General features: G+C 51.9%; 36 protein-coding genes across 36 annotated transcripts; 21 read left to right on the forward strand and 15 right to left on the reverse strand.

Annotated features, from left to right (window-relative positions):
* Positions 1–37,717: 37,717 nt before the first annotated feature.
* On the reverse strand, positions 37,718–43,838 carry MIND_01168800 (Glycosyltransferase family 2 protein; the record flags this gene model as incomplete). The annotated part of the gene is made up of 10 exons (XM_037368208.1): positions 37,718–38,203; positions 38,251–38,304; positions 38,351–38,620; positions 38,673–39,146; positions 39,192–39,276; positions 39,324–39,478; positions 39,528–40,565; positions 40,610–41,527; positions 41,572–43,456; positions 43,507–43,838. The coding sequence occupies 10 exons, from the start codon at positions 43,836–43,838 to the stop codon at positions 37,718–37,720; spliced, it is 5,697 nt and encodes a 1,898-aa protein (XP_037215134.1).
* A 1,288-nt stretch (positions 43,839–45,126) lies between these two features.
* On the forward strand, positions 45,127–50,433 carry MIND_01168900 (uncharacterized protein; the record flags this gene model as incomplete). The annotated part of the gene is made up of 24 exons (XM_037368209.1): positions 45,127–45,413; positions 45,462–45,528; positions 45,580–45,734; positions 45,782–46,753; positions 46,800–46,956; positions 47,007–47,462; positions 47,514–47,785; positions 47,830–47,839; positions 47,887–48,211; positions 48,265–48,474; positions 48,518–48,653; positions 48,709–48,868; positions 48,914–48,991; positions 49,046–49,229; positions 49,277–49,430; positions 49,478–49,519; positions 49,569–49,615; positions 49,662–49,720; positions 49,771–49,782; positions 49,826–49,952; positions 50,001–50,048; positions 50,098–50,123; positions 50,170–50,285; positions 50,334–50,433. 24 exons carry the CDS (start codon positions 45,127–45,129, stop codon positions 50,431–50,433), a joined length of 4,200 nt encoding a protein of 1,399 aa, XP_037215135.1.
* A 797-nt stretch (positions 50,434–51,230) lies between these two features.
* MIND_01169000 (MFS domain-containing protein) lies at positions 51,231–53,228 on the forward strand (the record flags this gene model as incomplete). Its single annotated transcript, XM_037368210.1, has 10 exons — positions 51,231–51,434; positions 51,490–51,513; positions 51,560–51,862; positions 51,912–52,049; positions 52,100–52,229; positions 52,283–52,392; positions 52,477–52,544; positions 52,598–52,827; positions 52,879–53,002; positions 53,051–53,228. Exons 1-10 carry the CDS (start codon positions 51,246–51,248, stop codon positions 53,226–53,228), a joined length of 1,494 nt encoding a protein of 497 aa, XP_037215136.1. The 5' UTR covers positions 51,231–51,245.
* Positions 53,229–53,610: 382 nt separating this feature from the next.
* MIND_01169100 (uncharacterized protein) lies at positions 53,611–56,121 on the forward strand (the record flags this gene model as incomplete). Its single annotated transcript, XM_037368211.1, has 5 exons — positions 53,611–53,753; positions 53,802–53,929; positions 53,980–54,159; positions 54,208–54,571; positions 54,621–56,121. 5 exons carry the CDS (start codon positions 53,611–53,613, stop codon positions 56,119–56,121), a joined length of 2,316 nt encoding a protein of 771 aa, XP_037215137.1.
* A 137-nt stretch (positions 56,122–56,258) lies between these two features.
* MIND_01169200 (Calcium calmodulin dependent protein) lies at positions 56,259–57,791 on the reverse strand (the record flags this gene model as incomplete). Its single annotated transcript, XM_037368212.1, has 9 exons — positions 56,259–56,363; positions 56,413–56,552; positions 56,600–56,699; positions 56,748–56,995; positions 57,045–57,280; positions 57,332–57,420; positions 57,469–57,546; positions 57,592–57,720; positions 57,765–57,791. The coding sequence occupies 9 exons, from the start codon at positions 57,789–57,791 to the stop codon at positions 56,259–56,261; spliced, it is 1,152 nt and encodes a 383-aa protein (XP_037215138.1).
* Positions 57,792–58,791: 1,000 nt separating this feature from the next.
* MIND_01169300 (uncharacterized protein) lies at positions 58,792–60,016 on the forward strand (the record flags this gene model as incomplete). Its single annotated transcript, XM_037368213.1, has 3 exons — positions 58,792–58,954; positions 59,001–59,250; positions 59,305–60,016. 3 exons carry the CDS (start codon positions 58,792–58,794, stop codon positions 60,014–60,016), a joined length of 1,125 nt encoding a protein of 374 aa, XP_037215139.1.
* A 1,763-nt stretch (positions 60,017–61,779) lies between these two features.
* Positions 61,780–64,194, forward strand: MIND_01169500 (RING-type domain-containing protein; the record flags this gene model as incomplete). The annotated part of the gene is made up of 6 exons (XM_037368214.1): positions 61,780–62,133; positions 62,185–62,423; positions 62,473–62,745; positions 62,793–63,239; positions 63,290–63,996; positions 64,037–64,194. The coding sequence occupies exons 1-6, from the start codon at positions 61,816–61,818 to the stop codon at positions 64,192–64,194; spliced, it is 2,142 nt and encodes a 713-aa protein (XP_037215140.1). The 5' UTR covers positions 61,780–61,815.
* A 359-nt stretch (positions 64,195–64,553) lies between these two features.
* MIND_01169600 (uncharacterized protein) lies at positions 64,554–65,652 on the reverse strand (the record flags this gene model as incomplete). Its single annotated transcript, XM_037368215.1, has 3 exons — positions 64,554–65,377; positions 65,446–65,597; positions 65,645–65,652. 3 exons carry the CDS (start codon positions 65,650–65,652, stop codon positions 64,554–64,556), a joined length of 984 nt encoding a protein of 327 aa, XP_037215141.1.
* Positions 65,653–65,929: 277 nt separating this feature from the next.
* On the reverse strand, positions 65,930–67,249 carry MIND_01169700 (uncharacterized protein; the record flags this gene model as incomplete). The annotated part of the gene is made up of 2 exons (XM_037368216.1): positions 65,930–67,095; positions 67,153–67,249. 2 exons carry the CDS (start codon positions 67,247–67,249, stop codon positions 65,930–65,932), a joined length of 1,263 nt encoding a protein of 420 aa, XP_037215142.1.
* A 178-nt stretch (positions 67,250–67,427) lies between these two features.
* Positions 67,428–68,554, reverse strand: MIND_01169800 (Derlin; the record flags this gene model as incomplete). The annotated part of the gene is made up of 6 exons (XM_037368217.1): positions 68,333–68,554; positions 68,246–68,279; positions 68,174–68,197; positions 68,110–68,125; positions 67,973–68,063; positions 67,428–67,913 (listed from the first exon to the last, which is right to left on the reverse strand). Exons 1-6 carry the CDS (start codon positions 68,483–68,485, stop codon positions 67,428–67,430), a joined length of 804 nt encoding a protein of 267 aa, XP_037215143.1. The 5' UTR covers positions 68,486–68,554.
* Positions 68,555–68,797: 243 nt separating this feature from the next.
* On the forward strand, positions 68,798–70,434 carry MIND_01169900 (uncharacterized protein; the record flags this gene model as incomplete). Its single annotated transcript, XM_037368218.1, has 3 exons — positions 68,798–69,071; positions 69,125–69,523; positions 69,572–70,434. 3 exons carry the CDS (start codon positions 68,798–68,800, stop codon positions 70,432–70,434), a joined length of 1,536 nt encoding a protein of 511 aa, XP_037215144.1.
* A 328-nt stretch (positions 70,435–70,762) lies between these two features.
* On the forward strand, positions 70,763–72,847 carry MIND_01170000 (Carboxypeptidase; the record flags this gene model as incomplete). Its single annotated transcript, XM_037368219.1, has 13 exons — positions 70,763–70,845; positions 70,890–71,027; positions 71,082–71,230; positions 71,284–71,414; positions 71,461–71,571; positions 71,625–71,724; positions 71,771–71,861; positions 71,915–71,939; positions 71,993–72,110; positions 72,159–72,234; positions 72,283–72,505; positions 72,557–72,730; positions 72,779–72,847. The coding sequence occupies 13 exons, from the start codon at positions 70,763–70,765 to the stop codon at positions 72,845–72,847; spliced, it is 1,488 nt and encodes a 495-aa protein (XP_037215145.1).
* Positions 72,848–72,938: 91 nt separating this feature from the next.
* Positions 72,939–73,757, forward strand: MIND_01170100 (Ubiquitin carboxyl-terminal hydrolase; the record flags this gene model as incomplete). The annotated part of the gene is made up of 2 exons (XM_037368220.1): positions 72,939–73,320; positions 73,375–73,757. 2 exons carry the CDS (start codon positions 72,939–72,941, stop codon positions 73,755–73,757), a joined length of 765 nt encoding a protein of 254 aa, XP_037215146.1.
* A 30-nt stretch (positions 73,758–73,787) lies between these two features.
* On the reverse strand, positions 73,788–75,270 carry MIND_01170200 (BAH domain-containing protein; the record flags this gene model as incomplete). Its single annotated transcript, XM_037368221.1, has 6 exons — positions 73,788–74,474; positions 74,524–74,648; positions 74,697–74,773; positions 74,820–74,996; positions 75,049–75,094; positions 75,144–75,270. The coding sequence occupies 6 exons, from the start codon at positions 75,268–75,270 to the stop codon at positions 73,788–73,790; spliced, it is 1,239 nt and encodes a 412-aa protein (XP_037215147.1).
* A 64-nt stretch (positions 75,271–75,334) lies between these two features.
* Positions 75,335–76,759, forward strand: MIND_01170300 (BAH domain-containing protein; the record flags this gene model as incomplete). Its single annotated transcript, XM_037368222.1, has 6 exons — positions 75,335–75,479; positions 75,532–75,574; positions 75,623–75,722; positions 75,770–75,831; positions 75,881–75,957; positions 76,017–76,759. The coding sequence occupies exons 1-6, from the start codon at positions 75,341–75,343 to the stop codon at positions 76,757–76,759; spliced, it is 1,164 nt and encodes a 387-aa protein (XP_037215148.1). The 5' UTR covers positions 75,335–75,340.
* Positions 76,760–76,818: 59 nt separating this feature from the next.
* On the reverse strand, positions 76,819–78,314 carry MIND_01170400 (uncharacterized protein; the record flags this gene model as incomplete). Its single annotated transcript, XM_037368223.1, has 8 exons — positions 76,819–76,902; positions 76,952–77,118; positions 77,169–77,333; positions 77,383–77,530; positions 77,579–77,584; positions 77,634–77,762; positions 77,809–77,864; positions 77,912–78,314. 8 exons carry the CDS (start codon positions 78,312–78,314, stop codon positions 76,819–76,821), a joined length of 1,158 nt encoding a protein of 385 aa, XP_037215149.1.
* A 366-nt stretch (positions 78,315–78,680) lies between these two features.
* MIND_01170500 (RING-type domain-containing protein) lies at positions 78,681–79,667 on the reverse strand (the record flags this gene model as incomplete). Its single annotated transcript, XM_037368224.1, has 5 exons — positions 78,681–78,693; positions 78,742–78,835; positions 78,882–79,409; positions 79,457–79,558; positions 79,610–79,667. The coding sequence occupies 5 exons, from the start codon at positions 79,665–79,667 to the stop codon at positions 78,681–78,683; spliced, it is 795 nt and encodes a 264-aa protein (XP_037215150.1).
* A 485-nt stretch (positions 79,668–80,152) lies between these two features.
* Positions 80,153–82,107, forward strand: MIND_01170600 (RecA family ATPase; the record flags this gene model as incomplete). Its single annotated transcript, XM_037368225.1, has 19 exons — positions 80,153–80,233; positions 80,288–80,326; positions 80,380–80,412; positions 80,460–80,525; positions 80,584–80,616; positions 80,669–80,689; positions 80,739–80,835; positions 80,881–80,910; positions 80,960–81,076; positions 81,125–81,208; positions 81,260–81,345; positions 81,394–81,447; positions 81,494–81,514; positions 81,568–81,576; positions 81,627–81,665; positions 81,711–81,741; positions 81,797–81,843; positions 81,891–81,948; positions 82,007–82,107. The coding sequence occupies 19 exons, from the start codon at positions 80,153–80,155 to the stop codon at positions 82,105–82,107; spliced, it is 1,047 nt and encodes a 348-aa protein (XP_037215151.1).
* Positions 82,108–82,475: 368 nt separating this feature from the next.
* Positions 82,476–86,656, forward strand: MIND_01170700 (DUF2013 domain-containing protein; the record flags this gene model as incomplete). Its single annotated transcript, XM_037368226.1, has 9 exons — positions 82,476–82,868; positions 82,916–84,149; positions 84,465–84,617; positions 84,665–84,766; positions 84,817–84,935; positions 84,986–85,271; positions 85,322–85,588; positions 85,635–85,798; positions 85,847–86,656. The coding sequence occupies 9 exons, from the start codon at positions 82,476–82,478 to the stop codon at positions 86,654–86,656; spliced, it is 3,528 nt and encodes a 1,175-aa protein (XP_037215152.1).
* Positions 86,657–86,788: 132 nt separating this feature from the next.
* Positions 86,789–87,724, forward strand: MIND_01170800 (DUF2263 domain-containing protein; the record flags this gene model as incomplete). Its single annotated transcript, XM_037368227.1, has 1 exon — positions 86,789–87,724. The coding sequence occupies one exon, from the start codon at positions 86,789–86,791 to the stop codon at positions 87,722–87,724; it is 936 nt and encodes a 311-aa protein (XP_037215153.1).
* A 50-nt stretch (positions 87,725–87,774) lies between these two features.
* MIND_01170900 (F-box domain-containing protein) lies at positions 87,775–89,522 on the reverse strand (the record flags this gene model as incomplete). The annotated part of the gene is made up of 2 exons (XM_037368228.1): positions 87,775–89,046; positions 89,094–89,522. The coding sequence occupies 2 exons, from the start codon at positions 89,520–89,522 to the stop codon at positions 87,775–87,777; spliced, it is 1,701 nt and encodes a 566-aa protein (XP_037215154.1).
* A 911-nt stretch (positions 89,523–90,433) lies between these two features.
* Positions 90,434–91,655, forward strand: MIND_01171000 (uncharacterized protein; the record flags this gene model as incomplete). The annotated part of the gene is made up of 9 exons (XM_037368229.1): positions 90,434–90,529; positions 90,578–90,729; positions 90,776–90,902; positions 90,951–91,017; positions 91,071–91,180; positions 91,230–91,248; positions 91,304–91,388; positions 91,440–91,495; positions 91,543–91,655. 9 exons carry the CDS (start codon positions 90,434–90,436, stop codon positions 91,653–91,655), a joined length of 825 nt encoding a protein of 274 aa, XP_037215155.1.
* An 854-nt stretch (positions 91,656–92,509) lies between these two features.
* On the reverse strand, positions 92,510–93,328 carry MIND_01171100 (DJ-1 protein-PfpI domain-containing protein; the record flags this gene model as incomplete). The annotated part of the gene is made up of 3 exons (XM_037368230.1): positions 93,212–93,328; positions 92,784–93,158; positions 92,510–92,737 (listed from the first exon to the last, which is right to left on the reverse strand). The coding sequence occupies exons 1-3, from the start codon at positions 93,317–93,319 to the stop codon at positions 92,510–92,512; spliced, it is 711 nt and encodes a 236-aa protein (XP_037215156.1). The 5' UTR covers positions 93,320–93,328.
* A 57-nt stretch (positions 93,329–93,385) lies between these two features.
* Positions 93,386–95,402, forward strand: MIND_01171200 (Plus3 domain-containing protein; the record flags this gene model as incomplete). The annotated part of the gene is made up of 8 exons (XM_037368231.1): positions 93,386–93,525; positions 93,577–93,711; positions 93,762–94,020; positions 94,070–94,285; positions 94,335–94,592; positions 94,641–94,772; positions 94,813–95,222; positions 95,276–95,402. Exons 1-8 carry the CDS (start codon positions 93,401–93,403, stop codon positions 95,400–95,402), a joined length of 1,662 nt encoding a protein of 553 aa, XP_037215157.1. The 5' UTR covers positions 93,386–93,400.
* Positions 95,403–96,587: 1,185 nt separating this feature from the next.
* On the reverse strand, positions 96,588–97,343 carry MIND_01171300 (uncharacterized protein; the record flags this gene model as incomplete). The annotated part of the gene is made up of 2 exons (XM_037368232.1): positions 96,588–97,260; positions 97,312–97,343. The coding sequence occupies 2 exons, from the start codon at positions 97,341–97,343 to the stop codon at positions 96,588–96,590; spliced, it is 705 nt and encodes a 234-aa protein (XP_037215158.1).
* A 1,023-nt stretch (positions 97,344–98,366) lies between these two features.
* Positions 98,367–99,701, reverse strand: MIND_01171400 (uncharacterized protein; the record flags this gene model as incomplete). Its single annotated transcript, XM_037368233.1, has 2 exons — positions 99,148–99,701; positions 98,367–99,093 (listed from the first exon to the last, which is right to left on the reverse strand). The coding sequence occupies exons 1-2, from the start codon at positions 99,681–99,683 to the stop codon at positions 98,367–98,369; spliced, it is 1,263 nt and encodes a 420-aa protein (XP_037215159.1). The 5' UTR covers positions 99,684–99,701.
* Positions 99,702–99,745: 44 nt separating this feature from the next.
* On the forward strand, positions 99,746–101,674 carry MIND_01171500 (uncharacterized protein; the record flags this gene model as incomplete). The annotated part of the gene is made up of 1 exon (XM_037368234.1): positions 99,746–101,674. One exon carries the CDS (start codon positions 99,746–99,748, stop codon positions 101,672–101,674), a length of 1,929 nt encoding a protein of 642 aa, XP_037215160.1.
* Positions 101,675–103,442: 1,768 nt separating this feature from the next.
* MIND_01171600 (uncharacterized protein) lies at positions 103,443–103,922 on the reverse strand (the record flags this gene model as incomplete). Its single annotated transcript, XM_037368235.1, has 1 exon — positions 103,443–103,922. The coding sequence occupies one exon, from the start codon at positions 103,920–103,922 to the stop codon at positions 103,443–103,445; it is 480 nt and encodes a 159-aa protein (XP_037215161.1).
* Positions 103,923–104,296: 374 nt separating this feature from the next.
* Positions 104,297–105,266, forward strand: MIND_01171700 (uncharacterized protein; the record flags this gene model as incomplete). Its single annotated transcript, XM_037368236.1, has 4 exons — positions 104,297–104,426; positions 104,487–104,559; positions 104,606–105,037; positions 105,086–105,266. The coding sequence occupies 4 exons, from the start codon at positions 104,297–104,299 to the stop codon at positions 105,264–105,266; spliced, it is 816 nt and encodes a 271-aa protein (XP_037215162.1).
* A 232-nt stretch (positions 105,267–105,498) lies between these two features.
* On the forward strand, positions 105,499–106,304 carry MIND_01171800 (uncharacterized protein; the record flags this gene model as incomplete). The annotated part of the gene is made up of 4 exons (XM_037368237.1): positions 105,499–105,597; positions 105,652–105,843; positions 105,890–106,110; positions 106,160–106,304. Exons 1-4 carry the CDS (start codon positions 105,541–105,543, stop codon positions 106,302–106,304), a joined length of 615 nt encoding a protein of 204 aa, XP_037215163.1. The 5' UTR covers positions 105,499–105,540.
* A 311-nt stretch (positions 106,305–106,615) lies between these two features.
* On the forward strand, positions 106,616–107,924 carry MIND_01171900 (uncharacterized protein; the record flags this gene model as incomplete). Its single annotated transcript, XM_037368238.1, has 2 exons — positions 106,616–107,151; positions 107,201–107,924. The coding sequence occupies 2 exons, from the start codon at positions 106,616–106,618 to the stop codon at positions 107,922–107,924; spliced, it is 1,260 nt and encodes a 419-aa protein (XP_037215164.1).
* A 748-nt stretch (positions 107,925–108,672) lies between these two features.
* Positions 108,673–109,834, forward strand: MIND_01172000 (uncharacterized protein; the record flags this gene model as incomplete). Its single annotated transcript, XM_037368239.1, has 2 exons — positions 108,673–109,070; positions 109,120–109,834. 2 exons carry the CDS (start codon positions 108,673–108,675, stop codon positions 109,832–109,834), a joined length of 1,113 nt encoding a protein of 370 aa, XP_037215165.1.
* A 126-nt stretch (positions 109,835–109,960) lies between these two features.
* On the reverse strand, positions 109,961–111,288 carry MIND_01172100 (uncharacterized protein; the record flags this gene model as incomplete). The annotated part of the gene is made up of 2 exons (XM_037368240.1): positions 109,961–110,696; positions 110,747–111,288. 2 exons carry the CDS (start codon positions 111,286–111,288, stop codon positions 109,961–109,963), a joined length of 1,278 nt encoding a protein of 425 aa, XP_037215166.1.
* A 138-nt stretch (positions 111,289–111,426) lies between these two features.
* On the forward strand, positions 111,427–112,775 carry MIND_01172200 (uncharacterized protein; the record flags this gene model as incomplete). Its single annotated transcript, XM_037368241.1, has 2 exons — positions 111,427–112,010; positions 112,064–112,775. Exons 1-2 carry the CDS (start codon positions 111,439–111,441, stop codon positions 112,773–112,775), a joined length of 1,284 nt encoding a protein of 427 aa, XP_037215167.1. The 5' UTR covers positions 111,427–111,438.
* An 811-nt stretch (positions 112,776–113,586) lies between these two features.
* Positions 113,587–114,468, reverse strand: MIND_01172300 (Kinase-like protein; the record flags this gene model as incomplete). The annotated part of the gene is made up of 1 exon (XM_037368242.1): positions 113,587–114,468. The coding sequence occupies one exon, from the start codon at positions 114,466–114,468 to the stop codon at positions 113,587–113,589; it is 882 nt and encodes a 293-aa protein (XP_037215168.1).
* A 34-nt stretch (positions 114,469–114,502) lies between these two features.
* Positions 114,503–115,154, forward strand: MIND_01172400 (NADH dehydrogenase; the record flags this gene model as incomplete). Its single annotated transcript, XM_037368243.1, has 2 exons — positions 114,503–114,940; positions 115,002–115,154. Exons 1-2 carry the CDS (start codon positions 114,554–114,556, stop codon positions 115,152–115,154), a joined length of 540 nt encoding a protein of 179 aa, XP_037215169.1. The 5' UTR covers positions 114,503–114,553.
* Between the last annotated feature and the right edge of the window lie 11,247 nt (positions 115,155–126,401).

Consider the following 126,401-nt stretch of genomic DNA (forward strand, 5'->3'; position numbering starts at 1 on the left):
CGGATGTGGGCGGGCGCGTTCGAACCTTCGTCGTAGATCCGCGTGACGAAGAGGCGATCCCCTTTGCCCAGGGGTTCGTTGTCCTCCTCGTCCCATTGTTCCAGCAATCGGGCCCGCTTGCACTCGGGCGGGCATCGGGTGAAGGCGATCGCCCCTTCATGCCAGTCAATCACGGGATTGTGCTTCTTGAGCCAGTGATGCCCGATGATCACGTCACTGTTCCCGGTGTCCGTGATGGCGAATGTCAGAAGTTCGGAGTGATCCTGGATGGTGACTCGTAAGCGGGTAACGTGGGTGATTGCCCCGTCGGCGTTGATCGTCCCGTCAGCGTTGTACACTGGGACTGGGTGCGGTAGGGCTTCGAGTTCCAGTTGCGAGTCCTCCGCGAACCGTTTGTGCATGAACTCGGAGGTGGCGCCACTGTCGAGGAGGGCGTCAACCGAGTACCCGCGGAGGTCGTTGACCCCTTGAAGGGTGACGGCTACCCGCGTAGCCGTGGTGCCCTCACTTTTCCGAAAGGGGGGAGCATTTTGCAGTTGTCGCAAGGCTTCGGCTACGTCGGGGGCGTACCCCGTTCGTATGAACTCTTCTAGTTCGGGCCCGTTCTCGGCTCGACGGGCCGGATGTATCCACTGTTGTAGTTTCGCACGAGCCTTCTCGGGCTGGTCTCGAATTTGTGCGACAAGCCTCTCGGCGCTGGCCGCGGGCCAACTTTTCCAAGCGGGCCTTGGAGTGTCTCGTATGGTTTTATGCGGGTTCTTCCTGCGGGCGGAAACGGTGGGTTGCGGGGTTTGTTGTTTGGGGTTGGCTTCTACGTCTGGTCCCACGTATCTCTGGATTGGCAACACGGAATATCGATTATGCGGGTTGTAACTAGAGACACTTGTGGTATACGTCGGCGAGGGCGTAGGCTTCACTCGCGACGATCGCCAAAATCCGCTTTATCCGCATTATCTTTGACAAACTCGGAGAAGATAGCCCGGATCTGGTTTGCCGATGCGGCCCGGTTCGGGCACATCCGACTGATGTGTCCTTCCTGGCCGCAGTTGTAGCAGCGAGTGCTGCAGGCCGTAGCGGGGGCCTGGGCCCGGTCGATCTCCATAGGCGCGGGCCCCGTCGAGGGTCCGGCGACCGTGGTTGCCCCGTTTCCTCGGGGTGCGGCCATGGTCGGTCCAGCGGCGCTGATTGCTGCATTTCGGGCCCACCCGTTGAACGGGTTGCGGTTGCTGAGCCCGCTCTTGGCGGGGGCGGGCGCCGTCAGGGGCGTTTTGGCCCGAGGGTGGTTAACCTTGTGGCTTTCGTCGAAAATGCGGTAGCGGCGGAGTGCGCCGTCTTGCTTGATGGCCTCTGCCTTCCAGGCCTCGTAGGTGTCGGGGAGCGTGTCCTTTCGGTAGACCGCGTTCGTAACGCCCCGGAGCATACAGTTCTTGGCGACGCGAATAAGGTTGACGTCGTCGTAGTGCGCGACTTTGTTGAGAGAGTCGAGGACCGTGAAATAACTAGTCGCGTCCATGTCTTTCGTCTGGACGAAGGTTTCCATCTTCTGCTGCGCGATTTCGGCGTGAGCTTCCCCGCGGAAGGCCGCGATGAAGGCTTTCTCGAAGCCTTCGTACGTAGTATAGGCTGCGGCGGTACGGAGCTTCATGGCTTGGGAGACGTTTTCCTTCCACGTGACCGCGTTCCCGCCTTTGATATAGGAGAGTGCGTACGAAATCTTTCGCACCTCGTCGTTGTAAACATTCGGGTTGGCTTCGAAGGCCAACCAACAATCGGCCAGGAAGGCGTCTACTTCGCTGGCGTCGCCCGTGAACTCCTTAGGGGGAGAGACGGTTACTCGTGTATTTCCCCCGTGGGGCCGATGAGCCAAGTCCTCTCGGGCTTGGCGGAGCAGATCGTAGCTCTGCATGACTCCTTGCTGTACAGCTGCGTATTCCCCGTTTACTCGGGACAGCTCGGCCTCGAGGACCACTTGTCGATTCGTCAGGGCGGTGTTTTCCGCCTTGAGTTGCTCCATCTCCGGACTCGTTCGGAACAGATGGGCGAACAGGAACTCCTGTTGTTCGTTATGGCCCAGGGCCATGAATCGGGCACGTTCGTCCCCCTGGCTTGCGGGGGTGCCCATCGTACTGTCGTGCTCGGTAGACATTTGTCGCGCTTCTTGCGTTCGTGGGGGAGGCTAATATTCTGTCAGCGTCGGGCTCGGGCCGTATCGGGGCGTCGGGGGGTCCGACTCCGAAGAGGTCTGAGGAGCACGAGAGATGGGTATTCGCCCGGAGAATAGACGATATTAGCCTAGCGACTACATCTTGTAAATACGACTTTTATACGCTACGGTATTAGGGATGGATCGGATGGGCGCCAGGTCCCAGGGCGAATCGGATGGGCGCTGCGTAGGGTCGTAGGGGTGAACGGAAGGGGTTGGAAGAATGAGGGGGCGTCCAGGAGGACGGCGGTATACGGGCCCGTGCGGGCCCGTGCGGCCTTTCGGCCCGGACGGCCCGACCCGAACCGTGACACGTTGCGCGAAGCCTTCGCTTCCTCGCGACGCTGCCCATCTATGCCGCACCCTCATCGTCTGGCCAGACGACGTGTCAGCCGTGGCCCCACCGTTGGAGATGGACGCGAAGATTGGGAAGCGGAGCACGAGCAGCAGAGAGAAACCAATCGTGAGTTCGTTTTTCTCCTTCTCTCGCTGTTACGGCTGCAATCAGCCATCACAATTTACATCACCAACCCTTATTTTTCCTAACTCCGCCAACTCGCTCCGGTCGCCCGGACGATCTCCACTCGTTCGCTTCTTTGATCCCATCATATGTCTTAACCAAGTAGTATTTAAACCAGATTGTTTGTAGCTAGACATCAGTTAATCCTACCGTCTACGCCAGTCACCTCGGTCGGATTCTCTTTCCTCTCGTGTGCCGGGACTAGCATCAGCTCCCCGTCACATATTTTTGACTGCTCGCACATTCCCTCGTCGCCTCCGCTGGTCCACCCGCGGTCTGATCAACCTCGTTCCCCGCTGTCGTCGACGCACACCCCCGCAAGCATGTCTACTCGCGAACTCTCTGGTTCCCAATCCCCCTCCGACAATCCTCCCCCTACCACGCCCCGTTCGGCTCAGTCGAGCAGGGTTGAAAAAGAGTCTCATGCGAGCTCTCACCCCATCGCTGCTAGGTCAGCGGTGGGTTCCGGAACTTCACGCGCCATGTCTGGCCGTGTCGTGTATGCAGATGTTGGCTATGGCACCAAGGGCGAGGCTCGTGCCAGTTCAGGCGCCGCCTCTGCCCGTTCCAGCAGCCCCGCGCTGAAATCAAGGGACATGGACCTTGGACAACGCCCTGACGAGGGTGTTTCTGGACAATTACCCACCGGTAGTTTACACACAGACGTTGCTGGTGTTTCCATTGTAGATGCCAAGAAATTGAGTAAAGCACAACTTACCGCGTTGTCGCGTTACTACCATCAGCTTGCCCTGCAGCAAGATGATGATGAGCTGATGGATGTGGAAGAGTCAGGTCGTGAGGCACCTAATCTAAGTGCAATTGCTTCTGTCGAGATGGCTCTTCCGCCGGTTGTGTCACCCACCATCGAAAACCCTTCACCTTTGAAGGAGAAGAACCTTGGCCCTCGTAACCGGGGCCATGTCTTGTTCACCGGAAACCCGAGTGACAAGCAGCCTGAGGAGCAGCGTCGCGTGTTTGCGAACTATGAGGAGACAGGGAAGGTTCCCATGTCCCTCTCCGTTGACGTACCTCGAGCTTTTCGTCAGCCCAGGGATGGCCGTCAGCAGTAAATCTGCATGTTGTGAAGTCGGCACCACCTGCGGCTGGTGAAGAAGGGAAGGTCCCTGGCTCAAGTCCGGATTACGCTGCCATTATGGAGCGTATTGCTGAGCTCGAAAAGATGCTGCGAGAAAGACAGCGACAGCCCGGTGAACATTCACGGCGAATGCGCAAGGTCCGGAAAGAAGACCTCCAGCAGAAGGATGGGCACTTGGCTCGTGCCGCCCAGACACACTACCCGCGTCAACTGGCGCCGGGTAGCTTTATCGCTCAGGCGATCCGGGACATGTCATGGCTGAACTCAGCCCAGGCCCCCGATCCGTCCGACAGCTCCAGCAGCTCGGAGTCAAATGACCCTGGCTCTGGAGAAGACGGAGGGAGTGGCAAGGTTGGAAGAGACCTGACATGTACACGGCCTACATTGCCCCAGCGATCTGCGGTCCAACACGAACGACGCATGCGCATCCGGCCCAAGGAGCCTACTGTTTACGACGGAGGGCCTAACGCGACAGCGTTTCATCGCTTCATTCGTGAAGGAACAGCATACGTTGAGATGGGCCGCGTTCCGGCAGGACGTCAGGTCTTCCATCTGTCATATTTCCTTGCGGGAAAGGCCGCGGACTTCTACAACCAAGTGGTCGTCCCTAATGAGCATCAGTATGATCTCGGTCGGTTCTTCACTGAGTTGTACCAGTTTTGCTTCCCAATCGACTTTCGCACGCAACAGCGTTGTCGTCTCGATGATCTGCAGCAAGCGTTCCGGACAGTCGCAGCCACCGTCGCATTGTTTTCCGAAATCTGGAACACAATTGGCATTGTTGATTCACAAGAGAAGGTCGTCAAGTTGTGGAATACCTTTGACGATGACATTCAGATGGAAATGTATCGGGATAAACTCAATCCCGAGACTTCATCTTGGTTTGAAGTTGTCCGCGGCGCTACACATGCAGAGATTATTGTGAATCTCGCCCGTCGCTCGCATTCTTCCGATTCCGCGGAAGGAGAAAGTGACGTCGAGTCGTCAGGTACCAGTAATGGAGGGCGCGTTGGCGCTACGCCTGCGGCTACGATGACTGTAAGAGCTGAAAACGGCTCCGCCGCAGACATGCAATCCAGAGTCGGACAAGACTTACCTGGGCTTATGGCTCATGGTGTCCATATCGTCGAATATAGCGATGACGAAATGGTGATTGTTGAGTCCCAGGAGGAATATGACTCTCTTCCGCTCGCTTCAGTGGTCCTAGGCAATGACCTGGTTGACCCCGTTGATAAAGGATTGTCAGAAACGGAAATCGCCTCAGATCGGTGGCTTGAGAGAATTTACTTCGACTTCAAAGCAGGTCGAAGTCGCCCGCAGCCAATTGGCGACTTGCGCGCTCGATTCGCGGCACTAGTGCTCCACAACGCCGAGCCATACCCTGTCGATTGGCGCTGGGGTGAACGGTACCGCCGATTCACGCTTCTGGGCACATCAGACACGTCTTACCAAGTCTATGATGCATTTACCGAGGCTAGCGAAGACCTGGAGCGCGCTCAGCTGCATAACACCGAGTTCACGCTCCCGTTGTGGTTTTGCGCGCAAGCAGGCAGAGACAATGCCGTCCCTCGTGATGTGTCCAAATTCCTCGAGGAATCCGGGGCATTCACGAAGACCGGAAGACCACGCGAAGAAACGACCCTTCCCACGCTGGAAGACGAGCCGGAGGCGGAATTATCTGACGATGAAGACGATGCGGGCGGCATCGAGGACCATGGTTAGATGGATGGAAGGACGACCTGAAGATGTTCAAGAGCGGCGGGATAGCCCTCTTACACACGAACCTCACTGCCAACCCGCCCAATTATGGCCCCCCTATGACCTTCATGCTCTACGCTCGCCAAATAACTCACGGGACGTCAGCGAATCAGACGCTGCTCAAATTCGTACACGGAAACCAATATATCAACCCCCGCAGGGCAACAAATGACACTCAACCCAACCCGGCCCTTGCTCTCCGAGCACCGCGCCTTAGTAGCACACGCATACTTGTACGCGGTATATAAATGTGATTCAAAAAAAAAAAAAAAAAAAAAAGCCGTCACATGACCACTATCAACGCGTAAACAACCCCACGTCACTCGCTTCCGTCCCCTCGGCATACCCATATCTCCACATTGGTCTTACCGACTCTCTCATCGCGGGTCTCCAGGCCCCCAGACATTCACAAATCCCACCGAAAGCGGCCCACGAATGCCCTTCCTGTCCGACAAGGGCTATTTTCTCGATGTCGGAACCGAGAACAACGGGTCTCCGCCGAGCGATGCTTAGCGCGGTGTCAGTTCCCTCTGAAACCCTCGGCTACGCAGTCACCCGCAACGACAACGCCGTCGCATTTGGCGCCTACACTCCTTAACACTCACCAAATGTCCCCGCCATCGTTGACCGAAGGCAGATACCTATGCTTTTTCCACCCACGACTCTGTTGGAGCTCGCTGTTTGCATCGAGCTGGAGGGCGTATGTTACGGCTGCAATCAGCCATCACAATTTACATCACCAACCCTTATTTTTCCTAACTCCGCCAACTCGCTCCGGTCGCCCGGACGATCTCCACTCGTTCGCTTCTTTGATCCCATCATATGTCTTAACCAAGTAGTATTTAAACCAGATTGTTTGTAGCTAGACATCAGTTAATCCTACCGTCTACGCCAGTCACCTCGGTCGGATTCTCTTTCCTCTCGTGTGCCGGGACTAGCATCAGCTCCCCGTCACACTCGCGCAGTACCCGATTCATGAAAGTCATTCAGTGATTTAATGTCCGTTTTAGGACGATGTACTCGCATACATACCACACACAATCTACCCCACAATCTACCTCCCCTGTCGTGCTTTGAAAGCATTTGCGCGAATGTTCTCGACCGCGACTGTGTTTCGACCTACTTGCCATTTTGGGCAAGCTTCGACTGCGCATTGTCCTAAGGCGCTTGAGTATAAGTTTAATGGCTGAAGAATAGAGTGTTTTTTTGTTGTTTCTTCCTCTTGCCCCTCATGAACACACGTCGCACCCGCCGCACTGGACCTGCCTCCCCGCCGCCGCCACCCCCGCCGCCTAAACAACGCGCCAAGCCTAAAAAACGCGCCACATCGAAAAAACGCGCCCCAAAGGTACGTGGCACGTGCCAATTGATCACCAGCCACTGAGCAAAAACTCAGCGCCCAGAGCCAGCGGAATTGACCACTGTCCAGCTTGGCGGCGTCCAGCACTTGGTCGTCGGGGATCCTGACGAGTCTGAAGATGATGTCCTCGAAAACAACAATGACAACGCCATCGCTGGCCCAAGCCTCATCCCGACAAACGATGATCTTGACATCCACAATGACGATGAGCCACTTGAGCCCGTTGCAAATGCCTCCGACGACGAGCCTCTTCAGCTAGACGACAACGGTGCTGTCCCAAGCACCACCCCGAACGACGCCCAGGACGATGATCACGAGCTCGAATATCTCGAGCCGCTTGATCTCGAGCCGCTTGGAAGGACGATCCACGAAGAAGATCAGAACGATGAAGACGTGTTGCTTATCGAAGAAGAGCAGGACGCCGCAGACTTGCCTCCAGTAACCACAATCGAAGATGACACGCGCGCCCTCGAGCGCGCAACGCCTCGGCCACCAGTGAGGTACTTTCGCGGCGATGACCGCACTCCCCCCACCACCACCCGTTGTCATACAATCACCCGTTGTCATCAAACGCTCAGCGTCTATAACAACCCCTACTATCGACTTGGCGGTTAAACCTCGGCCTCGGATGATCCCAGAAGTGGTCATCCCGCGAGCGAGTCGACCGACCAAGCCCTTTTGGTCGACTGATTTGGGCTTTTGCTTCATCCCCACTTCTCCTCGGTTGCCTCCAACTTCTGCCCCCGCTGCTGGCCCGAGTGGCTCTCAAAATTGCGAGCCTCCAACTTTTGCCCCCGCTGCTGGCCCGAGTGGCACTCAAAATCGCGAAGTAACTCAGTCTCCCATTGCACGTCCCCTGTCCCGCGCGCTATATTCCCCCCTTCGGTCTCCCGAGTCCCCCATTGCTCAGTTCCAAAATCGCGATGAAACTGAGTCTCCCAGGCCACTCCCCCTGTCGCGTTCGCTATATCGTTCTCCCAAGTCCCCCGTTCCTCGGTCTCCTTCGCATGCGAACTTCGATGACGGCGACGACTCCGACCGTGATCCCGACTACACCAAAGTCCGCGTGGCGGAGCATCTCAAGCTGGTGCAGGAGGATAAGCTGGCGAAAACGCTGGGCAAGCGTCACATTTCCCGTACCGACGAGGAAATCGAGAGGGAAGACTTGCGCGACTACTACAACGAAACTCGTGCCTCGCCTCCGCCAGAAGCGACCTCCTCGAGAGCGAAAGAGAAGGGCAAGGCCAAAGCCGTCGACGTCGGCCCCTCTGCACGCTCCAAGGCACGCTCCAAGGCCAAAGCACGGCCGCCACGCGCCCTTGACGGTATCCTCGACCCCGAGGATGACTCACCCAGCGAAGACGACGAGGACGAGAGAGATGGTGAAACCTGGAAGATTGTGCCGGGTCCCCTGTCGACTGTAGGCACCAAAATGGCCCAGGCAGCCGTCGTAGAACTGTACGAAAAGCTGGGAGTAATCGCGCGCGAGAACGGCAAATCGATTGCCACCGTGGCCAGGGCAGGAGGCGTGGACAAGCACTGGTCTCGCAACGTCAATACGTGGGCAGCATATCAGGCCTGGGCCAGAGTTAAGATGCCCAAACTGCCGGGCGGTACGTGGTTTTGCTTTCTTCCCTCTTGTTTTCTTGTCTGATTCACCTTACAGAAACAACGCCGGCCTATTTGCAACGCGTCCGCGAAGGCTACTATGCTGTTCTAAACCAGCTTCCCGAAGATCAATGAGACGATAAAGAGGCCCGTATCCGGGTCATGCAAGAATACATCGACCACTTCTTGCAGAACAACCTCGCAGGCACAACAGAATTGAAGAAAAGTCGTGGTAGCACGACTATTATGAAGCAAGACTTGAAGTCGCTGATTAGCCAGGTATGTGGGCAGTTCCTATTGTATTTCATCGACTAATTCTTCCATAGAGTCAGCAAATTAGCCTCCGACGAGGCTGGGAAATCCTTGGCCTTTGCGTTGACTTGTCTGCGGTCAATAATCGCGGACTGATGTTCGGTGGCAGTCCGCTGTACGATGAAATGCAGGCCCGCCACCCCCAGGAACTGGAGACGCACACAGTGGCTATTATGGATCTATTCGCGTGAGTCCTTGTCATTTGCTGTGTCAAAACTACATTAACTGCTCGTTTTCTTAAGTGCGACTCGTCGAGAAGTCAATCTGGAGGCCAGCCGTGCAAATACGCGTGCCAATGTCGTGCTGCTTCCCGTTCCAAAACCTGGACAGAAGGCCCGTGACCTGGGCCGCAAGCAATTTGTTGCCGTTTCGCTCAATAATGCCCGTAAGTTCCCTCTGAAAGCTTCAGCCAGTCCTTCTCTAACACTTTAAAAGGTCTATGTGTGATGGATCGCCTAAATATCTCAAGCACTGAAGTTGCCGCGCTCATCAGCCAAATGGGATGGCAAGGTTTTGCTGAAATGGCGACCTCGTTTTACCTTCGATGGGTTTTCTGGCCGCGAGGCCTTAAACGACCTGGACTTTTCCCTGGCCCCAACTTCAGGCTGGAAAACCTCAAAAATATCGTACCTGCGGGCGGTTCGGAGGAGGATATGACGGAGACGAAGATCTTCGCGCTCATGGTCGAACAGATGGTTGTGGCTTACAACGCCGGAGGAGTTCTGGACGAGGAGTATCACACGACCACTCATATCGAGTCGTGGACTGAAGGTAGGCCAACTCCGTTTATGTCTGAGTTAAACTGATTCATATCCCAGAGGAAATGAAGATGGAAGACCCCAGTAACGTTCCAATCGTTGTCGCCGATGACGGCACAGTCCTTCTTCAAGCGAGCGACTCGAAAACTATGCTGTCGACCTTGCGGAAGAAGGCCCAGGAAAAAGAAAAGGCTGCCATCGTAAGCAACAAGCGCTCGACCTACGACGGAGGTCAACTTTGACGACGAGGAGGAGGACGATGGGGAGACGGCCCAACCGCCCGACTAAGCGCCCGCGCACGGAGAAAAACTCCAACTCCCCAGCCAAGCGCCCACAGACCGAGACGGTCGAACCCCCACCTAAGCGCCCGCGCACCGAGACGGTCAACACCGTCAGCGAATCATCCAAGTCCAAGGGCCAAGTCAGCACTGTGGATCAACCGGGCCAGCGCAACGCTGGCGAATCTTCCCAGACCGCCACGAAACCCCAAGTTAACCCTTGGCCGAAGCGCAAGGTGGTTCGATGCCGCTTCTTCAAAGACGTGGGCGATCGGCACATCGTCTCAGAGGAATTCAAGTCGTACGGTTTCTACGACATGGAGTCGGAGGAGATGACGGCGGCGGATCGACACACTGAAGTGTACTGGGGGCCCGATGAGTGGAAAACCTTCCCAGATTGTCGGGTGGCCGTAACAGAGCTGTACGAGGAAATTCGCGCTGGGGTCCTTCGTGATATGCCTGATTTGGAGTAGTTCGGTCGTATTACCATGTTTGCTACTTGTGTGTGTGTGCAATGTCTGTAAAATATACTATGTGCTTGTTATTCTGTGAGTGAAGGACTTGTGTTAACGAGATAGACCGCGACGCGACACGTCCCGTGACCACGATACCGCCCGTGACCGCGACAATCGTATTGAGAAGGAGTGAAGCCCATGACCGCGACGCGACGCGACACGTCCCGTGACCGCGATACCGCCCGTGACCGCGACAGGATCGTGTGCCGTCTAGATAAGAAGAAGTTTGCTTGCTGGGGCATAACCGCAACGCGACGCGACAGGTCCCGTGACCGCGACAGGATCGTGTGCCGTCTAGATAAGAAGAAGTTTGCTTGCTGGGGCATAACCGCAACGCGACGCGACAGGTCCCGTGACCGCGACACGTCCCGTGACCGCGATACGGCCCGTGACCGCGACAGGATCGTGTGCCGTCTAGCTAAGAAGAAGTTTGCTTGCTGGGGCATAACCGCAACGCGACGCGACAGGTCCCGTGACCGCGATACGGGCCGTGACCGCACCACGATTGTGGGCCTTCTGAATGGCTGTCCTGTGTATGAGTAGTTTAGGTCTGCAGATTATGTTGGAAAAAGGAATTCAGCCAACCATAAGCAGACAGTCTTATCTGTTCATAGATGTATTGTCTTACCTAGACAGCTTGTGACCGTGACGCGACGCGACGCGACGTGGAGGGAGCCACTGTCCCAGCCAGGAGGAAGAGGATTGTTCCACAGGCCTGAGGAGAAGCTGGGTGGATAGAACCCCAGGGTGTGCCTGTCCAGAGTGGAGAATGCCATGTCTGGGGGGAGCACACCTGTGGAGAATGCCATGGGGTGTGGATGAAGTCAAGGGAAGGGAGGCACAATCCATAGCTTTGGCTTCCTCCCTGTGGTACTATCCATTACCCTTCCCTCAGCTAAGTGGGACTATCCATCATGCCACTGGGGATGCTTCCACCAGCTCTGCTGGCTCCATCATGGAATCCTCCACCAGTCCTTCACCAGGGGTGGTGGAGCTGTCCACCAGCCCCTCCTCCCAGCACAGTGGGGCTCTCCATCAGTCAACAATGATCACATGAGTGTTCAATTTCCTATTGTGGAACCTACGGGGGACGATGATGTGCCCCTGACTAGTAAGGCTAGCAAAGCTTCCTGCTCTATATGGTTTGCTATTAATTTGATAGTCCTTGGTTCAATTATCTCTCTTTGCACTTTTTTCTTTTTACTTCTTGTTCCATTTCTTAGTCCTGTTCATGCCCCATCCTTCAAAACCACCCAGTCTTATGGTCAGAAATTAATAATATATTTAAAATGGAGTCATAGGCGAAACTCCAGTCAAGAATATCAAGGGATTATTTATTCATAGGCAAGGCTTCAAGCAAGTGCATCAGTAGTAATTTGCAGAGAAAATTTAATTTTCTGAGCCAGCAAATAAGCTGATACCAGGGCTGTCATCTCTATAGGTTATGTATTGATAGGCAAGGCTCTCAGCCAGCCCAATAGTAGTAATTGCTAGGGAAATTTTAATTTTCTAAAGGGGCAATTCATTTAATAAGGCTATCATCAGGCTCTTCCTCTGCAAGCTACAGTATAGTAAACATGGTCAGGTCCATTGCCCTGGGTAGCTACTATACCATACAAGGTCCAACACCTACCTAGACTGGCTCAGCAGCACTACAGAGGCAATGATACAGGCAATACTGAGGTTCCAAAATAGGCAGTTATGGTGGTAACCTCCACAGTAATGTGACGTGACAGGTGGGGAAGCCTCCACCTCCAGTGGTAGGATCCCTGCCTGTGGAAGGGCCCCACTTTCTAGGGGATCATAGGTGGAGGGTTTACCAAGGTACATTAACCTTATTAGGTTTGGGTCAGGGGTAGACTGAGGTGTCTGGGGTCCCCCTAGAGGTGGTGGTGGCGGAGGAGGCGGAGGAGGTGGAGGTGGAGGTGGTGGGCCACCTGGTGGAGGTGGTGGTGCCGGAGTCCCTCGAGCTGGCTCTCCGGGCCGTGATCTTCAACGCGCTATGATTGGCGCTCTCCAAAATTTCCAACATTTCCTCACCAACTTTCCTCAGCGCAACAATACTGCGCCCCGTTCCAATCGGAGTCTTCTCCGGGCACCGGACATGTTCGACGGTTCCGATCCCGCGAAGCTCGTCCCTTTCCTCACCCAGTGCTATATGCACTTTGCCGAGCGTGAGCAAGATTTCTCTACTGATGACGAGAAAATAATCTACATCACCTCGTATCTGCGCGGAAACGCATTGGCGTATTTTACGCCTAACCTGTATGCCATGAATCAGGGCCAGGCTATTGCGATTCCGGCTTGGGACGGCAATTTTCCTTTGTTCATCAAGGAACTCCAGGACAACTTTGGTCCTCAGGACCCGGTTGGCGATGCGGAGGACAAAATCCGGAATGTGACGATGAAGTCCGGTGATAAGATCACCACTTACATTATCCAATTTGACACCCTCGCTCTCATCACCAATTGGGGTGATTCCGCTCTCCGACATACCTTCTATTCCGGTCTTCCTAAACGTATCAAGGACGACATGATGCACTACGTCTACGCTAATACGCTGGACGGAGTCAAGCAAACTGCCCGTCTCATCGACGGCAAGTATTGGAAGCGTGAAGCGGAGAAGCAGAGGGAGCGGGAGTTAAGAGATTCTCATGGTGGTGGATCTGGTTCTGGTTCGGGCTCTGGCCATTCCGGTGGCCATTCCGGTGGCTCGAATTCTGGGTCTGGGGGTTCTAAAAAGGACTCCTCTTCGAAAAAATCGTCTGGCTCTTCTGGCTCATCTGGCAACAACTCCGGAAACGGAAACGTCTCCGGTGGTAATTCAATTCTGGCAACAAGGGCTCCAACAGCTCTCAGCAACAGGCTTCCTCGTCGTCTTCCAACAATAACGACAAGACGAAGACAGCCAAAGCGCACGCTTCCCTTCTTGGTCCTGATGGGAAGTTGAAGCCAGAAATACGCGAGTTCAGAATCAAGAACAAGCTTTGCCTCTTCTGTGGCAAGTCTGGGCATATGGCCAACGAGTGTCGAAAGAAGAAGGCTATGTTGGACGACGCGCCACTACCATCACTCCGGTGGCTGCGTCTCCGGCGGTCGCCACTCCGGTCGACAACACTGAGTCAAAAAAATAGTCAGCGACTCGGTCCCTCTTGCAGCCGAACCGAGCCGCGTTGACTCCAGGTTGCTACCGGAGGTACGTCTCAACGCGTCCGCTCTTTCTTCTCACGCCCTCTTTCTCGATCTTCACGTTTCCGCTCTCGTCCCGTCTCCGGGGGTCCCGGACTCGATCCTGTCAGGAATAGAGTCTGGTTCAACCCCAACTCTTTCCGTCGTACAACGCATAGCGGCGGGATTCAACTCCCGCTTGAGGACTCTTATCGACTCTGGATCATCTCATTGTTTTATATCTGCCTCTATCTGTAAAATGAAGAATCTTTTGCCCTATGCTGTTTCGCTTGTCAAGCTACGGTACCTCGACGGCTCCTCATCAACCATCAACCAACAAATCCGTCTTCTCATCCGCTTTCTGTCTGGCGAAGTCCACCTTGTGGAATTCTATGTTACCCATCTGGACTCTCCTTGCGAAATGGTTCTTGGATATAGTTGGCTCAACCGCTTTAATCCGTTGATTAACTGGTCTGAAGCCACCGTCTCTTTCCGTTCCAACACGTCTAGGGAGTCTTTGTCGACAAAACTGGCTACTATCACGCCTGCTCCTGTTGCGATCAGCTCCTCTACGAGCGAGGACATTCCGGAATCAGAATCGATTCCGCCCTCTCCGGTTGCTCCTATATCGCCCCCTTCGCCAACAAATCTTGGTCCTGTATTGGACGATCCGTCTCCGGTTGACACTCCGTCTCCGGCCATAACTCTCACGCGCAAGACTCCTCTTGTCGCGCCCCAAATCTCTCTTGTTTCTGCTGCGGCTTATCGCTGTGTTATTGCGGATAAAGATACGTATCAGTACACTCTTCGTGCAGTCCCTTCTGACGAAGCCTTTGCTCGAGCAGCTCAAGCCGAGCCTGAGGTTAATCGTCTCCCACCCGAGTACCAAGACTATGCCGATGTGTTCTCGGAAACGGAAGCCTTCAACCTTCCGCCCCATCGCGAATTTGATCTCAAGATCGAGACCGTTGATGGTGAAGAACCACCCATCGGACACGTCTATTCTCTGTCTCAGAACGAGCTGGAAGCTCTCCGCAAGTTCATCGACGAGAATCTCCGCTCCGGGTTCATTTATCCTTCGCGCTCTAGTCATGGCGCGCCTATTCTCTTCGCTAAGAAGAAAGATGGCAGCCTTCGCCTTTGTGTTGACTATCAGCGGACTCAATCGCATCACGAAGAAGGACCGCTACCCGCTTCCGCTGATCTCGGACTTGCTTGACGCACCGGGAAAGGCACGTATCTATACGAAACTCGATCTGCGCCACGCCTATCATCTTCTCCGCATCGCACCCGGAGACGAACCAAAAACGGCATTCCGCTCTCGCTATGGCTCTTACGAGTTCAGGGTTGTACCTGAAGGTCTTACCAATGCTCCTGCTGCGTTTCAAAGATTTCTCAATAGTCTTTTCGCCGACTTACTGGATGTTACAGTTATCGTCTATCTTGACGACATCCTAGTCTATTCAGACGACAAGTCGAAGCATGTCGAGCATGTTCGGGAAGTCCTACGGCGTCTCCCTGGCCGGACTCTACTGTAAGTTGCCAAAGTGCGAATTTGGCGTCACGACTACCGAGTATCTGGGCTACATTCTCTCCCCTGACGGCTTTCGCATGTCTCCGGAGAAGGTCTCCGCGATCACGGACTGGCCTACGCCTAGGAAAGTTAAGGATATTCAATCCTTTCTCGGTTTCTGCAACTTCTATCGACGTTTTATCTTCAACTACTCCGACATCACGATTCCGCTCACTCGTCTCACTCGTGCCAACGTCCGCTGGAACTGGTCCACTGAGTGTCAAGAGGCTTTCGACTACCTCAAGAAAGCCTTTGTCGAGGCTCCGATCCTTCATCACTGGGTCCCAGACCGCCAAATCACCCTAGAAACGGACGCCTCCGACTATGCTATCGCCGCGATCCTTTCCGTCTCCGGCGATGATGGTGAAATCCATCCTGTGGCTTTCCGGAGTCGCTCTCTGGGGCCATCAGAGCTCAACTATGACACACACGATAAGGAATTACTCGCTATCTTCGATGCGTTTACTCACTGGCGTCAATATCTTGAAGGCGCCCGATTCCGGTCGATGTGGTCACTGATCACAAGAACCTTGAGTATTTCTCTACTACCAAGGTTCTAACTCGGCGCCAGGTCCGCTGGTCCGAGTATCTTTGTCGTTTCAACATGACAATCCGATTCCGCCCAGGTAAACTTGGGGGTAAGCCTGATGCGTTAACTAGACGATGGGACGTCTACCCAAAAGAGGGGGATAAGTCCTATGGAAAATTGAATCCGCAAAATTTTCGCCCTATTTTCACGTCTGAACAACTCAACGCCTCTCTCCGCGCTACCTTCCTTGAAGAACCTGTGCTTCGTGCCTCCGTCATTCTGGATGTCAAGAAGCTCCACGACGACATCCGCGCTCACATCAATGACGATCCCGCTGCCGTCTCCGGCCTTTCCGCCGCGAAATCTGGCAACTCAACGCGCTGGAAACTTGATGACACTGGTCTCTTACGCTATGACGATCGAATCTGGGTACCACTCGTCTCCGGTACGTCTCCGGAGTTGTGACTTACTGTACTCCGACACCATCACGACCATATCCTCTCCGGTCACTTTGGCCAAAATCGTACTCTCGCTCTTGTCCGACGCGAATACACCTGGCCAGAACTCAGAACCTTCGTCAAGGACTACTGTGCATCTTGTATCACGTGCAAGCGCAACAAGAAGCCAAGGCATCGACCTTATGGTCTGCTAAAGCCTCTCCCCGTTCCTCTCCGTCCCTGGGATTCTATCTCTATGGACTTCATTGAGCAGCTCCCCACATCCGGTGAATTCGATACCATTCTAGTCATCGTTGATCGTGCCTCCAAACAGGTCATTTTGATTCCGTGCGACACTCACATTTCGTCTCCGGAGCTCGCTCGACTTTTCCTCATTCACGTCTTCTCAAAACACGGAGTCCCTTCCCACGTCACTTCTGACCGCGGAAAGGAATTCGTGTCCTCTTTCTTCCGTTCCCTTGGAGAACTACTCAACATGGAACTCCATTACACTTCGGGTTATCATCCTTCAGCTGATGGGCAAACGGGAGCGCATGAACCAAACTGTTGAGCAATATATTCGCATCTATTGTTCTTACCAACAGGATGATTGGCACGAGTTACTGCCGATCGCAGAGTTCGCACTCAATAATGCCTCCTAACGCTTCTACTGGCATATCACCCTTCTTCGCGAACAAAGGCTACGATCCCTCTATTACGATTCATCCAGAGCGTGATGTGGCTAATGTTTATGCTAAGGACTACGTCGTCGATCTCCAAGAGCTGCACGAGTTCCTCAAGGAACAGATCAAGTACGCTCAGGAGCAATACAAAGAGACTGCGGACCGGAAACGCATTCCGGATCCGTCTCCGTCTATTGGTGATGAAGTCTTTATCTCGACCAAGTACATCAAGACCAAGCGTCCGACTCCGAAGTTCTCGGAAACGCATTTTGGTCCCTTCGAGATCATCGGAAAGCCCAGTGCTGCGTCCTATCAAGTCCGTCTCCCGAAATCCCTTTCTCAAGTTCATCCCGTCTTTCATGTTTCCCAAATCGAAATCCACACACCCAACAAGTTCCCTGGTCGCGAAGAGCCACCACCTGCGGCAATTGAAGTCGATGGAGAAGAACACTTCGAAATCAAACAGATTGTTGACTCCAAGATTGATCGCCGTTTCAAGGGTCCGGCTCGACTCCGCTATCTGGTCGAATGGCTTGGTTACGAAAACACTGATGAACAATTCACTTGGGTTGGTGCACCTGACTTGGAAGCTGAAGAATACATCGAATCCTTCCATCGTCAATACCCCAACAAACCCAAACTGGATTAATGTCACACCGGATTTACGAGATAAGGAAAATTATTATTCTATTTTACATTACGACTCTAATCTTCGTCGTTGTCGTTTCCGTCTCCGAGGCGTCTCCGTCTCCGCTACTCGGCTCTTCCCTTCCCTTTGTCAACCCTCGCCGGGGGCTCCTCGTCCACATCCATCGCATCATCTTCTTCGACCTCTTCCTGCTCCTCCTGCTCTTCCTCGTACGGCTCGCCCTCAGCATCCTCCGACTCCGACTCATCCGCATCCCGACATTTCTGGCCTTCTCGTTGGATGAAGACGTCCCAGTGTTGCAGGGTCTTGTCGATTCCCTGTAGACGCTCGTCCAGTTGCTCGGGTGTGGTCGACGAGTTGATCGCGCCCGACGTTGAAGCGCAACTTCGCGGCCAAGGTTTTGCAGTCCCATGATCACGCAGTTGAGCTGCCGGTGATCAGTCCGCTGACGCATCAGCAGATTGGCCATCATGGCGGAGATCCCCGCGTTGCTGGCGTTGGACCTGGCGTTTCCGCTGGCGTCTCCAGGGCGACTCCGCAGGAGCCTTCCTCTCAACCACCCTGGGCACCACAATCCGTGGCCCCGCAACCTTCTTCTTCTTCCCCTTCTCCTTGACCATCCCAGCCTCCTTCTCGTCTTTGCGGAATCGCAGCGGGGGTTTCCGTCCTCGCAGCGGACCTTGAGCTTGCGGCAATTGTCGCAAGACAACCTCCCGTGCCAAGTCGTATTGGGCTTAGGTTCGCTCCAAACGCACTCCTTGCCCAGCTTGACACACTTGGCGCATTTCTCTGCCAAAACGGGTCAGGTTTATATTCTAAAGTCAAATTTCGCACTTACTTTCGTCCCCGACGTCTTCTGCACCTGACCTATCGGTCTGGGCCTTGTCGGCGTTCTCGGCGGCCGGGTTTATCCGCCACCTTCTCGGCGACATCAGCCGATCGGGCTCCACAGGGGCGATCGATACGCCTCGTGACTCGGCGACCGACTTCGGGCATTCGCCTCGGCTTCCTCGGCACGCGCGTCAGCGGCGCGAGTCCGCTCACGGCGTGCGTTGCGTGACTCTCTGGCCTTTTCGGCTTGGGCTTGGCAGCGTCGTTTCTTGTCTTCGGCTTTCTCGGCCTCTCTTTTCTTGTCCTCGGCCTCGGCTCTCTGGCGTTGGTTCAGAGCCGCCTGCTGGTCGATTTCGCGACGCCGCTGTTGTTCTGCTGCCATCGCTAGCAGCGCATCGTGATCAGCTGGTGTCCACACCATGGGTGCCACTGCGGACCCGTGCTCCGACTCCTCCTCGTTGATCGGCTCGTTGTCGATCGGGTCGTCAGGGTCGTACGACTCCGACCGACCACCCGGTGACGGTGCTCGCGGAGCCGTTTCCGCCAGTCGCGCGCGCAACTCTTGCGCCCTGCGCTCCAGCTCCTCCAACTCCCTCCGCATGTCTACGCGTCGGTTACTACCCGACGGTAACGCGTCAGCCAAGGGGTCACGATCTCGTCCCTCAACCCACTCATCGACCTTTTCCGTCTCCGACAGTTCGTCTACGCGCTCCACCTCGGACTCGAACAAGTTCTTGGGGTTCTTCTTGGAGTGGCGTTTTGGCGACATGGTGGGTGTGGGTAAAGATGAAAAGATTGATGTCAATCGGTGACGTGCTTCTTGTCACCCCTTTCCTTTTTCGTCCTCCTTGCTATTATCACGTTCTCGCCGGCTTCCTCGGTGATCTCGGCCTTTCCGGCTTTCGACTCAAAATTTTCACAAGTCCAACTCTGACTCCGACTCTCTCTGATGCAATATTCCGTAGTCTTGGTGAATAATTCTGCAAGCACTAGGTCACAGACAATATTCAGTATCTTGGTAGTTAATCCTGCAAGCACAAGGTCACAGGCAATAACTCGTAGTTCGTGGGTAGATAATTCTGCAAGCACCGGGAAGCAGACAATATCTCGTGGTCTTGGTGAATAATCCTGCAAGCACAAGGTCACAGGCAATATTCCGTAATACGTGAGGTAGATAATCCTGCAAGCACAAGGTCACAGGCAATATCTCCTAATACTGGTTTGATTGCAACGGTCTAATCTTCTTGATTCCCGTTCCACAACCAAAAATACTTGAGTTCTTGGGGGGCTGATACAAGCAACTTATTCGGATCACCAATCGTTGATGATATCAGTGGCTTATCAGAAAATGATGGTGGGGATGATAAAATGTGATTCCAGTCCAAACACTATACAGGTGCTTATACTTGAAATTACAAGTGAGGGAGATCAGATGGGGAGTGGTTGAGATCAAAAAGGGGATCAAAGTGAGGTCTTGTTATATCCGTGCCGACTCCGGCATCCGTCTCCGATATCCGTCTCCGGTATTTGGTTTTTACGCAATGAAGATTTACTGAGCGTTTCCAATTACTCCGACTTATGATCTATGCAATCATCTATGCCTTGTTCCTCGTATGCAACTCCTCTTCTACTTTACTTGACCTTGTTCTAATCTTGTTACTTACTTTGTTATACCTTATTCCGTTTCCGTTACTTCTCGTACTATAAATACTTTGATGTATTATCACGTACTTCAGTTTGTAAATTAACGTTGCTGGTCTCTATCTCCCAGCGTCGTCTCGACTCCGCTCTTCCCTTCTTGTCTTGTCTTGGTCAACTGGAAGCCCCGGTCACCCAAACATCCTTCTGTGGTGTTCCGCCCCAAGTGCTCTACGACTTCGATTCCGTTTCCGAACTTCGACTCCGTCTCCGTCTCCGTCTCCGTCTCCGTCTCCGTCCCTCTGGTCGACACGGCACTTAACAGGTCTCCGGTTGGCTCAGAGAGCTGCTCCTTATATAGCTTTTGGAGTCCTGCTGACATAAGCCCTTGAAATGACTCCAAATGACTTGGCATCAGTCTGAGTCAGATTGAGTCATATCAGTTTTTGATGATGTTGATATCATTGATAGCATCAATAAATGCGCATTTGGCCAAGTTAGTGTCCAAACTTGATGAAACTCGTTTTGTTGATACAACCTGTCTAATCAGTGATGGCACTGATGGGATCAATGATCATATCGCCCAGAACATGTTTTGTTCCAAATATTCCAAGGAGCATTTTGATTCTATCACTGATGGCATCATTGATCCTTTGATGGCCGCTTTGTCAGCTACCCTTGACTGCTATTCACTCCTTGTCCAGCTTTCTTTCATTTAGAAAGGATCTCATAAGTACTAGAGTTTTTCCTCTTCTTGATAAACCATTTCATGGCCTGACAGCGTAGAGAGGAACGCACGGCCGCGTTTCCGATCGTTGTTGAAGGTGACACTGCGGGCAATGGAGCATATTCCGCCCTGGAATATGTTGAGAATATTATGAATATTACAGGGTGTATTCATCGCATCTTCTAGGCTGGAATATGACAGGAATATCCGTGGAATATTCTCAATTTTCTCACCATCTGCCATGTATATGACAGCCCGGAAAATGTTGGGCAGATCCGGGGAATATTCTCAATTTGCCACATGTTTTTCATTCAATATTCCAGCCTGGAATATATCACATGTTCCAGGCTGGAATATTATGATCAGATTCTGAGACTATCATTGATTGGGATTCTGATTAGGATTCTATATATATACTACTATATAATCACTTATATGCTGGCTAGGGCATATGGTAGATACTCACCTGAACCAAATTAAAGTCACCTCAAGGAAGATTCTCATATTCAGGATTATCAATAAGCATTATCCAACAGTGTCATTTCAACAACACCACTCTCTAACACAGATGTAGCTGGCCAAAATTTGAATTGAGGGAAATCTGCCTTGGAGTACAATGATTCTACTATAGCCTTCAAGTTTGGCAACACAGAGCTTGTGCTGGCCAGTACCGCAGGAGTAGTTGCCCATGCTTCCCTACGACCAACTTGAAACCTCGGACACAAGCTACTCGATTTGTCATCACGCACTACCTCCGATTTGCAAACTCGGCGTGGAAACAGCGAACAATGGTCGTCTCAGATGTACTATAATATTCCCCATCGTAACAAAAACTGTCAAGTAGTTAGCGTGAGAAGAGACACGATTGCCTGGAAACTTACCCTCAAGGCAGCAGCTTTGCGATATGTGGGTCAAAATCCAGACAGAGCTCTACGACTTATCTCCAGGCGCCTGATTTTCACCAAGAGGTGCCTCCATTACTTTGTCCCCGCATCAACATCGTCCGAATCAAGGCAAATGAGTGCGGCACATTAAGATAGGAGCGGAAAACTTGCCTTGGACACTGTGGAGATGTCGCGGTTGCAGAAGCAGAACTAACTGTGCTGGACGACCAGTGTTCAAAGATGTCAGTCAACGCATGGAGTCGAAGACAAGTACCAACCGCTGCCTTGTTGCTGAGACTGCCCACTAAACGAACAGTTTTCATCGCCAACTTGAATCGCTGCCCAGACGTTCAAAACTCCTTCCGCAGGGCGAAAGAACAGCAAGAAACTGTGGGAAAACATCAATATCGTGAAGCAAAGCAAAAGCAAGGTACAGACCGTATCTTGAAGGCCAAACGGAAGCCGTTTCGGCCAGTCGGTCCGCGGGGCAGGCAAAACTCGTCCGAGACGAGCAGCATGCCGTGGATGAGCAGTACAAACAACCAATACAGCTTGGATACCACTATTGACGCATGTCAGCCGAGAAATGAAGGTGGAGGAGAGTACTAACCATGCAGCTCTCCAGCAAGACCACATCCCGCCAAGAAACCGCCCACCGAACGATAAGAGGTCCATCGCCGACTCGAATCGATGCCCAGACCGGCAGGAACGCGAGAAACTCTCCCGCGGGGCGAAAGAACAACAAGAAGCCGTTTGACAACCTTAATATCGTTGTAAACCCATGCAAAAGCAAGGTACAGACCTGAGTTCTCGCAAACGCGAGCTGTTGCACGGCCCAGTTGTTTCGCGGGGCAGGCCAAACTCGTTTGGGACAAGCCGGAGCCACCGATGAAAGATCCAGACGGTCAGAACCAGTTGCAAACCAAGAACAGAGGTAAAAAGACGCGCAAGGAGTCGGTGGCTCGGAGGTGCTCGTTGTTGCCCATTCCTAGCTCCAAAGTGCGAGGAGAGCTCAAAATGTTGGCCAATTCGGGGGTCGTTCGGGCGCTGCTTCAAAGTGTGAGTTTGTGCGTTACCTCGGCCAAATTTTACGCACCTTGACTCAGATCCCACTGTCTCCGCCAGCGCTGCCGGTCCCCAAGAACATCATGATGCGCGCACATCACAGCTCGCAGCCCTACCCACGCGCCCGGCCTGAGCAAACCCCACCGTGTTCGTCGTTTCGGTGGCGCAGTAGTCGTAGTCCTGCGGTTGCCAGAAGGGCGTGCCCGTGCCCGTGCCGCGAGATTCCGCAGGCATTGGCGCGGGGTTTGGTGTGAAGTGCTGAGCCAGCTGGTGGCGGATAAGCTGGGTTGCCGTTGGTGCCAACTCACGCGGGCGCCAAGGGAAGCACAGGTCGTGCTATGTCGGAAGGGACGGGCTGTCCCGGGCGGCAGCGCAGTTGTTCGCAGGGTGCTCCGAGTAGCAGCGAAGCCACGGCAGTCCTGGTCGTGGTCGTGGTTGGTGTGGGCGTTAAGTGACGTGTGTGACGTTACTTTGCGTTTCCCTTGAGCCCCACGGACAATGTCTGCTTGAGCAGCATGCATGGCGTAAGCAGCCCAGATGGGCGGTATTGCTGATCGCTCGAACTCAAGTGACCAGTTAATGGCTAGAATGAAGAAAAAAAACAATAGACCACGCACCGCTTTCCCAAACCAGCTCCATAAAACGTAAGGCTGCAGCTCGTCGGGCAAGATATTGTCCAGTTCTTGCAGCTGCCCCCTGCATCTGTTTCATCCAATCTTCTGCTGACCCTTCCTAACGACGCTGCAGGTCGTATCCCTCGTCCAACTCCGTGAACAATGTGACATCGCTTTCGCCACCTAGCGCCACAGTCCACATGAAAGGGTGAATTTGGGTCCACTGCCACGTTCAGGCTCGAGCTCTTGCGGGGAGAAGTTGGTGTTATCCTCCTCGACCCCATTGGTGCGGTTGTTTCGGCTGGATCGTTGGCCTCGTTCTGGACATCGACAATGCGGCACTTGAGCCCAGTGACGACCTCGTTGTGGTCATTAAGGGCAAGAACTTTCCTGAACCTCGCCGCCGCCATCCGCGCAAGTTCTCCCTGCCAACGTCCACACCCTTGACATCAACTTGAACCTTGCCTCGCTTGCCGCTGTCCGCAAGGCTGCGCGGTAGCGTCGACATCTGGCGCGTCGATCTCACATGCTCCCCACCCAAAGTCGCACATGTCCCTGCCTTGCACTTCACCAGCGGCCTCTCCACTGTCCCCAGTCACCCTGGGGTCGTCCTCGCGGCTGATTTCAGTATCGATTTGATGGGTTTCGAGGCCAGTCGGGACGTGGGAAGCGTTTCGGGACGTTTCAGAAGATCTTGGCCGATTGCTGGAGGGACGTAGTTAGCATCCTAAATGTTAAATGTTACCACACTGTCCAGTTGCCTGTCTTCTGCGGAGTAAATACCGACAGCCGCAGCGACAGCGAGCCTGGGTGGACTGTGACCCACATGCGCCGGCGGTGCCTGAAGGTCAGCAGTGCAAAACCGTAAACAGAGGCGGCGCAAAGGCTCACTGGCAGGGCGGCCAACTTCAAGTTCTCCCGCCTCCGCCATCCCCACCCGCTTGCTTCACTGGCACCGACGAGCCCGCTTGCAGTCCAGCACGGACAAGACAGCCGTGTCTCGTCTTGCCTCTGGGTTGTACTAGTAAGCACGAGAATGTTGTGCCGCCTGGAGTCTTGGCCGTCTCGACATCCGTCGCACTTGCCCACTCGCGCTCATGCGCCGCAAGGCACTAGAAGGGGTGTTGTATGTCGCTTGACTGTTATTCTTGCCACTACGCTTAGTCAGAGTCTTCCAGTTGGACTCTGACAAATCACTCTTCGGCCCGGGGTCACAGCCCCGGTCACACTTTTGACCTCAACATGAGCCACAAGCTATGATCCAGGGAGGCTGGTGGATGTGGCAATGCCCGACAGGATCCGCGTTTCTGCAGCTGCTGTCTGCAACTACTACAGAATGCCATTGATATTTCTACCCACCCTTGGCTCACTTCCACCGACCATCGATAACACTATCATCCCGGTGCCCGTGCGTCTCTACAAGCCGGATTTTTGCCCGTTCCGCCCCATCTTCGGAGGGGCATCTGGGGCGCCTTCTCCCTTCAATTCGCATCCATTGCCGAGCCCATCGAGCCTGCCGTTTCTGCTCATCGGCCGCCACATTGCTCAGAATGGGCAGAATCTTGTCTCGCCCACCGCGCACCCGTTTCTTGGCGAAATCCCACCAAACTTCACACAGTTTCTCGCCTTGCCCTACGTTCCCAATGACACAAAGATGGCGGACAATTGCCCATGTGTTCCCACCCGCTATGACTTCTCATTTCCCCTTCCCCCATTTACCTTGTCACCAGTTCTTGCCTGAATGCCTCCAAAATGCAGCGTTTAGCGCACATGGGGCTTTTCTGCAACTCCTCAAATTTCCAGCCTGAACAGGCCAGCCGTTAGCTCCCCGCCGCCCTGCCCGCCACTCCTGCCACTCCTGCCTGTTCCCCAGCCTGCCCCTGGTTGCTCTTGGCCATTCCAGGCCTGTTCCATCCCATATTCAATGGAAAAGGTGGTAGTGGCAGTGGCAGTGGCAGTTGCTTCAACACAGCTTCTTGCACTCTCTGACAGCAGCCGCACATCCTCCTGCTGATTGTCACATGTTCTGCTGCCCTGTCACGTGACCACTGCCCTGCATGTCTGCCAGGGCTTCTGGCTCTGGAATCGATGCCACAAGTATTAGCCCAAACTGTCTCTGTCTTTGCCTGCCAGACCATGGCTTCAGACAACGGACTTGGTATGAATGACATAGGTCTCAGTGAACAATACACGAACTGTGAGTGAGATGATCTACATAGCCAATACTCATTTGACACTCCCTAGTGTCTGCTTCCTTGCTGGTTGTAGAGGGCTTTGCCTCAGCATGACCGACAGTCTGGTTGTATATGGACTGGCCTCAGCACAACTGCTCTTGCTGGTTGTAGAGGGCTTTTCCACAGCACGACCGACAGTCTGGTTATATCGGGTGATTCCTCAGCACGACCGCTCCCTTGCTGGTTGTAGAGGGCTTTGCCTCAGCATGACCGACAGTCTGGTTGTATATGGACTAGCCTCAGCACGACCGCTCTTGCTGGTTGTAGAGGGCTTTTCCACAGCACGACCGACAGTCTGGTTATATCGGGTGATGCCTCAGCACGACCACAATTGCCTAAGTACTCGGTTATGTGTTGCAGATGGCCTGGTCTATTCAAACTTCTCTAGCAAGTTTCTCAGCATCATAAATTTCCTTGTCTGATTCACTTTTCAGCCCTTCATAGCTCTACCAACAATCAAGAGCTTTTTCCTTCAATGCATAATTGGTTGTCATAGATAACAACTTTACACTGACATTAAGTTTGGCTGACTCACAAGATAGATTTACTACTCTGTGCTCATCATGATCATGGTAGTTTCGGGGAAGCCACGGCCAGTGCTTCCTGCCAGCACTCTCCATCTTTCGCCCATCTCCCCCAAAAGGTATTGCTGTGCATTTGATTAGCAATGGATTTCACAACGACTGACAACAAGGTCCATTTTGGCAGAAAAATGTCTGGCAAACCACAAAGTGTGTTCTTACCAGTGAGTATTTGCTCTCGGTCACCCCCTAATCACTGCGCTGATGACTGTAAACTAGCAAGGTGATTCTGGTCAATGGCCATACTTGTTCCTCCGGACTGGCAATATTCCCCTAGAGAACCAGCTATGGACAAGGGTCTGTCCCGATCTCAACCACTGGCCTTGTCATCATCAATATGCGCTCACCATCGTTGTCATCTTTGGGAGGGCAAAAAAGATGAGCGCCATTGGGATTTTGCAAGGACTTGTCGGCAGGTGAGTTGTCACTGCGGGTTACATGTCTTCCAGCCCGGCCTCTCCGCGGATCGGAGACGCGTTGTTGGAAAGGCATTTGCCGTGATCTTGCTGATTCCTCGCGTCGACCAGTTCTGCTGTGCTCAGCCAGCAACATGTTTGGAGACTTGTCAGAAGCCTCTTTTGCGCCGATTAATGGTGAGCCGCCGAGTTGCTATGGGGGAGAAGGATGGTGAGTTGTCTTCTACTGCCGTTGCTGTTTCTAACTTGCTGAGTCTGCGCGGAGTTCTGTTGTTGTCGCTGAAGAAGCCTGCTATCTTCATCGTCACCATCCACCTGCTCCCGCCCCATCACCACAAGTTGTGGACAACAACGAGCTCGTTGAGCATGCATCATCGTTTCAAGAGTCTCGCACTGGAGACTATCTTTGGTGAGCTCCAACTTGAACTCGAAATCTTCACACATCCCACTTACCTCGTTAGGACCCAGCTTTGTGCTTGTCGTCGTCCGTGCTGTTGGTGTAAGCAAGCCGAGGCTTCAGCACCGTCCGAGCCGGACCTCTTGCTGGCGGGAATTTGCAACGTGTTCTCAAAGATGCTGCACCTCCGTGATTTCGTATATCTGAGCCTCCATCTAGTACAGTATGTCGACTTGTGGGGTTAGATGGGCATGAAATGTCGGAGGACTCGGAGCAGACACGTATCTCTGAGTGAAAGGTGTGCTGTTGTCTTGAGTCCTTCCTATACCAGCTAATGGTCATCTTCAGATCCAGTCGCATAACTGTCTTTGCCCCCACGACCCGCTCGAATCCCGTCATCAGCCTTCGTCAATGCATGTACCCGGACGGACGTGAGCGGGTTGGCAGAATTGAAGGCCACTGTGCGTCATTGTCCCTCCGGCTTTGTTTTTCCAGCTAAGGCGGATCCTTAGGTTGAAGCAGGTCTGAAACCTGCGAGGAACCGCTTGTTCAAGCCGCAAATTGCGTTGGCACCGAGCCCGGGCCCGTGTCACCGAATCCACCGCCCGTGTGAGAATCTGGGCCCACAGTCAACAACGTGACTTTGGCGAGGGTGGCGAGGGCACCACCATCTCAAACGAGGGAAGATCGTCCCATCGGGGCGCCTTGCCTTCTCGTGCCAGCGGTCGGCGACGAGTGCCGTTAGTGAAGCTTGGCCAACCGCCTCAGGCTCCGCTAACCCGCCTTCACCAACCACTGGCACCAGCCCTAGGCTCCCTTCATGCACCTGCCAGGTCGTGGCAAAGGTTTTCGCTAGTTGTAGCAAAGCTAGCGTCCTCGTCTGTGTTCGGACCGGCCGGCCGGAGCCCGCGTGGGAAATGCCACGCTGGCAGCTGCTGTTCTTCCCCACCAATGCGCTTGGCCCCTTCTTGCCAACTACCCGCCAAACGGCAGTTTTGACGACCGCCCTCGCTGCCCAACTCGCGCGAGATCAACTTGACTAGCGAGAACTGGTGGGCGGGACAGCAATAGATTAGCCGAGTTCGAGTGCCCGCCTCAAATCGCCAAGACCGCTTCTCTAAAGCGTCTATACTACTTCCGTTCGTGCACCAGAAACCGCCCGCGGACTACTATGTCAATGATTATGTGCCCCCACCTTCGAGTTTCGGGGAAGACATGGCCAACGCCGAGCCTGGTGGATACTTACAGCCCGCCGCAGATGCCTGGGACGCGCCAAACACGCCGGGACAAGTCCCTCGGGCCTGCCTCAACGTGGGCCGGAAAATCGAAGATCAATCGATCTGATTCGATCAGCCCGCCCGCGTCACACACCTTTACGCCCACACCAACCACGACCACGACCGCCGTGGCTTCTGCTACTACTCAGAGCGCCCCGCGAGCACCTGCACTGCCGCCCGAGACAACCTGCCCCTTCCAACATTGCCCAGCCACTCGCGGCCAGCTTGCAACACACCCTCCGAATATGGAACGATGAGGTGTGTCGTTGGCATCTCCCGATCATCGCCGTCTTCATTGCAAGCAATCCGTATTGCGTTTGGCAGCCTCTCATACAAAGTGGCTCGCTTGCCTGTAGCGCTACCACTGTCTGCCAGAACTTTCACGCAAGCCACACGCGCTTCAAGTTCCTTGGGGCAAGCGCTACTAGTAGTACCGTGTTCGCGCTGCATATCACATCATACGCCGATGCGCCGCGGCCGCACATTCAACCGGTTAGCGTCGGGGACACGTTGCTATGTCGACGCAGAAGATCGTGTTTGAGGTTTAGAGGAAGGTGCGGCTATTGGTGGGTGTTACGGTGTGGGCAGCTCACGTCGGAACACAGGCAGGATTGTCGCGCCGGCGCTGCACTATGAAAGGACTTCAGCAGGAAGAACCGGTCCGAACGGCAACACTTGGGGAAGGACTCGAGTTGGTACCAACGACCAGCTCATCTGCCACCGAGCTGGCTCGGCACTCCACGCCAAACCCTGCGCCGTGCCAACGCCTGCAGAATCTCGTGGCACGGCCACAGCCACAGCCACCGAAATGACGAACACGGTGGAGTTTGCCCAGGCCGGGCGCGTGGTTAGAGGGCTGTGACGCGCGCGCATCGAAATGTTGTCGGGGAGCAACAGCGCTGGGGAGACAGTGAGGTCAGGGTCAAGGTGAGATAATGTGCAAACTCACGCCGCTTTGAAGCAGCGCCAAACGACCCCCGAATTGTGGGATGGCAGTGGCCGGGAGCCCGACCTGCAGCGGAACCCACGCGTGTACCCGTCTTTTCGGGGCAGGAAGCGGGAATCGGGGGAGTAGAAGTCAATGGAGGATTTGCTGTACTGGCCAGGGCCGCCAGGTAAGGTTGTTTCCGTCCGCTTCAACTAATCCACTTGCTTGAGTAGGTTCTCGCAGTCATTTTATGTTCAGCGGACGTGAATCAGGGAAGTGCTGGGCTAGCCAAACAACTCTTAAGTTCTTTTCCCGTGAGTTTCAACCAGCTGACTCACCTGAATCTTGAGGTTGCGAGGGCAGCTCACAAACGGCGCTGCCAAATGAAGCGTGTTTGTAGCAGTGCCGTTTGTAGCGCGTTTGTAGGTACTTGTGTAATCAATTGGGGATGGGCTATAAGCATCCGTGGAGAACTTGAGGCAATAGAGAATTTGGGTTTGTGCTCTGCTTCTTGCAAGTCTGCTGGGGCTGGGTGGGCATTTCCAGAGGCAAAATTTGTTGAGCATTTGTACATACCTGGGATGTTAAACATGGTTGCTGACATAGTAGCTAATTATAGAATCCCAATCAGAATCCCAATCAATGATGGTCCCAGAATCTGATCATAATATTCCAGCCTGGAACATGTGATATATTCCAGGCCGGAATATGGAATGAAAACATGAGGCATATTGAGAATATTCCCCGGATCTGCCCAACATTTTCCGGGCTGTCATATACATGGCAGATGGTGAGAAAATTGAGAATATTCCACGGATATTCCTGTCATATTCCAGCCTAGAAGATGCGATGAATACACCCTGTAATATTCATAATATTCTCAACATATTCCAGGGCGGAATATGCTCCATTGCCCGCAGTGTGAAGGGGGGGTTTGGTCGCAAGACCAATTTTGAGGCGAGGTTGATATCGCCAAAAAGGGCTTCGGAGTCGCCCTGGACCGGAGTTGGAGTCGGAATCGACGTCTCCGGCGATGGTGTTTGGGGTCCGCCAGCATTATTAGCGGCGGCAGCGGCAGTGGAAGCCTGGTTGGTGAGTAAAGCAAGGGCCTCAGTTAGGCTATCGATTTTCGCCTCGAGTGAGTCCAGCCGGGCGTCTGCGGTAGGAGTGACTCCGGACGGCATGACGGGTGCGGGGACCACAGGAGTAGAGGAGGAGGGGACAAGTGGCAAGGGCGGTGACGAGGGCAGAACGGACTCGTACTCCGAGCCTGAGTCAGCGCCCGAACCTGGCAATCTTGTCCGGTTGATCCCGTAGAGAGTTTCTTCTGCTGTAAGGGCAACCCCGGAGGCCTGAGATCAAGGTCCTAGCAGGGGAGGATCCAAAGAGAAGAAACTCTGAGGGTCCGCCTGCTAGGTAGCTGACTATATACTGCTTGTCCGTAGCTGCCGCTGTCGGGCACAGAAGGCTTGGGCGGTGTCGCAGGCGAGGTCCCAGGGCGACCGTCGGCAGGGCGTTGACGGATCGGTGATTGTGCGGGCGAGATGGAGGGCCGGACCGGAGTTGGAACCGGAATCGGACCGGAATCGGGCGCGTCTCCGGGCCGAAAGGGAGGTTCCCCTGACACACAGAATCGACAAGAAAAGTCTTATCTCATCGTTCCCCGCTCTGCTACAGCTCCGCCGCACACTCTCCCCTCGAAACAGCTACAGCCCAAGATGCCTTCCGCCCCGTCGACACGTCGTGCTCGCACTCGCACTCAGCAACACTGAGGTGTCCGTTCCATCGCGGGGACGGCTTGCCGGTGACCCCGACTTCTGCGCACAAATTTCGGCAGAACTCTTGAAGATCCGCGCAGACCGTTCATCCCTCCCATCACGCTTGGTTACCGACTCCCCCGCGGCACACGCATCTCCAGCCTGCTCTGGCTCATATAGCTCCATCTATGCAAAAGATGATGGCCACTGCCTACCAGGCTAATGCAAAAGATGATGGCAAGGGCCTAGGATATATTATTTAAAGAAGTATTACTATGTTTTTAGCACCTGGGGGATGATATCATTGATGGGATTGATGGCAATAAGGTATTTTGACTAATGTGGAACAATTTTTGATTGCCATCACTGCTTTTGATAGCTGAATCCTGTTAGATCAATCCTACTTAAGCCATTATTTATTTTCTTGTTTCTGTCCTATCAAGTCTCCAATATTACTTACCGAGTCATCGGCCTAAAGAAAAGGTGATTTATCTGACATAATAGGTCAAAACATTAGTCATATGCATCAGTTCCATTGAGAAAATCAGCAAATACAAGAGGCCTGACATCTTTTGCATTAGCCTGGTAAGCAATTGCCAGCATCTTTTGCATAGAATCAGCAATAGGTAGTGCTCTGGCCCACCTACTTGCGCATACTGTGGCAGTCGTGGTCACGGTAAATTCACCTGTCGAACCAGCCGCGTGCATGTGGCCATAGGGTATGTCAAATACAACGCTGCAGAACGCTATGTCCTGCCCAACGGGGATTACTTACCCATGGACGTTGGCGCCCGCCAAGGAACCATCCACAACCGAATGATGGCTTACTACGACTCTCACCCTGCCGAGGCAGAGGCAATCCCGCGACGCGTATGCCAACAAGTCCAAACCCCGCCGGCACCTTGCTTTCCCACGTCATTCGGTCTCCCCGGCGCCCCCACGCACGTCACTGTACATTGATGATCCGGAGTTCTTCCCCTCAACTCATCACTTGCCGACCCCTGCAACCGCAGGATCGCTGACACCGGCATCACTTCCCAACCTGCTGCCTGGCTCACCAGTGCCGGAGGTCATCGAAGCACCTTCTCTGTCGGACCTGGGGCCCTGGGACGTGCCCAATCGTTGCCACTTTTGTGACAGTGCCACACACGTTGCCAAGGACTGTCATTTCCAATGCTGGACCTGTCACTCAAATGAACACGAGGACAGTATTTGTCCCAGTCGCGCATCAACCTCGGCCACTCACTGTCACTCCCCATGCTTCAGCCCCGACTCTCCTGTCTATTCGCCCAAATCCCCGATCTATTGTCCATCATCATGAGATGAGCTGATGGATGACCAGTCCGACATGGAATTGGATTCCGAGTCGGACTGGGCAGACATTGACACATCACGCGGCGACTCCATGGGCGACCCAATCGAACTCTGATTGACTGCTACACAGCCCCGATTATAATCCCTCGCTTAACCAACAATCATTAATGCTCCACCATCACTCTTTCCCTCTTACTCACTCATCAGTCTCTTCTAGGATGACCGTGGATAGTCATCTTTTCAGTTGGGAGGAGGTGACAAGCCAGGCTCGTCACGTGGTTGTCGCGACTGTCACATCACATGTCACGCGCGTCACACAGGTGCCTTTCCCTATTTTCTGTTCATTTCTGTTCCTTGTCCTTGTTCCTTTCCCTTGTCCTTGTTCCTGTCCCTTGTTCCTGTCCCTAATAGTAGCAGTTAGCATATATAAGCCTTGTAGTAGGATAGCTTGAAGCAGAGTTTCGCTCCCTCCCCAAAAGTCTCAAAGTCTTCTCTCAGTTCTGTTCTCCCAGTTTCTCTCTGCTCAGTCCCAGTCAGTCAGTCATAAAAGTCAGCTGTTAGCCTTTGGGTTGCAGTTAATGCTTTTTTGGAAGGCTCTCTCATTTCTCAGCTTCTTGCTCATTTTGGTGAGCAAGTGCGTCACCGCGTCACCAACCGGATCAGACGGACCGAACGTAGCCTGAAGCTCTGATAGGAAGAGCTCCAAATTACCGTCCCAGTACAGAACGGAGTCCGGATTGTCGCTGAACAGCTGGGGTTCGAACCACGACAAGGCATTACCTTGAAGGTAAGAGAGGATGTAGACAATCTTCTCCGAGTCCGTAGTGAACTCAGAGGGACGTTCAGCAAAATGCAAATAGCATTGAGTGAGGAAAGGACGAAGCTTTAAAGGTTCAGAGCCTTTGAAAGGCTCTGGGTTACGGAGATTGGACTTTCCGTTTCGAGACATTTTAAGGGAGAATTGTTGAGCCATGGCCTGATTTTGCGACATAGTGTTGATCGCAGCAGCCAGGGCAGCCAGAACAGAAACGATGCTAGCTGCCATTCTCTCTCCATCAGTAGGTCCCCTAGGTGCCGGAGGGGCACCCGGACCACCAGGCGGATTACCTCCCGGAGGACCTCCGCCTCCAGGACCACCACTGCCAGGACCACCAGGTTTGCCGGGTCTGCCGGGGCCACCTCCTGGGCCACCGCCACCACCCGGACTGTCAGGTCCGTCAGAACCATCTGGACCTCCAGGGCAACCAGGACCTTCACCAAGCGGGCTGTTACGACCGCTAGGCAAACCAGGGCCATTTCCACCTGGCCCACCAGGATTAGTAGGGCCAGAACCAGTACCATGTTGCTCCTCTGTTTCAACAGGAGGAGGAATGGTTTCACCTTGTTGCTCTACCTCCTCATCGATTTGGGTAAACCGGTTGTGATCTGGTATTTCCTGAGCCAGTTCAGCCGGAAGGGTTCCACGCAAGCCAGAGACATCAGCATTGAACTGCCGAATAGGATTGTTGACTGGGAGAGGCGGAACAGGTGGATCCATATAAGTCGAGGGGTGAGGAGCGGAGCATCGTCCAAAGTTAGGTTCTAAGGACTGACGTGCTGAAGGGCGCAAAGTGATATACGAAGCGCCTTGAGGCAACGGAGAGGGCAAAATTGGTTGCTGAATAGGAGCATGGAAAGCAGGAGGGGTGTTGTAAAGATTCCCAGGGGGAAATAAAGAAAACAGAGTAGAAGAACGTCGATCAGCTTGGACTCGTAGATTTAGGCCCTTGTAGAAGTTAACCAGAGGAGCCGGAGGAGACGACTGTTGAGGCCATCCCGGACGAGTCGGAAACCGACGAGGTTTGTTGGGGGGTGAGACATGTTGTTGGGAATTGTCATGAGACATGAGGAAAAAACAGAGCCAGACAGATGAGCTTGATTATACTGTCAAGTGCCGTGCAGAACAGAGGGGGGTTTCTACTATAGCTAACAAGCCAGTAGCTGCCTGACACGAATGAACACAAGACCAACCGGACCGGAGCGGAGTCGGAGCGGACAAGGTCCGCGAGCGGAGGGAAGTCCGGTTGAAGGACAAGAGAAGAGAGGAGAGTAGTCGGAGTTGTTCCACACAGAGGAGGAGTGCAAGTAACGTTTATAATCAAGCTAAAGTACCGTAGCTACTTTAGCTGCTTAAATACTACAAGTAAGTAGAAAGGGAAGACCATAAGTAAGTACAAGGTACGGAGTGCATATGGAAAGTAACAAGCATAAGGACATATGGAGGTATAAGTAACAAGGCGAAAGACATACAGAGTACAAGGTCGCCGGAGCGACCGGATTGGATCGGGCTGGAGCCCGGCGGACTGTGACCGGCCCGCGGACCGCGGCTCTTGACAGATGCACGGATATGACACCCAGGTAAACCGCGACACATCGCCTCAGCAACTTTCGACTCGCTGCCCTTCCGTGTTATGCATTGGGATGCTGCATTCAAAGGGGGGGTGATGTCAGGGGAACCCCTGCTTCCTTCGGACTATCCAAGCGCATCCGAGATGCATCCAACCAGCGCCCCCTCGGACGCTCCGACCCACCCTGTCCTTCGTTCTCAGCCTCCTTCGCCCGCACAATCACCGATCCGTCAAGACCCTCCTAACAGTCACCTTGGGACAGAGCCTGCAACACTGCTCAGGCCTTCTATGCTCTATGTTGGCAGTTACGGATAACCAGTATATAGTTGGCACCCTAGCAGGTGGACCCTTAGAGTTTCTTCTCTTTGGATCCTCCCCTGCTAGGCTTTCGTCGGAGTCTCCAGGGTTGCCCTTGCATATTGACTGTATTCATATCATCTGATGCATGATTTTTGATTCCAATGTAATATTGTAAATTTTAAAACAGCCCTCCAAAATCATCTCCTCTGACCTTCAGTGAGCCAGGCCAGAGTCAGACTTGGACTGGGTTGCATGGTGAGGCCTTTGCAGGAGTATTATGTCTTCGAGTTACCTTCTCAGGCTGAATTGGTCTGAGACACCAAGTTGCAGCTATATCCAAGTCTGTACATGTCCATATACAGCATATGAAATACTAGTCTTTGATTGCCGAACCGAAGTTTCGGCTCTCTATGTGAAGATGAAAACCAGCAACCCCAAATTGGGAGTGGCAGTGTTTTTGATTATCCTTTTTGGGACGCAGTCACATGATGTTGCCATACCAATCAATTTGGACTGTTACCCTTTTCTCTCTGCTCCCTCTGAATATATACCACCAAACCAGGAGAAGGACCCAGGCCAAAGGCCGGATCAGGAGTGGTCATGGTGGCCCCACTCAGCACAACTCTGGATTATAGCAGGAGACAGACCACCCCAAAGCCATGTGAGGGGAAGGTGGGTGGGTTGAAATGCAGCAGCCGCAGAGTGGAAAAGCAAGACACGTCAAATTTGGTATCAAAGACACAAAAGTCACAATGATAGAACTCAGAGGTCATAATGGTATAATAAACAGTATTTTGCCCACTTTACACATGTTGCTCACCATCTTATCTATCGCTAGCTATGGCTTGTCCTTACCATAGCTAGCTGGCAATTGCTTAGTGTCACTGACTACTATTGGCGGGATATCCATGATTTGTTCCAAATTCATAACAACTGCTTTGCCCCAACTATAGGTTAACAAAGCTACAACTGTCACGGATAAGACCCGGCCCGTCCACTCCGGCGCTGGTGTTGGGCCATCGCGGCCCAAAACACACAGCATGTGATGACGGGGAACAGGCGCCCCAGTAGGAGGAACGCACACGTGGGAAGCACGTGACCGAGAACGATGCGTCGAGCCGTTGCCAAGCCCAACTCAACACCAGGGGACTGGGGAGGAGTGCTAGGAGGTTAGGAGTAGCGCCTGGCCCGCAAGGGATGTACGATCGTCCCCTCTGTGGCCAGGAATAGGGGCGAGGAGGAGCAGAAGAGGCTAGGGTGTCCAATCACCCCTTTGCAGGCTCGGATATATAAAACACGTCACGTTACACGTGATAGTGTACCATGTACTCTATCACTTAGATCGTCTGAAGAACTACTTCTCTCTGTGCAAGGAGGAATCACCAACTCATCGGGCCCAACACGACCTGATTCGAACCTTCGACCACCAACCACGCCAAGGGACCAAGTTAATGGGCCCTCTTGGTGCCGATCTACCCTGCTCGCTCTGCTTGCAGGCCCGATGATCCGTCTGTTCTGTTCCGGGCATGCATTCTTAGGAGAATCCTTGCACAGCCCGACCCGAAGTCTGACAACAACTATGGATTAACAAAGCACATGCCAACTAAGTGCACATTAGAGTCTCAGACCACTGATACCACCCTTTGACCACACTATGCAACAGGGTGCATGCTCAGCCTCTGGAGCCTTTAGGCAACAACAACCAACTGTCCATGCCTCTAATAATAAGTACCTGGGGCCAGGTATGCAGGTTTTGCATAAACTTGTAACTTCTACACAAAACTAGTTTGATGGACTGCTCAGACACTAATGCACATTTTACAAATACCTTTTCATAAGACCATCTAAAGTGTTGAGGACAAATAAGTAGTCTTCAAAGGGTAATTTTGGTTGCAGTTAAGTCTGAGTAGAGCATGTATGACCAAAATATGTCATCACTGCTGACAGCCTATGAGGCAGTGTCTATGACGTAGACTGATATTGAGCAAATTCGTTCAGCCGCTGTCTACGTCATTAATTGGACCTCTTCTCACAGACTCAGAAATTGTATTCCTGGTGCTCCAAAACATTGTTTTTACAACACCATGGTAATTCTATCCTATCCTATCCTATCCACCACCTAGACGATGGAGATTAGCTCATGCAATTTGCAGTTTTTTATATGTACCAGGGTTAGGCTATGTAGAAACAGGCTGGCTGGATGGAAGAGGGAACGAAGAAGCACTAGATTATATAACTACGATATAACAAATATAAACTGGAAGTCCAGACAGAGAGGGGTAGGCGAGTGTGTGGATCTGCTCTCAACAGGCTACATCTTCTGGTGGGAACTGCAGTCTCTTGCCATATTGACCTGCCATCTTGACACTCACTAATCCTGGTGCAGCCAGTTGATCTGTTGGTAATATATAAAAATGAAATATCTATATGTCCTTGTAGTCTTTGAGGAAATTTCAAGTCTGAGAACAGCAAGAAAGTATGACATATGACCAGCAAGGGGTCACGGTTCGGCTCTCTGCCGCTTGCGGCCTTATCCCCTCTCATATATGTATTTTGCATAAAGAGTTTAGATGAAGAAAAGCTGGCTGCCATTGGAACCATTGGGTCCACCATGTGGTCTGCCATATGGGCTGTCAATCAGACTCCCATCTCCCAGCCGCCGTTGCCATTGCGCCTAGTAGAAGAACCAAATAGATTTTTAACATTGAGCCTATTTGCAGTGCCAGATTTCTAGCTCAGGTCTGTGAACCAATTGTCTCTAACCTTAGTCCTTATTGCCATGCAATCTATCTATTTGTTGATTACTATTGTAATAAAATGTCCAGGTCCACGATGATGAATATAATGTGTAGCAGCATGCAGTAGCGAAAGAGTCCATGGTAGAAGGAATGAAAAAGTGAAGATACATCAGAAGCACCGATCAAGCATGACTGAGCAGGATGCGGTCGATCGACGCGTTGATTGTGGCCTTTCGTACCGACAAGTCTTGTCCAAAATGAGCTTCTAAGCGCCTTCGAATCTCGCGCTTTGTGATCGTGTTCAGGTCGGCCGTGCTAAGAATCTGTTGGACTGCACGTTCCAATTCCGCTTCACTTGGAGTGTTGGCAGGCAAATCTAAATCGCCAGGGCTGCTTGTTTGCGTGAAGGGGACATCGAGATAGTTGGTCATGGGTCGAGATTCGGCGAGGGGGTTAAACATCGACTGAGGCGTGTTACGACCAGACTGATACCCTGGCGGTGGGTAATGCACTGGTGCATATCCGCCAATTTGCGATGGCTCATATGTCGTTTCGCGGCCGTATATCGATGCTGTGCGCGACTCAGCGTAGGCGTCATTCTTCATACGCGGTGGTGGAACCCATGAACCAATGCTGTGATTGGATTCCTTGTCCCACAACTCGTTTTCCTGTGCACAACAATCAGAAGTTGGAAGAGCGCTTGATAGAGACATACGTAGTCGTTCCATGACTTGAGTGGAATGACACGAGGATCGAATTTGCCTTCATCCTGACTTGAATTAGTTGAGGATTGAAATATTTCCACATGGACATACGTGAACAATCATTTTCTTCCCAGACTCTCCTAACACGACACGTGTCTGGCCCCAAGAGAAGTCGTCCATTCTCCAAAAAGAGTAGAGCGGAAGGAGAAGAGAGAAGACAGGAATTGCCAGGATGTAGAAGAACATCCACCCTATCATATCCCATTTTCGTCGAAGGATGAAGACAGCGGCTTGAATGGCATATATCGCAATAATCATGACCAGAGATATGGTTTGAATTTGCTCGTGCTCAGCGACGACCAAATAAACAAGGTAGGCAATCTTCAAGGAAAATGTAAGAGTGTGAGATGGTGACTGGCGTGTGTCTACTTACATATGCGACTGTGACTGGTTGGGTCAAGGTTGAAACCAAATCTATCATCACAATGAAACGCATTGAGAAACAGCAGAATCCGCAGAGCTGCTCAAGGAATACAAGCTCCCCCAGGTTGTGCACTGTCGAATTGATCCAACGCCGACGCTGTGATAGAAGGATCTTCCAGTCATCTGGCGCAACCGTGTAGGCGTGTGCATCCCGGACAAATTGTGTCTTGAATGTAGGGAAGTGTTTCAAAAGGAGTGTTGTAAGGTAACGATCTTCTCCAAGGTGAAGCAAATTTTTCATATGGAGCGTGTCGACACGATTTTCAGAGTAGTCTTGAATAAGTTGATTTGAGATGAGAAGAGGCTTGTGGGTGTCTGGGGTTCGAAGGCGAAACAAGGTAAAACATCCAGGAAGACAGGTAACGGAGCCAAACAGAGATTCGAAGGCTTTGGCCATGTTATGCGAAATAAAGTATTCGTAGACCTGATGTCACTGAGCGTCCCTCCGCAAGATAGGGAAGCAACAAACCTGCATCATTGTTATGATTGACTGCTTTGCGTTAGCCAGCTGCGTTTCTCCACACACGCCAAGTAGCTTCTTATCGTGGATCATCCTAAATGTGATTAGAATCGGTTAGACAACTATAGGCACGGCACCAACGAAGAAATAAGGCGATTGACGGAAAACTGATCCACGGTCGTGTCAGCATCAATGGTGAACAGGTATTCGTAGAACGTTGGATTGACACCAATCACATTCTTGATTTGATGATACATCTCTAGTTCGAGAGGGTTCATTGGGGAATTGAAATGAACCTTGGCTCCGTTATGACACTAGAGCGAGCAGATAAAATCAATGACAGACCTTGTTCAAAAAATGCATGACCAGCATCTGAGAGTCACGTTTACCACGATTGCCGGGTCGCGATCGTTCCGTCGGCTTGCCCACTTTCACAACAACAAGGTATGGAACGACGTGCCCTTTGCACTCATAGAGACCTGAGTAAACCTTGCCCATATTATGCTGCTTTGCACCCTCGCCGAGGGAGAGGAAGCTAAGAGGTTCAGGATCGAGGTTGGGGTCAGCACCAAGGATGTCGAGGACAATACGTGGGGTGGGCCTATCGTTGCCGGATCCGACAATCATGCCGTCACAGATAACGACGAGAAGTTTGCGTTTGTCGTCGTACTTGAGTTGTGCAAGCGAATCAATCGTCTTCCTAAGAGAAGCATCTCCTTCGGTGTAGCACGGAACCTGACAAATGACGAATTTGTCGTGATCCTCTGGTGCCCTTACACCTGCGAGACTGATGGAAGCAAGGAACTTGAACCCTATGACGGAAACCATAATAATGGAGATGATAAGGAGGAGGTATGTCGAGAAAATGCATTTGGCGGATTGTCGCGCATCGACCCTGCCGATGGCAAACAAGTTACGCAGGCAGACTTTCTGTCGAGCAAGTTGTTCTGGTTTTAAGGCACCGTTGTTGACAAGGTTGTTTATGTCCTTGGTGACATCTCCACCAGCATTGAGTCTGAAGATATCGACGACCTTATCCGACATGAAGTTGGTGTCGGCGGAAGGAGAATTTTGGCCTGGGGGAGCTCGTAACCCTCTGGGATTCTGGACATAACCAGTTAGGTCATAAACAATGCCATCGTATACACCGATCGAGCTGCCGTTGTTGGCCTTGGTTCGGATCTCTTTCGGAGTTAAACCAATCCATCCGCGACGAGCCATCCAACGCATTTGTACCATAGATTCGAAGTACCAGTCGGGACGTGAATCATTTGTGAAAAACCGAAAGTCGTGGTATTGGGCATTTTGATCTGTGTTGTTTGTCGTCGAGAACACCACATAAGGGCTGACGCCGCCGTCCACCCCGTTACATAATGCACTAACCTGCGAAATAATAAGGTCTTGAAAAAAAACGGACAGAGACGAACCTGAACGGGGAAGATATTGTCTGCGCTGGTTCCGCCATACGTCTTGAGAATGGTCCTGGCCGGCACCACACTAACAGTCCGGGTATGAAGCGAAGTGATAGTGTTAAGATCGAAAACCTCTCCGCGCACCGAAGTATACACATTATTCGCGTTAAGGGTGTAGCTGTGTGAAGCTAGTTCCGATTGACTGAATACGTGTTCCGTTGGGCAGATTAGGCGGCCGAGATAGACGATGACGAAAGCAGTGCATAAGCACATAAACCAAATGAGGAGATTGAGGGCAAGCTTCTCGCGCCATGCTTGTCTCACATCCATACGTTTCATGCGACCCAGATATGTGAGGCAGGGATTGGGTATCCACCACGTTAAGATCCAGCAGAGAGTGACCCAACGACGCCTCGCACTTGACTCTTTGAGAATTTCCGTCGTCTCTCCTTCTTGTATTTCCCCCGCGAGGGCGTCCTTATCGAGAAGCGGCGCCCCCTTCCCATCAGCTGCGCCAAACATATTCCTGGAAGGGGCATAGCTTTCGCTACCGAAGTTGGACATGGATTCCGCGTCGACATGGGATGTGAATCGGCTCCGCGCATCAAAGTCCGAATCAGGACCTCGAAGGGATTTTTGTTCGTCGTATCCATCTTCGTCTCTCTCGTAGAGATCCGCTCGCTGGAAAGGTGACGCGTTCGCAACCAGAGGAAGTGCCTGATTTGAAGTGTTATCCCCATAACCGTCCCAGGGACTTGTATCCGCATCCATAGGCGAGGAAGGGTACGGCGCGTATGGATCAGAAGAAACACCGCGAGGATCTAGACCCCCTTCGATTTCAGCCTCTCGAATGCGATTCCGTTTCTGCTCTTCAACGTCCCGTGATCGAAGGTAATCCTCCAACTTGTGGAAGGAGATTTGTGTGAGGTATACCTACAGAAAGATGTTAAGCAGCTTAGCTTCGATAATGAGCTCACCTTGTGCATTCCCAACACAATGTCCCTCTCATCTAAACCGAACGCGGTTCTAGATTGTTCGACCCGTTCCCTCGCCGACCCTTCGACAACGCCCACTGCTTCCAATGCAATGGCATAACGCTCAGAAAACTCCTCGATCAACATCCCAACCTCCCACACCGTTTTGTTGCGCTGGGCAATTTGGGTGAGGCCGGCACTTCGAACTTGACCCTTGACACTACGACCTTCGAGTTGATTGGGTAGCTGGGAGTCATTAGGATTGATGCAGAAGACGTGCCAAGATTGTGTTTCCTCGAGAGTCGCAAAGACGAGGTCTAGCGAAGCACGGAAATCGCCGGCGATGGCGGAAGAGCTGGGATCTGCGACTGTGTCTTCCTCCTCCGGAATATCAGGCGCGCCAGGCGACGTAGCCACACCAACCCTGCGAACAGTATTCTTCCGTCTAGTTGAAGGAGCGCGCATTGGCTTGACGCTTTGTTGCGCCGCCACGATAGTGTCTTCATTGCGAGGATGCGCTTGAAGATTGATCGTCTTGGAATTGAACAGGCCTTTGACGAAGGGGTTCATCGTGCCACGTAAAAGGCTGACGAAATCGGGGTTCATTCCTTCGGTGTTACGTTCCAAGAAGTTTTCGGCGCTATACGTGACTGGCCCATTGAAGTGATTAATCGTAAATGTAGGGAAACCCGAGCGATCGAGACTACCACCAGATTTGAAAGACGAGTGGTTGCCCCAGCGCTTTTGGAAAGCCTCGACCATTGTGTGATTAGTCTTTTTGGGTGCTCTACGTGCCTGATCATCGATTATGTGAATAAGACCACCGGGTTTATTCTGCAGTAGTCGGATGCACTCAGCATTGTCAAAGTATGGGATACTAGCAGGGATCCATCGAGGAATCAGGCCTTCAGCGGTGTATTCTGCAACATGAGCTTCGAAGAGTCGGTGCTGAGTCCAGTTCTGTACTCTCTCATTCGCAAAATTGATGCAAAACTGGTCGAGAGAGTTGGGACGGGAAGACATGTTTTGGGGACCAGGGATGTCGAAGAGACCCACGAAAGTCACGTAGTCCTCGCGGCACAAACGTTGATTAATGTGTTCGTTGAGCCATGAAAACAGAAGAGAGTAAAGGCTTTTGGCAAGATCATCTCGATTGTCTGCAGCACCGTCAGGATCGAGGAAGACTGTGCACAACTCTTTTTTGACAAGTTTGGTCTTCAGAGACAGTGACGTCTCGAGCTCGTGAGCGTGGATACCAAAGAAGTCAGCAACGATCTCGCAGACATCCGTGTTCCGCACGACGGCAGCATCCTCGTTTCGATGACGGTCAATGGTAAACTCCAGGTTGCCAAGGTGGAGGATGGCCGCGACGAGTTGGCAAGTTTGGGCTACATGCCGCTTCGAGAAGCCGATGGTTTTGAGGGCCATCTTGAGTTGTTCAAACCGCAATGCATCGTCATTGGGTCGGGCGTTGGGAGAAGCAGCTCCACGATGCTGACCAAGATAACGATACGTGGTTTTGTCGAAAAGGTGCAGATGCTGTCGCTCTTCCGGAGTTGCCCCAGCAACAAGGTAGTAGAAGATATGGAAGTTTCGTTCTCCATTTGGGGCCCCCGCAACCCGATTACGTTCGAGAAGGTAGTCGAGGGTTTTGACACCATGAAGGCGGCCACGGTCACTGAACTGGAGCTCGGTGTATTTTCCGACGCGAGAGGCGTTAGGATTGAATAGCGTTCGAGCATGAGCGAAAGCCTCGAGTACAAATTCAGCGGCAGGCACCTGCGTTGCAAGCTTGGCACCCTTCTTGCCAGGATTGCTAACACTGAGCTCGAGGATTGTCTTGATAGCTAGTCGGTAGTTCTCTGACTTGCCGCTACCCGTCTCTCCACTGCGAAAAAAAATTGGTCAAGGAAACTTTGCAGCTGATACTAAAAGAACCTGAAAATTATTGATTGGTCCTGGGCAGTGCGACGCATGTGGTAGTATGCGTTGTTGGCAAGCTGAAATATATGAGGGGGCAGTGGTTGCTTGTCTTCGCTGGTGTCGCGGTATTCGGCGGCATACTTGTGCAGAATGGAGTCCCCACTGGATGGCACGTATTTGTGGGGGTTGAGAGCAACGAGGCCGGACGAGCCAATTCGGGTGTATATCGTGTCAGAGAGGAATCGTTCCCGAAGGCATGTAACGAGAGCGTCGTCGGAGACATTAGCCAGAGCAGCGAGGTCATTGGCTGCCTCCATCTGCTGGTGAAGTGTCGAGTGTCGCTGCATCTCGACACCCTGACGCTTTGTTCAGGAGAGGAGAAGGTGGCGAGGGCTGGGGTCACCGAGTTGGGTGGTGGGTAATGACGGAGACGGTCAACGTGAGTGTAAGGTGGCAGTGCACCTCGTGAAAGAACGTCATCGGTCTGGAACCTGATAATATGTATGTACAGTCTTTTATACTGACAGTGATTATAAGACGTTAAGTTACCTTGCGCTAAGCTAGGTCCTGGAGACTGGAAATTCGTCACGTAATCTGACAAAAACAAACATGTACAAACAACTGACGTCATATGTGATATGTGATGTACTTTCTTTGTCGGCCCGTCGGAACGCTTGCCTTCTTTTACTTACAGTACCGAGTCACTTGTGCGGGCCCACTGACCATCTTTCAAAAGGTGATGACCTTCTTGTATCATGCTTGCTGATACCAATGAAACCAGCTCTGTAGTCAGGCTGAGAAAAATTTCTAAGGCACCTTACTAAGTAGTATGGATAAGGACTTCATGGCGGGGTACATTGCTCTCAAAAACAGCATCCTTGCGATGATGCAGCGACATCTCGAAGATGCCGTGGCTCTCATCTTTGACTACCATACCCAAAGCCTATCATTTGCGATGAGCCAAGTTCACAGTGCACTCTTGCTGGCTTGTTCTCCCCGTATTCAACCGGACAACAAGACATCACGAAACAACTTCCTTTCTCTAATGGGTTCGTAGTGCTAGATGTCGTTAAAATTGCAGGCCAGGGTGCAGACTATAATCATCTAGTTCCTAGACTTTGCCATCTCAGAATGGACGCAGAATGGTGGGTGTGTTAGATGCTGCAAAGGTCGCACTGGCACGAGCATTTCATTAGTTACCCATGTATATCTCAGTATTCTACATATGAGCGCTGAATGAATTGCGTGTTCAAAATTAAATGTCAATTAGTACTTCAAATGCAGGCCACGCAAGGTCCATGTCTCCCGCGTCACGCGCGCGAGACCCCTTGTACTTATAGTTTCCTTGAACTGGGTTTTCAGTCAAGTGAGAAGCTGTATTCCCTAACAGTCATCGCAAATGTCGATGATTAAACGACTGTATCACTGGTGACTGTGCCGCTTCTGTTCTCATTCAAACTACATAGTACTAGTAGCGGTGCTTTCGTTTCAGCATTCAAGCTTCATAGTGGTCATACTACTTCCAAGGCCGCCGCATCACCGGTCCCTCGATTGCCGGTCCTTGCTCGATCCTTGCTCTGAATCTTCATCTTCTGACGACCTCTACAAAGTCTTCCTCGACGCCTGACATAGACAATGGCTGCAACGCCGAAACGTCGTCTCGTCCGTGTGGCCGATGAACTCGCAGCTCCACCAGACGTTCTTGGAACACTCACTCTGGGAGAAATAGTTTTTGACGTCCCAGTGGCCCAAACTCCCTCTCGTCTCCCTCATCTGAAAGAGCAGGATACTTTGGACATCAAGGACCCCGTGAATTTAGACAATCTCCATTTCATGCTCCAGAAATATCTCCTTGGACAAGACGTATTTCTCGTATCTCAGCCTGGCCCGTATGCGCGTCGTTTGGTGTTAACATTCGCGAGGTGGGTTTCAGGAAACGTCAATCTTTCATTTGAATTGACCAATTCTAGCTTGATCAACTCAGAATACGAATACATTGCGTTGCATCGGGATGTAGGAGAAACAGAGCTCAAACAAGTACGCATTTTTCGGCTGCTAGAGAGAGGGTTCTAAGATGTGGCTACCAAGGGTCGAGAGATCCGCGAAGGCGGGAATCTAGTCTATGTCGACAGCCCCGCTGTCCAAGCGGTGAAGAACGGTCGTCTCTTGATATTGGAAGGGATTGAAAAGGCGGAACGTGGTATCATGCCAGTGTTAAACAATCTACTTGAGAATCGCGAAATGTGAGCCTGCTCATTTTTTCCACCTTTCGTGTTGAGATGCTTTGTAGGAATCTGGACGATGGGACACATATAATACATCCTCATCGTTACTCCCAACTGGACACTTCAACGGACGACGATGGAAAGCTATTTATTCCAGCGCATAAAAACTTTCGCATCATCGCCATCGCTGCCCCGGTTCCCCCCTTTCCAGGACATCCATTGGACCCTCCCTTTCGCAGTAGATTCCAAGCTCGCTTTGTCGATCCCGTGGGTTCGATGTTGACACTCTGCCCACGAAACGAGGGGGAACCGGACTTTGTTGAGACGCGACTCAGGGAGCTTATAGTGTCAACGCAATATGCTTCCGAATCTCGCGATGCTCTGTCCCTTGCCTCACGCAGCGTCCTGTTACCGTTTCCGCAAACGTCACTTCAGAAATTACGTGGACTTGTTAAGGCTTTCCCACCACCACATCCAATTTCGTCTTCACAGCTGACAACGCTTCTCGTTACCATTCACCCTTCTCTAGTCCTCGCACCCTTACAAGCGTGGGCCATACTCAGTCGGCAGGCTCAAGAAGCTGGTCTCCCTCCTCTGGTTAGTCCCAACGTTTCGGACGGGACTGGTCTATTGGGATATAATTTAGCTACAATCACTCGCATCTCCCCTCATGCTGCTCTGGCAACTTTCTCTCATGCCACTCTCGATAACCAGACACTCCTCGTCGCTACGGGTCCTGCTGAGCTTCTTCCATTCCCGCCCCCCACAAAGTTGCCGTTCATTACGTCCAGCCGATTCACGGGGCTCCTTACAAGCCTTGTTCAGGCCCACGCCCTTGGCTGGAATATCTCTCTCATCCCTCCGGTTATGCCTGCCACCGCCAGCTCCAGTACAAGCACGGTTGCTCGCGTGTTTGGGGAAATATTGGGCTACGCACGTGATGCTGAAGTCCTCCATATGTACAAGGAGCTCAGCGGACGTGAATTATACATGCGACGACGCATTCTAGATGGCGGTGCAACGACCTGGGAACCTAGGTCTGTGTTCATAGCCATTGTTATCATCTTATCAAGCGACGATTAGCTCTATAATAACGTCAACATGGGCTGGGAATCTCGTCCACCTCTCGGGTCTTGATGCTATTGGGCCCACCGCGGGATCTTTGGCTCGCTTAGCTCAAGATAAGGAGGCCGATCTATGGGCCGGAAAACGAATTTTGGCTGAAGCATCGCCAGAAGAGGTCAATCTTGGTTCTCGCTACCAGTTGAGCTAACCATGACCTTCATATAGCTCATGGTACCGGACCTTTCGATCGCTCACCCGTCTTTTCGCATGATTGCTACAGCATCTAAATCTTTGCCTCTGAAGGACTGGCTGTCGATCGAACATGCCAATATGTTTTTCACCATATATTTACAGCCTATGGAGCATTCTGAGGAACGAGATATACTTCTGGCTACTGGTTGCGAGGCGCAGGTGGTTGTCCGGCTCTTGAGTTTTGCCGAGCGATATCGAGCCAGCATCTCTGAAGATACAATTCAGAAGAGACGTAAACTGGGGACACGCTCACTAGTGCGCGTTGCTCGGACCTTGGCTTTGGAAGGATCTGCGGTCGACGGTGAAGGCGTCGGAGATCTTCGAACGAGCCTCAATCAAACGCTGCTTTCCGAGTTCCTGCCTTTCATGGAGCGCATGAACATCGATTCTATATTTGACGGGTTGGGAATTGAACGACTTGCCCCAGCCGTGAGTGTGTTTGCCTTCTCTTAGAGTCCATACAATTATCGTTTTCCCCAGTTTCATCCTAGTCCAGTTGTTTCGGACGATAAACTCATTTTCCCCGCTTCAAGCACTAGTGGTGGTGCAAGCTCACCGATCGCTATCCCGCTGTTTAATGTCGCTGATGATCCACATGGCGTCAAATCCCGCGTTCCCTATATGGACCATTTCTACGACAATTCCCTCCAAACTGAACTAATGCGAGACATTGCTGTGGACCTGGAATTACTAGGTGAACACGTTATCCTCCTGGGGAACCAAGGTGTAGGAAAGAACAAAATTGTCGATCGGTATGCATCTCCATCCATCTTCAAATTGTTCTAAGACCAAGTAGACTGTGCCAGGTATCACTCATAGATTATGACACTGGATTGTGCTAACCTGCGACAAGTTACTTGGTAGGCCGCGAGAATACGTCCAGCTCCATCGTGACACCACCGTCAATCAACTCATGTTCTCTACCACACTTGAGAAAGGTGTTATCCAGTATGATAACTCCCCGCTTCTCCGGGCTATTTTGCATGGCCGCCTCATCATTATCGACGAGGCTGATAAAGCCCCAGAACATGTCGTGGCTATCTTCCGCAGTCTTGCCGGCCATGGCGAGCTTACTCTTTCGAATGGCTGCCGAGTTAGAAGAGTCAGAGTTGATGCAAGTGATATTGTTGTTCATCCAAATTTCCGGCTGGTCCTATTAGCCAATCGACCAGGCTATCGTATGTTCCCTCGCTTTCATCGCAGGACCCGCCTGATCACTCTTGCTCTCCAGCGTTTCTAGGAAACCACTTCTTGGAGGTCTTGGGGGAAACCTTCAGCACCCATGCCATTTCGAATCCAGATCAAGCATCGGAACGCCATTTGCTGGCGCAGCTCGCGCCAGGGATAGAACACGATCTCATCGTCCGTCTGGTAGGTGCATTCCAAGACCTTCGACAAGGCTACGAGAGCGGAACCCTGAACTACCCGTATTCCCTTCGAGGTCTGTTCTCCAATTCTGCTGGATGGTGCTCAATTTCAGGTAGAATTAATAAATCTTGTGAAGCATATACAAGCTTTTCCTAGAGACTCTTTGGGTGATGCCCTTCGGAATATCTTCGATTTTGATGTCTACAAGCCGGAAGCTATTGATGAACTGGGCAAAATTTTGGAGCGACATGGGTATGTTCAGTTGAAAGTCCCCCTTCGCTGCCGTTTTTGAATGGTTTTTTCTCAGTTTGAGTGTAGCGCATATAGGACTAGACGCTGCTCGTGAAGCAATCAACAAGAAGATCCAAGATGTCGGCTTTGAACCCAAACAGAGAGAACTCACGGAGCCAAAGGAGGGCGAACATGATGATAAAGAACATTCTGGTGGAAATAGATGGGCGGGAGGAGTACACTCATGTGTTTCTTTTGGTGTCAACTGATTTACAACCTAGACTGGGGGGAGGGATACCGCCGGGCTGGGCGGCCGAGGGGGATACAAGCGGCTATACAAGGGGGGTAATATTAAACAAGTGGGTCACGATTTCCATGCCTCCCACTCGATTGTGACTGGTCGCCATTACTAGGTATCGGACGAGCTCAAGGGGCAAATTCCCTCCCATATTCGCGACAAGGCTCGTGCGATGGCCGCCCAAGAATTAAAGCGCAGATTAGAGGAGCTCGATATGAGCGAAGGAGATGCGGCAGGGTATGGACAGCTTCTTGCGGCAACTTCAGCACATATGGTGTCGTTGTTTGACCTTCTTGAACGCAGGTGAAAAGTACGCTTTTTACTCTCCTTGCTGATGTCTCTCCAGATCTCGCGGCCAAAGAGGAGGAACGCGTATGGATCAAACGTCAAATCGACGGTGAATTGGACGACAGTCGTCTTACAGAAGGACTTACTGGAGAAACCACCGTCTACAAGAGGAGAAGCATGGAGAAACCTGAACTTGGTCGCCCTCAAATGAAGTATTTCTTCCGCCTCCTTCACATAACATGGGATAATTCCTTTTCAGACCGAAACGAATTCGATTCCTCTTCGACCTGAGCGCTTCCATGTGAGTTTTTTTTGTCACATGTTAATATTCTGTTTGACTATCAAGTCAGGTATCGCTTTCAGTATGATGGTCGCTTGCAACGGAGTATAGAAACGGGTGTGTGCTCTAGAAGATGTTGCTGTTCAGAACTGATATGAGCTAGCGGTCATGCTTATGGAAACATTCGATAGACTGTCCCACAAGAACAAATATGTTTGGGATGTAAGTCCATCCTCCTACGCTTTCGTCCCATCGTCTGATTGAGTTTACAGATGTTTGCCCATGTGAGTTGTCAGCTTGAAGGTTATCTCAGCTACACCTTTTTAGTCGGGCGATGGGCCGGACATCCAACTTGTCGATCCCCTCAAGCCACCGAAAGAGATGAAAGACCGATGGAAGATCGTTGAGAAGATGTCCATGATTCCTCAGTATGCGTTTGCGGGAGACTATACTGGTATGTCCTGACACAATGATATCTATCGATTCAATAACTTTATTCCAGTTGAAGCAATAGAGAAAAGCGTCAAAGAAGTTGGCTCCTTCGATGCAGGTTTGTTACTTGTCGAGTTTGTCTCTGGGATTCATCACCTGCCCTCCAGACGACTGGTTTGTTATCGCAATCACAGTGAGCGGTTTCTTTTGTCAAGACTCACCCTCATCTTCTTTTCTAGGATGCGAACTTCGGCCGTTACATGATCAAGCCTGAGGATATCGCACGCGCCATGAATCGTAATCCGAAAGTGCACACGGCTCTTATCTGCATCGGTGAAGGGGCAGAAGCAACCTGGTTTGTCCGGATTGGAATCATATTCGCAACTCTCAGCCCCTCTATTAGGATCCCCTCCGCGATTCCTGGACGTGGATTCCGCTTGAAGAACACGGCCGATATACCAATCGTCTTGCGAAGCATTCTTTCGACGATGGTGGACAGGTAAAATATGCTTAGGTGTCTTGGGACTCTTGGCAAGTCGACGCGAGCACGTGGTTTGTGGCTGTTGCGATTTCGATGGATATTGGGTTGATTAGAGCTCGGAAATCTTTCGCGCGGTTAAAGGGTGTATCTGGTTCGTAATATGGTGGACCTTTTGGTACAACTGCGATGTTGAAGCTCAGATACTAGTACAACTCCTTAGAAGTAAATAATCATTATTACAGTCGCACTGAGTGTTGTGAATTTGTGCTGCTTGAACTTCTCTAAATCTGCTTCCAGTGCCGAGCGGTACCGGCGAATATGTGGATCATGATCCATGATCACTGTGCGGGAGTACCTTCTTATGATCAGCAGCATTGGAACGCAAAAACTCACTTCAAGTTCAAGTTTGGCATCGTGAATGCTAGTGAGCGTGGGTTGAGAGTCAGGGACGAGAAGGTCTAGACGATTCGTGAGAAAGGGTCGGGAAAGGTGCGAAGCTGCTTATATGGTTCCAAATTTGCATCAAGAGATGCCGAAGAATTCAGGCGAATCAGCTTGCTTCGAAAGCGACTGCGATGAGTGCGGTGAGCCCGGCGCTTCTAGATTGCAATGACACCAGGACGGGCCTTGTCAAACACGGCTTCATGTTCCCACCGAGCGGTGAGACCACACCCGCGGGGAAAGAGAGTCTGGGGTAAAGCAGGTATGAAAATTGGCGCATGGGGGCCCTTGATCCCGTGTCATTTATAGCCGAGGGAAGGCATGGAACTCAAGTATATAAAGCTCCAAACAGTGAGTGACAAGTTGACTTTTGTCCGCTTCCCTGCACTCACGATGACCATTTTCTTCGCACCTCTGCGTCTGCCTCCTCGTTCAACTGAGAAGCAAGAGTCAATCGTCCGTTTGCTCTTGGATCTGACCCCACTACAATGGGCCTTCTTTTTTGTTGGCTGGCTGGCGTGGACTTGCGATGCGATCGACTTTTTCAGTGTCTCCCTCAGTGTCCCAGCACTCTCTAAGCAGGTCAGACCACTTTTGATCGTCATAAAGACTTGCATGATAATTTAGAAATACTTAGTTCGAACGCGACACCACCCACATCGTGCGTTTCTTTCGCAGACCTCATTGTTGTACTCACTAGTTGTTAGACTCAAGCTATCACCCTCACCCTGCTCTTCCGCTCGGTCGGTGCTGTTTTATTCGGCGTTTTTTCCGACCGTTTCGGCCGTAAATGGCCGCTTGTTTTCAACCTGATGCTTGTGGCCGTCCTGGAATTGGGGGCTGGTTTCGTCAATACCTTCAGGGAGTTTCTTGCCCTCCGCTCCTTGTTTGGTATCGGCATGGGTGGGATCTGGGGCTTGGCTGCATCCACAGCCTTGGAAAATCTGCCTGTCGGACTGCGTGGTATTGCCAGCGGGTTCTTGCAGCAAGGATACGCTGTCGGTTATCTGGTGTGCTTGTCGTTCATGATTTGACCTAATCTGAATGACAATCAAACAGCTTGCAGCGGTCATTTCCCTCGAGCTTGTACCAGAGGTGCGGCCTGGTTGGCGCGCACTGTTTTGGACCGGCGCTGGCATCTCGGCCTTTGGTGCCCTCCTGCGTGCTGTGCTTCCCGAAAGTGCCGCATTTGAAAAGGTCCGTTGAACTCCTTGGATCCGCTCTATCGTATTGATGTGATTTCGCAGGCGCGCAATGCCGCTGAAGCTCATGGCTTTGTCTCCGAGAAGGAGAAGACCAGAATATTCCTCCATGAGACGAAGGAAATGCTCAAGAAGCACTGGCTTCTCTGCATTTATTCAGTACTCCTCATGACAGGTTTGTCAGTTATGCGACAGCCTAAGGCTCAAGCTTACCTTTTGGTATCCCAGGTTTCAACTTCCTCTCACATGGCTCGCAGGATCTGTACCCGACCTATCTTCAGAAGACGAAAGGCTTCAGCGCCCATTCAGCGACTATCGCCACTATTATTGGCAACTGTGTAAGTTCCATCTTTCGACGGATGTCCGTCCCGAGCTGTCACGTTTGGCATGCTTTAGCTTCTATCTAACCTCTCACAAATCAGGGTGCCGTTTCAGGTGGTGTGGTAGCGGGCTTCTTCTCCCAGTACCTAGGCCGAAGAATTACAATTGTGTGAGTCGCCAGTTGAGAGTCGTGGATCTAGCTGCTTACGATGATCGCATCAGAGCCTGTGTTTTATTAACTGCGGTGTTCATCCCTCTTTGGATCATCCCTAACGATTTCCATGGGCTTGCTGCTGGCGCATTCTGCGTACAATTCGGTGTTCAAGGTGCTTGGGGTGTCATACCCATCCATCTAACAGAAATGGCTCCTCCTGCTTTCCGCGCGACATTCCCGGGCGTTGCGTATCAGCTAGGAAACATGGTGTCATCAGCCAGCGCCCAAATTGAAGCCAGTGAGAGTTCTCTGTGTTCTGCTAATGAAGTGTCACTCATTCAACTATCAGCTGGTGGTGCTCATCTCAAAACGACACATGATGGCAAGGAAGTCCCCGACTACGCTAAAGTGCAAGGCATCTTCATCGGGGTCATTGCTGCGTTTGTAATCTTCATAACCGTCATTGGCCCAGAGTACCATCTTCGCTTTCTTTTGCTCACTTGGTGCTCATGTCTGTCCAGGAACCATTCGTCTTCATTCGAGCTACACAAGGCTGCGTTTGACGCTGGGGGAGGTTCTGATGAGGCCTATATCGACGATGCCGTCCCTGCTCGACATGCGGACCTCGAAGCCAGTGACAACGAGAAGGCAACAGAAGAGAGGTTGAGCACGGACAACGAGAAGGAAGCTCAACAGTGAACTATTATATCTAACAACTACTCACGACTTCGCGGATACGACCAAGCGCGTGGCTAAATATCTAGCTCGATGCGAATGATAAAATGTTGCAGTAAAACCAAACAGTTTATCGAGGGCTGCAAACCCGTTTCAACGGTTTCATCGCCTGTATTATGTAAGTACCAGTCAAGCCAAGAGCACAGTTGTTAGACGATGTAGATGATAGCAACGGACTGATGTTTGGCCCTGTGACAAGAAACCATCTCCCTGTCTTGTTTCTTTCACGAAAGGCGCCGGTCGACTGCCTGCAGCAAGTCTGCATTCCACTCCTTTACACGGGCTTCTCACTTGGACTTGAGATGCCAACTGCCTCTGCCTGAGGTTTCCCGCTTTACCTTTGTAAATGGGATCTCTCTGCTTCTCCTCGGCCTCAATTCTTCGTTGCGAATCTTTCACCACACTCGAGTCCCAGCTACTCATAATTCCGACTGCGTTGGAGCTTTTGTTTACGGCGTCGGTGATATTCAAAAACTGGGGGACTGGTCGGTGAGTTGTCGATTCCTTTGCTCTAATTCCTTTGCTGACAACAAGCAGGAGGCATCTGCTTCTCACAGCCGAAGGATGGACTTACTTCGCGCTCGCCTTACTTGAGTTGCTCTCCCACAACATCCCCGCTGTGCGGGACAATGTTTCTGTGTTCAGTGTAGTGGATATAGTGCTGGGTGCGTTTCGCAAAGTCACTAATAATGCTCATCTGAACCTTTCTTGCTAGGTGCAACTTCTTTTATTCCGATTTTCTTCTACACGTTATTCCTATACTTATTCACACGCGGAGAACTCGTCAATACCCTTCCTCGACGTTTTCAAAACGTCTCCAGCATCTTGCTCTTCTTCTTTATCCCTACCATCGTCGCCGTCAATGAATTAGCATCCTTCATAGGGGTATCCCGGCGTACGCGACCAAAACTCTCGATTGTGCTCAAACACTGACCTTTTCTAGGTACGCTCAACATCGACGGAAAGGAAGTCGTTGCAATCGGCTTCAAGACCTTCAACGACCAACAACTATGGACATTCCTCACAAGCATCACCCTCGCTCTCCTCACCGCCTACCAGGCAATCAACTTTTGCTTCGCCTTCTATCGACTGATCCGAGCATTTATTGACCAACGCCGAATAGAAACAACCTCGACGGACCAAGCTCATCCTATCCGAGGCATTGGATGGATCTCTGCTGCCTTCAAATTTGGAGCGATTGAAACTGTTATCGGTTTTGCGCAGGACAGTGGATTTGGTGGTGCCTTGACCCGACGCATTTTTCGTTTACTGTCGCGCGCGTTCCTCGTCATTGGCGCTATAAAAGGGTCCGAGCACTTTGCAACACTGTTAATCCTCTGTCTGACCATTCCGCAGACTCGATCGTATCGACGACTTCACGGAAATTACAAAGGAATTGAATGCAAATCGGCCTATGCGACGCTCCCGAATGGCCGTTTTGATCTCCAACCCGCGTTTTAGCACCTTTCAACAGTTGACACCAACCGCCTCTCAATTTTACGATGCGAGAAAAGACCTACCTCCGCAGCAACCACAAATGGCTGAATTCTCTCAACTCAGACGTGATGCAACAATCGCCGAGCGACAACCCCCGCAACCTTTGTTGCGAACGATGACGCAAGCTTCACAAATGACGGCTGCTACGCAGTTTACACAAGAGAGCTTGACCCACCTTCGGCCGCGAGAAAGGGTCACAGTTCATTATGGAAGTGGTCTGCCGCCGACTCTGTCCATGCGATTCTCTGGTCTTGATATGCCAAGTCCCGCGGTCATCGCCGAGAGTGTCAAAGCCCGCCCTGTGTCGTCAAGTTGGGTGTCTATCGCACAGTCTTCTCGCTATGCCCCAAGCGCTACTGTCCCTTCATTTGCATTCGATGCACCGCCTGTGCCCATAACATATCCAGAATTCATCTACGGCCCCGGCGTCGAAACGACTCCCCGCCAGCACCAGCGCGCTGTATCGGAATTCAGTGTCCGAAGCTCTACTTATCCTGACTCCTTGCATGCTGTCCACGAGCTGGCGGGTCAATTCCCAGGCACTCCGTTCCAACAATCCTCCCCAATGGTGGAGAAGAGCGAATGGCACGATGATCCTGAGTCACCAGAACCCGTCTACCACTATCAATACGATGGTCAACCAACTTCGCCTGGACGTCCACATGCTTACTCTCCCCCCGTCGTCAACCCTCAGACCCCTCTTCGCCAACATCGGATAACCCAGAGCGATACCACACTGGGCACTTCTCCACAGACGGGTCTCGCCTATCTTTCTCCATTCGCAGAATTGAGCTCTACCCCTGCGACAGAAGTCAGCAGTGAAGATCCGTTCCAGTATGACAATCGCAAGCAGCCTGGCATCGTGCAAGCAGTGAAATTGGAGGATGGACCTCAAAATGGCGGAATGCCATATGAGCGTACATCTGCTGCTCTGTTACAGATGACCCAGCGTGAAGACGTGGATTGGACTCCTGCCGGATTCACTCCTGATATCCTTCCTGCTGCTTCGAATCCATCTCTTTCCTCGCGACGCACCCTGAAGAAGAAACGACAACCGGGCATGACATCTGCAACTACGGACACTTTTGCCAAACCTTGGTTAGAGGACGACCCAGAAGAATACAACAACGATGAACAACGTATAGTTGGTCCAGCGCGCGTCAAGAGCGTTGGCCGTCAGCGGGCACCTCAAAAGGCGACACCTGTTCCTGTCAATACGAAGCATGGCCTAACGAGGGGGAGCGTTTACATCCAACCTATCACTGTTCCTCCTCAAGAATTTCACACGGAGGTGCAGATTGTCCAGGGCGGCAGTAGTGCAGATAGCTACCAGAGTGAGTTTACTGAGAATCGAAACTAGTGTTGGAGTCAATTTATTTTGGGGATCGGTTATATAAATGAAATCTGTGTTTCTCTTGCCTCACATATTGGTGCGACGTGAATAATATAATGCAAGCTTTTCCATACAGCAGAAGATTGTTCATCCTATATCACTACTCATTCGTCCAGATTTGTGCTTTGCAGCTTTGCGGTCACCTCGCCGGATGGCGACGTTGGGGGAGGCGAGCCATCTTCAAGGTGGTGATGGGTAATCGAAGCTTCCTGAAACCAACAAGTCAACAAACAGGCAATAGAGTGAAGCAGAACATGCCTCCATAATCTCCTGCTCGCTCTCTTCTTTATACTGCCGGACATTTTCACTGAGAACCTGAGCCTCTTTCCCAAGTGGGTGCGTTCCAGCTAGCAACGTCATCCTACTGAGGGCACGGATGCTGAACGCTGCTTTCTTCCCTGTGACTTGTTGACGACAATTTACGAGGAACAAGTAAAATACTGACATGTTCGCTTAGCATCAAAAGCTTTCTTGACATGGGGGAGCAAGTCGGTTGGGCCACCACTTGGCGTAGATACGAAATGTGGGGTCGTAGAGGCAAGCCACTGTGATATTGATTGGGATTGCGGAGCGAGGATAGCAGAATGACATACCTTGTGCTCCAGAGCTTCTTGGGCAGTCGGCCGCTTGTTGGGGTCGATGGTTAAGCATGCGCGAACAAAGTCACGAGCAGTTTCGGAGACATTTGCCCAGTACTCCTCCGGCTCGAAGCGATACTCACCAGCGATGATGGCCTCCATTTCAGCCTTGGGAGTGTCACGGTCGAACGGGGTATATCCGGCCAACAAGAAATATGTGACCACACCCATTGCCCAGACGTCAACTGGCTTTGAGTGACCCGCTGTAGTTATGAATGAGTTGGATTGTAGGAGCATTGGGTGGTCACGAACATTTCAGGAAGATTTCTGGGGCCATATATCCCGGTGTGCCACAAACTTCAGTGAGCAAGCTCAACTTCTCCTCCTCCATTATACGACTTAGGCCGAAGTCCGCAATCATGATATCGGCTTCTTCTGCGGGGGTGCGGAATAGAAGATTTTCAGGCTTCAGATCGCGATGAACAATGCCGGCCGCATGAATGTACGCAACGGCCTTGAAGATCGTCCGCAGAAGGTCGGCAGCATCGCTTCAAATGACATTAGCGCAATAATAGAACAAGGATTCAAGGAAGACTTACGCCTCGTAATAGTTGCCTCGAGCACAAATTCGGTCGAAAAGCTCTCCTCCTGTGCACAAGTCGAAACAGAGGTACAAGTTGTGGGAGGTCTGGGTAAGATTACTTTCACTAGACAACATCGGGGCTCATCGACCGACCTCGAAGTAGTCATGCAACGTCACGATGTTAGGGTTTCCGCTCGAGATGCGTTTGAGGACTGCGATTTCGTTGCGGACCTGAACCTATGAGATTCCCGGATAGCAAAAGGAAAATCGGCTTACCATATGCTCTCTGCCCTCCATAAGCTTCTTGTTGATGACCTTGCAAGCATAGTACTTGCCAGTCTTGATGTGGATGGCCTCTTTCACGATAGCATACGTCCCGCTGCCAAGAGTTTTGCCCGTACGATACTGGAAGAGGAGTTAGAACGATTCTGACGGTGGACAGCGAATACCTGGCAGGGAACCGTTGCCGGCGACATATGTGATTATCGCTTGTGGAAGAGTTAGATGGGTGGCTGGGAGTCCGGACGAGAAGGAAAGAGTTGAACGTTGGAAAGGGACAAGCAGAGATTCCAATTGAGAGATATGTCGCACAGCCACTCACGTGTGAAGCGGAGGTCTCTGTCGCCGAGTGTTCTGATTTCAGTTTCTAACTGTTGGCGGGGTCGGAGACGTCGCTTCAAGTTGAAGATTTACTTCAAGGTCCACCATATAAAGAAACGAGCAGAGGGGTTAGTTAGTACCTTGACCGATCTAAATATTCAGGCCCACGCCTTGAGTCAGCTTCAATTCTTCATTGCATGATGCGCAGCAACTCAAGACTCCTGACGCTCAATGACTGGTTTCAGGTCATTTCTGATGGTTGTCCTGTGCACCTATTATAATAGCAATCTGGACTGTTCCTCGTTCAACGCATCCTACGACGATATGACTGACACTTGGAAGTCTTTGGAAGTGTACCGTTACGTGTATTGATATGCTTTCCAATTCGTGACACACACACACACTGCCATCCAATCCATATCAATACAATCAACCTGTAAATTCCTGGGTAATCCTATATACTGGACTTAGAACGACAGATTTACATTTCCTCATGGGAGGACATCGGCGGTCCTCACAGGTATACTATGCCATTCGTTTGGCTGGGATTGTGGACACCGTGACCATGCGTAAGGTTCGGTGGTGTAGTTGGTTTATCACACCTGTCTAACATTGCCTTCGAGTAAATGGTTCACAGGAGGTCCTCAGTTCGAGCCTGGGCCGAATCACATTTTTCCTTTGCAAGTTTATCGCTTGCCGATCTAGCTTGCTTCATATAACTCCTCCCAAGTACTTGTGTCCCAACGTCTGTGAGGGACCATTGCTTTTGGGCACCATTGGGCCACATAATTCGACCTTGAGGTCTTTTTGACTTTAAAGGTTTTCGGGGCTTGCGTTTCCTGATCTGATCGACTACTATTCTGAACACGTGTTTGTATGCCCCCACGCTCACCCCCTTCACGGTCGACACTTTCTCCTTCACCCAAGTCCTCGTCCTATCCGCAAAGCGATGTTGCCACTTACCGTGACCTTCTTTTATTTGAAGAACGACTCAAATCAACTGCTGCTAGTCTGCAGCGACGCAAGGCGCGGTACCAGCGTAAGTTGTCCATGGATTTTACTTTTGAAGTCTCACAAAAACTTAGTATTCCTGATTCAACTATTGTTTGTGATTGCATTCCTCCTGGTGGAAGTTTTGCTTCCGCCAGACATTTCCCTCATTGCCATCCCCTGCAAGCTGGTGTTGCAACGGCTGCTGCCTGATATCTACACATCGGAAACGGAGGTTCGCATTCACCCTTACTTCTCGACCGGCCTTCTGTTTGTGAGCGTCACAACTCTCGCCCTCTTCTTTGCGAGTGGCACATATTCGGATAAAATTGCATATGCCAACAAGTGTGTCGCTTGGCTTTGGTTCTCCTCCTTGCGTCTAACTAACACTTTGGCCAGATATGTCCCCCACGCGAACAAGGCTCTCCGTTCATTCAACATGTATCTCAATGTTCGTCAGACACCGTTGCGAACTAAAATATGGTCCAACCCACTTGCGTTCTTCTTCCCTCGTCCCGTCGAAGATACGCCGACGCCTTCGTCCACGCCTTCTCACTCTCGCACATCAAGTCTTGCATCGACCCCAACTCTGCGTGGTCCCGGCTCGTCAAGCACAATGCTCTTGCAGCTGTCGCCTGTTACTCAGACCATCGTCAACCCATCCACGCCAGTTCCGATTCCTCCAATGCCTCCTACGACCAATCCGCGGGGTGAACTCCGCTTCTCTTCTCGCGTCGATCGGGCGTTCCGCGATGGCTACGAGCGATATCGTGCTAATTTCGAGCGTCGCAGAGCACTTCACGAACAGCAAGCGCGAGGAAAAGTAGGGCGTTGGTGGTGGTGGCGATGGCCGACTTGGTTCTCCTCAAGTCAGCCACCAAATCCACAACCACCTGTTTCGATGGGATCTGATGGAAGAGCTGGCACCCCGCTGCAACCAGCGTTGACAATCACACCTGCTTCCACTCAACAACGACTCGCAGAACGGCGAGGTACACCACCTTTGATGATGGGCGCAGCCACCCCAGCAAATCGTATCCAAACCCGAGCTGCGTCGCGTAGACAGTCCGGGATACCAGACCTCGACGACTCCGGTGTACTACGACGATGAACAAAAAAAACAGTCTGTACTTCCTCATGTATCATCAATACGATAAAATACACATTACAATAGACAAGTAATATAAAACAACTGAAGCTCACATTCAATCAGTACCACCTTCCAATGCTTTGACAATACCGAAGGCAGCTGCTGCCGCGACTCCTCCAACCAAAAGTGTGCTCACAGCACCCCAAACATAGCCCTTCGCACCGATGGCAGCACCAGTCACTTGAGCCTTGACTGCTCCAAAGACGAGCAAAACAACACCCGTGATAATTGCACTCCAAAGCAATGCGACATGAGCGCGAGGGATGAAGAAGTAAGGGATTAGAGGAATGATGCCTCCAATAAGGTAGCCAGCGCCAATGGTGAATGCAGAGATGTACAGGCGACGAGTGGGTACTTCTTCAAGACCAGCACCAAATTTGAGCAGGAAGGGCGTAAGTCCAACTTCTTTACTCCAGCGCAGAGACTCGTTTGACTCCAGATCGTGACGGGTTATATTTGTTCTCGGGCCACCCGGAACTTCAGCTTCGCGGAGACACCTCGCTACAGCGCGGCACGTCTTATCGTCAACGCCGATAGGAGCCAGAACTTCGGCGACCTCCCTCTCCATTTCTCCGTCACAACTTCGAACGACTCGTGCTGCAGTAGTGTCGCGTAGAAATCGGTAATGGTCCCTTTCAGCTTGAGATGCGAGGAATCCGCCAATCCCCATCGAAATGGCACCGGCAATGAGTTCAGCCACCCCACCAAGTACTACAAGTCTGGACTCCCCCAGTGACGACAGGCCAGCCGTCAATGCAAAAGGAACAGTGAGGCCATCAGAAAGGCCTATGACACTGTGGAGCGGTGAGCAAACAATCATAGCCCAAGGCGAGTGAACAGCTCACACATCGCGAACAACATCTGGGTCAATCAAAGTGCGCTCGTCCCCCTTGAGCTCTTTGCAGCAAACCCCGTCAGGTCGAACGTGTCTGGAACACCGTGCAGAGGACGGGATGGCCACTTCGGGTACCGCTGCGTCCAATGCCCACACTGGAGGCTTTGGCGGTCCTTGGCTTTCGGCAGAAGACTGAGCTCTAGCACGCGGAAGAGGAACGGAGGCAGGTGGCGGAGACGGTGTAGACATAGAGGCAGGATGGAAAAGCACGTCACTTGCTCAGCAAATAATTTGATTACCGTCGTGAACCGTGATGTCGATCACCGTCTCACCAATCATATTGTGCCAATTGGAAGGCTTGGGTGAGAGGAGGATGGAGAGCGGGCTTTTGTTTTGCTATGGACCCCGGATTCCAGTTCCAGAGTGTTGGGGTCACTTGGAACTAGCTCGCACGCAGGTCGTGTGACACACACAGAAAGAAAAAAGCAAGTGTGCGAAAGCAATTGCAGCAGCACACTGCAAAAGCGTGTGATTCGGCCCAGGCTCGAACTGAGGACCTCCTGTGAACCATTTACTCGAAGGCAATGTTAGACAGGTGTGATAAACCAACTACACCACCGAACCGTTGTACATGGCTCCGTAGCGAATTCTACATCCAGCCTCTTTGCTTAGTACCACCCATAAATCCAGCTACGTTCCAAGCTTCCAAATGAGGTGTAGACATAGTAGCTATTTACTAGTACTAGACGGCGTTTTGTTTGTTTGTAATACGGTACATTGAGACAGCGACTACTTTATTATCGGAATCTTGTTTGGTGACATAATAGCTGGTGACGTGATTGCTTGTCATCGTTTTCGGGCCCGTGAGGGACTCGGAACACGCTTCGCGCTTGAACCACCACCTCCATCGCAAGAAACTAACAATATGGCCACCGTCACCTCCCATACGCAAACCCGCCCAGCTCAAAGTCGGGGCAAGAGCCAAGGAAAGACGAAAAGCGGGCCAAACAACAGCCATCGACGTGGCGGGCAACAAGGACAGCGAGGAAAGAAGGAAGGCGAGAAGGTGGCGCCTGCCATCGAAGACGATACCGCTGCTAGCGAGGGCGATGCGGATGTATGCTGGATTTGTGCCGAGCCAGTGAAATACTACGCCGTCTCGGAGTGCAATCACAGAACCTGCCATGTCTGCTCGTTGCGGCTCCGGGCTCTCTACAAAAAGAACGAGTGCACGTTCTGCAAGGTCCGCCTCGCGATTCATACAATCCGTTCTCTCATCGGATAACAATAACAGGAACCACAACCAGCCATGGTCTTCACCATCTCTCCTCAAGCGCTCTTTTTGTCGTTCGAGATAGAGAGGATAGAGTTCAAGGACACGAAGCTTTCTGTCTTTTTCGAAACCCAAGAGATGATGGAGGAGACGTTGCTGCTCCTCCGCTTCAACTGCCCCGACCCTCAGTGCGATTTTATTGGTAACGGCTGGAGCGACATCAAATTACACGCCCGAGCATCTCACGGGAAGCTCATGTGGTGAGTAGATAACACGAATATGGCGATGTCGGAAAATAACAGACTGCAGCGATCTTTGCATCCGCCACAAAAAGGTTTTCGCGCATGAGCATACCCTCTATCCACCCAACATTCTTCCCTTACACCTGCCCTCGATCTTGACTGCAGCGCGTCCCTCCCGACCTGGGAAATCCAAAGACAAAGATCAGGTTGAGGGCGGGGTTCACCCATTCTGCGAGTTTTGTCGGGAATGCTTCTTCGGAGATGATGAGTTATATCGACACATGCGGGAAGCACACGAAGAATGTTTTATCTGTAAGAGGAACGACATCCGGGATCAATAGTGCGTCGGTTTTTCTAGCTTCCCTCCCTCGCTGACCATCCCACCAGTTTCACAAACTACGCCGCATTGGAGACGCATTTCACACGAGACCACTTTCCTTGTCCACACCCTACGTGTCTAGCCCGCAAATTTGTGGTATTTAACAGCGCACTCGATCTCAAGGCACATGCTGTTGAAGAACACGGAGGAGAACTGGGGAAAAGCGAACTGAGGGATGCAAGACGTATCGAACCTGCATGGGACTCAGGTGGACATGGCAGGGGTCGCGGAAGGGAACGGGACCGTGAACGAGCCAGAGATCGAGATCGAGACGGCCCACCACCGTCATCTTCCCAACAAACCCAAACTCAACAACAACCAGCAAGACCGCCACCAACTGGAGGTAGAAGAAGGGAAGGATTTGGCTCACAGTTAACAACCGATGGTGAAACTTCGACTCCCACACCAGCACGGACGCCGTCCCCTTCAAGAGATGTAGATCCAGCCACCGCAGAGTAAGCAAGCACACCAATGTTTTTTTGCTCTGTGTTTATCACTGTTACAGGCGACATTCCGCATTCATTTCGAGACTAGCATCGATGGCACCTAACCCTACCACGGCGCTTCCTGCTGCACGAGCTGCAATTCGATCCTTCCGGGCTTCCGAGTCGTCAGCACGCGACCTTATTTCAACACTCTACAGTATCGTTGATTCTCGCATGGAAGCCGCTTCCAGCGTCGTCAATGCTCTTGTCGACTTGTTCGATAATTCCGCCGATGCTGAACAAAGGGAGGCCATACTGAGTGCTTGGCGTGATTTCGAGGTTTCTCAGAGACAACAGTTTCCAGACCTTGTCCCGACATCTGTTGGCGGTGGTTATGCAGGGATCACCAGTGGGAGAGTGTTAAATGCAAAACATGCTACTGCAACTCGACAAGGACGGGCTGTCTGGGATCGCGTAGCGCAGGCTGCCCAAGCTTCCAACGCCCAACAACGGTTCCCCGCCTTGTCGAACTCGTCATCGGTACCCGGCGGTCCTTCGAAAGCTATCCCTGGACAACGTAACACGCCTTGGTCGGCGTCAGCATCTGGTAAACCCACTGGATTTGCGGCTTCTTCGTCATTCGTTCCACCTCCAATCGGCGGGCCCACACCCGCTGTTGTTGTTCCACGATCAGAATCGATAGGGAACTCAAAAAGGCGGGCCGCCTCCCAAGCTATCCAACGCATTGTTCCCCGAGCTGCCTACACGACAGAAGACGGCAGTTCAGGTAAAAGGGAACCAGAGCTTGAAAAATATCCTGGGTCAAGCAAGCCAGGGCGGTGGCGCGTGGGGAGGCGGCGCAAATGCACCGCCAGCACCACCGCCTCCCACAGCGGAGGCGGTAGATGAACCAGTTGCGGCGAAGAAGAAGGGCAAAGGGAAACAAAAGCAAACTCTGTTCACACTGGGAGCTTTCCCATCCTAACATCTTATTCATATGTACATATCGTTACTTGGACGTCCAAGTTCATGTGGATCGAGAGTGCGAAAAATCAGTGATATCATGGACATGATCACCGGGAGACCCAGTAGAAAGTTATTTGAGAGTCGCGGGATCTCGATATTACAAGAAGACAAGCAACTAAGCTTGCGCTAAATTGTACTCGTTGACTAGGAACATTAGGAGGACTTGCAACCCGTGTTGCAATTGATGGTGAAACGATGCCGAAAGGTATATGAGTTTGGAAAGCAGAAGCATAGCGCGAAGTGGGAAGCATAAGTCATCCATCCGTATGAGTGGTCCTTGTGTAATAAAGATACGATAGCGATAATTGACCCTATTACTTAGGTTTGCTTTGGTGGCGCGGGCGGTATATTGGGAGACTCTGCTTTCGATTTTGAGGCAGAGATATCTTTGCTCCTCGGCTTTGAAGCCAGCGGAACGGATTGACGACGCGATTCGTGTGTTCGCTTTGAGCTCGTGCGAGTAGATCCAGAGCGGACATCAGAGGAATGGCGTCGACTGGAACTGAATGATGCCGGGTCGGCCTTTTTGAACTCGGAGGGCGCTGCTGTGGGTATAGGGTCGGCCCTTTTCATCTCGGAGGAGTCTTTGCGATGTGCTGAAGGCTCCACCGTGTGTAACTTGTCGAATATGGGCGTATGGAAGCTTTCACGAGAAGGAGTTGGCAATGGCTTCGAGCGAGAGCGGGTCCATGTGAGAGACGATCGCGAGTGGGGTTGTTCCGATGCTGACCGTCGAGTGACGGTCTGGGACTTGTTCGAGCGTAGCTTTACTCCAGACGCGGGAGCAAGCGAGGAGGTGACAGAAAAAGACAGCGTTCCCGCCTTCTCGTCGGGTTTGGATGTGGATGATTTCCTTGGTGACTTTACGTTTTTTGACGCGACCTGGACGGAGTCGGACTTTGGCGGCGACTTAGGTGTGCCTGAGGGTTCTGGTCGGACCGGATCCGAAATTATGCTTGTGGGTCGCGACACGAGCACAGGCTCATCGTCAATGGCGTTGTCGACGGGACCATCCTTTTCTTCGTCCTTACGCCACCGAGCCGCACCCATCGTCAGCGAGCGCCGGATGGAGCGCAGTGCCGACGCGGCACTACTACTATGTCGCTTGTGTTGCGTCTTCTTGGGCGTTTCCATGTCGCGGTCTGTGACAAGAAATGAGAGCGAATCCCACGAAGCACGACGCTCAACAACATATCAGTTGACGACGTACCTGAAGCCCTCCCTGTCATCTTCAACACTCCAAACTGCGATCCTGGTTCCCCCCACATACGCGCTGCCATCAGTCGTGTCTCTGAAATGGTACCGCCCAGTGTCTGCATCGTAACCCGTGCGGACCATTCCATGAGGCAGTCGATACTCGTCCTACGAGCCCGTTCTATAAGTAGATCGCACTGTAGTGCATCTCGCACCTCATCATATTGCGTCCATCGGCCCATTATTAATAAACCCCAGATATGGTTTGTCGAGAAGATGCGAACGACGTCGAGTACAGTTCAGCGGGGTTGAAATCCCAACCTATGAGTCTGCGCTGATAGGCCAGACTGAACTCGAGTGCAACGTTGCCAACATCCGGTCATGGATCAACAGCTGGACTTATCGAGTCCATCACAGTCACGTGTGTTGTCATATCCTTACTTTCGACACAAAATATGTTCATTCAACAATTATGGAAGATATTTACAAGTTCAACCAAGTTAACGTTTTCCCTTCCGTGCCTTTCCCTTCCTTTTCGCTGAATCTGTCGCCTCCGAGTCTTTCACTAGCTCCTTTGTGACCCATTCTTCCTCCTCCAAGTTTCGTAGATCCACCTCCAACTCACCAAAATCTTCTTCAGGCTGTGGAGCCCCTTCACGTTGTAGTCGCGCGCGTCGAGAAAAGGAGGCCGCCGCCGCAAAAAGGACGCTCAGATACCGAAACAAGTCCTCCGTGCCCGGATGCTCGACCTCTTTCGCCAGGAAGTTGACTAGATGCAGATCCGCGGCGAGGGAGCCCGGCCCAGCCATCCCGGCCGCCCCGATCACTGAGTGTAGCGTTGTCTGCGACACCACGGTTTGGAGCAACAAGTGTCCCAGGTGCGAGTACTTGAACTCGGGCGATACGTCCGGACTGCCTTGAAGCCGCTCCGCCTCACGAACAGCAAAATCTATACTTGGGCCAGCGTAGGGAAAACGTACGCCCGGAAAGGTGGGGGAAAGGAAGTAGTCTAGTGGCTTTTCGTGGTCAATCTTGGACTCCTCGGCAGAGGCTTGTCTATCTATTTGTCTGGATTTGAGGGGTTCATGATCCACACGAGTACGAGACAAGGGTTTAGAGCGAGGCGAAGGGTCTGGTGGGTCAACCTCGACTACGGAAGGAGAGCGGGAGGGCCGATGGTTGGCTTTCATGGTATCGACGGGACAAGGACTTGCTGATCTTTTAGCTCGTTTGTTGGATGGTCCAGCAACAGCAGCAGTACCAGGGAAGGAGTGGCGACCGCGTTTTCCGAGTGAACTGGATTCTAGCAATGTCAACTTCGAGCTGCTGGCCAGAGACGATGGGATATTCGGAGCTAATAACGAGTCTGCTCCGTGTTTTTTGACTTTCTGCCGTTGCTTTTTCGACTTGGCTGTCGCAATTGGGAGTTTGGAATGTTTGTCGACCCAATACGGGACGTCCCGCGGGACGATTTTTGGTCCCGATTTCTCCAGAGTCTTCACCCAATTACGCAGCAGCTCGGGGGAGACCGCCGCCGTCAGCTCGTCAAACGTGCGGATGGTGCCTTTCCCCCATTGGTCATGTATATGTTTGGGCACCCATTCCAATCCACATAGTTCATATCGCATCCTTTCTTTCCCTTTATCGAATACCTGGTTCGTCCTAGCTGAGCAGAGGGAAGGGCAGATGAGTGGGACGCCGCAAACGCGAGTTCTGAGCTGACCCTCGTATGATTGGCGAAGCAGGGTCGCGACCTGTTGGCGGAGTTCGCTTCGCCCTATGATATCTGCCTGCGAGCGAGGAGGTTGAGGGAGATGCATTGCCGTTCATGGACTTGGACCAAAGTCAGGAAAGAGAGAGAGAAATGTGTGGATTCAATGAAAGTTGTAGAACTGGAACAAGTGTGAACGATGGATGTTACGGCATGGTCCAGTTCACGAAGCTTCGGCAAACAAGGACTTTATTCCTTGAAATTCAATACATTCATCCACAACCTCATTAGTTATTTCCTAACCGCTGACCACCTGAGCCCCAATTATACCCTGCTGTACTCCCACCGGCCTCTGGGGCATTGACCGTCCTTCGCGGCGCGACGATGTGGACTCCGCCACCCGCATTTGCTCGTCCTGGCTCTGGAGCGCCAGCGACTGTCGGTGTCTGGCCCATCCAGTTGGCAAACCATGCTGGGGCCGCTCCCCACGGATATAATACTCCTCCTCCACGAGTTCCACCCGTCTCAGAACCCCAGATACCCCACCACCAGAGATGTCCGACAATGGCGCCAGGTAACGAGCTCGCTACCGCCGCCGGTCCACTGAGAAGGTCCATGCCAAGCATCACGTAGGGAAAGTACCGCACGGGGAAGGTAACAAGCCCAAACAGTGATGTTTGAGCACCTGGGGGCGCAAGGGCAGAGCCAACATAGATGATGCAGAGAACGAATGCGCGAGTGAAGAAGAAAGAATTGACGGGAATGCTAGTTACCTGTGTCGGTTGTGAGTATAGTTAGATCTGAACAGCTAGGACGAGGCAACGAAACGCACAACGATGCCAACGCTCGCGACGAAGAGCTGCCACGCCAGGTCCGCAGATTTATGCAAGTATGGTCCCGTCTCAATCTCGTTCATTGTTCGACTAGAGAGAATCAGTTCCTTCTTCGTCTCAATAAAGCAGAACCAACTATAGCATCGCCAGCTCTGGCTAACAGGTTAGAAGTGAATGCTGCAGGGGTAATAATAACGCACCGAACACATAATTTATACCACCACCTGGACTTTGAATCAGACAGTTCAGTCAACACCGATAATTCCACTCACTCCCAAGAAAGAAGCTGGTGTATAGTCTCCATATCTGCAAGAAATAATGAGAAAGTTTCGCGGCCGACTGAAGTATTGCCAGCGAACCTCGAGGTGTTCAAACACTTTTTCGAAAGAGTAAAAGATGTGGTATGGGGAGATCATTTTAAGCATGACCGGAAGGGTGACCGACACCGATGAGATGCATAGTAGGCGAGTTACTGGTGGTATTTTCTTGATCTCAGCAATTAGCTCGTTCATGGCTGGAAGGAAGACGTGTTCGCGACGTGGTGACGCGAATCGGGTTGATTGGGTCAAAATCGGTCGGCGATCACTTTGGTCACTTGTTTCCTGCGATGATCTCTGACTTTCAAAGCACCGCTAGCAGCGTACTTATTCTGTGCTGGGAGCTTGTTGGCTTATAGCAAGACTCGAGAAACCCATCAAAATTGCCTTCCGACAAGGATAATGGAGCTTACTCAGGCTGCTGTGTCAAACAACAAATAAAACTTTCGGGTCTCCATCATAGGTGAATGCCGTCCTTCATACAGTTCCACCAATTTTAATAGTCCAATGGGCGAACGGGCGCCAATCCTGCCGGTCCCGCTGCCGCTTGTTGGTCGCAATACTTTTCATTCTTTCTCTACCATTTCGCTCTGGTCGTCTGGAATGACCACCCCGCGGCGCATTTTTGTCGACGACACAGACCCATCCATCCACTACTCCGCAAACCAGTGGTTTCCTCATGACGTCAACCAGCTCAAAATCGGCAACCTGGGGCCAGTGTGGAACGGCACAACGCGCAGTACGATTGCCAATGGCGCAAGCATGAGCTTCACGTTCAGCGGTACTTCTTGGTCTTGCTATGAAACTTGTCATTTTTCTCTGAAATTGCTTTAGGTACTTCTGTTTCCCTTCTAGGCAGCATCATTGTGACGATGGATGCTCAAGGCAATCCGGACCCGACCTGGCTATGTACAGTCGACGGAATCGCAATTTCAAATGGCACCAATCCCTTATTCAACTTCCCAGAAAACAATTGGAACCTATGTGACCAAACGACGCTCCTTCCCGGTCCACATACTCTGAAAGTGAACATTCAGACCAAGGGACAACCCTTCTACGTGGACAGCATTGTCTACACACCAACTCCAGATGTCAGCATAGATGGCGCAGTTCTGGAGTACACGGCAGGGGATCCCGCGATAACCTACGGGCCAGGGTGGCAATTCTACACGGTGGAAGACAAGGAGAATATAACGCAAACCAACGGCGCTCAAGTCGCCTTTAATTTCCATGGTGCGCCACAACTCATACTTGCGATTTCACTCAAGCATTCATTTATAGGTACTGCCGTTGCTTTAACAGGATATATACCGCATGAGCTTGCTCACAGTGCAACGACCGCGAAATATTCCATCGACAATGAACCTGCAACGACTTTCACACTACAAGGGCTGTCGCCGGAGGCAACGACAACTTTGTTTAATGTTCCAATGTTCTCTGTTAGCTCGCTTTCTCCCGGCGAGCATAATGTGGTCGTCACCTACGAGGGCGATTCGACCAAAACTCCACTTCCCGTCAGAAACTTCTACGTGACCAACTCCACACAACCTGTTCCTACGACTTCTTCTGTATCCGCAAGCTTTAGTCATCGCCCATCCAATACTGTTGTTGCCCAGCCAGGAGGAACCAAACATCCACCCGCTGCGGCTATCGCAGGGGCAGTGGTTGGCAGTCTTCTCTTTCTGATCGTAATCGCTGTCTTGTTCTGGCTCCTAAAACGCAAGAAACGAGAAGAAATCAATAGGTTTACTATCGACACAATGGAAACGGGATCGGGTGTAAACGCATTGCAGTCACGCTCTCAATATGGCATCCTCGATCCATATATCCAATCCGAAGGTCAAATCCATGTCGCAACTCCGTCACAGGCCACACCATACTCGTATCCGTATAGGTCTCTCCGTCCTCGGAACGATGAGGCTAGCGAAGGCTCCTCGTCATCCGAGTTTAGCTCAGTTGGCACCGAGAGTATTTCTCAACGGGCAAGAGCAATATCACATTCGGATAAAGCTCGAGAGCTTACACCGCAACGCCAAATCATCATCCAACGACACCAAGACAGCGGGGTGCGCCTAAATTCAGACCACTCTCTGCATCTTCAGCCAGAGATAGTGGATCTCCCACCAGATTACAGTCAAGATTAATTACTCGGCGCTTGGCTATTGGACCTCAGGCTCCGTACACTCATGAAACTACTACAGTACTACTACTATCTGTGGACGTTATAATGGGATGGACTGCACGACTGAATACCCAGCTCTGAGTCGCGGATTGGTATAAGTCTGTATAATTTTTGTTGTATGTATTGCATGCTTGGAATCCGAAGGAGCTTGGATTCTGCATCTTTTAGGACTACTCAGTACTCTTCCCACTCATTGATCCCGTGACCCCGTTTTTTTTTTGCCGCGGCTGCCGCCACTGTGTGGCAACCGCTCCCATGAGCATCGAAGATAAGGCTTGGAGCTGACCACCATGGCACTGGGCTGGGTTTTTCTGCTGCATGCATGGACCACCATCGCTGGGGCGTCACAAACTATCTTTCGAGCTCCTTCTTCGTATGTCGATTCCACTGCCAGCACGAACTCAAGCATTACTCTAGATATGATGACGGTCTTTTCACGCCCTTGGAGGACATGAACGTTCTATCCACCTCCGAGTTCACTGTCCTGAGCCATCCTGTGTTCCCCCAGTACAACGTTCGAATCAAGAAAAGTCCGTTCTGCGACTCAACCGTCAAGTGAATACAATACTCGCGCGGGGGCGAGGGGTCTTGTTGCTCACGCGTCGCCAGATCCTACACAGGCTACATCGACATCGAGGCCCGCCACATCTTCTTCTACTTTTTCGAAAGTCGGAGCAACCCCGACGAGGACGACATGATCTTCTGGACCAACGGCGGGCCGGGCTGCAGCTCAAGTCTAGGTCTGTTCATGGAACTGGGTGCGTTTGTGGAAAGAAATAATGCTTTTAGTGTTTGCTCATTCAAAGCTTAGGACCGTGTCGCGTTCTCGACGCTAACGGGACAAAATTCCACCCCGAAAGCTGGAACAACAACGCCAACATCTTCTTCGTCGACCAGCCGATCGGTGTTGGATTTTCGTACGCTGACCATGGAGAGACAGTGGTATGCTCTGCTACCTTTATTTGACTATGATTCGATATGCGCATAGTCAACAACGGAAGAAGGCGCTAAGGATATCGCTGCATTCATGTTCGTGTTCTTCCAACACTTTTCCAAGTTCAAGGGCCGCCCTCTCCACATGACTGGGGAATCCTACGGCGCAAGTTCTGCCTTTCAAAAGAAGCTCACGAAATACTTATATATTTCCAATAGGGCCGCTACGTTCCTGTTTACGCCGCCGAGGTTTATGACCAGAATGCCAAACTCGCAGCGGCCGGGTATGCTCCCATAAACCTCAAATCAGTCATGATTGGTGCACTCTCTTGTGGCCACCTTATGAACCGTTTGACTTTTCAAAGGGAACGGGATTACTGATTTTTTCAATCAAATGTCCTCTGTGTTTGACATGCAATGCACATCAGCATCCATCGAGCCTACGTCCTCTATCGGGTGAGCAGCTCAATAATACCTTTCCGCACGGTCTCATAAACACCACTTCCTAGAGACTGTGTTATGATGAAGCGCATGGTAAGCTTCAACGCTATCTCGGGGAGCTAACGCCAACTCAGTATCACGGGTAGATTCCTCGGTGCCAGAAGCGTCTCAAAGAGTCGTGTGTCGATATGTTCGATGCGGTGGACTGTGCCGCTGCCGCCAGCTTCTGCTCGACTTACCTGCGAGAGCCGTATCGCAAGTCTCGTTAGTTTCGACCCAAATTCTTCTTTGTCTCCTTTTCACATTGGACAGAACTTAATCCATATGATATATCCAAACCCTGCGACGACGATCTACTCAAAGAAAGCCTTTGCTATCCCGTCACCGCGTAAGATCTTATCTTAACGTTTGTTCCTCTTGGCTGAACTGGACCCAGCCACATCCGAGAATACCTATCTCGTCCCACTGTCCGGGACACTCTCGGTGTCGACCCATCGGTCCCCGCAAACTTTACCTCATGTGCAAACGACGTTGGTAGTGCCTTCCGCACGCATCTCGACGGCTATATCGCTCCTACTCAAGAATACGTCGCCGGGCTGCTTGAACGTGGTATTCAAGTCCTGATATATGTGGGAACATACGACTGGACATGCAACTGGGTACTCAGAAACCGAGTCGATGTATCTAGTTGGCTAACGGTTATTTCATAGGTCGGCAATTCCCGATGGACTCTTGCACTGGAGTGGAGCGGAGCAGAAGCATTCCGCGCCGCAGAGCTCCGTCCTTGGGCAATCGCCAATGACCTTGAAAACAATGGGCAGGCAGGACTAGTCAGAAGTGCGAAAGGATTAACGTTCTTGACCATCGACAAAGCAGGACATATGGTCAGCCCTTTTTTTACAATGTCGGGACACGTTTTTGATGATGACAAGGTTCCATACGACAAGCCCAAAGAATCTCTAGAGCTCGTCCAGCGTTGGCTATCCGGCCAAGAGTTCTGAAATCATGTCTCGTAGCAGAAGTTGCTCTGGAATTATTATCTCAGACCCTGTATCAATACTTGAAAGATCAGTCACAAACAACAACCTTGCGATGAACGAGCATCGACTTCATTACATCCCCCTGGAATCTGACCCAATCATATTCACCGAGCTCATCCAAGCTCTAGGTGTACATTCATTGCAGTTTCATGACGTCCTGTCTCTCGATTTGGCGGATCTCTCGCCGTCTGGGGCCTTAGCATTGCCTGCTGACCCTTACGCGTTAATATTGATATTTCCGACCACACAAGAGTACGAGGCTGACTTGAAAGCGGCCAAGAAGCGCGCTCATCTGGATGGGACACAGTATAAAGGTTGCGGCGAGCAGGAGCCTGTCCATTGGTTTGAACAGACGATCGGAAATGCTTGTGGGTTGTATGCAATCTTGCATGCTGTCGCAAATCTGGGGCCAGCAGCGAGTAAGGACCATATAGGTAGGCAAGTTTAACCACCGAAAATGGACTTGCTAATCACGATTTTACGCGCAGCATCTGGATCTGTGCTCGAGTCATTTCTCGCGGAAGTCATTCCTTTTGACCCCGAGCAACGCGCCGCGGCTCTGGAGACATCACCAGCCATCGCGGAAGCTCATCGACGCGCTGCGGTCCAAGGAAGCACACCAGTACCTGATGCTGAAGACGAGGTCTATTTCCATTACATTTGCTTCGTCAAGTCTCCAAAGAACGGTCATATCTACGAGTTGGACGGAGACAAGAACGGATTTGTTGATCGCGATTCATTTTTGGAGGGCGACCAAGACCTGCTCAGCGGCGGCCTCAAACTGGTACAGTCATTAATCGAAACGGAGAGCCAGCAGTTCCAGCTTATGGCCTTGGTACCAACAACGTCGCCGCCGACTGAGTTACCTTGAAGCACTCTGCGTAAAAATACAGTCACTACTCTATATCGGCCCTTTACAGTTCGGGCAAGTAAGCGTAAAGAGAACATTGTCATTCGTGACTAGTTTCTTTGGACGGCCTCTTGGTCTTTTCCCGTTCCCATTCAGCTTCGCACTGGCGCTATCATTTGGTATGGCAATTTCATGTTCCACCGGCAGCTCCCAGCCCTCCACCATCGCGTCTTCCCACCCATCCGGCATCGCCTGCTCCCAAGTGAGTTGTTCTCCCTCAGTAAGTTGCGCTTCGACTTCTGCGGCGTCGTCGCTCTGAAGTTGGTTGCATGCCCTTCTCCGGGCAGTCATCACTGCCCTCACGTTTCCAGCTACACCCACGCCAGAACCCGCGCCACGAACAATAGGCTGCGCCGCCGCTTGCACCAGTCTAGGCGGAAGACCCGACACGTCTAATGTGGCTTTAGACGCCAACATTCCGTTGGTGCGCCGACGTTTTGCGGTAGGTCCAGAGGAAGAAGCAGTACTCGGTGATTGAGCGAGGGTCGGCGTCCCAGTGTCTGGATTGGAAAGCAGATAATCAATGCGAGAGCGACCAGGAACAGCAGTTGATTCCACACAATGACGGTGGAAATATTTTCGGCATGTGGGTTGTGGACATAGGTGCATGACCGCGCCAGGGGATGGATCAGATGGGTTATAAGGTTGGTTGCAGATGCAAGTCAATTGCGGCATAGGCTACAACGAGTCAGAAAGCCGCATAAAAACGGCAAGAAATAATACACACAGTGATTGTTGGGGGTTTCTTCTTCTCCCTCTCGACAGCAAGTTCATATCGAAAGAAATATGTCTCGTCAGGGATGAAGCTCTGCTCTAGATTGGATTCGTCGAATGCTTCCACGTTTATGATTCCTACAGACTGTCAACACGATTGCACCAAGAAAGTTGATGATGGCCTACCCTCAAAGACTCCTGATGACACCCAGTCTGAGTGGTCAGATTTTATCATTTCATACTCGCCACAATGGGAAGAGTCACTAGAAGGTTTAGAAGACAACGTTTGAAGCTAGAGCTGTGACCCACAAGCCACGGACTTTTGGTAACTCGTTTGGATGGTAGAGCCATTTGATCTTTGCCCATACCTTGTCAGAAGATATTTGGTCTGCATGTCGCGCGCGTATCTCTTCTATCTGACAGAACCAGTACTCATGGTCGTCCATCTGCTCGCCAACGGAACGCGTGTTTGGCACTACTAATGCGCTGAACGTGATAGCTTAGCCAAACGGAGGGAAGATGAGAGAAGAGAGCGCACATATCCCCTGCAGTAAAGTCGTATGATTTTCCATCTTCGTCTGACACTGTCCAGGAGTCAACCAATGTTGATATAACACGTCTTTTGCGACACACATTCGAAGGTTTCAAACACTTTCATGCGCCGCCATTCCTCGATTGTGGGGGCCATATCTTCGCATCCCAGCGGGATCTTCGCCCTTTTGGGTTTGGAGCCTATGGATTTTCGCCGTTTGGTTCGCATGGGTTAAGTAGAACGGAGCGAAGAGTCAGTGTGTCACGACGTGTTACCGGGTTGTTGTCCCCACGTGATCATGTCCTCCTCCTCCAACTCAACGTCTACGAAGGGGAGATGGACACACAAAAAAGCGCGTTCTTCTACCCGAGGCAAACTCGGAGAGCTGAGCGAGAAGGAATGGAACCTTCTCGAGCCATTTGATGTGTTGGATCTCAGTACGTCCATATTAAAAAGGCGTGCGCCCACAAGCTAACGCGTTACTAATAGAAGACAAGGACGGAAATCTCGAGTCATTTCATGTCTCGGATACGTAAGTAAACTGGCTATAGGCTCTTGGCCCCTCAATGCCCTCTTCCAGAATTGCGATCGTCTCGAGCAAAGACGTGTCGAAGTTGCAGCTTTATGATTATTGGATAGGAAAGATAAAGGGCATTAGAGGAGAGTCTGAATCCAGCAGAGTATGCCATCTCAAGCGCGAAATTTATTTTATTGACTGAACAAATAGGCTTGGGTCATGGTAAACTGGTATTATTCGCCTCGAGATGTTAAGGCGCAGATCCCTGTGTTGTGAGTCTTTCCCTTGATATTTTGTAGAATTAATTTCAACAACTCGCAGTGAACCTTCCCCATCCGCGAGGTATGAACGAATATATTCACACCATTGTGACATTGTCTCAGCTACACATATCGCTGGTGTGTATTTTTCCTTAAGTGGCTTCGCATTCGCAACCTTCTAATACTTCGCCATCAAGGTAAAGTCTCAGTCTTCCAGCTACTCGAAGACAACGCCGACCAACATCCAATTCCCGCCAACTCTTTCTTTTCTCGATACTATTTTGACATCAAGGGCGGCCCAAAGAACTTCGCGGTCATGCAGTTCACATACCACGACCCCGCAACGTCTATATCAACCATCCACAGCGCGATCAACATCATGCGCTGCGACCTGTGCGCGGGCCCTTACAATCCCGAAGCTTTTGATCCAGACGAAATACAGCGCTGGTGCCCCGCACCAGAATGTCGACGTGGTTTTCACCACCGTTGTCTCGATGCCGCAGATAAGAAATCGGAACCTTTTCCCTCCGTAACAGACCTAATACTGGCCAGAATAGCCAACAACGACGATACCCAGTCGACTGATGACGGTCCACCTGCCCGCTTGACGCATGAAAACCTCCACTGTATCCCAGCACAGCTTCTAACACTAGCGGCGCAGCCCCTTGTGCGTGGAGAACGATTTGGTGTCGCTGGAAATATCGCTATGATTGCCCACGCCCGTCGAACAATCCACAGTGCGCTGTCCGACCAGTCCTTGCCAACCTGCAAAACCCCGTATTCATTTCGAAGCAACCACGTCGACTTAAATTTGGATCTGTGGTACAAAGACCCTGCTTTTAATGGTTGGGAAGGTGCCATTATAGAAGAACTCGATCCTCATCGAGGAGAGGACAGAATGCGGTTATTGCGGTGTCCTCAATGTACGAGGGCAATCTAACACTTGACATTTTGTATTGCGTAGTACGTGGATTTTTCTCCAATAGTACTATTGATGAATCAGCCCAAGATGCCTGCACATCCTCTCAGCGTTGTCTGTCCACATGCAGCACACCATTGCGCAGTGCTGTTGATCGCGGCAGGCTACAATTGTGCTTGGTCAGAAATCAACGAAAAGCCGAAGTAGACTGACGCTCAGTTTTGAAACGAACTCTGATAACGGGACCTTATCCTTGCCGAAAATCTTCAGAGAGTGAAAGACATCAGCAGTGCCATTCTTGAAGCGCAGGTTGACTGTCGGCTCCGCATCACCACTGGAGCCGGGATGCAATTCAAGAGCGGCGAGGGAGTTATAGTTCTCTTTTGTAATCCGAGTCAAAGACTCATCGCACTCGCTGATATAGACACACCTATTCCCCGAACTTCTGGATTATCGACGATGGCCTCCGTTAGGTTGAACAAGCTGATGAATGGCTTGTAGCTAATTCCGTTGATAGCAAGCTTGAGTGGGTCGCTAGCATTTGCAATGCGCGAAAGGGTGGAAAAAATGGACGGAAGCATGACACGGGTACCAACTAGCTCGTTGATCAGATTTGCTTTAAACAGCTATGTGAGATTGCTTACTGTTCCCAATGCCATCTGGTCTAGGATCTGAAAAGGCGTAACCGTCATGAAAGTCGGCCAAGACACGAGCTTGGTTTACAAAACCCCGGGGAATGTGGTGGAGATAGGTCGCATTGTGCTGAGATTGCACATCAGCAAAGTCCCACATCTGGACACTTGCTCAGTGGAACCTCAGAGAGAACAGAATCATGCGAACGTTGAACTGCAATTCGACTTGTCATCATCAATTTTTGTGGTCAACTAGAACATACCATGAAATTGAAATCGATTGGCCTTCCAGCCAGGTACGGTTGGAGCTTCTGGAGGAACGCACGTGCTTCTTTTCCCTTGTTCAAGAAGAGGTCCGATTTTTCCAGAGCCGCAACGTGGGCGTCAAAGTTCTATGCAACATTCAGTGAGCAATGGTTTAAAAAACGCAGACTTCACTGGACATGATAACAGGCCATTGAGCGAGACATCTTGATTCATTTCCACGGATTCGACTGACCATAGTCTGTGAGGCGTTCAACACGAGAAATTTTTAACTCACTGGGAATATATTGAAAGCCTCCCAAGGCGCCTTCGACCGTGGTTCCGTTTGCCAATTGGATGGCGTACTTACTCGTTGGCGGATATAAACCCTGAATGACAGCGGTAACGCTCTGCTGGAAAACTGTCCCGTCGCCGGAGGAGTCGGCTCGCATAAGGAGCTGGTGAATGTCGGCCAAGACAGGCGAGATTCCATTGATGAAGGTTGGAGACGAGGGCGCGAGGTATTCACTACGCAGGTAGCTGCCAGATTGGAAAGCATTGTACGTCCCGAGCGGGGTTATAAACGTGTTGAACGTTGCATAGGTGTCGGGACTGGAGAAGCTTTCGATGCGGTCAGCGTGACGCGCAAAAACGATGGCACCAAGTATGCCGGGGTTGTGGATTGCTGCTAGGTTCACCATAATGCAAGGAGGAGGAGGAGATGAAGAAGAAGAGAAAGAACCGTCTCAGTGACGTTACACGTCTGACTCGGAAGGCGTCAACCATTGCACTTGGACGTAGCATCGAAAGCTATTAAGTTGTCGGAGGATGAGTGGTAGTAAACGCGGTCACAAGGTCCGCTCTTGATCAGCAACTGATCGTGTATTCCCACTGCCATCGAAATTTCAAAATACAGAAAAGGCATCATACTAAGTAGTATGCACAATGATGATACAATTAAGCCACCTCAACGGAGGGTGAATTCAAGATGGGACTAAGTCTTCTGCGTTTCAAGGGTGGGCCTAAGAGACTGGGTTCCGCGTCCCGGGCAGCCACAGTCGCCCTCATCACTTGGCGTTGCTGGGTAATAAAGTTCGGTAGGCCCGGGCCGCGCTTTGAAGGGCGAACTTGAACCGCCGGAAGGGCCACTGGATTCGACTGCGGCTTGCGGTCGTCCTGAGAATCGACCATAAGTTCGGGGAGCATCCGTTTTGGCCTGGCACTAATTGTCGGGTTGGCGATAGGTTTATGTGACCAACGATCTTCACATTCGGTGGCCATCACTTCCATTAACTGACGTTGCAGTACCTCAACCCTCCGTTTGAGATCGTCTCGCTCTCCTCGCATTTTTATTGCTGCATTTCGGGCGGCACGTGCGAATGAGAGTAAGCCAGAGTTAGCGGCAGCATGCACCTCCGCACGATGGCGCCATGTTTGGCAGGCCATACGTAGAGCATCTGCTTCAGCCGCGTTTCGTCGCAGAGAGGTCATCGATGAGTTGGCCTCGGGAATTTGTCGGAGAGATTGTGCAATCACTGGGGTATGGGGTAGTGAGGCGGGCGATGTCGCTGGAGAGGGACTGGAAGGGGAAGTGGGTAAAAAAGAGGAGCCAGAAGAAGACGGTTGCGAATGGGGACTCGAGTCAGTGGTTGTCTTGGGAAGCGCGAGTGACTCGGGAAGGGAGTCTGCCACCGGTTTTATCTTTGGCGAAGACACATGGTCAAAGAACACGGGGCGAATGGGTGGCAGGATATGGGGGCGAAGGTAAGGAGGAACGAGTGCTGCATCAATGGTAACTAGGGCCGATGAGTACTTTGTTGATGATACAGGGACGAGAGCATACCAACACTATAGGGTGTTCTGCAAGCTGGGCAATAGTGCTCTAAGCTGGGTGATTTGATCGCATCGACAGTAGTTCGTAAACAGTCTCGACAGAAAATATGACCTGAAGGTACTGTAATTGAGTTGTCGAACATCTCGAAGCATACCTACTTACCGCAGGGAAGAGAAACAGGAGCTGAGAAGCGTTCGTAGCAGATACTGCAGTTAGCCATGAGGGTTCAAGTGTGAACAAGAACTCGAGGCTGACGCGTTTTTATAGAAGGCGTCGAAATGGCGAGTCAACGGGACGAATCGGAGTCGAACAGGATGAGTCGGGAGCAGGCCGGCCTCTCTGTGCGAGAGAGAAGTTCGAGGTCCGAAGAGACAGACGGCGCATCGACCGTGTCCGTCGGTCCCGCCTGATCTAGACCGTCGTTCCTTTAGCGGTTTCTTGAAGTGACGAAGAAAGTGCGCCAGTGGCCATTCAGCAGAAGCCCATTATCGACTTATCGTGAGTCAAAGGCCGTTGCTGGCTCACGCTATACATACTCATTGTGAGTTGAGTCACGAAGTCAGCAAGTCCGCCATCTCTGATCGGGCTCTGAATCAATCTGATTGTGACATCCCGTGTTAAAAGCTCTCGTGACTGTTACGCTCCATTACTCTTCCTCTTCTCTTCCATAGTCACTGACGCGTTTTATAATCGAACTTGTCTATCATGCCTCCACGTCGCGCTCCTTCTAATGGTTCTGTTGCTCCTTCTCGTGCCCCCAGCCCACCAACAGGTGACGATGAAGAGGCATGATCTCCCCCAAGTTTGAAGTAACGACCACAATAAACCATACGCACACAGACCGTCTTTTTCGACAGTGTTGATGAGCTCCAACAACACGTCGGTTCACTCTCCGTCGCGTCAAAATCAATTCCATTCAATTGTCATAACAGGGAATCAACGTCCAAGACATCCTCAAGCTCAAGGCGCGTCTTTTCGCCAGTGTCCCGAGGAAAGCGTCATAATTGCACAGGCGGCCGCGATAAACACTGTCTCTGGGGTTGTCATGAGCACCCGCCGCCAGTTGTTGAAAATTAAGGTCCGTCGACGCCGGCGCCATATTGATTTTACTTTCCTACTCTAATCTTGGTTTTCAGGGCATGTCCGAAGCCAAAGTCGAAAAGGTCAAGGTAAAACTCGGCAGGACTTCCTTTTGGCTGATACGCTGACATGAAATCGTAGGACGCAGCTAACAAAATAATGGCAAATTTCGTTCCTACGGAATCGGAAGTTCTATCCTCATTCGCTTTAGGGTTCATCTTTTGCAACCGGCGTCGAAATCCAGGAGAAGCGCAAGCGTGTATTCACGGTTAGTACTGGAAGCAAGGTCGTGGATCAAATCATGGGCGGTAAGTTCATGTTCGGGTTGTCGATTCTTAGCTCATGACTTCGAGGTGGAATCACCTCGCAGTCGATTTCTGAAGGTTGTTTTTTTTTTTGGCGGGTTTTAATTATCCTCCCTCATAATTCCAGTGTATGGGGAATTCCGAACGGGAAAGACTCAACTTGCACACACCATGAGCGTTGTCGCACAGCTTCCTGCAGAAATGGGTGGTGCTTCGGGAAAGGTCGCCTATATTGATACCGAAGGCTAGTTTCCTCACCTTTTTCCTAAAACGATTCCCTGACGTCACGTAGGAACCTTTCGCCCGGATAGAATCAAAGCCATCGCGGATCGCTTCGGTGTCGACTCTACGATGGCATTAGAAAATATTTTATATGGTGCAAACCTTTTTCTCTGCCGCTTCCCTATTGACTGAAGCTCATCCACAGCCCGGGCATTCAACAGCGAACACCAAATGGAACTGATTAACGAGTGTTCGGGGCGCTTTGCAGAAGACAAGGACTTTCGATTGCTTGTGCGCTATCTTCCTATCATTGAGTTCAGCTTTCTAAACACTACACAGATTATTGACAGCATTATGGCTCTCTTTAGAACCGATTTCTCTGGTCGCGGCGAGGTATACTCGATCTTTGGCATGTGTCCAATTTGCTGACTGCTCCCAGTTGAGCGAACGGCAGCAGAAAGTCCGTTCCCTATGCTGATTTATTCATGCATATACTCACCTTTTGCCCGACAGTTGGCTCAGGTAGTCCTTGCCTTGATGTTCTAAATGCGATGTTTCAAGACCCTGTTTAGATGCTCTCCAAGCTGTCAAAACTTTCTGAAGAATACAATGTGCGTTTGCCAGAACGCTATGCCTCCCCACCCTCACTGCTGCAGATTGCTATCTTGCTCACGAACCAGGTACAATGTGAGCTTATTCAATACATTCGGTTAGCCTCCTCTTGTTAATGCGTTTTGGACAGCTGATCCCGGTGCGACAATGACTTTCGTTGCTGGCGGCGCACTGAAGGCATGGATACTTGCTGTTATCCGTTCGAATCACTTATGCGATCGTAGCCCATTGGTGGACACATCCTCTCGCATGCTTCTGCTACGCGCATTTTCCTTCGCAAAGGTTCGCGTTTGCTTCGCTGAGTGTCCTTGGGTTTTTTACTCATGAAATAATCTTGCAGGTCGTGGAGAAGAACGTGTCGCCAAGCTAGTCGACAGTCCTGACCGCCCTGAGAGCGAAGCGACGTATAAGCTGGATGAAGGCGGCTGGGCCGACGTGTAAACATTGAAGTGTGAGGGTCATTTTTCCTATTCGCTTGCTGCTTGGACTCGAACTGTAAAATTGCTGTTGTTCTCGATTGTATCGCTAATCACTGTACCCTGGCTGGGACTCTCCCTGTGTATAGGTTATCACTAGACTGTAGACTGTACTAGACGGAACCTACTCCTAACTGAACTTCAAGTTGGATAGGATCACTTTCCAGCGCTGAGCGCTCGCTTACATAACGCTTCGAGGGTTACCATCATCCAACCACCATAACTTACCATTACTGTAAGTATAAACCCACAGCATGCCAACCTCGCTCTTCCGCGTTGTTCATGGGCGAATTTCTCTGCAAAAAATGTCGCGCCGATATTGTTCCTCCCCCAATGCTGCAGCCCACCACAACCCAAAAGGCTCAAATCCGAGATGTTCTCCGTTCGACCCTCCCTGCCCCGTCGTGGATATACCCTCTACTTGAGAAAGGCACAAGAGGACTTGGGCAATATCAGTTGGAGATTGAAGATGTCCAAAAGCACCTGCAAATGCTCATCTTCCGACGAGATATGCTAGCCAACGATGTTGACCTCATCCGCAGTGTGTGCGAGTCTCCCATCCGCTACTTGCCACCGGAGATCCTTTGCGACATTTTTGAAGAAGCATGCGACCAAAACTCCCTTGACCCACCACCCGGCTCGCCTTTGGATGCTAGGGAAGATCAACGATTGATTGCTTTGGAGATGGACAGGTTGGCAAAGCGTCCTTTGCTATCAATTTCGCAAGTTGAGTGTTTTCAATGCCTGTGCGCAATATAATTGACCAAGTTAAGGTGTGTTCTACCTGGCACGAGATTGTGATGGGAACTCCGAGGCTATGGGCGACGATTGCCGCACAGATGAGGCACTGGCCGTCGAAATTTCAAGACTGTTTCGAGCTCGTCTCGAGGTGTCTGAAGAGGAGTCGTGATTACCCGCTGACAATTCGGATGTGGTATAATAAAGAGCGCGACACGGACTTTGACGAGGTGTTGAGTCTGTTGTTGCAACATGCATCTCGCTGGCGAGACGTTCACATCGCAGCGTTCTATCCTCTGAAAGACATGCTCGAGGCCGACAACATCCGATTCCCAATTTTGCAAAGTCTCCATCTGGACTCGAGCAGATACTTCGCTGCCCTCGATTGGTCATCTGCTGCTCCAGCACTCAAATCTATATCTTACCACGGCTCCATCAGATCTATTCCCCATCTACAATGGTCGCACATCCAAGTCTTCGATTTTACCCCTGCTGTAGGGAGCCGAAGAAGGTCGTGGGATCACGCTGGCTTTACTTGCCTTCCGTGGGCCCAGCTACCTCTCAATTCTTCCTTAGTAGCAAGAATCTTAGACGAAGACGTTCCCAAGAAATATCAGTCAGGCTCGCCGATACATTCGCCCATCGAAACCCTAATTCTCCGTTTATCTCCATATGAACACCAAAACGGACGTACTCTTGGGGTCATATTCCAGTCTCTCAGTCTCCCCAACTTGAAGAAGCTACAACTCCTCGGTGTTGACAAGGACATGGTATTCAGTGAATGGCTTACCTGGGACCAGCGTCATTTTATCGCATTAGCTGAGCGATCAGCGTTCGGGAATAACGTCGTTTCTCTTGCGCTCGAGGTACCAATCCGTCATGGAGAACTAGTGGACATGCTGTCGGTGCTAACGTCGTTGGAAGAGCTGTACTTGGCAGATTCGCCTCAATCTGGAGAAGATTATTCACAACAGCCCCACTTAATCACCGACCAGTTGTTTCATGCATTATTGCTTGCAAACGACGCCGGGCATACCCGCATCCCACGTCTTAACCGTCTCGAACTTTCTACAACACACTATTTCTCCGACGACACACTCCTTGACTTTGTGCGAAGTCGTGCTCTTCCCTTTGTCAATCCGACACGGTTGATCTTCAAGTTAAAGCTGCGCTCTGTGCGACCGGGCATGAGCTTACTCGATGACTTCTGGGGCCAGATTGAGGATTTGAGAGCGCAACGGATACTGGACTTCGAGTTCGAAGACTATAGTACGAGGCTACTGACCGAGGAATCAGACATGCCAATGTTGTACTCGGATTCGCCGTCGTGGTCATTGTTTGACTAGTAAACACTAACAAAGTATTATTATCCAACACACATCCGCATCCACTTTTGGCACCAGGGTTCTTCTAGCCCCCTCTTGCATAACTCTACTTTTCAAAGCCGATGAATACGAAACCGCGATTATCTATACTTGACATTAAAAATTCGCGACAGTCTTTACTTCTACGTATGTTAGTGATTCTGTGCTGAGAAATCCTCTCCAGTCGTTAGGAAACATGTAAATCCCCTTCTGTTGTTAGGAAACCTACAGTCGAATTTTTTACTCCTGCTCCACATTTGCTCTTGTCACGGTGGCGTCACGCGCCATCCTGACCCTGGCGGACCGACGATGGTAATCGACAACGACCTGGGCATCGTCTACCTCGTCGATAATGCCCAACAATTCTGGTCTGGTACGGAATTGATTACCACCTTTGAGGTCCCTAAAGCTACTCGCCAGAGTTGGAAGACATCCTAGCACTCCCCAAGGACGAGGTTCCAACTTTGGAGCGACTTGATTCGACTCTTAGACGATACTTGGCGCTCTGCTCTGCATACCACGGTTGGTGACGGCGCTACTTGTACTACTACGATGGCCTAATCCTGCTTCAGAGCAGTATTTACACAGCCCGTTGCAGTTGGAGCATGCTTGCAACCTCATTGCGGAGTCTGAGTTATTCGCCTTCCATTCGGAGCGCATGTGCGACATAATCGTCGACGGCATTCGCTCGGTGCGCCTCTCCCAGTTATGCCCTATCTGCTTTCAACTAAAACTGCATAGAATACAGACCCACACGCGCAACTCATAGCATACCACGTTCTCCTCTCCCATGGTCGTCGCCGGGCAGACTTCTTTCGCTCGCAAAGAAGATGGATATCGCTTTTCCCGCTGCTTATGGACCACGTTCTCATCGAGATCGACTCCGACCTTGAGGACGCCTATTTTAGCAGTTCGACATCGGCAGCAGGCATCGTGCCTGTCCCAATCGAAGCCAAGCTCCGTGCCTTGTCCATTCGCCTTCTCTACGAAGTATGTCGTCTCCAGAAGTTTTCTGTCCAGGATCTTCGTATGTGGCTGCTGTTTTCTCCGTTTCGCTTATTACTAATATCTGTGCAGGGACATTTGACGATGCGTTTATTGACTATATGTTTGATCTCGTGGAGCAAACACGGCATATGCACGACGAAGCATTCAACTACTCGGTTATCAACCTTATCGTCGCGCTGAACGAGCAATTCATGGTAGCATCACTGCCAAATGAGACCGCAGAGAACAGAGGAGAACCCTCAGAACCGAGGAATCGCGTGTTGCGTGTCCTGATGCGAAGACTAGGATCAAGTAAGACGTTTGGCGAGAACATGATATTCATGCTAAACCGCGCTGGTGTGTTCAACTCCAACTTGGATCAACAATACTGAATAACTTCTAGAACGGACAGCGGAAGATTTATGCATGCAGCTCCTTATCCTCAAACTACTCTACCTCCTTTTCACAACCAACGGCACATGTGACTTCTTCTATACGAATGATCTTTGCGTCCTGGTTGACGTTTTTCTTCGCGAACTGGTGGATTTAGGCGACGAAAACGAATCGGTGAGCCCTCCAGATGATGTTGTCATATGGCTTGAAAACATAACTTAGTTACGCCACACTTATCTTCGTGTCTTACACCCTCTCTTGACCAAGACACAATTAAAGGACGTTCCCTACAAACGACCGCAAATTATGCTAGCGCTCGAATCCCTCACAGGTAATTCGGGGATCCGAGATGTCAACGCAACCACCAAACGACTGGTCGAACGATGTCTAAGCGGGGACTGGTGTGTTCAGCTACGAGCAGCACGTCGGAGCACGGACCCAATGTCAGATGACGAGCGCAAGAGTGAAGGGTCGTCGGGAACGGGAGTGGGGCTGTCAAATCGTTCAGAAATGAACACACCAGCGACAGTTCAACTGGAAAGATCGGCTTCTGGGAAGGGGAGGACGTTGAAGACCAGCAAGAGCATGGAATATCTGAAAGGAAAAGTGGGAGGGAGTGCTGCTCGACGATCAAGCAATGCTAGCTCGTTGAATCTCGTAGCTGGAGCTAGTCTGGGATCCCCTACTTCGCCGTTGTCCCCAACGAGAAAGGGAAGTGCTGACACACCACGATCTGTATCGAATCCTCATTCTCGGCCTCAACATGCGAGCACTATTCTTGTCCCACCCGTTCCTGCCCTGCCCCGTAACCCCCCGCACCATGCCCAAACAATGTTGCTTCCACCGCAACAAGTTGCCGCCAGCAAAAGTGATTCAGCTTTAGAAGCACATCCGCAAATACCCCAGCGGAGAGCAGCACCTCCTCCACCCGTTACGAAACGACGGAAACCGCCGGCGGTTCCAACGACAGCCAAGATTACAACCATCAGGACTACGAGGACTACTAGTCCGCTTACCAAATCTGCATTTTGACTTTGTATTTTTACGCTTTCCTTCCCTTTACTTTTATCCTACTTTGTGGCTAGTTGGCCAGTAGTGTTTATGAATCGAAATGATCGGTTCTGTGACATCTACAACTTCTTTGACTCAGACCACTACAACGATATGTCGAGCCGAACTCTCAATGAAGTGGCTCCCACATTCGTTTCTCGACCACGCGACGAGCTCAAAGTAATTGCACGCGCAACACTGGCAGCGGTCGAACAAGGATTTTACACGGACAGCGAGTCGGCAAGACATCCATTTGTTGATCTCTCTTCAGAGGCGAACTCGACAACTTGCTACGACAAAGATTCCTTTGTGGACTGGAGAAGCGTGATCAAGCGACGGAGTGTGCCGACAGAGTGTCTAATATACCAAGCTTCTACTTTACAAGCAATACGACAAAAACACGCCGATCTTCCAACTTCGAGTCGACTGGCAATTCTGAATTTTGCCTCGGCGACTTCCCCGGGAGGCGGCTTTCTGGGCGGGGCCCGGGCGCAAGAAGAGACGCTTGCACGGTCCTCGAACCTCTACTCATCGCTGTCCAGCCCGATCGCAGCGCCGTTCTACTCTGCCCACAACACAAAATCGGATCCACGATTTTCCCATGCTATGGTGTTCACTCGAAACGTTCGATTTACACGCGATGACGCTGGCAACTGGCTACCCCCTGTCGACGTCGACGTGCTCACGAGCGCCGCAGTCAACGTCAATGCCCTGCGAAAGTCCCTCCACCTGCCAGCCGAACGTCCTCTGCCGGCAGACCAAGACACCGAAGTAGAAAGTATCATGCGGGAGCGAATGACACGGATACTGGCCGCATTTGCGCACAACGGGGCGGAAGACATCGTGCTCGGCAGCTTTGGCACCGGGGCGTTCCGCAACAGGGTCGATTTCGTAGCAAAAACATGGGCGGAGCTGCTCGCTGGTCCGTTCCAGGACGTTTTTCGATGTGTGGTGTTTGCGGTCATCGACCAAGGGAGTTGGCGGATGTTTAAAGATGTGTTTACGCAGATTGGGGTACACTTTACAGAGGAAGTAGCAGAGCCTATCTAGAAAGCAAACAAATATGTACACACAATGCCATGGAACGTAAAAAATCGAGTTCAAAGATCACTCAAACCATAGTCAAACCTCCGCACCTCCGGCATACCGATGACATCATAGTTCAAGGCTTGTCCCATCTTCCATTGCCTCATCTGCTTCCAAAACGCTTCGTCGGGTTTGAATGCGCACTCTGTATGCTCGTGCACGTAGCGCAACACTAAGTGGAAGGGAGACTCGGATGGAGAAAGATCAAGCCGACTGGGGAGAAAGTTCAGGATGGCTTCTTTGGAAAAGCACCCTCGTGCAAGAAGTTGGAGATGGTGTAGACGAGGGACGAGCAGTCCATTCTCAGAGTCTTCTCGTTGCAACCCATTGAAGAATTCATCAGTGATGGCAGGATCAACTGTGTTTGACGACCAATAGTCAATCAAGTGCAACTCCTCTAAAGCCGCGAGAAGCGATAAGGCATCCAACACCTGTGCCGTCGTTATAACCAGGTCTATTCTGAGCGACACTAGGGTGCGGCTGAATCCCGAGCGTTGAGCCAAGGCAGCGAACTGAACATCGTTCCATGCTAGGTCGGCAATGCCAATCAGCTGCAGGATACGCAAGAACGGGAGGTGGAGACTCTGAAAAATGGCAGCTAAAAGACGATCTGCATGGATAATATATGAGCCCAGGGTACAAGACAAGATCGCGATTTGGGATTGAACAAGGGCCGGCGCCTTGAAATCGGGTGCAATGCGATAGTCGCTAAACACGAGTTTCAGTGTCGAGCCAGGCTTTAGGCTTTGCCATGGAAGACGAAAGAAGCCAGCGTGATCCCATCTGAGGTCGCGACCTATATAAATCAATGATTTCAATCGATCCCATTGTACAGACGGAATGGATTCCACTGTGCCAGTGTAGGAAAGGGTCTGCAAAGCGGGCATTGAAGAAGCCAAATCTATGGCGGAACTTGAAGTACTACCAGTAGTATGTGCTTCGAGACCGAGCTCGAGACGATGCAGCATGGGGAATGGAGTGTTTTTCAACACATTATGAAGGAAGGGGAGGAGGGAGAGACGCACGTCGCGCCAGCGAGATGCATGGCCGATGAGTAGGCCGATGAGTTTATGGAGGCCCTCATCTGGTTCTCTCCTTGAGCTTATCCAAATGGCGAGTGGGAAATCAGCGCTTCGCATGAGGGATGTTGATATGAGGTCGAGGTGTCGGCGAGAATCTTGACACGGGCCACGGCTATCCGCATTAGGCCACTGGTCCATGCGAACAAGTATGGCAGCCCAGAGCGAAGGAGTTCCCATGATTATCTGGTGCCAGACAGCACATACCTATAGTTCGTCAGCTAATTGATTGCATCGGTCGCTCATTGGTTGACCTGGGACAGAACAAGTAGTGGACGTTTTGCAAGCCGATCGAGCTCAAATTGAACCGAGCTGAAATCAAAATAGTTTGGGCCTGGGTCGTAAATTGAAGGCCTTAGTCGACCGAGAATATCGACGAGGAGCTCTTGTGGCAGACGACGAATAGGAGATGTGAAAGAACTGCGGATGCGGTCAAGGTGAAGGGCTAGCTTTTCGCGCTCGGAGATGCGCTTATGCAGGTACTCGGTGATTTTTTGAATGCTATCGTCGTATTCCTTGAGCGCCTGGATACCCTCGTCAAGTGCTGTATGGATCTGAAGAGGTGCAGGCAGGTTGGTACGAAGAAGAGCAATAACTTCAGCTTCTTGTGCAGGAGTTGGAAGCGGTGGGATGTCTATGAATAATTCGTTGGAGCCGCATTTAGAACAAACTGCCTTGGCCATGATGAAAGTTGAAAGCAACCACGACACGGGCACGTGATTTGTGGCTGTGTAAAGTGACAGAATCTGCAGCGACTGCTGGAACTAAGATATCGTTGAGAGAGTAAATCAAGTCAGATATCTCGCCTTCGATCGACAGACGATATATGCTCCGGGTATGAGTTCGAGATGATGCCGCGTAGGAAATGGAAGTACATCATGAGGGAAGGGGAGCAAACTCTCGTTACCGCGCACAAATAATGGATTGTTTGCACAGTCATACCAGGAGGATTGGTGACTAGTACCGGAGTCGCGATTCGTATTAGCTGATTGTGTCCCAGAACGGGAATCCCCATGCCTCGGGCTAGGTTGGCCGTTGACCTGGTTCCACGACGCGTCGGATCTGGTGACCTCTAACTTCGAATACGGTGAATGGCATTCTTTGCGTCGTTGCATGATAATGAACCGAGTGCAAATGATCTACGATGAATCTTGAGACTTGAATGCGCAACTTGAAGTTATCTGTCAACGCACAATTCTTTTTCTGCCAATGAGCGCTCAAACCAAGTCGATGTACTAGGCGGAGCAAGACAATCGGTTAGAAGAGTCGCAGGCGGCCTGGGATGCCCGACACTTTTCGGAACACGGTATCCCTAGAAGACTGAAAAACAGGTGGAAGAGACAACTTGAAGTAAGAAAGAAGCACCAACAGACGACAATGGGTGTGACCACTGGCATCGATATCAACTTGCCAGTGATCCAAGGTCAACCGGCGCACACATTGCGCAGCGCCGAACCAACACATGTTCGCAGTACCATTCGGTCCTGCTCTGACGGACGGATGGATGCTGGTCATGGGATGGTACAGCTCCATCGTATAAAAACTCCAGTCGACAAGGCATAATCTGTTGAGTGGTTTTTCTACAATCAGAACCATGAAGTCTTTGGCCACCTTACTTGCCTTTGTCGCTGTTGCTTCCGCGGACCGCGTTGTCACGGTCTACAACGCATGCCCATTCACGATCTGGTGGGTGCCCTTCTATCCCGTGCTTTAGGTTCATTATTAACTTGTGCTTCAGGCCTGGGGTGAATATCATGCGTACCACTTTCAAGTTGATCTGACGAAGTATTCTGAGATGTTCACCGACCCCCAAAGTCCCGGTGGACCACCCAACTACGTGACAGGCTGGGAAGCAGCCAAATACACTGCCGTCACCTTCAACGTCCCCGAGTATGTTCTCGTCTTCCGGTTTGTGTATATTGAATGCTTGTCATAGGCGATGGAACGGCCGTATCTGGGGTCGCCGTAACTGCAACTTTGCCAACGGCAATACCGATCCCAATACTTCTTGCCTCGACGGCGGTTGCAATGGTGGATTGCGATGTGCCCTCAATGGCGGCACTGTGAGCCCCCTCCTCGCGTTCCCAATGACTTGCTCATCATAACCTTAGGGCGTCCCCCCGGCTACGGTCGCCGAGTTCAATCTGCATGATGCTGCTGGCCTGGATTGGTATGATGGTATATCTTCTGATGCGTCGGCTTTTCCTGTGATGGTCTAAAATTCTCCTCAGTGTCTCTTGTCGATGGCTACAACCTTCCCATGCGGATCTCCACTGATGTTGGCTGCCCCGCTCCCGACTGCCCCGTCGACCTCGGGCCAAACTGTCCCACTGAACTCAAGGTAGATGCCGCGCACTGTCAGCTGACTGCAATTTCTGACCGCACTCAAGGGTCCGTTCGACAGCGTCGGTATGCGCAAATCTTGGGTTCCAAGAATCTTTTTCTTGAAAAGCAACTTCTCTAGGTTTCCCTGTTGGATGCAAGACTGCTTGTACCGTTGACTCCCTCGCCGGACATAACGCCCACAACCCGAACTGCTGCACTAACGAGTAAGCCAGTCGATGTAATCTGCCGTTTGTTTTTACTTACGAGCATCTCAGGTATAACACTCCAGCTACCTGCCCTCCTTCCGGCGTGCGCCACTACGACTATTTCAGTGCGTCATGATTTTCCCTTTGACCGATTATCTTACCCGCATTGCAGAGAGGAACTGCCCGAACTCGTATGCTTACGCTTTCGACGAGGGCTCCGGCACCGCTCTCTGGACCTGTGCATCTAGCCGCAACGCCCACTACACGATCACTTTCTGCCCTTGAAGTCAGCTGTTGGAGCGCGCTAAATATTGATTACGAACTCTTGATGCCTTTCTTTTTATAACATACACGTCGCTTCAAAAAGATGTCTAGCAAGCCAATAAGTTGATGGAAGTCCTTGAGCGTATTGGGATGACCAACATACCTATTATCGGCGCTTCGCGTGAGGATATTGAGATAAGCTCAAGCTATCGGCGGGAAACTGCACATGCTAGCTGCCTGAATCAGGTCAGTGCGCCATCCTAACGAGTATGGCAACTCGGAACGAAGGAGTATGTGGCGCCAGGCGACAATCGTCTGTAGACGAAGAGGGAAGGGAAAAGTACTGCTAACGCGGTGAAGTTGAATGGCCGAATTGTCTCAATTTCAAATGACGGGTGGCATTTGGGATGTCCTCGGTGTATTTGTTGAGCAGCTGAACACCCTCGTCAAGCGCGATGCGGATGCATATGGGAGGTGCTGGAAGTGGGTGCGAAGAAGAGCGATAACATCAGCTTCTTGTGAGGAGTCGGAAGGATCGGGTATCAAGGAAGAAGCTGTACGATTCAGAACAAACCGTAGGAGCTATAAAAGTCCTGAGGAAAACGACGCGGGCACGTGAATTGTGGCTGTGCAAGCTCCTTCTTGAAGGAATGTGAAGCGACTATTTGAGCAACTAAGATATCGTTGAGAAGGTGGGTCGGAAAAATTGGATATCTCACGAAATATAATTATTGCACACTGTTCCTTTCTTGGACCGACAGATGAACAACCAGGCAGTGCAAAATGCTTCCGACGGCCAGGTACCGACACCATCATAGCCATGAATAAAACGATAGGAAAAATGGCCAGTAAAATCCATCTCAGCATACATCGTGTTAAACAAGCCCGTGGAATTCCGCGAATGGGTCGTCAAACGAGGACACTTCAGGGATTTCCACTAAGCCGCGGACTTGACGAGCAAGCTTTGCACCGGCAAGATGCTCGAGGAAGGCGAGGGCCATGTCGCTTCCGGCGGCAACACCGGAGCTAGTCCAGACATTCCCATCGACAACCCAACGCGCTCGCGGTTGCCAGTCGATATCGGAGGCTGTTGTGGCTGTTTCCTATCGACACGTTGAGTTGAGAAGACAGAGATGAGAGAGAGAATACAGTTATAACGCGGTAGAATGCCTTGTTAGTGGTGGCCTTCTTTCCCGACAGTACCCCAGCCAAAGCGAGTTGTAGCGCTCCACTGCACACGGACAGGATGTACTTGGCGCCTGGAGCTTGAGCACGTATAAATTCGATCTCCTCAGGCGGCGTCCGGTCTATGCCTCCATGCGGCGGCGGCCCAGCGGGAACCCAGATAATGTCGTACTGCATTCCGCTCTCTGTAACTTGGGCGTAGGTTTTAGTTGGATTCAACGTCGCCATTGAAGGACCAAACGCGGATACAACGGGGTCCATCGTTGGTGCAAGGTAGTCAAATACTACCTTGAAGGGTACGGGAGGTGAGTATCCGCTTGTCGTCGACGGACTTGTTGTCTTTCGGGATCATCTTGAGCTTGGTTTGAAGTGGGGCAATATGTATGCCTCACCGCAGCAGTCTGGAAGCCAGCCGCCAAAATTTCGATTGGCTGGACAAAGTCAGAGAGCGTCACTTCTTCACTGATGCAAACGGCGAGATGCAGCGTCGCGGTTGACATGAAAGACTTTCGGGAACAGTGGATGATTGAGGCGTCACATCAACGCGTCACGTCACCCACCCACACCCACTTTTGCCACCCATGTCCTCTGAACTCGACGAGGAGCTGCTCGAACTTGTTGACGGAGGCTCAGAGCGGCCCGTGTCGCGCAAGCGGCCGCGGGACTCTTCGGGCAAGTCATCGAACAAGAAGCGGAAGACGGCTGAGTATGCTCTTCTTGGTTGCCGCCTACGGCCAGCGAACTGACAAAGCCCAAGTTCTGATGCGGAGCCGGAGAGCGAAGACGACGACGATGCGAGAGGCAGCTCACGCCCACGCAATGCGAATACTAGCGAAGAAGGAGACAAGTATCCCCTCGAGGGCAAGTACATCGACGAGGCAGACAGGGAGGAGTCAGTATTCTCTCTCTCTCTCTCCGAGACCGCCGTTTGATTTGTCCTAGACTGCTTGGGAAGACCGAAATCGAGCGGGAACAAATCCTCGCTGCCCGACTGGACGAAGTAGAACGGATCCGTGACCGGAAGCATCTCGACAAACTCCGACAGCAACAAATTGCTGGTGTCGTGGGCACGTCAGCCGACGAGGACCGTGGCTCCGGTGCCGCAAGACGAACAGCTCGCAGTCTTCCCAAGGACCACACCAAGGACCGTTCACTAACTGCGCTGAAGGCCAAGCGGAAGGCCAAGGATGAGAAGAAGCGGGTATGTTGCACCCTGAATGACCATTGTGCTCTTCTAACACCGTAAACAGGATCCCAGCTCCCCACGGCCTCGTTCTCATTCGCCTGATGACATGGACATGTCTTCAGACGAAGAAAAAGCGGAGGCTGACAATGACACACGCCCTGAGCGACGTGAACGTGATACTCTAGACGGGCCCATGACTCTTGAAGCCCTGAAAAGGATTACCGTCAAGCGCGACGACCTGGCAAAACATTCATCGTCGCCGTTTTTCGAGCAAATTATCGTTGGTTGGTGATTACTTGTTCTCCGTCTTCTTCGCTGAAAAAATTTAGGATGTTGGGTGCGCTATTGTATTGGATCCCAGGGCAGCGAACCCGTATATCGACTGTGTCAAATCCGAAGTACTGTTCCCCTTTCTCCAATCTCATCCCAATTTTACGATTTCCACAGAGATCGTGCCGAGCCCCAAGCCATACGAAATGGAGAGGCTTGGACGAAAGGTCACGATGAACGATGCTTTCGAACTCAAACATGGCTCAGCAGAGAAGGTGTGGGCTATGAGTCAAGCCTCCAACACCGAATTTAAAGATGTGAGTTGTTTGGACGTTCAGTTTTTTCAGGTGCTGATTTTAAGATAGGAAGAATACAAGCGCTTGGTCGACACTTACGCTCACGATAAAATCAGCTTTCCAACGGTGCGAGAGGCAGCTGAGCGACATATGGAGCAACAAAAATACCTCACGAAGCTTGTGACCGAGGCATGGTTTTCTGTTTTATCTCTATGATCTCTTTTTTTTATTCTCTCCTCAGGAAGATGTCAAGAACATGATAGCTCGAAAACGTGGCAATGCGCCGACCTCGAACAGTGTGGTGCTTGAGCGTGCTCGGCTTACCGCAGCTCGAAAGCTGGCAGTCAACCGACACGACAATGCCGAGGTCGCGCAAATTGATGAGCAGTTGCGTTTGTTGAACGAGTCGAACACGAATGTTGCTGTGCGGGAGACGCAGGAAGATAAGCTGGCCAAGGTGAACGAACGGAATCGGAAGGCGAACATGGAAGCGGTTAGGAGGGCTGAGTTGGAGGCCGCAGAGAGGAAGCGGAGAGAAAGGAAGGCCGCTGCGAGCGGGACATCCACACCGACAACAAGAGCGTATGATCCGAGCGCAAGGCTGAGAACAGTACCAAGGACTTTTGAGAGCTCCACACCTGGGGGAACTCGGTGCGTTTGTTCTTCACTGATCGGATGCTGACGAAGCTGACGCAAACCCTTAGTGCTTCGACACCGAACCCCACAACTGCGAACGTGGCCAATACGTCCTCGGCTGTCGCGACGCATGGATTGGGGAAGTCGCTGAATGCGGTTGCGCAGGCGATCGAGGTCGATTTAGGCGATTTCTGAGAGTGTACCATGTAGAGCGTTCGTTTTCTGGGTCTAGATTTGCATCTTATCTTATCGGAACAAGAGCTTTATTATAACTCTTCGTCAACTCTTTGAGACCATAGTTGTAGACTAGAACCCATGTATCCTGTAGATGTGTTGTATGTATGTAGTCTTATGAATAAAAACTGTTTGGGCGTTCAACGTTAACGTACATGATTTCAGGTTGCGAGACCGAAAAGGGGTTGTGTTATATGAAGCTGACCGCCCACTTACAAACAAAGTTTACTTTGGTTTCGTGATTATAAGTTTATTAATCATGCGAATACATAGGTACCCGCACCCTTAGGCGAATCATTGGCAACTTGAAAACCGGATAGAGGAAAAAAATACTTATTGCATCAAGTCCTTATTGATAACCTTGAACACCGAGAGGCTTCAACGTTCAACACTCGATATAATGACGGCGCGTGCTGTTGCCGAGTGAACATGTTGCAATTCAAGTTGTTCAGCGTTTACACCAGGAGGTACAAGAAAGCTTCTCATGATCAGCCCGTTCCACTGGCACTGGTACTGTTTGCTCGATCTCCTGCCGTGCGCTATTGCTGATGCCCTCCTCGTTTGCTTGAGCAACTTCTCATTCAAGTTGTCGTCGTTGTGCCGTCTGAGCATCGGGTCGGTGATCTGGTCATCGGCGGTCGTCCTCGGAGAAAGGGATTCGGGTTTTGATAGGTTTTCCTTCATCCGCTGCAGTTTGTAGTTCAAGAGATGCTCTGCCATTGACTTCATGGCCGAAAGGCTCTTCCGAGTCTGTGAGCAGGTCTCGTCCTACTTGCACACTGTAAAGTGGCCCATTAATATTCAGATATGTTTCGTTTCGCAAAAGCACAGGTTTCCTGGTTATTGAAATTGAGCAGGGCACGGGGTCAGAGAAAAGATGAAGAACACACGTACTCTGTTCCACCCGCTCTAGAAACCCGAGGCCGTTCCGGACTCTGCCCACAAAGCTCTCCTAGACTTTATTACAGGACGAGCAACCGTTACTGGCTGTGTGTTGCGGACTAAGGATTCGTCAATCGCAATTTTCATGCCCAAGTTTCAACCAAATCGCAAAAGAACTCGATGAATTGCTAGTGAATAGTTCAACACAAAATAAGAGTGGCGACTCAATAATCTGAGTCTCTCGTACTGTCATCCCAGTCGCACTCAAAATATTTGCGGAGGTTGTGAATTCAAGGCCGCAAGCTTTGCTTCCATCCTGTCGCCCCATAAAAGATACTCGTACTCATCGCGCAAGCAATGGTTGATTAGGTCGGCAGGACGAATGAATCCTCGCCCGCGGTCATACAAAGTGAGCTCGGCATGGATGTCCTCTTTCGAGACACCCGAAACTTTGAGACCGGGATAAACGGGGAAAGCGCTGGGGAAGAGAGCGACACGTTGGGCAGTGAGGACGGCCGCATTGGAGTACGAGGGGTGGGCAGCAGCGTAGTCGTCATGACACTTTATCGCCTCTGCGAGGGGCGTCTCTGGTGGCTCGGATGGAGGGTGTAAGCCAGGGATAGGCATCAGGTCAAGCAAACAGGCAAGGTTCTTGAGCTCGCGGCAGCCGAAATTCAACGTCAGCGTTTCCTTGAAAAGGCCGAACGCGTCCATGCCAAGAACGACGAGTGGTAGCGTGCGTCTGCATTTGTGTTGCGTTGCGCGTGAGAAATCTACCACATAACAGCGCGCTTGGCCAGTTTCTGCCATTTCCTGCGTCATAGGCGTGTCTTCGAGGTCGAGAACGATGTGGCACATGTCCTCAGCGTTGCCCATGACACCGTCGATATTCACACCCAGATCATGCAGCGCCTCACACGTTCGCGCTATAAGCAGCCTGGTGGTTGGTAAACCATTAGAAATGGTGTAGCAGCAAACGGATACATACCTGTTAGCTTGGATGTTCAGCTCAGTTTGCATCAAAGTCCGCCATGGCGTTCCGCATCATCGGGTGAGACTGATCCATCCTCCACATTCCGTAGTTCCGTGGTGAAACTGGGTATCATCCACAAGGGCATCTATAAACCGCCTATTCCTCGTAGGATCGTGTTTTGCCACGACCACCTCCGCATGAAAGATGAACCTCAAACAGAACCGCTGTCCATCTGATGTTGTTGCTTGAGCAAATTGTACGCGTCCTTCTTCGATTAGTCCCCATCGGCACGCAGTGTCCAGCGGTATGGAAATCCTGTCGTCGCCAGTGTAGTTGTTGATAAACACGGAGTCCGACGCAATGTGAAGAGTACTTATGTGTGGTGGGTAGTAGGGGAGCAAAGGGACCGGTGACACCAGGGATGTTCCACATGCGCGCAGTGAAGGTTTTGGACCCCTCGAACTGGATTTCAATTGGCAAGGGCGACATACTTGGTTGGGAGCAGGCTGTGAGGTACATGATACCGCAAGGCTTAGGCACGAGGAAATGGGACGGTCTGTGTTCTTCGGCGGTTTAATCGGCGGGGTCGCCGATGGAACGATTTTGCAGCGAGTCTTTTTTGCGCATTATTGAGTGGCAGTTCCCCACGATTACAGGCTTAAAAAAATCCTGTAGCGTGGTCAGCAAAGGATCTGGATAGTATAAAAGGCTCAGGCTGTTGCCTTCGAATTCTTGAAAGACATGCACATCGCTAACGCCGGTCGCAAGGCTCTTGTGCAGTCTGAGGATAAAGCATATAGGCTCACTCACGTCCACACCGATGCTCCCGCTGGTGAAGTGCTCGCGAACTGCGGAGACAGGGAGGAAGGATGAAGAACGTCATAATGGCGTGACTTTAGTGTGACGAGACGTGTTGCTTGCTGACTACGGGCCATGGTCCATGCCCAAGTTCAAGTTTTATTTAAATCGTAATCTACTTCACATTGGACAAGTTACAGTCGTACGGAAGCGGATGATCCAAGTCGCGCGTGCTGTCATCGGGATTCCAACAACCTTCAAGTTGGCCCGCCTCAGTCGCTCCACTCACTCGTACCATCGTCATCAGAGTCACTGTCAGTGGATTCGGGCCACTCCGTTGGGGGTTGTGCATTCAATGCAGCAGGCTTCACTTCCAACTTGTCTCCCCATAAAAGATACTCGTAGTCTTCACGCGAGAAAGACTTGAGGAATCTAGCAGGATTGATAAAACCCTGACCCCTATCGTATAACGTGAGCTCCGCATCCAAGTTTTCTTTCGTTGGACCGGAAACCTCGAGGCCGGGGTAGAGTGGCAGGGAGCTGGGGAAGAGTGCGGCACGTTGCGCAATGAGGACGACCGAATTAGGGTACGAGGGATGTGCCGCAGAATAATCAGCGTGCCATTTCATTGCTTCCTCGATTGGTGTTTCCGGTGGATCAGTTTTATACGGCGGAGCGGGCATCAACCTGAGCAGGAACGCAATATTCTCCAGCTCGTCGCAACACATTCTGTGCTTCAACGACACTACGAGGAGGTCAAACGCGTCGTTGCCGAGAGAGACGAGCGGCAGAACACGTTTGCATTTATGTCGCTTTGCGTATGCGAAGTCAACAATGAAACAGCGCGCCTGGCCGGATGCTGCCATCTCGGACGTGAGGGAGGGGTCTTCGACGTCAAGGAGGACATGCGTGAAGTCTCCGCTATTTCCCATATGACATTTGCCATTGATCTTGATGCCGAGGTCGTGGAACATCTCGAAGGTCCTTGCCACAAGTTGTCTGGTATATTGGTAAAGACGAGGGTCAAAGTGAAGCAATAGGTCAATCAATTACCGGTTAGCCTTCGTATCGAGTTTGGTCCCAATTAGAGTCTTCCAGGGAATCCCGCACCACTCTGTGAGGCTGAATAGCACTTTCCCCGCCCAGTCGCCCGTGTCCATAACCCACATGCCGTAGTTCTGTGGCACCAGTACCCCCGCCACCATTCGAAGATTCTCGAGATAGAACTTGGTGTCGTCGATGAGCGCACGTATGAATCGGTGATTTCGTGTCGGGTCCCCTTTGCGCGCCACCCGGTCCGCGTGGAAAATGAACCTTAGGCAGAACAGCTGGCCGTTTGGTGCTCTCGCACGCGCGAAGATGAGGCGCGAATCTTCAACAAATCCCCATCTTTTTGCCTCGTCAAGCCTGACTACTGTCTTGTTGTAGCCCGTGTAATGGTTGATGAACACGGAGTTTGACGCAATGGTGAGATCATGCTCGACGGTTTGCAAGGCTGTAAAGGGGCCATCAACACCAGGTATTTTCCACATTCGCGCGGAGAACGTTTGGGAGCCCTCAAAGCGAAGTTCGATCGGCAAGCGCGACATGGTTGGTTGAGAAAAGAAGTCGTCACGATGACTTGATTGTGACGATTGTTGACAACAAGACGATGGCCTCTTTCGAGTTTCCGAGTCTAATCGAAAGCGTGGTGAAGCAGGTAGCTCAATACCTAGACGAACAACCAGATCTCCTCTTATCACTCCTCGATGCCTCACCAAGCCTTCGCATACCCATTTTTGCAGACTATGTTATGAAGAGACAATCGGACAGCGGCGACGACGACATACAATCGGACAGTGGCGACGACGACATACAATCGGACAGTGGCGGAGACGACAACCCAGATTACGAATTTGACATATCTCGCAATTTCAATCCGTCAGGATCTTCGACTCCAGCCAACAAAAGAAACCAACGCGTTGCATTTCCTGGCTCATCGCGATCGCCCACAGGTGGTCCTCGATTCGAATCTACACCCTCTCGACAAGGAAACTCAGACCTGCCCCAGTCATCCGACTCGGACTCAGACTCCCCTGCAAACTCGCTCAATGTAGAGCGTGGTTCGCTTACTCGAAGCTTTAACTGGGAGGGCACCAGTATCAGTGCATCAAATGACCATCTCTCCAATGTCCCTCACGATGCCTCCTACCTCTTCAATACAACAATGCCAGATGTAGAGGTAACTGACACGACTCTGCATAAATTTTTGTGTCAACCGCACACAATGATCTCCCAACTTAAACCCCCTGAAATGCCACATGCACGAAACTCTCAGCGACCCCCCCGCCATGCCGAGACCAAAGTAACACCACTTAATGAAATCTGCCTCGACACAGACTTTGCCTTCTATGTGATACTCTTTGCTTTACTGGAGGCACATGGAAATGCATTCATTCAACATCGCCTTACTGCTGAAGAATTGCAACGGATGGAGGCTGGGCCAAAAGTCTTGAATTGCTGGCCGTTTGTGTTTCGAGAGGCAGATTACCAAACACGAAGTTTCGTCGGCGAGTCCAACATGGCCTGTGAGGCGAACAACATATTAGATGGAAAGGGCATTAGCGACAAAACTCGCATGTTTATGCATGCTGGTGTAACAGCCACAGTCGATGATCACGCAGTTATCTCTGATGGAGAAATAACCGATGTCTCGATTCAAGAAATGAAAACTCAGGACGCTCTAGATTTCTTGCAAACAACGAAACTCACCGGGATTGACTATAAGCAACTCGAGGGTTACAAGCGTCATGGAGAGGCCATTGTTCTAGAGTATCATCCGCCAACACAACTTCCGATCAAAAAATCCAAAAAGAAATCCTCACGAAATGTTCACGACAACAATGAGTTCTTGTCCTCCGATACAATCAATGTAAACAACGAGCATCTGGTGCAGGCCTGGACCCAGATGGAGGCCAAAAATATCAACTTCGGACATGCCTCGAGCCACGCATACGGATACGTGGCGTTTCGCGACCCTGAAAACAATCCCAATCGGCTCTACATTTCGCCAGCCCTGCCAAACTTCGGCGACACTGTCTCCGACGCAGAAAGCGTGCGTACTCAGTTAGACGATAATGATTTGGCTATTCCGTCTCAAGAACTCGTCGCTAAAGGTTTGGAATTGCTCGGCACCAAACCCGGTGAAGACTTCTATGATGAATATCGTGAAGCCCTGTCTTTGGGGCCTCAAATCGGCGTATATGTCATGGCGCACATGTATTATATTGCCAAGGACCCCGAGAGAGCCAAAAAATGGCGCAAGTGGTATCATGAGAAAGTATCTGGCAGGACAAAACACGTCTACTTCAAATCTCGGAAAGAATGCTACGACACCCAATTCACCAAACCCAGCGATGCGTTCCAGAGAGCAAGAAGCACTGCAAGTGGCACAGTTGGCGTTATGCTCTATAGCCTGAAGGCTCCACGTCCAAAGAGGATTCCCCCGCCGAAGAAGGGAGACCCGGATTTAAGAGAACCACCCAATTACAAAGACCGTAGTCAATCGTTTAGCCTAAGCGACCTTCAAGTTTGGGCTTAACAGGATCAATAGGTGAGTATATACCATACTCCGTTGTGTCGTCAATCAACTGATAAGCCTGCTGATCACACGTACCGGCGCAGGACCCCTGATAATGGGTGGGGGACCCATATATGGCGTTGGCCGTTTTTCTCCGGACGCTCCGCGGCCGGTTCTTCTCCGGATACCACATGTGGCTTGGCTTTGGACCCAATTTTTCTCCGGACGCTTAATATGGCATATCCGGGCCGAAATTTGCCGAAAACCCGGTTTAAAATCAAATTTTCGCCCAATACCGCATAGTTGCGCCCAAATGCCAAGTCGAGGCCAAAATTTGGTCGGCAACTAAGCCGCGCTCGGGTGGTTTTGACACCTATTCTGAGCCGGTTTTGGGTCCATTCATATCCGGATCCCCAATTTTGCTCCGCCTGCGGCGGGCAGTCTTCTCCGGACCGCGTAACGTGGGCAGGCCGGCCAGATGAGGTGCTTTTTCTCCGGATGATATAAGGGTTCCCCACCTATTATCAGGGGTCCTACCGGCGCTCAAGTACTGTTGGGTTGAATGCATGGCTAAATTTGTACACGAACTTTTAGCACTCATCATGATAAACTCTTCACGCTGCGCACTACTCTATATGTATGCCATTTAGTATTGACACGGTGGTTCCTGAATGTAAAGGTCATTTCGTGCATTCCAAACAGCTGCGTATCCGAGTCCGCAAGGTTGGAAAAACTTCAATCACACATGAATGACCACCTGGCTAAACGACAAGCTTGGAGAACTCGCAGTCGCTGAGCCTGCAATGTACATTGAACCAGGTCATGCAATGAAACATGTTGGAGTTTCCATAAATGCAATGCCGGGGTGTGTTGAAGCTGTTACAATTATCGGGAATTTACACGAGGATAAGATATGCCAATGGTTCTCATCGTGCTCCGCCGCGGCCTCCAGCTCCTCTGTCGGGAACTTTGCAAACACATCCTTCAGTTTATCCACCGGGCCCATCATAAACCCAATCAGCGTCTCGAACGGCGGTTTATTCGGAATTCCTGGACAGGCGCTTGCAGAAAGTATCAACGACCCAAAGTAAAACAAGCAAATGCAACAACTCACCGCGTCGGGACAAACTTCTTGGTCCGCATACAATCCGTTGATGCCCTCCTCGCGGTAGTGGAGCTTGGGGTCGAGCAGCGGCAGGTCCTTCGTCTCCTCATCGTTGTCATGATGTCTGAGGCTGACCATCATCGGGCCAATTACTTGGTCCTATGCATATGCAGTTGTCCTCGCCGGCCCGGGTATGTTTTCAGGGAAGGATGAAAAACAACATAAAAAAGACAGACAAACGCACTTGATGCTCTGCGCGGTCATGGCCTGCTAACCGGTTTTCCGCGTCGCCAAAAAGCTCTTTCCTAGGCAGGTGAACGCCGCGACTGCGTGTCGGGCAATCTCCCACGTGAGCTGCCGTGCCCAGTGTGCTTGAGCGTCAAGGTCGCTGGCGGATTTTCGGTAGTTCTTGTAGTACTCGATAGAACAGCGCGCCTGGCCGGATACTCGGGTGTTACATACGTGGGGTTCGTCGAAGTCGAGGAGTACATGCGTGAAATCGTCGTCGTTTCATACGATATTTTGCAGTTAATGTTGATACCGAGGTCATGGAAAATCTCAAAGGTTCTTTCCACAAGTTGTCTGGTAAACTGGTAAGTACGAGAGTCAAAGTGAAGCAATCAATTACCGGTTAGCCTTCGTATCGAGTTTGATCCCAATTACAGTCTTCCAGGGAATTCCGCACTACTCCGTGAGGCCGAACAGCACTTTCCCCGCCCAATCACCCGTGTCCATAACCCACATGCCGTAGTTCTGTGGTACCAGCACCCCCGCCACCATTCGAAGATTCTCGAGATAAAACTTGGCGTCGTCAATGAGCGCACGTATGAATCGCTGATTCCGCGTCGGGTCCCCTTTGCGCGCCACCAGGTCTGCATGGAAAATGAACCTTAGGCAGAACAGCTGGCCGTTTGATGCTCTCGCACGCGCGAAGATGAGGCGCGAATCTTCAATAAATCCCCATCTTTGCGCCTCGTCAAGCCTGACCGCTGTCCTGTTGTAGCCCGTGTAATGGTTGATGAACACGGAGTTTGACGAAATGGTGAAATCATGCTCAGCGGCTTGCAAGGCTGTAAAGGGGCCATCGACACCAGGTATTTTCCACATTCGCGCGGAGAACGTTCGGGAGCCCTCAAAGCGAAGTTCGATTGGCAAGCGCGACATACATGCATATGGTTGAGAACAACTTGAAGCTGTGATGTGACGGTTTCGCTTGCACAAGACGGAGGGCCTCTTCCCAGTTTATTGACAAGCTCACCGGGCGAACAATATTGCAGCATTTGAGTCCAGTGGCCATTCAGTCGCTCGAGTCTGCCCCCAAAACAAGCATAGACGAACATTCACAGTTAGTTGTTAGTTAAGATTTTCATATCTTATCCGTACGAGAGTCTTCGTCAACTGCTTGAGGGAGAGTTATATTTGCTGTAGTTCGTCGATGGAATCTTTTTGCTTTCGTGAGCGTTCGACATGATTCCAGTGACTTCGGTGACGTCGATTGAAAAAGGCAATGGTTGCACTGATCTCCGTCCACCACCACGATGTTTGGCTGCTGCGTCGCCGGGCGGCTTCTCCAGACGAATCTGCAGCAAATCGACGAGACACACGCGATGTTTGAGCTGCCTGCTGCGAGCTCGATAAACCACGTCTGCGTGTTCCTTCTGGGCACAGGTGTGTGTTGACTTGGATTGGCGCGTTGTTGGCGCTGACGCGTACCCTGGAGGGATATAGTGCCCTTCCCGGAAGGATATGGATGCACTGTGCACTTTTTTTGGCCGGGAAAGGGGTTCCAGTTGCTGGGCATGTGAGTGGACCTCTTGTCTTGCTGCTCAACGCTAACTTGTCATCAGGCTATCTAACGAAAAGCCGTCCGCGATATTCCGACTAAAGGGGACGTACTCGCCACAACGAGGCTCAAGCGCAGCGCATTCGGCGTTCTCCGCGTCGTCTCAACAGCAGATGTCGATGCAGGAGGACGTGACGGCGGTGCTGGGTCTCGCGATTGAACCACTGGGTGACATTGCGGCACAGATTGCTGCGCTGCACTCGACAGCGGAAGCCACATCGACAACGCTGGTGGCGGCGTCCCCGTTGCTGGACCCGGCGCGGCTAGCAGAGCGCGTTGTGAAGCATCTCTTCAACTACATTTCTGGATTTACGGGTGGGAGTGTCGGGGGAGATGTCAGTGTGCCCATGGGCCTGATTGTCAAATGGTATGAGAGTTTTGTGGGGAAACTCAGGAATGGCGGGGCCGGGTTTCTGGAGCGGGTGGAAGAATGTGCGTGTCCAATTTTTTTAGCCTCTATTATTTACTGACTACATTGCTGCAGAAACCTGTTTCCTGTACTTGTACGCAAAACTATTTTCGGATATTACATGATGCACCAAAAGGCGATCTCATCATCGAATTGTCAGTATACTCAGCTCTTCAACTATGTTTTCAGATTGGCGAGCGAGAGCGTCGGCAAAGTATGTCCATCGGCATCGTCAAGTGGTACGAGAGTTTTGTGAGTAAAGTCAGGAATTGCGGGTCGCGTTTCTCAGGCTGGAAGAGTGTGTGTGTCGATTCTTTTTTATCTCGAAGGGTTTACTGACTATCTCACTGCAAAAGTCGGAAACCCCGTAAACTATTTTCGGATATTACGATGATGCACCAAGAACGATCGACTCCAAGGGTGGCTAATGAGGTCATCGAATGGTCAGTATATATGGGCTCTTGGTGCAGTATAAGTACGAAGACATGCTCCGTCTCTTGAGACTCCACACACCAACGAGAACAACAACCATGGTTGCACGAAAGATCCAAACTTTGACGCATGCGATACGAGAGGACCACCAGGAGGTGTGTAAACAAATCTGATGATTTTGTATCATCTGAACAAGATACTGTACCCAGATGTACGAGTACTACGAAAACTACCAAAAATCCGCAGGCGACCTCGACGCTCAAGCACGCTGGGCACGGCAGCTCACGTGGGAGATTGCCCGGCACGCAGTCGCGGAGGAGATTGTCGTCTACCCGCTTATGGAGGAGCTGCTTGGCGACGAGGGAAAACGGTTGGCAGACCATGACCGCGCAGAGCACCAGGTGCGTTTTTCCTTCTTCTATCGTTATTTTTCCTAAAATCTATCAGCGGGTAAAAGAAAGTCTGTCCAAACTCGAATCGCTGACGCCGGGGACAACTGCATACGACCAAGTCATTGACCCGATGATGGTCGGCCTCAGACATCACAACAACGACGAGGAGACGAAGGACCTGCCGCTGCTCGAGCCCAAGCTCGACTACCGCGAGGAGGGCATCAGCAAGAATGCGGCGACGGATTTCATGCGCACTAAGAAGTTCGTCCCGACACGGTCAGTGTTGCGCGAATTTCTAGCGTCTTGGCTGATACCTTTGTGCAAGGGGTCATCCGGGAATTCCGAATAAACCGCCGTTCGAGACATTGGTTGGGTTTATGATGGCCCCGGTGGATAAATTGAAGGATGCATTTGCAAAGTTCCCGACGGAGGAGATGGAGGCTGCGGCGGAGCGCGATGAAAAGCATTGATATATTCCACTTGTGCGATCTTCTGTACAGCTCTCAATAACTCAAGCAACTATACCCACATTGAAAGCACAAGAACAGTCGATGGTTCGGTGATTCCTTTTGTTTTCAAAATGTCCTGTCAGGTCAGAAATAACTTTGCTCCGAATAAGTACAGTACAATGATACCTTGAACGGGCTTGCTATCGAGTTAGTCTGAGTTAGTCCTACATAATCATTACATATGATAGTGCGACGCGACTGCTTTATTGAGCGTGAGCTTGAGGCCTCACAAGTCACATGACGGCTACCGCTTGTGTTGGACTCCCAAACCGATGTCCCTCTCGCCAATCCAACTTTGCTTCGAGGGCTCTCAAACTTTTTCTGCGCGGATGCAGGGCATTCGTGGTGTCAATGGCCCTTTTGCGCCCCTGCCAACCGCCGAACATGTTCTTACCATTGCAACAAACTCTGTGTTTATCAACAACTACACGGTCGACAATAGGACAGTGGTGAAGCTTGACGAGGCGAAACAATGGGGACTCGTGGAGGATTCGCGGCTCGTATTTGCGCGCGCAAGGGCGTCAAATGGTCAGCGGTTCTGCCTAAGGTTTATCTTCCATGCGGACCGCGTGGCGCGCAAGGGGGATCCAACGGGGAATATGCGGTTCATTCAGGCGCTCATCGATGACACCAAGTTCTACGTGAAGAATCTTCGGATGGTGGCGGGGGTGCTGGTGCCACAAAACTACGGGATGTGGGTGATGGAAACGGGCGACTGGGCGGGGAAAGTGCTGTTCAGCCTCACGGAGTGGTGCGGGACTCCCTGGAAGACTTTAATGGGGACCAAACTCGATACTAAAGCGAACCGGTGCTCCTGCGGCTGCTTGACTCTGGCATCATGTTTATTCAATCCACAGACAACTCATCGCACGAACTTTCGAGATGTTCCACGACCTTGGCGTCAAAATTAATGGCAAATGCAAAATGGGGAACATCACTGGCTTCACACATGTCCTCCTTGACCTCGACGACCCCAACCTCACACACGAAATGGCAGCATCCGGCCAGGCTCGCTGTTTTATCGTTGACTTCGCACGTGCAAAGCGACACAAATGCCGGCGCACATTGCCTCTCGTTCCCCTCGGCAACGACGCGTTTGTTCTTCTCGTATCCTCGTTGAAGCTCGACATTCGTTGCCGCGAGCTGGAAAGCATTGCTTTTCTACTCCGCTTAATGCCCGCTCCGCCATATAAAACCGATTCCCCAGAAACACCCATCGAAGAGGCAATAAAGTGGCATGCCGATTATTCAGCTGCACACCCGTCGTATCCAAACTCTGTCATCCTCATCGCGCAACGTGCCGCACTCTTCCCCAGGTCCTTCCCGGTCTACCCCGGGCTCAAGGTTTCTGGCCCGTCGAAGGAAAACGTCCATGCTGAGCTCACCCTCTACGATCGCGGACAGGGTTTCATCAATCCTGCCAGATTCCTCAGGTCTTGCTCAAGCGAAGAATACGAGTATTTTCTGTTCGGCGACCAGTTGGAGGTGAAGCCTGCTGCATTGGATGCACAACTTCCGCAAAGGTGGCCTGAACCCACTGACAATGACTCGGATGATGATACTAGTGAGTGGAGCGAGTGAGTTCAATTTCGAACTTGAAGTCGGATTTGGGCAAAGGCTACTGGATTTCTCCATGACAGCACGAGCGACCAAGATTTTCAAGTTGCTGTTCCGCTTCCGTGTTACTGTAACTTGTCCAATGTCAAGTAGATTACAATTTAGAATTTGAACTTGGATATTCATATAATCCTTAGTCAGCAACACGTCTCGTCACACAAGTCACGGTTACGCCATTATGACGCTCTTCCTCCTTCCTCCATGTCTACGCAGTTTGCGAGCATGTCCCGAGCAGGAGCGTCGGTGGGGACATAAATTGAACCATATGCCTCATTCTCAAACTGTACGAGAGCTTTGTGACCTGCGTTAGCGATGTGCATGTCTTTGAAAAAGGTCGCACTGGCCTTTTATACGATTCAGATCTTTTGCTGACCGCGCTACAGGACTGCAGCAAGCCTGTCTTTGTGCAAAGACTACTCGATGATGGACAAAAAAGCGACCAGCTGCGAAATCGTTGCATCGGCGACCTGGCCGGTGACTAAACCACCGAAGAACACCGACCGTCCCATCTCCTCATGTCTAAGCCTTGCGGTATTGTACATGTGTACGTCACAGCTTGTTCTCAACCAAGTATGTCGCTCTTGCCAATCGAAATCCGGTTTGAGGGGTCCCAAACCTTTACTGCGCGGATGTGGGACATCCCTGGTGTCAAACTGGGCCATTTGCGCCGTTGCAACCCACCGCAAGGATTCTCGACATTGCGGCAAATTCAATGTTTATCAACAACTACGCGGGCGACAGGAGAGTATCGATACCGCTGGACAACGCGCGCCGGTGGGGACTGGTCGAAGATCAACGCGTGCAAATTGCGCAAGCGACAACATCAGACGAACAGCGGTTCTGCTTGAGGTTCATTTTCAATGCAGAGAAAGTGGCGCCGAAACACGACCCAACTAGGAATAGACGGTTCATACAGGCTCTCATTAACGATACTGCATTCCATGTCAAACACCTCCAGACGGTGGAGGGGCTGTTGGTCCCAAGGAACTACGGGATGTGGAAGATGCACACGGGCAACTGGGCGGGTACTGTGCTTTTCAGTCTTACTCAATGGTGCGGAACGCCATGGCAATCGTTAGTGGGAACTAGGCTAGATACTCGGGCGAATAGGTGCGAGTCTGTGCCTCGAAATTGGCCACAGTATTTACCCACCGACTAGGCTCCTCATTGCGCGTACGTGTGAGGCGCTGCACGACTTGGGCGTGAAGATCAATGGTGTCATGGGCAACGCCGTAGACTTGTGCCACATTATCCTCGACCTCGATGACCCAAACTTGACTGAGGAGATGGCAGAAGCAGGCCAAGCGCGCTGTTATGTCGTGGATTTCTCTCGGGCAACGCAGCACAAATGTAAACGCTCTCTACCACTTGTCCCCCTTGGCAACGGCGCATTCAAGCTTCTTATGCAGACACTTGAATTAAACTTTGGTTGCCGTGAGCTCAAGAACCTGGCCTATCTGCTCGAGCTCATGCCCATCGCTGGCCTGCAATATGCATTTGAGCCGCCAGAAACGCCTATCAAAGAGGCGATAAAGTGGCATGACGACTACTTTGCTGCCCATCCTTCATACTCCAACGCGGCCGTCCTTGTTGCTCAACGTGTCACCCTTTTTCCCAACGCCCTCCCTGTCTATCCCAGTCTCGAAGTCTCGGGTGTCTCGAAAGAGAACGTTCACGAAGAGATCACATTATTCGATCGTGGACGAGGATTCATTCATCCTGCCGACCTGATCAAGCATTGCTCGCGCGATGAATATGAGTATCTTTTGTGGGGTGACAAGATGGAAGCGAAGCCTGTGGCGTTGAATAGTGAATACCCTCGACAAAGGTTGTCGGAATCGTCTGACGGGATCATAAGTGACCCGGATTACTAAGTTACTGTTGTGTTCATTTGCACATTGCTCAATATATAATTGCTTGGCCTGTTACAGACACGAATCCATGCTCTAGTAGCGTCGACCAAATTACGACGAAAATACATTGCGCAAAAGCAAAACAGCTCAATAGTCTGAGTCGCTCCGACTGCTAGTACTGTCTGAGTCACTATCATCGTCAGCTGATTCTAACAACTCTCTCGGAGGTTGTGCATTTAGGGCAACAGGCTTCACTTCCATCTTGTCTCCCCATAAATGATACTCATAGTCTTCACGCGAAAAACATTTGAGGAATCTAGTAGGATTGATAAAACCCTGACTCCGATCGTATAACGTGAGCTTGACATCTACATTCTCTTTCGATGGACCAGAAACCTCGAGCCCAGGGTAGAGTGGCAGGGAGCTGGGGAAGAGCGCGGCACGTTGCGCAATGAGGACGACCGAATTAGGGTACGAGGGGTGTGCCGCAGAATAATCAGCGTGCCATTTTATTGCTTCCTCGATTGGTGTTTCTGGTGGATCAGTTTTATATGGGCGAGCGGGCATCAACCCCAGTAGGAACGCGGCGTTCTCCAGCTCACGGCAACACATATTGAGCCTCAACGAGGATACGAGGAGATTGAATGCGTCGTTGCCGAGAGAGACGAGTGGCAGAGTGCGCCTGCATTTGTGTCGCTTTGCGTGTGCAAAGTCAGCAATGAAGCAGCGCGCCTGGCCGGATGCTGCCATTTCGGACGTTGGGTGGGGGTCGTCTATGTCGAGGAGGATATGCGTGAAATCTTCATCACTTCCCAGATGACGTTTGCCGTTGATCTTGACGCCGAGGTCGTGGAACATTTCCAAAGTCCTTGCCACGAGCTGTCTGGGGAACCGGTAAATACGCAGATCAAGGTGAAGCAACAGGCCAAGTACCGATTAGCCCTCGTATCGAGTTTGGTTCCAATGAGAGTCTTCCAGGGAATGCCGCACCATTCCGTGAGGCTGAATAGCACTTTCCCCGCCCAGTCGCCCGTGTCCATAACCCACATGCCGTAGTTCTGTGGCACAAGTACCCCCGCCACCGTTTGAAGATTTTCGAGATAAAACTTGGCGTCGTCAATGAGCGCACGTATGAATCGCTGATTCCGCGTCGGGTCCCCTTTGCGCGCCACCCGGTCCGCATGGAAAATGAACCTTAGGCAGAACAGTTGGCCATTTGACGCTCTTGCGCGCGCAAAGACGAGGCGCGAATCCTCCACAAGTCCCCATCTTTTCGCCTCGTCCAGCTTCATTACTGTCCTGTGGTAGCCCGCATAGTTGTTGATGAACACGGAGTTCGGCGCAATGGTGAAAGCATGTTCAGTGGTGTGCAAGGCTGTAAAGGGGCCATCGACGCCAGGTATTCTCCACATTCGCGCGGAGAATGTTGACGTTTGGGAGCCCTCGAAGCGAAGCTCGATCGGCGAGCGCGACATGGGTGGTTGGGACTTATCACAGTAGTGCGTCAGTGTTGTTTCCGGCAGTCAGACCGTGCTTTTGGTCTGAGAGACCAAAATAATGGTCAGCGAGTCGGCCCAATGACAGCGACACGTTTCGTCACATCACGCCCTCATGTTCCCTCTCCCATGTCCCACACACCAATCGAAGTGCAGTTCGAGAGCCCGCCCTCCGGATCTGTGCACAGCTCCGACCCGCCTTTCCGGGTGTTCAGCGCAAGGATGTGGAGAATCCCTGGCGTCAGGGGTCCCTTTTCGCCGCTGCCGCCCGCCGCTCACACACTCAGCATTGCGTCAGACTCCATCTTCATCAACAGCTATTCGGGCAACAACAGAATATCTATACCGCTTGCGGACGCGCGTCGGTGGGGCTTGAGGGAGGACAAACGCGTGCAGTTTGCGCGGGCGACCGCACCGAATGGCCAGCGCTTCTGTTTGAGGTTTATCTTCCATGCGGACACGGTGATGCAGGAAGGCGACCCGACATGGAACCAGCGGTTTATACAAGCCCTCGTCGACGATGCCAAGTTCCATATCAAGCATTTGCAGACAGTGGCGGGGCTGCTAGTGCCACAGAACTATGGGATGTGGGTAATGGAGACGGGTGATTGGGCGGGCACTGTGTTGTTCAGTCTTACTCAGTGGTGTGGGACACCGTGGAAGTCTTTGTTGAGAACTGAACTGAATACTAAGGCTAACAAGTACGTGTGCGTGTCCTGGATCATTGGACTTGAAACTAACTCCCAACCAACAGCTTGCTCATCGGCCGCGTCTGTGAGATGCTGCACGACTTGGGTGTGAAGATTACTGGCCGCATGGGCAGCTCCGAAGACTTGTGCCATATTATCCTCGACGTCGAAGATCCCGCCGTGACAAAAGAGATGGCCAAGAACGGCGAAGCGCGCTGTTACATTGTCGACTTTTCTCATGCAAGGCGACACAATTGTAAACGCAGACTCCCCCTTGTCCCGCTCGGCAGAGACGCGTTCCGGCTTCTTATGCAGACCCCGACCTTCTCTTTCGGCTGTCCCGAGCTCGAGAATATTGCACATCTTCTTGATTTCACACCCCGGGGCCTACAATATCCATCTGAGCCGCCGGAAACGCCCATCGGAGAAGCGATGAAGTGGCGTGACGATTACCTTGCCGCCCACCCCTCGTACTCCAATGCGGCCGTCCTCGTCGCCCAGCGTGTCGCGCTCTTCCCCAATGCCCTCCCCGTTTACCCCGGTCTTAAAGTCTCAGGTGTGTCGAAAGAAGACATGAGTGCGGAACTCACATTATATGATTGTGGACGCGGATATATCGATCCTGCCAGCTTGATCAAAGGCTGCTCACGCGACGAGTACGAGTATCTTCTGTGGGGCAACAAGATGGAAGCAAAAGCTATTGCTATGGATGCACAACCCCTACCAAAGTGGCCAGAATCCGCACCATCCGGTCATGACTCTGCCGACACTAGTTAGCCATTGTTTTGATATCGACTTTTCTCATGTCAAGTAGGTAGCTGGGCTATGAATCATGACTTGTTTGCGTCCGTCAGCAGAGAACCCCCACGCCGAGTTGGTTCAAGTACTTAAGTACGCTGGCCTTATAATTAGTCAGCAACGCGTCCCGTCACACTTGGTAACGCCGCGGCGGACACGCCATGCTCATGTTGCTTGCGCCGATTGCAGTGCCAGTGTACTTCGAAGGCCTTCGGCACGCGCATACCGCGGATCCCACCACGGCCCCTTTGCGCCGGACACGATTTTCGTGACCAATCGCGCGGACGACGAAGCGGTCGAAGTTCCATGTCGGGCCTCTGGACTGCGGGCGGCGGTGGCGGGGGGTGCTGGCGCAGCAGAGCCACGGGATGCGGAGGATGGACAGTGACACGGGGGGCTGCTATCGGGGCTAGGCCGGCACGGTGCTGTTCAGCGGAAGCATCACCCAATGGGGCGGGACACCGGCGTGGAAGTGTTTATTGAACACAAGGTTCAATGCCCTCTACTAGGAGGTGCAGGTGCTCTGAACTTGGACAATATTTAAATGACTGTTGATGTGTGCATGCGCGACGAGTAAGTACTTACTTACTTATGTGTATCTTCTGTGGGGTACTTACGGGGACGGAGGCGCGCGCTGCACAGCTTACTAGTACCACTAACTGGACAATATTTTTTACAGAGGCGGTGCCAGTCACGGTGGCGAAGTTCTCGGTATCAGTAACTCTCATTAATTGTACAACGCGTTCAAGTTCTAGCTGCATCTACCAGCAACATGAGTACCTAGCTGAGATCAACACCGGGTAAACTCCGACGCGATACACAGCTCCGTCATCAGCTCGTCTGGATACCGCCGCGAAAAGCCCTCCTTCTCAAACACCTCCCAAAATCCCCAGGGGCGACAGTAGGAATTCGACGCCTCTGCCTGGGTGTACTCCCAATACTCGGGGTACCAGCCAGCCATTTCCCAGTCGACGATCGCAGCGATCTTCTTGTCCTTTATGATAATGTTGCGCGGGGCGAGGTCGCAGTGCGTGAACACGGTGCGGTACGACTCCGTCCTTCCAACACAACGTAAAACGGCGTCGGCGTATTGCGGGTACTCGTCGAGTTTTCGCTCGACCATGAAGTCGCGGCCCACGAAGGTGCAGAACTCGGCGACGGACGCGAACGGCCCGAAAACTGGACGGTAAATACGGAAGTCCTTGCATGGCCCGCCGTCGACTGCTTCGACCGAACCCGGGTGTGGAGGCACAAGTGCCCGTAGCTGGTCGATGTACCCGCGCAATTCGTGCACAATATTCAAGCGTTCTTCCTCCGAGAGTTGGCCCCAGATTTGCTCCAGCTCTTGGCCCTCGATGTAGTCCATCACCATACACAGCTTGCCGTGCTTATCCTTTATCATGCGGTGCACGCGCGGGACCGGAATCGTGGTGTGCTGCGCGACGTAGTCCAAGTTCAGCGCCTCCGTGAGCAGCATCTGCGCCGGCCGCTTGACCGCCCGGCCGCGGCTGATCCGGGTGACGGTCTCGCGCCCGCCGAGAGCCCAGCGGCCGAACTTGCAACGTGCAGCCAGATATATGTTGACGAGCCTGCCCGACTCGATGGGGCGCTGGGACGGGACCATCGGCACATTGGGTTGGGCGTTCAGAACAGGCAGGTCACAGAGTGCCATGCCGTGGCTGTGCTACCTCATGGCTCATCATTCCCGGGCTCCGGCCAGGGGTCACACGGGCCCACAAACCGCCCCAACACCCGCCATGTTCAGCCAGAACAAGCCGCGGCTCTACATCGTGTACTACCGGCGGGGGACCCCGGGGACGTACCACGTCGCGCTCGTGCACGCGCCGAAGCGGCCCGCCGCCTGGGACCCCGCCCCCGACCCCGACCCCGAACACAAAAGCGTGGGCGACTGTGTGCAGTACCACATCACGAACCTGCCATCCCCCGACGAGCCCACCGGCGAGCGCTGGCGCTACGAGACGCCCGCCGTGTTCCTGCGCACCGAGCGCGTCGTCGCGGCCCTCCTCCTCGGCAAGCCCGCCGACCGTGGCCGTGCAGCGCTTGCCGCGAGTCTGCGGGGCGTTCCCGTCGTCCAGGGGGATCGCAATTTCCGCTGCAAGAACTGGGTGTGGCTCGCGATTGACGTGCGTCTGGCCCCTCAGCACACATACTAGTATCGAAGAATGCTTGACTTGTTCTTACCAGAAACTCGTGGCGGACGGGATACTCGGGCCCTTGCCGGGCAGCGGGCAGCAGCTGTTCCAGGTCGGCTTGGACTTGGCCAACAGCGTCGTCCAGGCGTCCTCGTGGGACAAGCCGCTCCCCATGTGCGACGTGGACGGGAACCGCATCCAGTAATGCCGGGCTACATATGTCTATTGACCCCAGTAGTATTTTGCCTAGTTTAAGTGTTTTGACATGTCACTTGCTACAGTAACTACTGCACCAAACCGTGCCGCGCCAAACAAACAAGCTGTTATGAACCACTGCTCTGAAGTTTCTGGTCTTCTCATGAGTTGTGTATCAGCACTGGCAAGAACTCGCACACTTGCCATAAAAACTGGTGGGACCAATAAGAAGGGCGTCAAGTATCGAGAATCTACACGCGCAGGGACAAGGAGAACACTCCATCTCCTCTGCGACGTTGAGATGGTCCACCCACGCCTAGCACCGGACAAAGTGCGACACGATGCACTGCTCCGTCATCAGCTCGTCCGGATACCGCCGCGAAAACCCCTCCCTCTCAAACATCTCCCAAAATCCCCGCGGGCAAAGGAGGTTTGAAGCCCTCGCCTGTGTGTACTCCCAATATTCGGGGTACCAGCCCGCCATCTCCCAGTCCACAATCGCGGCAATCTTCTTATCCTTGATCATAATATTGCGTGGAGCGATGTCGCAGTGCGTGAAAACGGTCCGGTACGACTCCGTGCGCGCCACGCAGCGCAGAACGGCGTCGGCGTACTGCGGGTACTGATCCATTTCGATCAATTCAGCGGGCCTGTGACCCGTGACCGTTTGGCCGAAATGTCCAATTCGGCCGCAGGCCGAATTTCGCGTGACCTATTACCCGATTAGGAAGTTCGGCGCGCCGCAGGCGCCAAAAATCTGAAAACTTTCCCAATTGGGACAGTTTGGGACCAAAATATTTAGGGCCTGCTCGGTGTCACCGGGATCGATCCCGTAGCCAATCTGGCAACGGGCTCGGCTAGCCCTAGCCAGTCTCGGTATGGTATCCATGCCATCAACAGGCATGACAACGGGGCCGGAGGTTGGCAGAGATGCGTCAAATAAGATTAGTCATGTATTTAAGGTAGATCAAAAGACATATCTCGTCCTCCCTCCTCGTTTCGACGCGTTTTTTGACTGGGAATCGGCGCCATGCCCTCCGGCCCTTCCCGTGACGCGTCCAGAGCCTTCCGTGACGCGTCCAATGCCTCGCAACAGGCTATACTTGCCCAACAGAGAGCACAAAAGAAGAAAGCACTAGCACAGCGTCAACGGCACATTGCGCTGGTGTCGCTTGTGTGTATGGTTGCAGCATTCACTGTCTCTTTTGGCATGAATCTCACTGATCCCATCCCTCTCAACACCTCTGCTCTTACTGGTCAGGTCTGGGTGGATGAGCTCCTTGTTGGCAGTGATATCCGGTTCTATCGCCAGCTAGGGATGGCCAAGCACGTCTTCCTTCGACTATTATTCGAACTCCAAATGCATTCCGGGCTAACCAATTGAAGCATGTCACGGCCACGGAGAAGCTTGCAACATTCCTTTACTTCGCCCGGATCGGCTGCAGCTCACGTGTCCTCCAGGAGCGTTTTCAAAGGAGTGGGGAAACTATCAGCAAATCCATCCATACCATCCTTAACTGCTTGACTGGGTCTTTCTACACAAAGCATATCCATCTGCCACCAAATAACACTCCACCAGAAGTCAAAGCGACACGGAAATTCTACCCATACTTCCGTGAATGCCGTGGCGCAATCGACGGCTCGCACTTCTCTGCCTGGGTACCTGCTACCGCAATGCCACGGTATCGTAATCGCAAGGGGTTTATCGGGCAGAATATTCTGGCAGCCTGCAATTTTGCTCTGATTTTTGTCTATGTGCTTACAGGCTGGGAAGGGAGTGCATCAGACTCGCACATCTTCAATTATGCGCGAGCATGATTTTGCTGTTCCACTGGGCAAGTTCTACCTTGCAGATGCTGGGTTTCCGCTCTGCGACGTTTTGATGACCCCATACCGGAATATCCGATACCACCTCAAGGAATGGGGCAATGTCAACCAGCGCCCTCGGAACTACAAGGAGCTATTCAATCTACGTCATGCTCAGCTTCGGAACGCAGTCGAGCGGATATTTGGTATTCTCAAACGTCGCTGGAATATCTTTACGGGTGGTGCTCCAGAGTACTCGGTCGAGACACAGGCTCAACTAATCTCAGCCATCTGTGCACTTCATAATTTTATTCGGGTCTACGATGGTGAAGATGATGGTTTGGAGCCCAACGACACCAATGAAACCCCAAGTATCTCATCCATCACCACCCCGACACGGCGAGAAAGCTCCTTGCAAGATCTTATCGCTAATCCAGCAGAGCCTATTTCAGCTGAGGAGCTAGGGTGGTCAATCAGCCCAGAGGAACGTGCTCGAGCATCAGCCCGGCGTGACGCGATTGCGCAGAATATGTGGGCAGATTACAAGGCATATATGCTTACAAAAGGTATCCAAATTCAAGAGGTCGCTCCCGAGGAATAGATAGTGCTATATTGACAACACAAGTACTCTACGGTGCGAACAATGTACTCTCAATAAGGCCTTGGACAAATTTAGTACGTAGGGCCTTTGTTTTCGGTGCAATGTACAGCTGCGCAGCCTTTGAATTGTTCATGAACAGCTTCATTGCCTCGACACTCTCATTATCCGACAACTCGTCATCCTCCTCCATCACCTGCACAGCCCTAGCCAAGATCTCGGGGCTCCCCTTCACCTTCAGAGCTCCTGCAATCTCGAGCATGGCAGAAGCCATGCTATTTGTGGCATCAGCATTGCGCGCTCGCGACTTTCGGCCAGGCTTCTGCGGTGATGACGAAGCTGCTCGCTTGCGGCTTGATGCTGGCTCGGTAAATGGAGAGGATGGGGTGGCGTCGTTGTAGGCAGGCATGCGAATAGGCGGCGCGGGTGTATGTGGAACTGTTTGGGAGGGGGAGGATGGTGTGCCGGGCGCAGATGGGTTGTTTGAACCTGCATCGGTGCCTGTACTGGTGCTAGGGATGACGGGGTCATTTGTCGATGGAGTTGGGGTGGTGCCTGCATGAAACGCGCCTTCGCCGGTGGCTACGATGCCATCGACAAGGAACATGATGTCGTCGTAGAGGGGGAATGGTTTTTTTTGCCATTTTGTGGCCCAGGCATTTTTCTAGAAAGGAATTAGCGTACACACAAGGCTGAAGAAACAGCCACGCACCTTATTCACGATATAATCCGTCCACACATCATCCGTCGCCGTAACAGTCTTGAGACCATCGTCCCACCCGAATCCCGACGCGCCGCGCAGCTTTCGAGCTTCGTTGAACAGTGCCTTGAGCCCCCCGTAGTGGTCTTGGCACTTGGCGGCTGTCTTGGTGGCGCCAGGAGATGCGGCGAGGGCCGCTGCGCAGATTGGCCACACCTGTGGTTTCCAGCCGCTGTCTGTCTGAAAGGCAGCCTTGTTCGTGCGGAGGGTATTGATGAGTGTCGCGTCATCGGTGTCCCGCCACGAGCAGCGCTCCTTCCGCTGCTTGGTCGAAGGCTCAGTCATGGAGGTAAGAAGAAAAGAGGGGAGGATTGGCCTTGATCCCGCGCTCAGCGTGACGAGACAGATGGCTGGCAACGTACCTCCGAACGCCCATCTGGCTACGGAATCACAGGCATCTGCGTGTGTTGCCATCTGGGTTGATTGTGAGTGTGTCCGGGATCAATCCCGGTGACACCGAGCAGGCCCTTAGCTGTGACCTGTGACCCGCCGAAATATTTCGGCCAAAAAATCCGATGTGACCGTGACCCGCCTAATTGAATGAAATAGGTCAGTACTCGTCAAGTTTTCGTTTGACCATGAAGCTGCGGCCCAGGAAGGTGCAGAACTCGGCGACGGACGGGAACGGCCCAAACACCGGGGTGCGGATGCGGAAGTCCTTGCACGGCCCGCCGTCGACCGCTTCAATGGCCCCCAGGTGCGGCGGCACGAGCGCACGCAGCTGGTCGATGTACCCCCGCAATTCGTGGACAATATCCAAGTGTGACGCTGTCGCGAAGAGCCTTCTGAAGAAGAGAGGAAAGTCGATGGTTATCGATAGAGGGGGGTCGGATGGCCATTGGCCTCCAATGGCCACCCAACTGTCGACCCGTGACCTACGGCAGGAGGGGAGCAGTTGAGCGTACTCGGGCAGTCGGGACGAGTCCGCGAGAAGATGAAGGAACGAGAAAGACTGAGGAAAAGTAGATGGTTAAGTTGCTGCTACGTGACACTGGTCACGCTTTGCGTTACAAGATCTGTGACTACTGATGATACTGCTAATCTGATAGATGTGATACTGCTGATGCGTGATTCTGAGTCGTATAGTTGGTAAGTCCGCTACTGACGCGTCACAGAGCCCCCCACGATGAAGAGTCGCGCTACTCTGGTATCTCTCCTGGCTCCAGGACAGAGGCCGCCCAAGGGGAAGACGCTGCGATTTCCCTTATCGTAGTGGTGTTGGGGTTCATCATCGCTGCAACATTCGGCTCAGCGAGCGCCTCATTGCATTCCGTTATTACCGCCGGGGCCCATGCGTGAGGAGCCAACGGTACTTGGACTCCGTTGACGAGAATGTGGCCGCCCGAGGCGAACGAGGCAGTCAATTGCTGCGGTTCCTCGGCTAGGAGACTTGAAGCGACAGCTGCGGGGGGATCCATTTCCATAGGCTCTGGTTCTTGATCCCGGGACACGGCATCCGCATCCCTTGACATGGAGGACTCGTCATTCTCTTGAGGAGGATTGTTAAGGTAGATGACGTAGGGACCCAAAGCGAAGGCGGTGACCTGGGCGGACTGCGTGGCGGCATCTTCCGCTAGAGCACTTGTAGTGGCAGAGGATCCTTGCGCCTCCGCAGCTGGTGCCGTATTCATTGTTATGTCGTGGTTGCCCAGCGCGAATGGCCCTAGACGATCTCCCCTACCCAGACGTATCTCCCTCTCGACGCGGCGCCTCTCGTCCCTCCGAAGCTTTCCCGGGTTTCGCTTGGCCCTGGGCCTGATCCTCTCTGTCAACGTAACCCCCATCCTCTGCGACAGAGTGTGAGATGGGGTCGCGGCCGTGGACTCGCCAGGGACCCCAGTATGCGCAGGAGCAGGTGTAAGCGTAGGCGCTGGAGCTTCTGCCGACGACTCGGGGACTGGTGCGGGCGCGTCCTCCTCCATTGTGTCCGGCAGCGCCGGCCCGGGCACCGGGACGGAGATAGCCGATGAGCTCGGGCCGGCAACCGGTCCCGACTCAGGCGAGGAGCTCGGACCCGCAACTGCCGAAGACGCATTGGCGGCGGCGGCTGCTCTAGCCCGCGCTTTTCGCGCTCCAAGCGGTGAGCCCGATACGTGCTAGACTCCAATCGGTTGTACGTGTCGGTAACGAAGCCCGCGATGACCTCGAAGCTAGCGTGATCCAAGTAGTTCAGGGATACCCAGTCCATTTCTCTTTCCAGGAATCCCATCGCACGACGGGCGTCGTTGACTGAACCCATCTCTAGAACCACGCTGTTGCCGGCCAGTAGAACGAGCACCAGGTCAGCCACATTCCGCAGTCTCTGGATGACCCCCAGATTATAGAACTCTTCGGCCCAGAGCGCGTCGCTGCCGCGTACTTCGATCCGGAACGTAGCGGGCTCGGGCTCAGGGAGGTCGCTATTGAACAAGTCACCGTAATCAGAAACCTCGTCCAAGTCCATGAAATCGCACCCGTAGCTGTAAGTTTTAGGCTAAAGCCCTATGTACAGCTAAACAGGTGCTTGCCTACACGGTTATTTCCACCTAGGGCTAGCTGTACCTAGAGCCATAGTGGTAATATACAGCCTAAATACCTAAGCTATAGCTTTGGCAGTGCTTTCATAAAGTCGAAGCTAGCGCTTGCCCCTAGCTGCAGCTTGCCGGTTTAGCCTGGGACCTGGCTTTATAATAGTTGATATGCGGGTGGGTCTGGACGGGCCCTTGCCATATAGGGAAGCCTCCGTGATATATCATCAATCTATCAATCCGCCGCATCAATCTATCAATCCGCTGGTCCACCTAGTGATAGCCCGCCCGGCTTGATTGATTTGGGACTTCCCTACCTTGATGTGACTGCTTGCTGGCATTTCCCGTTGTCACCCGATGTCTCCCGTTCTAGCCCGGGGAACCCATATTTTGGCCTTGTATAACAGATGTAGCAAACAGTAGACATGCTTTAGGTAGTATTCATTGATATCCTCAGTTCAATGACTTGTCTTGACTATATTGACTGTGGGCAAGGCCACTCTTGAAATACGCCGTTCATGATGACATCATTGTCGACCAAAATTTTACCAAGTCCACACGTCACATGAAGACAATACAGAGACCGCGAAGTAGACGAGCATTAACTCATCATGATTCACTGGCAATATTAATGTCTAACTTTCTTCAAGTCACACACCCCAAAACCATCGAACAATGAGACGACGTGTATTATATCAAGGTCCCAAAGTAAACGACTGACTATCTACGCATTACAGTATTCGACGAGCACAGCAGAAGAAACAGAGGAAGTGAAGGTACGTAGCAAGCAACACAAGAAGCATGTAGCAAGCGACACAAGAAGACTGCGACGCAAAAGAAAAAGAAGAAGATTGAAAGATATCAGCCCTCGCGATCTATCCTCAACGACTGTCTCCCCGAATTGCACGCATCACACCCTCAGCATCCTTGACGGCGTTCAGCCAATCATCCGACAGCCCTTGACCCTGCCTTTGCTCCTTGCACCCCCACCAATACAAGCTCACAACAACGTTGAGCATGCCGTTGACGCCAGAGACAAGAAGCCCATTCCAGGACTGGCCTTGTGATCCAGCAAGCTCGACGAGTTTTCCATCAGCCCCCTTTCTCCATTGCGGCTGGTTATTAGTCCACCATGCCCACCACTGTTTGGAGTAAATAGTGAGGTTCGGGATAGCGCAGTATGTCGATGTGGCTACGCGCTTGTTCTTGATCCAGGCAGCAATCTGTTTTGGTCGATGCTCCGTTGCCAGGTTCCCCGAGCCATTAACCCATCCATAAGAACGCTCTAAGTCGAATAGGGCTTGAATTAAACGGTGTTGGGGCGGCCCCAGGTCGACGGCGGCGATCTGGTCGTACACCTTCACCATCCAGTCTGGCGCATCTTTAGGACACTTCGGTAGAGTAGAAATAACGCTGGATGTCGACGCGGGGCTAGGTGAAACTGGGTTTGTTGGCGCTGCGTTTGATAGCGCCGTGGTTACACTCTGAGCCGTTGGGGCAATCGACGAAGGAGGGGGACTCGCAGCAACGGGGCCAACAACTTCTCCAGCACTATCCACAACCATCCAGTCCTCGTCCTCCGTCCCAGGCACGTCCACGATCACCACATCTCCGGTCGGTGCGTTCGCTGGGGTACCGGCAGCGGCAGCGACAGTAGTAGCAGCTGAGGCAACGCCAGAGGTATTGCCTCCATTGCGGGGAGAGCGACGAGGGGCGCCGGCTGCTGGTTTTGGTTTTGGCTTGGGCGCACGCGGTTTGGGGACCGGTTGGGCAGAGAATTCCGATGCGGCGTTTTGAAGGTCAAAGGCGAGGAGCATGGCTTTGTTGCGCGCAATGTTTGCGTTGCGCATCGCCTCGTACTCCTTTCGACGACGATAATCCTCTTTTTCCAGGTCCACTTCGCCATCGTCATCAACGTCCATCTCATCTCCACTACAAACGGGCGAAGAAAGCTCTGAGGTCGGAGCTTTACGCTTTGCGCTGCTGGAGCTAGCTGGGGGAGTAGTGGTGGTGGCAGCTGGCGTGGTACTAGCGGTGGGCAAGGGAGTACCATTTGGGGGAGCAACGGCGTCGTTGTGGTTGCGTGCCTCGACGGTGGCGGCTGTGGCACTTGCGACAAGCGTGGGAGTGACACCATTTGGAGCGTCAATCGAGGTAGGCTCAGACACTGCTGACGCGGGAACAGGATCAGAAACAAGGGCGACAGCAACTCGTTGCGCTGGTGCTGACGGAACGAGGTCAGCAGATGGTGAGCAGGGAAAAGAAAAGCATACAATAAGCAGTCTCAAGATACTCCTTAAAAGAGCCCAGTACCTCCTTGTCGAAATGGGGAACGCTTGAAGGACGGGAACCCCACAGGAGCCGGCGCATTGTTTTGACCAATGAACATGCTGCCGCGTCAGTCAGAAAGAAGCTACGGAACCAAACGACGCCCACATACTGGACTGTGCGAATCTCCCCACCATAGCGAGGCATTGGGCCGCCGCCGAGCAACATGAATTGCAACCCAGTTGTGTCAGCGATACCCTGCATCAAACGATGCAAAGTAGCAGGCAAGTTGTCGATAGCCCTAAGCAAAATGTTAAGGAGCACCGCGCAAGAATACATCTGACGAACCTTTGAATACTCTCTGGTGTATGCTGGGAAGACATCCTTAGCCTATCCGCATGATCCTCCCGTTCCTTCTGCGCAAATGCCTTCGCACGATCCTTTAATGCAGACTGTTCCTGCACCGGCAAGGCGTTGAAGAGCTCGCGGGCGATTTTGGCTTTGAAAAACGCTGGTGGGGCAGTCGATGCGCTGGCAGATTTGTTTGGCTCCACCGCCCAGCGCCGGTTGACGGTTTCAGCGATGTCGGTGGCGTACGACTCGTGCATGTATTGCTGGAAACCCTGACGGGCTTTTTTGACTGTCGACCCTCCATTGAGCTCAGCAAAGAGCCATGCGTAAGGGTCTTCGGCGTCGTTTCTTGACCGTCGCCCATGGGTCGACTTCGTACCGATAGGCATACCATCTCTCGATCCGCTGAGAGAAGAGAGAAGAAAAGATTAGTCACGCTCCCACGGTCAGGTGAACCACATACCTCACTCGTTTGCTCAATGATCCAGGCTTTGGCCTCCTGCTCCGCCTTCGACAAATTGGGCTCCATAGGCAGAACCATTGTCTCGTTCCACTCTGGTAGACTTGACGGCTGCTCTTTCAGCGAGGTGCGCCATCCCAATTGATAAATGTACTGGTTTGTCTTCGATAAGATAAAGGCTCGAATCCTGGAGCGATTTCCGGAGCGGACCGCATCAGCGTAGGCCGCCATACCAGGCTCCAAAATCTCCTTTTCACGAATCCCCTTGGCCCAGTTGCGGTGGCGCTCTCGAACGCAAGCCCATCAGGCAACTCGTCGACCGCCAACATCGCTCTTCTTCGCCGCCTTTGTGTTGCTGGTCTTCGTCGTTTTTCTTGCTAAGCATCAGCAACAATACAGGACACTTCATGAACAAGACTTACTTGCCATCCCCAGGGGCTTTTTGGGGCTCGACACGACGCTGGCTAAAACGACAGTCAGCAATCTGGCACGAGCCAACAGCACGAGGAAAAACATACACTTCGTCTTCGTCTTCAACTTCTTCTACCGTAGCCTTGCGGTTTTTTTGCGGGATGCAGTACTCGCCCGACACATCGACGGGCCCGGGTAAGTCAGCGCTGTTCCTTGCTAAGTATCAGCGAAGCCACAACAGCTTCACGAATGGGGACTTACTTGCCACGACGCCCGGCTAAAACGACAGTCAGCAATCTGGCACGAGTCAACAGCGCGAGGCAAACATACACGTCGTCTTCGTCTTCAACTTCTTCGACCGTAGCCTTGCGGCTTTTTTTGCGGGACGCAGCACTCGCGGAAGCCAAGTCAGCGGCGCTGCTTGGTGGATTAGTCGCACGTTAACTGATATTGAAAACAGCTTGCCTGCCAACATTAGCGTTGCTGTCCGTGCTTGAGGCTTGTGTCAAGAGGGGCTAACACCGACTATCAGCATCTCGTGGCAAGATACCAAGTGTGAAATGAATCGAAGCTTACCTCGTTTTCTATGGCCGGTGTTGCGGCAAGGAACTCATTGTTTGGAGTATTCATGCTCATCTGCAACGAGGTGGGTTGACGGCGCTCTCCAAACGAGGGCGGCTTACTGTTTTCGAGTTGAACTGAAGAGCTTCCGGTTCAAGGAACTTGAAACGGCGAGGGCGGGCGATCAGAGGGGTCTGCCTTTCGAATAGGCCTGAACTTAAGCTACTGCTTACTGCCTCTTCGATCGATATGGCTGATCTCAATTTCAAGGCCTCCGCGGCAACGACTGGCAACGAATGGGATGGGAATCAGTCACTGGCAAATCACAAACCAAAAAAGGCATAGTATCCATTCAAGATTCCTTTTCGCTACTTTTAGTCGCGAAATTTAACCACTTGAATTTTATCAATACCGCGCCGCCGAGCCGACCCCTTGGTTCCGCTTCCTTATTGTTATCAACCACAAATACGTTTAAGAGCTCTCAGCGTCTCTGGGCCACTGCTGGAACCATGTCACTCAACGCCTCCCTTGGCTCACACTCGACCACGACCTCGGAATGGATGCAGGGAAGCTACTCCAGCAATAGCGAAGAGACTTCGAGCTCGACGGGCACTAGTCCACAATTCCGAGTCAGCCGAGTGCGCCCCTGGACGTCTAGTTGCTTGGACGCGCCGCTGACTTATTTTATAGCCAGCCGGCGGTCCCAATTTCTACAACCTGAACGTCTCTCCACCCACGATCAGTGCGCAAATCCTTGTGTTTCCATGGATGTGGGGTCTTGGAAAGGTTCACCCCATTGAGCTGGACGCCATTAGTCCGACATTGCGTGGCTCCGGTAGCAAATCGATAGACGGCATTTTTGTTTGCCATCCCTGCGACTGCGCCGCATGCCCAAAGGTGGCTCTCACCCATCCACAGGCCCCAGGCCATATGTACACAATCCTCGTCGAATGTCCTCATTTTCCCCATATTGCGGAGGTGGAGCCAGACCGTTTTCCGCCCCCCAGAAATCTCTATGCACAACAAGTCCATCGCTCGGCTCATCCCTGCTAATCTTCCCGTGCCACAGGGCAGTATTGTGGTTGTCAAGCATCCCTGCGATGCGACATCGACACGGTCGCGTAACATGGACTGTGCAATTGAGGATATGAGACCGACCGACGTCTCGGTTGTTGAACATATTCTGGCTCAGTGCGTGCTATTACCGCCGTTTTTCCTTCGGACTTACTTATGGTACCTTGCAGGTGGGCAGCCCGCTTACCACGTCACGCAGCCAATAAATTATGGTACGAAGATCCTCGCCGGCGTAGCCCGGGAGGCGTTTCTCCATTCAATCGAAACGGAGCGCGTGAAGAGGCGCTTGGACGAATCCAAGCCGATTTAGCTGCAGCACAGGAAAGGGCATGGCTTGATTTGTTTGAAGCTTTGTCAACAATAGAGTCGGATACTTCAGACACTAGCAATTATGTAGCATGACCGTGACCATAATGCCATTTTTTTAATCACGGATGGGCAACTCCTCGGAACCACTATCT

Source organism: Mycena indigotica (assembly GCF_014461135.1).
Source record: "Mycena indigotica strain 171206Taipei chromosome Unknown Mind.scaff0011, whole genome shotgun sequence".
Classification (NCBI taxonomy): domain Eukaryota; kingdom Fungi; phylum Basidiomycota; class Agaricomycetes; order Agaricales; family Mycenaceae; genus Mycena; species Mycena indigotica.